General features: G+C 39.0%; 7 protein-coding genes, 3 long non-coding RNA genes and 1 pseudogene across 15 annotated transcripts; 4 read left to right on the forward strand and 7 right to left on the reverse strand.

The window, feature by feature from the left end:
- Positions 1 to 16,988: 16,988 nt before the first annotated feature.
- On the reverse strand, positions 16,989 to 18,770 carry LOC126609390 (peroxidase 29-like). Its single transcript, XM_050277327.1, has 3 exons — positions 18,361 to 18,770; positions 17,668 to 18,028; positions 16,989 to 17,555 (listed from the first exon to the last, which is right to left on the reverse strand). The coding sequence occupies exons 1-3, from the start codon at positions 18,565 to 18,567 to the stop codon at positions 17,149 to 17,151; spliced, it is 975 nt and encodes a 324-aa protein (XP_050133284.1). The 5' UTR covers positions 18,568 to 18,770; the 3' UTR covers positions 16,989 to 17,148.
- Positions 18,771 to 23,696: 4,926 nt separating this feature from the next.
- On the reverse strand, positions 23,697 to 25,129 carry LOC126609391 (uncharacterized). 2 transcript variants are annotated; one of them, XR_007618133.1, is made up of 3 exons: positions 24,816 to 25,105; positions 24,119 to 24,270; positions 23,697 to 23,870 (listed from the first exon to the last, which is right to left on the reverse strand). It is a non-coding gene; the product is annotated as an uncharacterized LOC126609391 (long non-coding RNA). The 2 variants fall into 2 exon arrangements; XR_007618132.1 differs by having other exon boundaries at positions 23,697 to 24,270; positions 24,816 to 25,129.
- An 8,921-nt stretch (positions 25,130 to 34,050) lies between these two features.
- LOC126609392 (uncharacterized) lies at positions 34,051 to 35,853 on the reverse strand. Its single transcript, XR_007618134.1, has 4 exons — positions 35,215 to 35,853; positions 35,034 to 35,131; positions 34,244 to 34,858; positions 34,051 to 34,159 (listed from the first exon to the last, which is right to left on the reverse strand). It is a non-coding gene; the product is annotated as an uncharacterized LOC126609392 (long non-coding RNA).
- Positions 35,854 to 46,682: 10,829 nt separating this feature from the next.
- Positions 46,683 to 47,144, forward strand: LOC126609102 (glycine-rich protein 2-like; annotated as a pseudogene).
- A 5,364-nt stretch (positions 47,145 to 52,508) lies between these two features.
- Positions 52,509 to 54,116, forward strand: LOC126608519 (probable pectinesterase 67). The gene is made up of 5 exons (XM_050276458.1): positions 52,509 to 52,771; positions 52,890 to 53,052; positions 53,281 to 53,487; positions 53,604 to 53,854; positions 53,963 to 54,116. The coding sequence occupies exons 1-5, from the start codon at positions 52,509 to 52,511 to the stop codon at positions 54,114 to 54,116; spliced, it is 1,038 nt and encodes a 345-aa protein (XP_050132415.1).
- Positions 54,117 to 54,662: 546 nt separating this feature from the next.
- LOC126608520 (glycine-rich cell wall structural protein-like) lies at positions 54,663 to 55,788 on the reverse strand. 3 transcript variants are annotated; one of them, XM_050276461.1, is made up of 2 exons: positions 55,070 to 55,788; positions 54,663 to 54,934 (listed from the first exon to the last, which is right to left on the reverse strand). In XM_050276461.1, exons 1-2 carry the CDS (start codon positions 55,692 to 55,694, stop codon positions 54,873 to 54,875), a joined length of 687 nt encoding a protein of 228 aa, XP_050132418.1. In that variant the 5' UTR covers positions 55,695 to 55,788; the 3' UTR covers positions 54,663 to 54,872. The 3 variants fall into 3 exon arrangements, with proteins under 3 accessions (XP_050132418.1, XP_050132416.1, XP_050132417.1); XM_050276459.1 differs by having other exon boundaries at positions 54,663 to 55,012; XM_050276460.1 differs by having other exon boundaries at positions 55,013 to 55,788.
- Positions 55,789 to 56,722: 934 nt separating this feature from the next.
- On the forward strand, positions 56,723 to 58,012 carry LOC126608096 (uncharacterized). The gene is made up of 2 exons (XM_050275866.1): positions 56,723 to 57,077; positions 57,690 to 58,012. The coding sequence occupies exons 1-2, from the start codon at positions 56,890 to 56,892 to the stop codon at positions 57,835 to 57,837; spliced, it is 336 nt and encodes a 111-aa protein (XP_050131823.1). The 5' UTR covers positions 56,723 to 56,889; the 3' UTR covers positions 57,838 to 58,012.
- Positions 58,013 to 59,163: 1,151 nt separating this feature from the next.
- On the reverse strand, positions 59,164 to 64,795 carry LOC126608095 (uncharacterized). 3 transcript variants are annotated; one of them, XM_050275863.1, is made up of 13 exons: positions 63,805 to 64,795; positions 63,043 to 63,457; positions 62,309 to 62,966; positions 61,898 to 61,938; positions 61,329 to 61,397; positions 60,993 to 61,093; positions 60,758 to 60,836; positions 60,580 to 60,678; positions 60,391 to 60,459; positions 60,231 to 60,280; positions 60,031 to 60,112; positions 59,844 to 59,938; positions 59,164 to 59,659 (listed from the first exon to the last, which is right to left on the reverse strand). In XM_050275863.1, the coding sequence occupies exons 1-13, from the start codon at positions 64,254 to 64,256 to the stop codon at positions 59,533 to 59,535; spliced, it is 2,337 nt and encodes a 778-aa protein (XP_050131820.1). In that variant the 5' UTR covers positions 64,257 to 64,795; the 3' UTR covers positions 59,164 to 59,532. The 3 variants fall into 3 exon arrangements, with proteins under 3 accessions (XP_050131820.1, XP_050131821.1, XP_050131822.1); XM_050275864.1 differs by having other exon boundaries at positions 59,572 to 59,737; XM_050275865.1 differs by having other exon boundaries at positions 59,627 to 59,751.
- A 13,980-nt stretch (positions 64,796 to 78,775) lies between these two features.
- On the reverse strand, positions 78,776 to 84,920 carry LOC126607415 (phytochrome B). Its single transcript, XM_050274992.1, has 5 exons — positions 82,481 to 84,920; positions 80,642 to 81,449; positions 80,215 to 80,508; positions 79,365 to 79,584; positions 78,776 to 79,127 (listed from the first exon to the last, which is right to left on the reverse strand). The coding sequence occupies exons 1-4, from the start codon at positions 84,519 to 84,521 to the stop codon at positions 79,365 to 79,367; spliced, it is 3,363 nt and encodes a 1,120-aa protein (XP_050130949.1). The 5' UTR covers positions 84,522 to 84,920; the 3' UTR covers positions 78,776 to 79,127.
- Positions 84,921 to 87,108: 2,188 nt separating this feature from the next.
- LOC126607310 (uncharacterized) lies at positions 87,109 to 88,538 on the forward strand. The gene is made up of 2 exons (XR_007617548.1): positions 87,109 to 88,001; positions 88,322 to 88,538. It is a non-coding gene; the product is annotated as an uncharacterized LOC126607310 (long non-coding RNA).
- Positions 88,539 to 89,032: 494 nt separating this feature from the next.
- Positions 89,033 to 94,156, reverse strand: LOC126607309 (ATP-citrate synthase beta chain protein 2). Its single transcript, XM_050274856.1, has 17 exons — positions 93,975 to 94,156; positions 93,303 to 93,438; positions 93,102 to 93,204; positions 92,809 to 92,874; positions 92,601 to 92,724; positions 92,378 to 92,512; positions 92,077 to 92,137; positions 91,904 to 91,980; positions 91,639 to 91,794; positions 91,415 to 91,543; positions 91,178 to 91,310; positions 90,955 to 91,082; positions 90,715 to 90,820; positions 90,529 to 90,605; positions 90,359 to 90,429; positions 89,956 to 90,240; positions 89,033 to 89,463 (listed from the first exon to the last, which is right to left on the reverse strand). The coding sequence occupies exons 2-17, from the start codon at positions 93,400 to 93,402 to the stop codon at positions 89,388 to 89,390; spliced, it is 1,827 nt and encodes a 608-aa protein (XP_050130813.1). The 5' UTR covers positions 93,403 to 93,438; positions 93,975 to 94,156; the 3' UTR covers positions 89,033 to 89,387.
- Between the last annotated feature and the right edge of the window lie 10,207 nt (positions 94,157 to 104,363).

Here is a 104,363-nt window from a genome sequence, read left to right on the forward strand (position 1 = left end):
GCTCTACATGTTTGTAAAATTTGATAATTTTTGGAGTTAGGTGAATTTTCCAATGAATTGGGGCGGCCGATCACCGCATGTGGCAGCGCATGGCCGTGGACCCACTTGACCCTTCTAGGCTAAATTTGATACCCCAATTCCATATGTAACATCTGATGGATGAAATCCCATCATTCGAACATAGTTTCGTTAAGGTCTGCCTCTTGATCACTATAACCATCGACGATAAACCTTTGGATTGTCACCAAACTTTATTGCGTTATAGCACGTAATATTTGAGGACATTAGAAACTAACGGATCGGGAATCTAACATATGGATCTTGATGAATTGAATTTTTAAGTTTGTAAAACTAATTGTTGATCGCCACCTAATTTTAGCAATTGGCGAAGATTCGACCGTTGGATCGTTCTGAAACTTTAGGATATTGTTCTAAAAGATTAATAAGACTCTTGGGAAATTACAGATCGGAAATCTATCGGTGGATGTTCCAGATCGAATTACGCAGGGTTATGGACCCCACCGTTGACAGAGAGTTGACTTTCAGCACATGTCCCGAATGTTCTTAAATACTAAAATTAGTACTACTAGAGACTAAGTGAAGTCTAGTGGGCCTACATTGGTATGTGAGTGAATATATTTGATATGGTTATTACCCTAATTTCGTATTTAGTATACTTTGTGGATATGACTTGATTTTATAAATGTGCTTCTATTAAAATGTGATTTTTAATAATTAGCCATTAATTTATTATTATGAAATGTGATTTGACTTGTGCATTGGAAATATTTGTGAAATGTGATTTGAAATGCATGTTGAATTGTTTGATGAAATGTGAGGGCTAATAGTGGACCGTTAACCCATTGTCATGGGGTTCGTTGCTTTAAAGCTTGTTTCATATCTCGTTTCATTCTTTCATTTCTCGTTTCGTTGAGCCGTTCTAAATTGAATACTTTGATTCATGTCTTGTTTCTTTGAGTCATTGATATGTATCTTGGACTTCTGCTCAGTTCCGTTGAGTGGTCCGGAACTGGGTTCTGCTGGGATTCCGTTGAGTGGTCCAATTCCCTACTTCGTCTAGATTCTGTTGAGTGGTCTGAAATCCCTTGTGCTTCGCGATTCTGTTGAGTGATCCGAAATCGTATCCTGCCTTGGATTTCGTTGAGTGGTTTGATATCCATTATACTCCACAATTTCGTTATGTGGTTCAAAATCGTATCCAATCAGATTCTGTTGAGAGGTCCGGAATCCCTTCTACTCCGCGATTCCGTTGAGTAGTCGTATCCTAGTTTGGATTCCGTTGAGTGGTCCAAAATCCCGCTTAGTATTTTGGTTCCATTGAGTGGTCTGGAACCCGATGTTGTTGGGTTTCGTTGAATGGTCCAAAATCACATTCTTCATAAATGTAGGCTTCGATGGAACTGTGTCGCTCTAGCCCTGCATTTTGGTGTATTGTATAAGTTATTAATTGACGTGATTGTGGAATGTTGTTCGAAAGCATATGTGTATGCGAATGGCAAGATAACAACTCTTGTTTGGCTTATGGTTGATGTGCAGTGTGGTACTCTATGTTTTCTGCTAGGAAGTGTTTTACGAAAAGTTCAAATTTTAACAAATGGTGAACTACGAATGACTTTGTAATACCCTAGAAAATTTAAAATATATGAAAATGTAGAAAATTTATCGATAAGTGGAAAATGCACCTCGTTGATTAAACATAATTTTAAGACATATATGGATAGAGCTCAATCCTATGACTGCATATATTTTATCGTATTTCTTGACATATATGGATAGAGCTCAATCCTATGAGTGCGTAGGCGAAAACCCTTCATGAAACGGAGTTATAACGAAGAAGTTATTAACGATTGAAGTTGAGGGCAAAAATAATGATTTTTCCATTAAATTGAATGGCTCCAGATTTTCTGGAGAAATGGGAGTGCCACGTGTGTGGTTGTGATGAAGACGGAGGTAGAGAAAAGAGAGAAATGAGGGATCGGATTGCCCAATGAGAAACAGAAGAAATGAGGGGAAATGAGGAAAGAGAGAATGAGAGAACCGGCCAACCCGGTTTCTCCACCCCACTCGGTTCCTTGACCTGGTCCTATCTTCTCCATACGACCTCCGTTCGAGGTGGTTCCGATGTCTATGGAAAGCTCTTGTCGAGCCCAATGTCTCCATGGTGTTAGATTTCTAGATTTCTAGATTTCTAACCCAAATTCCTAAATCGAAGCCACAAAACCCACTGGTGTCCCGGTGGTTTTATCCTTTTTTCTATGAATCCGACAACGATTGCCATCGATCTCTACCATCAAAAGGCTCCCCTTAACCCCAAGGACAAGGTCCAAGCATCGATCTCTTCCGATGGCGGAAATTGTTCTTCTTTTTGTGAACCCCGCGTCAAAGAAATTAGTCCTTCAAGAATTTCATTATAATTCACGGGCATACTTTGATTTGATTGGAATTGTTGTGGGGGATGCTGTGGTGGCTGCATAGGTCTTGAATAGGACTCGTCTTGCTGCCAATATGCACATTGTTGAAATTGTTGAGGTTCATCCCACATATAATCTGAATTACCTTTCCAATCTGAATTGCAAGCGTTGGAAAACATGTTGCCCCTTGATTGGTTATGGCCTTGATATCCCCAAACATCTTCATTTGCAGAAAATTGAAGACTTTGATATCCTTGCCCATAGGGCACATCAAATGTAGAGACACTTTGCATTGTGGTCCTTTCGACATATTGTGACAATTGAGAAGTAAGATTTGCCAATTGAGCATGAATGCTAGCAAAATTCATGTCTTACTTCTCTAGTACCTTTCGAAGTATTTGTTCATGCTCAGGATTGTAGGGAGCTATATCAATGCTCTTGGACCTTCGCGTCTGCATATACTACAAAAAGTACCTGAAATAAACCCAAAACCAAAAACACTAAATAGACAAGAAATAGAAAATAATACAAATAAATAAAAATAAAAATAAAAATAAAATATAAGCAATCAGAAATAACAATCCCCGGCAACGGCGCCAAAAATTTGATAGGAAATTTATAACGCACCACAAAGTAGCACACAATAATCCTATTAATTTTCCTTATTAACACTAAAATTTGTCGATTGTAGCATATGAAAATAAGGGTCTTTCCCGCAGAAGATTGTTTTATCCAAATACTTAAAAATGTCACAAAAACAGGGTGGCTGTCTCCACTGACCAGCCACCGAACAATAATTATTAAACTAACTTACACTTATCCAAATGCAACGAAATTTTATACACATAAACTAGACACACAGTACGACAGTCTCACAAAGTTTTGGGATTTTTGGAGTTGATTTGCTATTTAAATTAAATCGTACAAAAACAGTGCAGAAACAGATTTTAAATAATACCAATAGATTTTAATTCACAAGTTAAGAAAACGAGTTAGGGGACATGCTATCCACCACCAAATAATCATGTAAGTATGTTATGTTTCATTCAAATCCCTTTTATTTCCGGATGAAGATGCTCAAGTTGGCTCACTGTTAGAACACAACCTATTACTCTTTCTTACGTAGTATGTTAAGAGAATGGCGTTTTCAACTTAACTTAGTCTCTAGCATGCAATCTAGAATGGTGTGTTCATAGATTTAACAAGTAGAAATCATTAAGAATAAAAAGAGTTTGAGTCATCACAAGGCATCGTAAGTACTGGCGTTGTCTTACTTATCCGAGAAATCGGTTCACATGTTAACCACAATTAACAAGTGCTACTCTAGAACATATGAAGGTCCTCATTCAACAAGGGCAGGCATACATATATTCATAACATTAAAATCCTAGATATGCTCACTATGTATGCATCCATAGAAACACATAAAGAATTTATCAATGACATAAGTAGTGAAACAATTTTCATCCTTTCATAAAAGTCATTCAAACAAAATATCACAACAAACTTACAATCATATTCGGGGCTTCAAAACAGCCCCTAACTACTAAAAATTAGTTACACATTATTATCAAATTAAACCAAAAATAAAACATAAGTTTGAGAAGATAAAACCAAGAAAAATAGAGAGAATCCTCTTCTCCCGTCAATCCTTGCTCTGTGCTTCTGCTGTGCTTCTGTGCTGCCGTGCCTCTGACCTCACGTCAGTCTCACTCCCGCTGCCTAAGGCAGCTTGCTCCCCCTTCTCCTTATTTTCTGCCTTCGTTTTATCTACTCCCCAAAACTTCTGCTTTCCCTTGTTTATTCTTTTATTATTCTTCTTTTCAGTCCTCCCTCCACTATTTTATTCCCTTATTCTTTTCTTTTGTTCTGGTAATTCAATTACACAGGCACACTCAACGACATGCACTCCTACATGCTCAAGTAGCCTGATCGCAGCACCCAAGGTTCCCCCAGTTGCAATGAGGTCATCTATGATCAAGGCACGTTCACCTGCTTCTACAGCTCCCACGTGCATCTCCATAGTATCTGTTCCATACTCCAAAGAGTACTCTTCAGAAATAACCTTCCCATATTATCTGTAAAGGCACAACATGTAGAATAGCATGTGTTGCAGCATGCAGTCCAGCACGGAAATCAAGGTCTTTCACCTCCACTGCTTCTCTTATCCCATGTGGAACTGGAAACCACAGTGCCTCTCTTTGGTCACTGTCTCCCTTTTTCTCTGCACATTCCCTGCCTCTGCTTCTTATTTTCTGCTTTTTCGCACAGTCTCTCCTCTCTCTCTGCGCCTCACGTTCTTATATTTCTGCTCAGTTCCCGTCAGTCTCTCCACTTCCTACAGCCATTTAAATTCACAATTAGTGCTCCACTTGCTCCATCTTTAATGAAAACAGTGCTAAAACAAAAATAACTGTATATTAACACAAGGTAAGGTAAAATGCCACAATTTTAACACAAAAACATCACAAAGACCTAAGAAATGGATGGTATAAATGCATGAAATATATGAGTTATCAAATTCGAAGCTTGAGTTATACTTTGTCCGTATACATGGGTACTTGGTGAAGTCGCGTGTCGATTGGAATCGGGGCGTGACAGTCTAAGTCCTAGCCACACCATTAGCATTACATTATTAGGCCGAGACTAACTGCTTTCTTTTTGGGTTGTCAACCAACTCAGCCCAAACCCAGGGTTTCAAACTTAACACAAACACTTAAAATAAAATAAAAAGGATATAAAAATGTATCTTTCATAGTAAAACTTCTTCTTTCGAAAGTGGAATTGGTCATTTGACCATTATCTGGAAGGCTCCAAATTTGCCAGAGCAATGATCTAGGGCACCACGTGTATGGCTGTGATAGGAATAAGAGAAGAGAATGAAGGGAAATGAGAGAAAAGGCAGACCAATCAGGAGGTGAAGAAATGAGGGAAATGAGGAAAGAGAGAATGAGGAAACCCATACCCTCCTTTAACCCGCGACTCGACCCGACTACCGACATGCAATCCGACACCTTCTCTAGCCATTTTTTGGTGAATTAAGACTGGGCAACACTTGAGAACCCATAATCGATCTCTTCTCTTCCATTTACACCTAGAAATTAAAGGAATTTGGCCTCGATTTCTTCTAGAACACACTAACGAGCTCCATGGGTGCACAGCGGTGATCCGCTTTTCCTGCATGAATCACCATCAAACACCACCATTAATCAACTCCTCTTGGGCCCATGAACAAACCCCAAACAAGTTTGGAAGCGTGGGAGCACCTAAAAAGACGAATCGAAGTGCACCAATTTCAAGGGTTTATGCTGGATCGACTCGATTTTAGGCATCTTCCCGGACAAATTAGAATTTGGTCCAAGTATGAAAAAATTTTCCCTCATCGAGCTCTACATGTTTGTAAAATTTGGTAATTTTTGGAGTTAGGTGAATTTTCCAGCTAGTCGGGACAGTCGGTCGCCGTATACGGCAACACATGGCCAAGGACCCACTTGACCCTTCTAGGTTTAATTTGATACCCTGATTCCATATGTGATATCCAATAGACGAAATCCCATCGTTTGAGCATAGCTTCGTTAGGGTCCACCTCTTGATCATTACAACCATCGACGATCCGACAGTTGGATCGTCACCAAACTTTAATGCATTATAGCACATAATATTTGAGGAAATTAGAAACTGATGGATCAGGAATTTGACATACGGATCTTGATTAATCGAATTTTTAAGTTTGTAAAACTAATTGTTGACCACCACCTAATTCTAGCAATTAGCGGAGATCCGATCGTTGGATCGTTTCGAAATTTTAGGATATTGTTCTACATGATTAATGAGACTCTTGGAAAATTATGGATCAGAAATCCGTGGGCGGATGTTCCAGTTCGAATTACTCAAGGTTGTGGACCCCACCATTGACAGCGAGTTGACTTTCGGCACATGTCTCGAATCGTTCTTACTAAAATTAGTACTACTAGAGACTAAGTGAAGTCTAGTGGGCCTACATTGGTTCATGAGTGATTTTAATATATGTGATATGGTTTGTTGATGCATAAAATCAGTGAGGACTTTGGTACAACAGAAAGTGTTAAGTTTGTGACCTTCGCTAGATTGCTCCGGTCATTAGTGTAGATAAGTATGTAAATAAATAGAGATAGGGAAGCAAACACAAGATGTACGTGGTTCACCCAAATTGGCTACATCCACAGAGTAGAGGAGTTCTCATTAATTGTGAAGGGTTTACACAAGTACATAGGTTCAAGCTCTCCTTTAGTGAGTACTAGTGAATGATTTAGTACAAATGACATTAGGAAATATTGTGAGAGAATGATCTCTATTTATATAAGAGAGTTTCTAGTTTCATTCTGACATTGACACATGTCGTGTTGTGATTGGCTTCTGATGTTGACACGTGTCGCGCTATGATTGGCTTCTGATGTTGACACGTGTCGTGCTATGATTGGCCCCTTAATTGGAGGGGAACTCTTATGGGTCCTTGGCGGTATAACGTTGACCAGTGCTCAGTAGTTTCGGGATTGGTCAAGTATGGTATAAACAGTGCTCCCCTAAGTTCCCGAGTGAGGAAAGCTCCTCGGTTAGGGACTTGCAAGATGCAGTAATCACGAAACTTCTAAGTACCGAAGTGTGATATCATTTTCATTTACCTTATCTGTCTCATATGTAGATGTGGCATCTTCTCTGGAAGTACTTTTCCTCCATCCAGGGGTGGTATCTTTAACCGATGAAGATGCACAAGGTAATGTATCAATTTCACTTGAAGCTTACTTGTAGTTTTGGGCTTAGTCAAATGTGATACAAACCCTATAGTAGGAGTCCCCAAAGTCACCGAGTTTGGAGATTTACCGAAGAAGGTAACAGACAAAGTAAGCAATCAGACTTCTAAGCACGCAACCTGGATCGGAGGTTCGACTTCAGCTTCCGATTGATTGTTCTCCTTCTCCTTGTGTCGTAAACAGCAACCAGGATAAGGAGAAGCAAATGGAGAGGAGATGTTATGAGATACTTTTACTTTTGAAGAAGTAACTTTCCACAGGCTTATTCTTGAACTGGGCTGGATGGTTTTCTGGTTTCCTCCAGAGTATAAGGCCGACTCAAGAATTTGAGGGTCAAAACAAGTCCATCAAATCTAGAGTATGGGATACTTTTGCTGTTGACAAAGTAGTGGATGTATCAGCACGTGTTTTGTTACGCTTGTCTCCACAAGTTTCCTCGTATCCTTCTCACTTGCCCTATTTGTTCCTCAAGCAGATGTGGTATCTTCTCTGAAAGCATAATATGTTGAAGATGAGTACTCAAGAGCAATGCCAGGTAAGTAATCAAGCAAGGGGTTCCAGGCAGTCAATTCTTGACTGGAAGCTTGATTCCAAGTGCTGACTGATTGCTCTCTTTCTCCTTGTCTTGCAAGTAAGAACAAGGGCAAAGGAAAAGACAGGGAAAAAGCATGATATGAGATAATCTTGCTTTTGATCCTGATGATATGAGATACTCTTGCTCTGGTGTGACTGGTTTGCATTGGTATTATTGGGGGAGGGAAAGCTGAGTATTTCGAGAAGCTTCGTTGGGAGTGCCCTCTCAGATATGAGGAAGGGTTGAGCATTTTTGCAGGTCTACCTGTCCGTGGAGGATGGAGGTCGACATATATAGGAGCCTCCCTAACAACAAGTAGTAGTGCTATTCATTTACCCTTATTGGTCATAGCAATGTAGTAGGAGCTGCAAGCTTCACGTGTTTTAACTTTGTCAGAGCACTTTAAAAAAATGCTCTGTGGTATCTGGAAAGCTGATGTTGCGTGTGAAGATTGCAGACAAGCTTTATCCAAGGAAATCTGGCTCTCGAAGTTCTGAGAGCGGTGCCTCTTTGGTTTTCGAACAAGCAATCATGTCGGGGATCTGGCTCTCGAGATTCGGAGAATGGTGCCTCTTCGATTTTTGAGAAAGCAATCATGTTAGGAGTCTGGCTCTTGAGATTCGGAGAGCGGTGTCTCTTCAATTTTTGAGCAAGTAATCATGTTGGGAGTCTGGCTCTCGAGATTCGTAGGGCGGTGCCTCTTCGATTTTTGAGCAAGTAATCCTGTTGGGAGTCTGGCCCTCGAGAATCGAAGAGCAGTGCCTCTTCGATTTTTGAGCAAGCAATCTTGTTGGGAATGTTTTCTCGAATGTGAGTAAAGGTTGGGCATTTTTGCCAGTCTGCCATGCCACAGAGCACGGAGGTTGACACACATAGGGACTTTCCAGTTATCAAACAGTGGTGATGTTCCTTTACCCTTGTGGGTAATAGTAGGGTAACTGGACCTTCAAAATTTATGTGTCTAACTTTGTCAGAGATCTTTGGCAAAGTTATCTATGGTACTCGAGAAGCTGATATTGCGTGTGGAAAGTGATGCCTCTTTGGAATCCAGAGAGTAATGCATCTTCGTTTTTTGAACCAACGACCATGTTGCCCTTTCTTTTATAAAGGCACCAATTGTGTGCAAGAAGTACATTCAGAGAGTTATTCCTTGTAGGAATTTCCCCTTACTTCAGAGATTTATTGCACATTATTTCTCCTTCATCATTTCTGAAAATGTCTGGCCCATCTGACCGTCGTTTTGACTTGAACTTTGGTGAAGAGGTAGCCATGCCTTCTCAAGACAACATATGGCGCCCATCCTTCTTATCCCCTACTGGTCTTCTTACCGTTGGGGACTCTATGATGAAGAATGATATGACCGATGTGGTGGTGGCCAGGAACCTTCTCACTCCCAAAGATAACAGACTACTTTCCAAACGGTCTGATGAGTTGGCTGTTAAGGATTCTCTGGCTCCCAGTGTTCAGTGTGCAGGTTCTGTGTCTAATATGGCTCAACGCCTATTTGCTCAAACCCGCCACGTTGAATCATTGGCGGCTGAAGTGATAAGTGTCAAACAGGAGATCAGAGGGCTCAAGCATGAGAACAAACAGTTGCACAGGCTCGCACATGACTATGTTACAAACATGAAGAGAAAGCTCGACCAACTGCAAGAATCTGATGGTCAGATTTTACTTGATCATCAGAGGTTTGTGGGTTTGTTCCAAAGGCATTTATTGCCTTCGTCTTCTGGGGCTGTACAGCGTAATGAAGCTCCAAATGATCAACCTTCGGTGCCTCCTCCTTCTGGGGTTCTGCCTAGTACTAAGGATCTGAATAATCACCCTCTGGTGCCTCCTCTTTCTAGGGCTCTGCCAGCTGCTGAAACTTCTCATGAGCAACCTTTGTGAAGGCTCCCTCTTGTTTGTTTATTTTGATTCATGTATATGTACATATTTGTAACTTATCGGAGATATCAATAAACAAACTTTGCTTCATTTCAACGTATTATGTTAAATACATCAAGGTCTTCTTCACTAAGTTTTTTGAATTTTTCCTTTTGTTGAAGCTTGTATGTTGAAGCTTTATGAGTGAAGCATGTAGGTTGAGGTAGTGCTCCCTTAATTTCCCGAGTGAGGAAAACTTCTTGGTTGGAGACTTAAAAAAAATCCAAGTCACTGAGTGGTCGTGAGACTTCCGAGTATCAAGGTGCAGTAGCATATGATAGGAGTCCTCCAAGTCTCCAGTCGAGGGAGTTGACGAATGAGGTGTCTTGCTAGTAGCCAAGTTTCCCAAGTAACAAAACTTCACCATTTTCCTTTCTAAGTGGTAGCCCAAAACTCCTCCTTCATATATATTTGTTATGAAAGTTGTTAGGCCCAAAGAAGAGGAGGCCTAGGCAATTTTTATTTTTTTATTTTTTTTGAATTTTGAATTTTGAATTTTCGAATTTTTTAATTTCTGAAAATATATATATTAAGCTTTATGGGTGAAGCTTTGAGGTTGAAGCTTTGTTGGATACCATGAATTGATTTTGTTTCACACTATCTTGATCAAGATAGTGTGAAGCTTTTGTAGGTGAAGCTTTTGTGGTGGGTGAAGCTTTTGTTGGTGAAGCTTTTATGGGGGAAGCTTTTGTGATGGGGGAAGCTTTTGTGCGTGAAGCTTTTGTGGGTGAAGCTTTTGTGGTGGGCGAAGTTTTTGTGGGTGAAACTTTTGTTGGTGAAGCTTTTATGGGTGAAGCTTTTGTAGGTAAAGCTTTTGTGGTGGGTGAAGCTTTTGTTGGTGAAACTTTTGTTGGTAAAGCTTTTATGGGTGAAGCTTTTGTAGGTGAAGCTTTTGTGGTGGGTGAAGCTTTTGTGGGTGAAGCTTTTATAAATGAAGTTTTTGTAGGTAAAGTTTTTGTGGTGGGTGAAGCTTTTGTTGGTGAAACTTTTGTTGGTAAAGCTTTTATGGGTGAAGTTTTTGTAGGTGAAGCTTTTGTGGGTGAAGCTTGTGTGTTGAAGCTTTTGAGGTGAAGCTTTGGAGTTAAAGCTTTTGTTGGGTACCATGAATTGATTTTGCTTCACACTATCTTGATCAAGATAGTGTGATGCTTTTGAGAATTTGTAGTTGTCCTCTATTGATGAAGCTTTTGTTGGTGAAGCTTTTATGGTGAAGCTTTGTTAGGTACCATGAATTGATTTTGCTTCACACTATCTTGATCAAGATAGTGTGAAGCTTTTGAGAATTTGTAGTTGTCCTCCATTGATGAAGCCTTGTAGAATTTCCCTTTTTTTTTCTTTTTTTGGGAAACTAGAAATTTGAAAATGTGGGAGAGACAACATATACAAATTTTACTTCCACACTGTTGAGCAAGAGATTGTGATGCAAGCCACATCTTGTAGTAGTTGAAGGTTTGGACGAACCATATAAATGGAATTTGCTTCAAACAGTCTTGATCAAGAGTGTGTGAAGCTTTCTACGAGTTGTAGTTGCCCTTCATTGATGAAGCTCTTGTTGGCACCATAAATTGGTTTTGCTTCACACTGTCTTGATCAATAGTGTGTGAAGCTTTTGAGAATTGTGGTTGAATTCCTTTGATGAAGCTCCTGTTGGCACCATAAATTGGTTTTGCTTCACACTGTCTTGATCAAGAGTGTGTGAAGCTTTTGAGAATTGTGGTTGAACTCCTTTGATGAAGCTCTTGTTGGCACCATAACTTGGTTTTGCTTCACACTGTCTTGATCAAGAGTGTGTGAAGCTTTTGATAATTGTGGTTGCCCTCCATTGATAAAGCTTTTGTTGGCACCATAAATTGGTTGCTTCACACTGTCTTAATCAAGAGTGTGTGAAGCTTTTGAGAATTGTGGTTGCCCTCCATTGATGAATCTCTTGTTGTCACCATAAATTGGTTTTGCTTCACACTGTCTTGATCAAGAGTGTGTGAAGCTTTCTACGAGTTGTAGTGTTTGCATTGTTACAAAAGAGAAATGTTTGAAGCAAATGCAAGAGGGCTGAATAACTTGATCTTCGTATGCCATGCACTGAAGTTGTTGTTGGCTTGCAATAAGACTTTGTTGGTGACTATAACCCTTGTTGGGCATAAGTGCCCCCTAGTTGAGTTGTAAAACTTGAGGGCTTTTGATTATTTGTGAATGCTAGGAGTTCACATGTACAAGTTGTACCACTCGTTTTCTAGTTGGTGGAATGAATGGTGAGTTGCTTTCATCTCTTGGTTGGTGGTACAAAAGTGAGTTCCTTCATCACATTTCATCACCTGGTTAGTGGCACGAAGATGAGTTCCTTCTTCACCTGGTTGGTGGCATGAGTGGCAAGTTGCGAAATGATATTAGAGTACGGGTTGTACATTTCATCACCTGGTTGGTGGCACGAAGATGAGTTCCTTCTTCACCTGGTTGGTGGCATGAGTGGCAAGTTGCCAAATGATATTAGAGTACGGGTTGTACATTTTATCACCTGGTTAGTGGCATGAAGGAAAATACGGGTTGTACATTTCATCACCTGGTAGGTGGCATTAAGATGGGTTCCTTCTTCACCTGGTTGATGGCAAGAGTGGCAAGTTGCCAAATAATATTAGAGTACGAGTTGTACATTTCATCACCTGGTTGGTGGCATGAAGATGAGTTCCTTCTTCATATTTCATCACCTGGTTGGTGAGAATAAGGGCAAGGTGTCGAGGCACATTGTAGCAAGTGTCGAAGACACAAAGTATGTTGAACCCTTTCGAAGCACAGTTGGCTTATGTATGGATGTGTTGGAATGTATAATGTTTATGTATTAATGTGTTGGAATGTATGATGTTTATGTATGAATGTGTTGGAATGTGTGATGTTTATGTTGATTGATATGAGTGATGCTTATGAATGTTTTGTTTTGCATGAAGAGATCCATGCTTTTGATATGTGAACCATGTTGGTTGTAACACTTAGTATCACATACTTTGTGTCAAAGTACGCATGTTGAAGCTCTGAGTTGGAGTATAAGGGTAGGTCAGCGTAGACCAAGTGTTCCAGTGCTAGGAATGCAAAAGAGTCAGAAGAAGTTGTCTGAATTCCCTCTTCTTTAAATATTTACCAAATGGCTTGTGTGACAAAAGATCTCAAACGGTTGAGAGTCAAAACATTTGTAATGTGTATGCCTTCTTATAATAGCATTTCCTTCAGTACCTAGTCTTCCACTTTGAAAGAGTGAAGCTTGGCCTCATAGTTATAATAGTCGACGGTACGTTCACCCCTAGTTGTCTTGATACGAACTTTTATCCCTCTTGTTGTAATGGGCTTGTTGAGAGTAAAAATCCTTCCTCTTACCAAGAGACAGATACGTTTGGTGACTTAGCGAGTAGCTAAATGAGGCAGAAGACGATGCAATGGGTGTCTGAATGGCCAATATCTCCTCACTTGGTAGAACTTGACTTCCACTTCCCACTTATTGATTGGGGTTAACCATATGGGGGTTCCCTTGGTATGTCCTTGCTTCGACGGAGGCATAGTTGTAAACATGTGCCATCACCTCAGAGTAAGTCTTCCAAGTGTTGGCATTGATCATGTACTTGAAGAACCAATCACGTAGGCCTGCCGTGAAGGCCTTAAGGGCGGTCTTGTCATCTGCCTCAGCGCAGCGAGAATACTCATGGTTGAATTTACCGACATACTCTCGTAGTGACTCATCCGGCTTCTGGCGAATAGTGTACAAGTCATCTGTAGAATGCAAGTGATCGGTCTAGAATATGTGTTGAGAGACAAACAGTTTCCTCAGTTCCTCAAATGAGTCTACTGTCTCAGGTGGAAGATGGCAATACCAGTTTAGAGCTCCGCTAGAGAGGGCGGAGGGGAAAAGAGGACATCACTCTTCGTTGGTGTGCATCCGATATGCCATGGTGGAATCAAAGAGGTTAAAGTGTTCAATCGGGTCCTCATTTCCAGTATAGAGTTGCAAGCCCAGCTTGTGCTTTGTCTTTGCTTGGAGGGGGGTGTTGAGGATCCTCCTTGTAAGAGGGCCATGCCTAGGTTGGTTCCAATTAGGTATCTCGGCCTGACGTTCGGCCTTCAACTTGTTTACTTCCTCAATGAGCTGTAGGACTAGGGGGTCTTGAGTGGAGTCATGTACCACTAAGATTTTCTTTCGTAAGTCTACATCGCCTCTTGGAAGTAAGAAAGTTTGTGCAAAGGCGTGTGATTTTTCCTTGGACTCGCCATACTGACTTCTAGGGCGAGTCTGTCAGAATACCTCAGAATCCCATATACCTTCATGTTCCTCTGGGACCTGTCGTTCCTTCCCTAGATTGGCAGCTGGGCTGGGTCGTAGGAGGGGACTGAGTCTTTCAGAAACCATTGGGTCATTGATCTTCGAGCATATGTGGAAGGGATTCTCTCGACGTTACTTTAGGAAGTCTTGGCAGTCACAATAAACGGCTTTCGATCCTTCCAACCCTTTTGCAATGAGGTGTCTTCCTTCACTTCTCTTACTTCGAGTCGAAGCAACTGGGTTAAGAAAAGTCTCATGTTGATCAATGTTTTAATGATTAGCTCGCTCTTCATCAGGGATACCCATGTCGAAGGAAGGTGACCCTCCGTGTTGGGGGTCACCCAGATGATGGTTGATGTCTACAGGGGCAACAAGCTCGCGTGTTTGAGTACGCCTAGTTTCGTGGAGCGTCTCAAAGAGCTTCTCATACTGCTCTTGGAGGACCTCATTCTTCATTGATATCTTGTTGTTCTGAGCTTCTAACTCATCGACTTTAACTTGAAAAGCAACCCTCTTTCCTTCCTTCTTTCGTTGCTTCGCACTAGGTGCAATAGGGGTGTCATTCTGTGTGCTGTGGCTTCCTTCACTCCCCATGTTGGAGAGGGATGCTTGGTCAAAAGAGTGTGTACGAATGGTGGAAACCAGCTTGACAAAGTTGAAGAGAGTGGGAATAAGTGTTGTTCCCACAAATGGGGCCAAATGTTGATGCACAAAATCAGTGAGGACTTTGGTACAACAGAAAGTGTTAAGTTTGTGACCTTCGCTAGATTGCTCCGGTCATTAGTGTGGATAAGTATGTAAATGAATAGAGATAGGGAAGCAAACACAAGATGTACATGGTTCACCCAGATTGGCTACGTCCACAGAGTAGAGGAGTTCTCATTAATTGTGAAGGGTTTACACAAGTACATAGGTTCAAGCTCTCCTTTAATGAGTACTAGTGAATGATTTAGTACAAATGACATTAGGAAATATTGTGAGAGAATGATCTCTATTTATAGAAGAGAGTTTTTAGTTTCATTCTGACATTGACACATGTCGTGTTATGATTGGCTTCTGATGTTGACACGTGTCGCGCTATGATTGGCTTTTGATGTCGGCACGTGTCGCGCTGTGATTGGCCTCCTGGTTGGAGGGAAACTTTTCTGGGTCCTTGACGGTATAACGTTGACCGGTGCTCAGTAGTTTCGGGATTGGTCAAGTATGGTACAAACATGGTTATTACCTTGATTTCGTATTTAGTATCCTTTGTGGATATGACTTGGTTTTATAAATGTGTTTTCTATTAAAATGTGATTTTTAATAATTAGCCATCAATCTAATATTATGAAATATGATTTGACTTATGCATTGGAAATATTTGTGAAATGTGATTTGAAATGCATGTTGAATTGTTTGATGAAATGTGAGGGCTAGTAGTGGACCTGTAACCTATTGTCATAGGGTTCGTTGCTTCAAAGCTTGTTTCATACCTCGTTTCATTGAGCTGTTCTAAATTAAGTACTTTGATTCATGTCTTGCTTTTTTGAGTCATTGATATTTTTCTTGGACCTCTACTCGGCTCCGATGAGTGGTTCAGAACTGGGTTCTGTTGGGGTTTCATTGAATAGTCTGGTTCCCTGCTTCGTCAAGATTCCATTGAGTGATCTGAAATCCCTCGTGCTCTGTGATTTCGTTGAGAGGTCCGAATCCCTTCTACTCCGCGATTCCGATGAGTGGTCCGAAATTGTATCCTGGTTTGGATTTCGTTAGGTGGTCCAGAATCCCACTTGGTATTTTGGTTCTGTTGAGTGGTCCGGAACCCGATGTTGTTGGATTTCGTTGAGTGGTCCGAAATCACATTCTTCAGAGATGTAGGCTTTGACCGAACTGTGTCACTCTAGCCCTGCATTTTGGTGTATTGTATGAGTTATTAATTGACGTGATTGTGGAATGGTGTTGGAAAGCATATGTGTGTGTGAATTGCAAGATGACAACTCTTGTTTGGCTTATGGTTGATGTGTAGTGTGGTACTCTATGTTTTCTGCTAGGAAGTGTTTTACGAAAAATTCAGAGTTTAACAAATTGTGAACTACGAATGGCTTGATCTCGTCGGAGGGTACGTAAGCAATCTAACAAAAATCAATACGCAATTCGAAGCTTGAGTTATGCTTTGTCAGTATCCCGAAGGCTGGGTATGTTAGATATACGAGTACTTGGTAACGTCACGTGTCGATCCTGTACGTATGTCGGGATCGGGGCGTGACAGTCTAAGTCCCGGCCACGCTACCAGCATTACATTACTGGGCCGAGACTTACAACCTTCTTTCTGGGTTGTCAACCAACTCGGCCCAAACCCAGGGTTTCAAACTCAACACAAACACTTAAAATAAAATAAAAAGTATATAAAAAAAGGTATCTTTAGTAGTAAAACTTCTTCTATCGAAAATGGAATTGGTCATGAAAGGTATTTTATCACGGTGAAATGTAACATTTTTTGTCTAAGAAATACCCACAAACTACACTTCTTTTTTTTTAACAAACGATAGTATGTAAACTAAGGGGGAGAGGGAGTTGACTAAGTATCACATTGGATTAGTCATAATAATATGATTCAAATTCGCCTTTGGCGATGATCGAACATAAGACCTCTCACTTACAAGTGAAGAGAAATACCACTAGACCGTAATACTAAGTAGCACCCCCAAACTATACTTAAGGCACATAAATTGTCTCGTCAAAAGGCTAAATTTAACCCAAAAAATTTGAATTTGTTATATTATATCTCGTAAATTTGTTATACCACGTAATATTATTCCAGTACCATAATAATTTTCTCCATTTATTGTTACTGCTAGTAGACTTAATGATGGAAACCGTATCTTTGTTGGACCTTTGTTGCTAGTAGGCTTAAATGGATCGTATTTAATCAGAACAGAACAGAAAGTTAGAGACAGAGAAAAAAAAATAGACTATTAGCGAATGTATTGATAAATAAGAAATATATCTTCTTGATCTGAAGTTTGAATAAACACTGAAGATTCGCATTCAACAATCAACATGAATCGATTCATGTAAATAAGTAACAGTAATAAACCGAAATATACGGTAAAAATGGTATGGCAATTTACAAACGCATCTGACTCTTCAGTCTATTGCATTGCAACTCTTTCTAACAACGCCTTGATTCCCAGTTAAAACACCTGAGTTGGAGAGCTTGACAAAGGCAGAAGAAAATGCCTGAAAGAAATCATCCTGATTCGCAGCGAAACGCTCGACAACCATAGCCGTGCGCGGGTCCATTACCATTTCAGCATCAATTCTAAGAACCCCATGGCCTCCAATTACATTATTGTAGTAGTGGTTGTCAAATGTAAGTGTTGTGGGATCATTAAGAACAAAGCTTGTATTTGATGTCAAAGAACCTTGTGGACAGTTGAGCCTTAAGAACGCTTCAAACCCAGGTGTCATGCCTTGTACTTGGCCGCCTTCGTCTGCTTGGTTTAGACGATTTAGGATGTTCAAACAGTGCGTGACTCCTAGCGTGTGCGCACCTGCAGAAACGCAACACTCTGTAGTCATGTAACGAGAGGCAGAAACCTAATTGTAATTAACTAGTCTCTCAAATTTGACATTTCGGTTTCTTGAAAGAAAGAAGGCTAATACCCATGATGGCCACAGATTCTTCAACTGTCATTCCTTTTTTTGCAAATAATTGAAGCATGCCATCAACTCCAATAGTGGGAGAAGGAAGCAAAGAATCTGCAAGCTTGTAGCTTGGAGCAAAAGGGGAATCTCTCCTTCCCAAAGCAACCTTTATTTGTGGCCCTCCTGACACAACCACAGCTTCTCGAGCCGCCAACACAAGAATGTCAGCACAAGATACCTGTTGGGGACATTGTAATTCAACCATTGATTTAAGAATGTTTATCGACTCCCTCTTTCGGATGCCGAAGTTTTTCCCTGCGGCCATCTCTGATGGCACAATGTTCGCATTCGGATCCACAAGAATTGAAGCATCACAGCCCTGCAATTACATTGTCAAGCATTACTTATTGAGCAAATAACTGAACTCAGACATGATAAGCTGAAAAATAAAATATATAATACCAAAGTTACTTTTTTTAAAGCATGCACATCAGCCCCCATTTTTGGAACCAATGTCTCAATTGCCAAAATTGATATATTATATACACATTTTTTAGAAAGGGAATCAAGTAAAATTCTTAAACAGAGACATGGTTGACTGCAATGTAAGGGAGTTCAGAAACGTTAGTAGACGTCTCGAGAAGAGTCATCTTTTTTGTTTAATCGTCTACATATATGTGTGTGTATAAAATAAAATTGGAGGGAGATTACCTGAACTTGGCAATCATGGAACATGAGCCTCAGAAAAGCAGCAGGAGAAGTAGGATCAGTGAGAAAAGTAGGCTGGATGGCAGCTCTAACTATGGCTTCAACTTGTGGGCATGAATTCTCATAGAAATTATAAGAAAGGCCTTGCCCTTCAACCCAAATGCTGAAAACAAACAGAGATATTCCTACAACTATAGCTCTCAGATTCATTGTGATGATTGGCTGCAGTACTATTAAATCACTGCTGCTGTGACCGACCGTTTGAAAACTCAGAACTGTGTCTGTCTGGCACCCCCAGTAGCCAGTAGTTGAACTTAAAGAGAGAGAGAGAGAGAGAGAGAGAGAGAGAGAGAGAGAGAGAGAGAGAGAGAGAGAGAGAGAGAGAGAGATCAAATATTTCTTTATTTTTTTTTCTTTCATATGTTGATGCAATTATGAACTTGTAGGACTTTAAAAATATTACAATAATTCAAGAGAGAGCGAGTTTCCCGAAACGCACGGGTGATAACTTAACATCCTATCTATTAGGATATTGGACCATGTCTAGGAATTTAATAGCTGCTAATTACAAGCAGGTGTGAAAAAAAAAGGTATTATAAGAACAGTGATGAAAATTGGAAACCTTTTAAATTAAAGGGTTTGCAAATTACCAAAACAAGAGGGGGTTTTCAAATATGACAGGGATATCAAATATTTCTGTCAAATGGTTTTTGCCACGCCAAATAATGGCTTTTAATACATTGCATGGCATCGACCGGATGAACAGTTTATCCTTTTCCAGCGTCAGCTCATCTTGTAAAGTAAATGCTAGAAGTCTACTTGTAGTTTGACACTGAATTTTCTTTCTTGATGTAAATTTCATATCATAGATTTTTAGTTTTCATCAGTTCAATTTTTTTTTTAACGAAAGATAGTTGGCTCCTTGGATGTAAAGCGTCATTCCTTCATGTGAACAAATTATGACATGATATGGGTGCAAAAACTTTTCTTGTTGTAATTATGATGAATTACATTAATTGGAATATAAAATGGTGAATTGCTCATCTATCTTTATATGAATTAAAGATAAATGTCTCTTTACATGTAAGAAATGGAACAATATTTTTTTTTACAAAACACTAACCGGTAGTAATCATAACGAAACCAACTACATCCCACCTTTTTACCATATGGCTAGCTAATGATATACTTCCTCGTTCATAGTAATTCGTAGAAAGCTTTATCGTTGATGGTAATTACTAATTAGTAGAAAATTTTACTGAAATAGCACAAGCTAAACATAGGTCAAGGTTCGATCCCTTTCAAAATTCAGGCCTTAGGGTTCGACGTGAGTGCTTGAATAAAAAAGGCGAAGATAAGTTTGGTGGTTGACTAGACCTGAAGATCTTAGCACTAGAGAAGAACAACTTTGAAGAGCACTTGCCCAATTCATCATATGCTTCTCAATACCAGGAAATTAAGTTAGCATGGTTCCCACAAACTTGGATTATTTTGCTTTGTCAAAATCAAACATGTAATGCCCTTGATAATTGATCACAAATTCATATCTAAATCCCCACAATTTTTTGTACATTTATGATCTTGTAAATTTAATTATTGGATTGAGGAATTAATGCTCCCTGCCTCTCGGCATTTCTATATATACATGTTAGATCAAAACTAAAAAATCAAAACCGACACCCAAAAGGTGAAATCAATTGTAGACTCTGTATAGTTTGGTCCCTCTTGGTTTCGAAAACGACTTGCAACTACCACGGTAATGAAACAAGAATCATGAAAACCTATATGTTTTTGTGCAAGTCATGGTCTTAAAATTACTCAACTGCATTCATGAAAGCATTTTTAGTGTACTCGTAACACTATCATGTGGTATTATTATTTCACTCAAATTATGACATGTATATTTGTTTTTTTTAATTTACTTTAAAAGTCGTATATATCAATACCGTCGCTCATCACTATTATATATAACAAGTTACTTGAGTAGAAAGATATACAACGTGATAAGAGTAATCTGAATACATTTACAAACTTCTCTGTATCAAGAATGCAAGGATCAAAATAGTAACGTGTCGAGACGAGAAAATAGATAGTGAATGCGGCTGAGACTGACCCTAGCAGCACCGCTAGCTCTCGGAGTCAGCAAGAATGTCATGAGGCTGAAACTTTTACCGTGTAGATCTTCTTCTTCTTTGATCTACTTTCACCGACTTGGTTTTTGGGTGGTTTTCATAGAAAATGCATGTCAACCGCAACTGATCAGAAGAATAGACCGAGCACTGCAAAATGTGGGGTTTGGACCCAACAGTTGGCTGTGTATCCATTTATGAAGTCTAGCAAGTCATATTCAGGGTGTTTTGAGGAAGGCTTCACTTGTTAACCCTAATTAACTATAAAATCTATCAGAGATATAATTTCTGTGTCCTGGAATGTAATCTCTTACTTACTCCGAATATAAACTTCTGAGTACTAAAATATTATAAGCGATATCTTACTCTAAACTACACTGAAGCGAGAATGAAGGTTTTGAACTCGGGACACAGTAGGTTAAAGAGGAAGATCCTAACCACTAGAGCAATCCACTACTTGTATATAATTAACTTAGCTGCATTTATCATTTTTGAAAGCTAAAAGGTGTTTTTGAATCAATTTTATCGCTAATAATTCCTGAAATTAACCTAACGCATCATTATGGAGCCATGTTAGCTTTTTATCTATTTATGAAGGCTGACAAGTCATATTCAGGCGTTTTGAGCCTTTTTCATCACAGAAGGCTTCACTTGTTCACCAATTATTGTAGCATCTAATTTACTTGAAAATTTCTCCATCTCTCTCACACACACCCATATATATGAGTAGTGCAAAGCAATTGTCTCTCTAACTTGTAAGTAGATATCTAACTTCCTCCAAAAATCTTTATTGTTTTCAGGCAAAATTGTATTAATATGGTTCTTTTAGTTTACTTGAGTTTTCAGTTTCATCTCAATAGTTTTTTTTTTTCCTTGTAGTTTTATTCCGTTGGCAGTAAGTCCAATCTACCAAAGGAGGGCAACAGCTTCCATACTGAAAAACACTTGAATTTTTTATGCCAAACTCATGATGTTCAACCTTAGCTTTTGTGTTGAAACATGTTTCAGCACAAAATGAAAGGGTACAAAACTTGTAACGAAAGGTCTCCAATTATATATTTCATATTTATTTTTTTAGGATTTGATAAAATATAGTTAGAAAATTTGAAGCTCAAAAAGTGACTAATAAAACATAGGAGACACTAAATAGATATAGGGATTTTATTTTTATTTTTATAATCATTGTTTTTTGTTACAAAGCGCTAAAAGACATGCATGGGAGCTCTATTTTTGGATTCTAAATATATATAAAAAAAAAGTTTCTTTAGATATAAGCCCTTGAAACTCCTAATTTTTAAATAAAAACCCACCTAAATTTAAACATTCAAATAAAACCCAAATTTCAAATAGTCTACCATGTAGACAAATATATGACCAACTATTACAATACATTTACAACTTATGCCACAAAATCCTAATTTGGTCAATAAATGTTATTACTCATCCTAATTATGATGAGCAATTAAATCCATATGGATATGTTACCTTTCTTGTATCATAAATATTAGTGACATATATAAATTAATTTACCAAATTAAAAAAGAAAAGACATATCTTGTACGGAAAAAATAATATTGTTTGAATCATGTAATTACCTACATACAAATTAATTTACCTACTTATAAAATATTATACTAATTTACCTGCATTTTGAATCATGTAATTACCTACATACAAAAATTATACTAATTTACCTACATTTAAATTAATTTACCTACTTATAAAATACTATACTAATTTACCTACATTCAAATTAATTTACCTATTCCAAAAAAAAAATTAGTGATATTAGATAATGTTCGAATGTTGTGGGTTTGTGCTGGTACGCAATTAAATAAACTTTTAATCTAATGCACATAAATCAAGTAGGTAAATTAGACCATTTTGGAAGTAAATTAGACCCTTTAAATTTTGGTTTGATGGAATAGGTAAATTAGACTATTTTGTAGGTAAAAATTGCACAGAACATATCGCTTTTGTTTTGTGTATTAGGGATTGGAGTATTAGCCGAAGCTATTTTAGGTTTATTCTTGTGCTGGTTGGTAAATTAACTTATATATTTAATGCACACAATTATGAAATTAGTATTATTATTTTTCAATTGGCACGTTATAACAATTTGAAAGTTAATACATGGAATATACAATGAATGGCATGAATTATTTTGTAAAATATATAAAATTAATTAAATGGATAAAACAAGTAACTGATCCAAAAATTTCATCCAAGTATTAATAGGGTAGTTTAGGCATTCGAAAAATACACAATTTAAAAAGTCAAACTTAATTAAAGAATTTGTTTAGTTGGAGGCTAGTCAATGGACTTTATTCAAAAAAAACAAAAAGAGATAGGTTTTAGTAGAGGAAAATATAGTTTCAAGGGTTAATATCAAATTTTCAGTAAAAAAAAATTACAAAAACTCCAAGCTCATTTTAAGCGAAGAAAAAAAAAATGCAATACTATCAAATTATTGATGTAGATCAGGGGATGATGGAAAAGCAAGTCAAAAGGCATAAATCGGGCCATAAAAGCCGAAGCTGATGTAATATTATAAGCCATTTAATGTGTGGATGGCCAACCCACTACAATGCCACTCATCCTATTCTACAGTCCTCCCACCGCAACTTTGTTTAAAGTTTTGCCTACAAAATTGATGAGGAGGAGAGCAGATAGAGAGAGAGAAACAAAAAGCCATACGGCTGAGAGGGGAAGAAAGAAGAGAGGAATAAGATAAGAGATAATAGAAAGAGTTGTCTTTGTAATCTTATTATTTTAGATTATAAATAAAAGCATCACTGCTGCCCAGATGACGTACTCCAGTCACAATGATTGTAGCGTACCGTTTGGTACGCAGACGGGATTGGACGAGACAAAACAGAGATTCCATGTTATGTTTGGTACGCTCAGGATGGAACGGAACGGTTGTTCGGGATGGAACAGAGGTTTCATGTTATGTTTGGTACACACAAGATGGAACGAGACGGTTGTTCTGTTCTGCGTTTGATACGTACTGGACGGGACGGGACTTTTTTTTTTTTTATGAACTCGTTCATATTTGAACACATACATGCTTATCTATGATATATTTTTTACAATAGCACATGGCTAAAGATATGTTATGCCATGATATATGTTATGTCATTTCTTGACTGAAGACATAGCAGAAGAAGCAAAACGAAAAACAATGGCAGAGAATTTAGAGAGAGAAAGTGAATAATTAAAGATTGTATTCCTTGACCAATGAATGAATTACATAGAGGTGTTTGTTATTTATACAAGTTTCTCCAGAGCTCTTCTCAGAAGACTTCTTCTTGCACAACCACTTGCCCTCCATCTACGGTTTGATTCTCCAACTCCCCAACTAGCACATCACAATGTGTTCATCTACAACCACAATTACAATTTTACAGAGTAATCAAAAACCCACCTCGAATCCTCTTCAAAGTTGCACGAAACAGAAGATGAAAGCCTTAAATAGTTAGCCAACAACGAAATCCTTAGAGACTGTTGCTGCACAACTATAACTCCAACTAATACAGCAAAGCATTTCAACTTCAGGAAGCAAATTCTTTCCACCAAATCTAAAGCATTTAAGCAAAAAAAGAAAGACTTCGCTTATCGCATTCTCTCACCTTTGCTTCAAATCCACTTCAAAAAACATCTAACCCAAAATATTATCACACTATATAAGAATCAAAACAAAATGGATCTGCAAACTCGCTCACTCTGAAGACTCAACGATTTGCAGCTCCAACAGCATCACATCCAACTCAATCAATTGCTTCTGAAATAGTGAAAAAACCATGACAATGTGCAATCACTAAATACCCAATTCTCGAAATCACAAAAGAAGAACAACCCAATTGATAAATTTATGAAATTTTGCAGAATACCCAGTTTCAGAAGCCAAAATTGCATGAATGGAACAGTGCTTGCATCAGAAAATAAAGGGGGAAAAAACCAAAATATCTAACACAAAAGCTCCAATTTAAGAGCAACCCAGAAACTCAAATTCAAAAAATTATCAAAAACTTTGAAGTACTAAAATTCAACTTAGAAAGAATAAAAGGAGGAAGATCCAGATTAAAGAACCAGCTTTTTCCATCATACAAAGCCAAGCTCACAACCGAACCCACTAAATCGCACAGCTCGAAACCAGATCCAATTCTTTACAAACCAGAATCGTAATAAACCTTAAAAATCAAACTTTGTTCATTTTCCCAAGCACAAGTTAAACCAAAGAAACCAAGAAAACTAACTTATTTTCTCATAATCATCCTATTTTCCCAGAAAATTGAAATTTTTCATGGAAAAATCAAGAAAACAAACCTGGAGATGCAGCGGCTACGGGAGAAGATTGAGATCAAACCTGGAGATGCAGCGGCTACGGGAGAAGATCAAGATCGAACCTGGAGATGCAGCTGCTACGGGAAAGGATGAGGAGGAAGGCTACGGGAAAAGGCAGCAGCAGGCAGAGAAGATGGAACGAAGAAGATGGAATTTTAGGGTTTGTTTTTTTGGATGGTGTAAATATTGATAAAGATAAGGGGTGTTTTTGTCTTAAAATGTTATAAATTTGTGTTCCACGGAGGTGAAACGAGTCGTTCCAGGGGGAGTGAGGCGGAACCAAAATTCGGCCAAAACACGTTCCACCAGTTTTTGGCATACTAAACGTGGGACGGAACGCCTCGTCCTATTGCATTCCATCCCGTCCCATACCAAACGCTACCTAGAGGAACCTCGTAAATTTTGTGTATTGTTTCATTCATTCCACTACACATAGCGTTAATTTTACAATACGTTATCAGCAAAAGAAGCTCTCGTGTCAGTGGAAAGCATATTGCCACAAATCATGTACACCTCTATCGGTTGAAATCTCACAGATAAGAAAATCTTTTCATTTCATCTTAAAATCTATGTACTATTAATTTTCTTGAAGTAACTATATATATATATATATATATTGTTGTATGACTATATATCATCTTTTGCAGAAGCAAAAGGGTACAGACTCAAAATTCGTATAGAATCTGACAACCATGTAAATAACCTCGAAACTCTAACTTGCAGACCTTAGATCGAAATACTTTCTTCTTCAAAGTTGTTCGTCCGCCAAGTACTTACAACATATCAAATTTTCAAAAAATGCCAACGGTGCGATCATCGCAGATGCCTGAAATACCAAACCAGTTTCTAATTTCCGCAGAAAATTAGACAGGCACCTTATGAGTACCAAAACTCCATTTTGGTAGCTCAAATTGAAATTGTTTCTTCATAAAAGTTGTTTGGTATCCTCTTATCCATATCATACTAAAATTTGAGGTAAATGTAACAGTTTAATCTTCTCATAAGTTGTAGACACTTTTGACTCCAAAACTTAGGGAAACCGTTTCGACTCTTTCGAAACTCACCGGAGGAGGAACACCAATTGAAACTTATTGTTACTATTATTTTCTGAGTAACCAAAATGACTTCAGAACTGTGAAATAAAAATAAAAAGAATCAAACAAAAGAAGTGGCAGACTAAGAAAAAGAAAAAGCAAAAGATGAGAACTTAATCATTGCATTTTTTGTTTTGGTATATTTATGTGCATGGTGTTGGTTTAAAGCCCTATCACAAGTTCTGTTTATCTACAGTGGGTAGAATTATTACCATTTGCTTTAAAGTTTTGATATTTATGTAAATGGTGCTGAATCAAAGCCCTTGTCACAAGCTTTAGTTACTTAAAAGCAATTTATTTACCATGGATGGAATTACCGCATATAACTTTAATTTATTTATTATACTTCTTTTTGTTACGATTAGTATATACTGGACCCAAAGTTCATTGATCATATTAGAACCTGAAGTTTCTTGATCCTCATCACATAAAATGATTAGACCTGAAGTTCCATGATGCAAAAAGATTAGGAATGAAGTCCCTAGATCCTCAAGATTGGACATGAGGTTCCTTGATGAGTACCTTAAGTTTGAAGAGCCGAAGTGCCACAACTTAATTAAAGGCCATGAGAATCTCAATTCATAGGCTATTAAATAAGGACTAGAAGTTCCTTGATTTATGTAAATGATGATATAATGTGTTTGTACCATACTTGACCAATCCCGAAACTACCGAGCACCGGCCAACGCTATACTGTCAAGGACCCAGAAGAGTTCCCCTCCGACCAGGAGGGCAATCACTACTCGACACGTGTCAAGATTAGAAGCCAATCAGAGCGCAGCACGTGTCAACATCAAGAACCAATCATAACATGACACATGTCAATGTGACAAAGCTACAAGTTTTTCTATAAATAGGGGTCATTCCCCCACAATATTGCCTAATGCCATTTTGTGTTAAATCATTCACAAGAACTCACTAAATTGAGAGCTTGATCCTTTGTACTTGTGTAAGCCCTTCACTACTAATAAGAACTCCTCTACTCCGTGGACGTAGCCAATCTGGGTGAACCACGTACATCCTGTGTTTGCTTCTCTGTCTCTATTCATTTACGTACTTATCCTCACTAGTGACCGAAGTAACCAAGCGAAGGTCATAAAACCTGACACTTTCTGTTGTACCAAAGTCTTCGCTGATTTTGTGCATCAACATTTGGCCAACGCTATACTGTCAAGGACCCAGAAGAGTTCCCCTCCGACCAGGAGGCCAATCACTACTCGACACGTGTCAAGATTAGAAGCCAATCAGAGCGCAGCACGTGTCAACATCAAGAACCAATCATAACATGACACATGTCAATGTGACAAAGCTACAAGTTTTTCTATAAATAGGGGTCATTCCCCCACAATATTGCCTAATGCCATTTTGTGTTAAATCATTCACAAGAACTCACTAAATTGAGAGCTTGATCCTTTGTACTTGTGTAAGCCCTTCACTACTAATAAGAACTCCTCTACTCCGTGGACGTAGCCAATCTGGGTGAACCACGTACATCCTGTGTTTGCTTCTCTGTCTCTATTCATTTACGTACTTATCCTCACTAGTGACCGAAGTAACCAAGCGAAGGTCATAAAACCTGACACTTTCTGTTGTACCAAAGTCTTCGCTGATTTTGTGCATCAACATTTGGCGCCGTCTGTGGGAAACGACACTTATTCCTACTCTCTTCAGCTGTGTCAAGCTGGTTTCTATCATTCGTACACTTTCTTTTGATCAGGCATCCCTCTCCAACTTGGGAAGCGAAGGAAGCCACAGCACACAGAATGACACCCCCCTTGCACATAGTGCGAAACAACGAAAGAAGGAAGGAAAACGAGTTCTTCTTCAAGCTAAAGTCGATGAGTTGGAAGCTCAGAACAACAAGATAGTAATGAGGAATGAGGTCCTCCAGGAGCAATATGAGAAGCTCTTCGAGACACTCCACGAAGCTAGGCAAGCTCAGACACGCGAGCTTGTTGCCCCCGTGGAAGTCAACCATCAACTGGGTGCCCTCCAACATGGAGGGTCACATGCATTCGACATAGATATCCCTGATAGGGAACAGATTACCCCTCGACTTGATAATCAACAGGAGGCTTCTCTTAACCCAGTTGCTTCGACCCGAACCATGAGAAGTGGAGGGAGACACCTCTTTGCTGAAGGGGCAGAAGGATCGAAAGCCGTCTTTCGCGATTGTCGGGATTTCCTGAAGCAACGTCGAGAGAATTCCATCCATATAAGCTCAAAGATCAATGACCCAAGGATTTCTGAGAGACTCGGTCCCCTGCCACGGCCCGAGCCGGCCACCAATTTGGGGAAGGGGCAACAAGTCCTAGAGAGACATGAGGGTACAGGGGACTCAGAGGTGTTCCGACAGACATACCCTGGAAGCCAGTACAGCGAGTCCAGAGAAAAATCACATGCCCTTGATCAAACCTTCCTAATTCCAAGAGGAGATGGAGATTTACGAAAGAAAGCTCCAGTGGCACATAACTCCGCTCAGGACCCCCTTGTCCTACAACTTCTTGAGGAAGTAAACAAGTTGAAGGCTGAACGTCAGGCTGAAATACCTGACTGGAACCAACCCAGGCCTGGCCCTCTTACAAGGAGGATCCTCAACACCCCCCTTCAAGCAAAGACAAAGCAAAAGCTTGGCTTGCAACTTTATACTGGAAAAGAGGACCCGGTTGAGCACCTTAACCTCTTTGAGTCCACCATGGCATACCGGATGCACACCGACGAAGAGCGATGTCTTCTCTTCCCCTCCACCCTCTCTGGCGGAGCTCTAAATTGGTATTGTCGTCTTACACCTGAGACGGTAGACTCATTTGAGGAATTGAGGAAACTATTTGTTTCCCAACACATTTTCCAAACCGATCGCTTGCACTCTGCAGATGACCTGTACACTATCCGCCAGAAGCCAGACGAGTCATTACGTATGTATGCTGGCCGCTTCAGCCATGAATACTCCCGGTGTGCCGAGGCAGACGACAAGACTGCCCTCAAAGCCTTCACGGCAGGCCTACGTGATTGTTTCTTTAAATACATGATCAATGCCAATACTTGGAAGACTTACTCTGAGGTGATGGCGCAGGCTTATAACCATGCCTCCGCCGAGGCAAAGACATATCAGGAGAAACCCCCTACAACCATCCTTTATCAACAAGTGGGAGGTGAAAGCCAAACTCACCTAAATGAGAAGACCTCGACTTTCCAAACAGCAGTGGCACCTCCCCATGCCTTGCATAATGCTTCTCCGAATCAACAGACATATCAATTTCAAGGCAAGAGGAAGGATTTCCATCCTCACCATTCTCATTTCAGTAAAAAGAGTAAGGGACACTATCCCGATAACCAAGGGTATCGCCACAATAACGCTCGCCCCCAGGCAGTCAATGCAGTGGGTCAAACCCGCGTCAAGATACCCCCTACCCCAAGGTATGAGACATACACGCCCTTGAATGCCACATGCGCGGCCATTTACCCCAGCATAGCTCACCTGATACCAAAGCCAAAGCCGAGGCACCCAGATTACACGCCCCCGAATAACGCGGGCATGTTTTGTTGCTACCATGAGCATAACGGCCATGATAGCGAGAAATGTATCATCCTCCGTGATCGTATTGAAGCTTTGGCACGAGAAGGAAAAATTGATCAATTCCTCCTTCACCCTCAAAGGGATAACCGTAACCAACGCCAGGTGAATGTCATATATTCCATAAGCGGCGGCACACCCATATCTGAATCTTCCAATAGGGCCATGAAAAACAGTGAACGAATTCTGAGGCCTGGTCACCAAGTGTTTCACGTGGAAGACATCAGGGGAGGGAAGTATCAAAAGCCTAACTGGGATCCGATATGTTTCTACCCTGAGGAAGAAAGAGGCATCATCTACCCTCATAACGACCCATTGATCGTGGAGGCTCACATAGCCAACTTTGATGTTCGACGAATCCTCGTAGACACAGGGGCTTCGGTCAATATCATGTTTGCCGAAGCTTTCAGGGCACTCAGTGTAGCTGAACACTTGCTCGATCGCTCGATTTCTCCTCTGATAAGCTTCTCCGGTGATATCGTGCAACCCTTAGGGAGCATACATTTACCCTTTACTATTGGTACAGGCCCTTACACGGCTACCATTACCACTAACTTCCTAGTGGTTGACTGCCCAACGGCATACAATGTCATCTTTGGGCGCACAGGCATCAATGATCTCAAGGCTATGGTATCCACGCATATGCTGTTGATGAAATTTCCAACCCCCCATGGCAACGGCTACATCAGAGGAGATCAGCTTAGTGCACGATCATGTTACAACACTTCAGTTAAGCAACAACACTTGCCCGGACCCAAGGAAACCCTGTCTGTACATGACCAAGTCACAAAGACCAGCCTAGATGAAGCGAACTTGGATCTTCCTGATAGCAACAATCAACCCGATGATCCTCGAGATGACTCTTTCACCCAGCAAGCCCAACCTGCTGAAGAGTTGGAGAAGGTACCTATCTCAAGAGATTATCCAGATCGCATGGTGAAGATTGGCACCACATTGTCACCACCCCTTCGGTTAGCATTGATATCTTTTTTGAAAGAGAACACTGAAGTCTTCGCCTGGTCATACGAGGACATGCCAGGCATCTCTCCCGATGTCATCTGTCATCGTTTGAGTATTGACCCCAAGATCAAGCCGGTGAGACAGAAGCGAAGATCTTATGACGCTGAACGATACGAGGCAATGAAAGCAGAAGTTGAAAAACTCAAAGGCATAGGCTTTGTCCGCGAAGTCAATTACCCGACATGGGTAGCAAATGTGGTCCTTGTTAAGAAAAATCCGACCAAAGAAAGTCTTTTGCTTCAAAAGGTCTTGTGGAGAATGTGTGTTGACTACACCGACCTAAACAAAGGGTGTCCGAAAGATAGCTTCCCTCTTCCTCTTATTGACAGACTTATAGACTCTACGGCCGGGTGTGAACTCCTGAGCTTCATGGATGCTTACTCAGGATACAACCAAATCCTCATGAACCCTTCGGATTAAGAACACACAGCCTTCACTACCGACATAGGACTATACTGCTATAAAGTCATGCCTTTCGGCCTAAAGAATGCAGGAGCGACTTATCAGAGACTAGTCAACTCAATGTTCGCCGAGCAGATTGGGAAGAGCTTGGAAGTTTACGTTGATGATATGTTAGTCAAGAGCAAACATGCTGACCAACACATCACCAACCTATCTGAAACTTTCACTATTTTGAAGAGGTATCGAATGAGGTTAAACCCCAACAAATGTGCCTTCGGCGTAGGCTCTGGCAAATTCTTAGGTTTCATGATTAGCCAACGAGGCATTGAAGCTAATCCCGAGAAGATCAAAGCAATCCTCGACATGAAGGAACCGGTAACTTCAAAGGACATCCAGAGCCTTACTGGTAAGGTGGCAGCCTTAACCAGGTTCATTTCTAAGGCCACAGACAAATGTGCTCCCTTTTTTAAAGCACTTAAGGGAAGTAGGAAGTACATTACATGGACTGATGAATGTGCCGAGGCATTCAAAAACCTCAAGGAGTACATGAGTAAAGCCCCTCTACTCTCCAAGCCCGAGGTAGGAGACATTCTCATTATCTACCTATCGGTATCAGCTTCAGCCGTAAGTTCCGTTCTCATTCGAAAGGATGGGAATATTGAGCGACCTGTCTACTACGCTAGCAAAGCCTTACAAGATGCGGAGACACGGTACTCTAACATTGAGAAATTGGCTCTGGCATTGGTCATGTCTGCTCGAAAACTCCGCCCTTACTTCCAAGCGCACTCCATCATCGTGCTTACCAATTATCCTCTTCGACAGATACTCCAAAGTCCTGACACTTCAGGGCGAATGATCAAATGGGCAATAGCGTTGGGTGAGTTTGACATCTCCTACCAACCAAAGCCAGCTGAGAAGGGCCAAGCAGTGGCAGACTTCATTGCCGACTTCACATATCCGGTTGACATTGCTTCTACACCTGAAGCAGTGGCTTCATTACCCCCGGAAGCTCAGAAGATAGAACCAACAACCCCAGCATGGAGTCTGTATGTTGATGGCTCATCCAACCAACAGGGCTGTGGAGCGGGACTAGTCTTGACTACACCCGACAAAGTAGCAATGGAGTATGCTCTTCGTTTCAAATTCAAGGCATCAAATAATGAGGCCGAGTATGAAGCCCTTCTAGCAGGATTACGTTTGGCCAAACACCTCGGGGTTAAACAAATTGATATTTTCAGTGACTCCCAATTGGTGGTCAACCAGGTTACCAACAACTTTGATGCTAAGGACAGCTCCATGGCAGCATATCTTGCGCAAACACAACTTTTGCTCAAGCACTTCCACTACCAGATCACCCAAGTTCCTCGAGCGGCAAACAGTCATGCAGACGCCCTGGCTCACCTCGCCTCGGCTGTGGAAGACAAGATTGGAAGAAAAATTCATGTCGAACTGTTGGCAACACCAAGCACCATGGCCGCAGAAGTATGCAACTTACAACAGGGGGATAGTTGGATCACCCCGATCTATAATTTCCTTGCTCATGGCACCCTCCCAAATGATAAAGTCCAGGCTAAGCAAATTCGATACAAGTCTACCCGCTACCTGATCATCAATGATCAACTCTATAAGCGAGGTTTTAGCCTGCCATACTTAAGGTGTCTTACGCCTGCCGAGGCGGAAATCGTCCTTCGGGAAATACATGAGGGAGTCTGTGGAGATCATGCTGGATCTCGGTCCCTAGCACACAAGACTTTTCGCCAAGGATATTACTGGCCAACACTCCACCAGGATGCCATCAAAGTATCCCGCTCATGTGACAAATGTCAACGATATGCGACTATTCCTCATTCCCCTCCAGAGCCTCTTCCTCCTATGATCAGCCCTTGGCCCTTCGCCCAGTGGGGACTTGATTTGATAGGCCCAATGCCGGCAGGGAAGGGCAAAGTCTGTTACGCAGTCGTTGCAGTGGACTACTTCACAAAGTGGGCCGAAGTAGAACCCTTGGCAACCATTACTGAGGCAAAGATAGAAGACTTCGTGTGGAAGAACATCCTTTGTAGATTCGGCATTCCCAATGCGATAGTCACTGACAATGGGCGACAGTTTGACAACAAGAGGTTCAGGTTGTTCTGCTCTAAGTTCAACATCAACTTATGCTTTGCCTCTCCAGCTCATCCCCAGTCTAATGGACAAGTTGAGGCCATCAACAAAATAATCAAGCGCACTTTGAAAACCAGCTTGGACAAAGCTAAAGGCTGTTGGCCAGAATTTGTACCCCAAGTTCTTTGGTCATATCGCACTTCATATCGGACTTCAACAGGAGAAACTCCATTCTCACTTGCCTTTGGCACAGAGGCGGTTGTCCCTGTTGAGCTCGAGCAAGCAACATTCCGAGTCCAGAACTACATTCAAAGTGAAAATGACAAACAACTCACCCTCAACTTGGATTTAGTCGAGGAACACAGAAACCAAGCTCACTTGAGGAATGTCGCCTACAAGCAGCGCATCTCCAACTATTATGACTCTAGGGTCAAGCCTCGTTTTTTCAAAATAGGAGACTGGGTCTTAAAGAAAAGATTACTCTGCGACAGAGTCCCGAGTGAAGGCACACTTAGTCCAAACTGGGATGGACCGTATGAAGTCATTGGCATCAGTCGCCCTGGCTCTTACACACTTAGAAGCTCCGATGGCAAGACCTTTGGCCATCCATGGAACGCTGATCACTTGAAGTACTACTACAAATAGACTCACGATGTACAAGTGTTGAGCTATAGCCGTTCGGCATCCTATGTAATGAAGGCCATTTGGCAATGAATTCAATAAAGAGGTAATTTAGCCAACTCAGCCCTCACTCTTTTACATTCATAGCAAGCGATGCCGGAACCCTTCTCAATCAGAAAGCAATCCGTCTTCCACAGTCACTACAAAACAAGCAAATGAAGACCGTGTCAAGCGCCAAAAAAAAAAAAAAAAAAAAAAAAAAAAAAAAAAAAAAAACAGCTTCATCCAAAAAGCTTCACCCGAAAAGCTTCACCTCCAAAGCTTCACCCACAAAGCTTCACCTAAAAAGCTTCACCCAAAAAGCTTCACCCGAAAAGCTTCACCTCCAAAGCTTCACCCACAAAGCTTCACCTAAAAAGCTTCACCCACAAAGCTTCACCCAAAAAAAAAACTTCACCCGAAAAGCTTCACTTAAAAAAGCTTCACCTACAAAGCTTCACCTAAAAAAGCTTCACCTAGAAAGCTTCATCTACAAAGCTTCACCATCAAAGCTTCACCTAGAAAGCTTCATCTACAAAGCTTCACCATCAAAGCTTCACCTAGAAAGCTTCATCTACAAAGCTTCATCTACAAAGCTTCACCATCAAAGCTTCACCTACAAAGCTTCAACACCAAAGCTTCACCTACAAAGCTTCAACACAAAACCTTGCTCCAAATAAACAAATTTTGTTCACAAAACCCAAGATGCCCTTGAACTTGTACAAAAACACTTGGGTAAACATAAACATTTTTTGTTTTACACCCACAAGGGCCCAAAATTTTCCTTCTTCTTTATTCACTTATATCTGTTCCCAAACATATTATAATAGATCCAACACCAAGCCAAAGTCCCAAGTTTCATAATGGACAAAGGTACAAGCAATTCATCAATAATGAAGGTGCTACAAAAATTGGAATCTACCCCAAAATAGAAATCCAACCCAAGAGACTTTTTCTCTCTCTCCCTCTTCCGCCTTCTTTCATCTATCAAATTTCTGCAACCTCTGCTCTTCTCCAATGGAGCTGAATTTTAGACACCCTATAGTTCTTGAGCATATGAACAACTTTCAAGAAGGAACCATTTCTGTTTGAGCGACGGAAATTACAGTGTTGAAGCTCCAAACATGATAGTCGGCTTCTTGCAGATTTCGAAGCTGTTGTGATGTTTCGAAGATCTGGAAATATTTAACCGTTAGTTCATCCTGAATTTTTGATATGTTATGAAAGAGTCGATGAGGAACAACTTCAATGCAGAAAGCATACCGATCTGAACAAGAGAAAATGGAGTTTCGAAGCTCACAACAAATCTGACAGGTTGACAGAAAAATAATAACCAGTCATTCATCATACCTGGATTTCTGGAGTTATACTGCTCCGAGGGATCTCAAATTTGGATATGTTGTAGTTCACAAGCTGAGGAACAACTTCAATGAAGAAAGCATGCTGATCTGAGCAAGAGAACATAGAGTTTCAAAGCTCACAACAAATCTGACGGGTTGACAGACAAATGATAAACAGTCACTCATCATACCTGGATTTCTGGAGTTATACTGCTCCGAGGGACCTCAAATTTGGATATGTTGTAGTTCACAAGTTAAGGAACAACTTCGATGAAGAAAGTATGTTGATCTGAACAAGAGAAAATGGAGTTTCGAAGCTCACAACAAGTCTGACGGATTAACAGAACATTGATGAACAGTTACTCATCATACTTGAATTTCTGAAGTTGTACTACTCCGATGGATCTCAAATTTGGATATGTTGTAGTTCACAAGATAAGGAAAAACTTTCATGAAGACGACTTTGCAATCTGAGCTATAGAGAAAGGTGTTATCTTGCATCCACTCAGGCTGATTAGTGGAAACGAAAAGCAATTCCACCAAAGAAAAGATGAAAAAGAGAGAAAAGCTACTAATTGCACTTGATCTTGTCTAGTCAATAGCATGCAGCATCAAACACACAAAAGTTGGAAATATTTTTAGATAAAGCATATACGAATGTGTGACATCGAAACAAGGATTCGTTACTTTGACAAATTAGTAACACGCGAGACACCTCATTCGGCAACTCTCTTCGCCTGAAGACTTGGGGGACTCCCACCATATGCTACTGCACCTTGATACTCGACAGTCTCACAACCACTCAGTGACTTGGATTTTTCAAGTCTCCAACCGAGAAGTTTTCCTCACTCGGGAAATTAAGGGAACACTACCTCAAACTACATGCTTCACTCACAAAGCTTCAACAATACAGGTTTCAACAAAAGCAAAAATTCAAAGAACTTTATGAAGAAGGCTTTGGTGTATTGAACACAATATGTTGAAATGAAGCAAAGCTTATTTATTAATATTTTCGATAAGCCACAAATATGTACATATACATGAGTCAAAATAAACAAACAAAAGGGAGCCTTCACAAAGGTTGCTTAGGGGAAGTCTCAGCAGTCGGTAGAGCCCCAGAAAGAGAAAGCACCGGAGGGTGGTTATCCGGAGCCTCAGTACTTGACAAAACCCCAGAAGGAGGAGGCATTGGAGGTTCATCATTTGAAGCTTCATTACCAGGTACAACCCTAGAGGACGAAGGCAATAAATGCCTTTGGAACAAACCCACAAACCGCTGATGATCAAGTAAAACCTTACCATCAGATTCCTTCATCTGGTCAAGCTTCCTCTTCATGTTTGTAGCATAGTCATGGGCGAGCCGGTGCAACTGCTTATTCTCATGCTTGAGCCCTCTAATCTTCTGTTTGAGACTCATCACTTCAGCAGCCAATGATTCAACTTGGCGGGTTCTAGCAAATAGGCGTTGGGCCATATTAGACACAGAACCTGCACACTGAACACTAAGAGCCAGAGAGTCCTTAACAGCCAACTCATCAGACCGTTTGGAAAGTAGTCTGTTATCTTTGGGAGTGAGAAGGTTCCTGGCCACCACTGCAGCGGTCATATCATTCTTCATCACAAAATCCCCAACGGTAAGAGGACCAGTAGGGGATATGAAGGATGGGCGCCATATGTTGTCTGGAGAAGGCGTGGCTGTCTCTTCTCCAAGGTTCAAGTCAAAACGACGGTCGGAGGGTCCAGACATTTTCAAATGTGTTGAAGAAGGAAGAGGTCAGACAAATCAAGATCTTAGAAGTGCAAGAAATGAGCTTCTACTGGTAGAGATTCAAGTGTGCTGTGGAACTTAATGCCAGCCTCTATAAAAATCTGCACTCGACGGAGCTTCAGAAATCGAAGAGGCGTTTGCTTTCTCAAAAGCTGGGCTGCTCAGAGACCACGAGGGCCGATCTCAGAAATCGAAGAGGCGTTTGCTTTCTCAAAAGCTGGGCTGCTCAGAGACCACGAGGGCCGATCTCAGAAATCGAAGAAGCACCTGCTTTTTCAGCCTCGTCAGCACCTGTCACATGCACACTCAGCTTTGCGGAAATTACGGGCAATCTGTCGAAGATTTCTGGTGAAGTAGAAAGCACGTGAATCTTACTGTTCAATCACCACTCTCCATATGCACCATCAACTCCTCGGGTACCACATATAACTTTGTCAAAGATCTCTGACAAAGTTTAGGCACGAGAATTTCGAAGTTCCAGCTACCCTACTATTACCCATAAGGGTAAAGGAACAGCACCACTGCTTGACAACTGGAAAGTCCCTATGTGTGTCGACCTCCGTGTTTTGCGGCAAGACAGGTTGGCAAGAACGTCCAACCTTTACTCACATTCGAGAAAAGACTCCCAACATAATTACTTTCTCAAAAACCGGAGTAGCACCGCTTTCCGAATCTCGAGAGTCAGATCCTCGACGGGATTGCTTGTTCGAAAACCGAAGAGGCACAACTCTCAGAACTTCGAGAGCCAGATTTCCTTAGATAAAGCTTGTCTGTAATCTTCACACGTAACATCAGCTTTCCAGATACCACATACCACTTTTTCAAAGTGCTCTGACAAAATTAAAACACGTGAAGCTGGCAGCTCCCACTACATTGCTGTGACCAAGAAGGGCAAAGGAATAGCATTACTACTTGTTATTGGGAAATCCCTATATACATTGACCTCCCTCCTCAACGGACAGGCAAACCTGCAAAAATGCTCAACCCTTTCTCGCATTCGAAAAGGCACCCTCAACATAACCTCTCGAAATACTCAGCTTTATTTCCCCCCGATAATACCTCAGCAAATAAGCCACACCAAGAACAAGAGTATCTCATATCATCAGGGTCGAAAGCAAGAGTATCCCATATCATGCTTTCTCCCAATCTTTGTCTTTGTCCTTGTCCACACCTGCAGGACAAGGAGAAAGAGAGCAGTCAGTCGGAACCTGAAATCAAACCTCCAATTTGGAACTGACTGCCTGGAGCCTTTGCCTGGTTGCTTACTTAGCATTGCTCTCGAGTACTCATCCTCAACTGCTGTCAAGGTCACGAATTCCACCGGCAAATACCTCATGACAGTTGATCAGATATTGGCTCTTTACACTGAAGCTGCCAAGCGTGGATGAGTCACTATGAAGGAATGTTCTGAAGGACCATTTAAATGCAAAGGTTGCACACCACTTCTGCCATGCAAAAGATTGAAGCAGAAGGTTCAACGGTGATCTGAAACAGATCACTACAGCACGACACCTTTCCATACCACATTCATTATTCCGTCAACAGCAAAAGTATCCCATATCATCAAGGTCGAACGTACTCTAGATTTGATAGACTTGTTTTGACCCTCAAATTTTTGAGTCGGCCTTATACTCTGAAGGGCACCAGAAAACCCTCCAGTACAGTTCAAGAATAAGCCTGTGGAAAGTTACTTCTTCAAAAGCAAAAGTATCTCATATCATCTCTTATCCATTTGCTTCTCCTTATCCTGGCAGTTGAATGAGAGACAAGGAGAAGGAGAACAATCAACCGAAAGCCGAAGTCAAACCTCTGATCCTGGGTTGCTTACTTGGAAGTTTGACTGCTTACCTTGTCTGTCACCTCTTTCGGCAGATCTCCTAGCTCGGCGACTTGGGGGACTCCTACTATAGGGTTTGTATCACACTTGACTAAGCCCGAAACTACAACTAAGCTTCAAGTGAAATTGATACATTACCTTGTGCGTCAACATCAGCTAAATACACCATTCCCGGATGGAGGAAAGGTACTTCCAGAGAAGGGCAGATGAAGATCAGACCACACTTCGGTACTTAGAAGTTTCGTGATTACTCAAGGGATTGGATCTTGCAAGTCCCCAACCGAGAAGTTTCCCTCACTCGGGAACTTAGGGGAGCACTGTTTGTACCATACTTGACCAATCCCGAAACTACCGAGCACCGGCCAACGCTATACTGTCAAGGACCCAGAAGAGTTCCCCTCCGACCAGGAGGCCAATCACTACTCGACACGTGTCAAGATTAGAAGCCAATCAGAGCGCAGCACGTGTCAACATCAAGAACCAATCATAACATGACACATGTCAATGTGACAAAGCTACAAGTTTTTCTATAAATAGGGGTCATTCCCCCACAATATTGCCTAATGCCATTTTGTGTTAAATCATTCACAAGAACTCACTAAATTGAGAGCTTGATCCTTTGTACTTGTGTAAGCCCTTCACTACTAATAAGAACTCCTCTACTCCGTGGACGTAGCCAATCTGGGTGAACCACGTACATCCTGTGTTTGCTTCTCTGTCTCTATTCATTTACGTACTTATCCTCACTAGTGACCGAAGTAACCAAGCGAAGGTCATAAAACCTGACACTTTCTGTTGTACCAAAGTCTTCGCTGATTTTGTGCATCAACATTTGGCCAACGCTATACTGTCAAGGACCCAGAAGAGTTCCCCTCCGACCAGGAGGCCAATCACTACTCGACACGTGTCAAGATTAGAAGCCAATCAGAGCGCAGCACGTGTCAACATCAAGAACCAATCATAACATGACACATGTCAATGTGACAAAGCTACAAGTTTTTCTATAAATAGGGGTCATTCCCCCACAATATTGCCTAATGCCATTTTGTGTTAAATCATTCACAAGAACTCACTAAATTGAGAGCTTGATCCTTTGTACTTGTGTAAGCCCTTCACTACTAATAAGAACTCCTCTACTCCGTGGACGTAGCCAATCTGGGTGAACCACGTACATCCTGTGTTTGCTTCTCTGTCTCTATTCATTTACGTACTTATCCTCACTAGTGACCGAAGTAACCAAGCGAAGGTCATAAAACCTGACACTTTCTGTTGTACCAAAGTCTTCGCTGATTTTGTGCATCAACATAATGCATATTTGCTGGAGAGTTTACATCTCAAAGTTTTGATGATTATTGCATGTCATTGGGCATTGATGTTGAACGTTATGTTCCTCATGTCCATACCCAAAATGGTTTAGCAAAAAATTTTATTAAGCGGATGAAATTGATTACCCGCGCTCTACTCATGAAAATGAAATTTCAAGTTTTCTACATGTGGACATGTCATTTTACATAATTCACTATTAAGTTTGATTAAGACCAGTTACCAACCATCGATATTCCTCAGTACAACTCGTGTTTAGGCACCAGCCAAACATTACACATTTACGAGTTTTTTGTTATGTTATATATGTGCCTATTGCACTGTCATAATGTACTAAAATAAGGCATTGATACAAACTGGGAATTTATGTTGGATTTGATTCACCATCTATCATTCAGTATTTAGAACCCTTTACTGGGAATATGTTTACCGAATGGTGTGCAGACTGTCATTTTGATAAGACAATTTTCCCGTTGTTAGGGGGAGAAAATAATACCATTCCAGAAGAACGATGAGAAAATACATTCCAGAAGAATGATGAGAAAAGACCGTTCTAGAAGAACGAAGAGAATTTGTCTTATTTTGATTCACGAAACAATCAATGAGAAAAATGAAGTGAGAATAATTGAATGATGCAACGATGTGCAAAGCAAATGCCAAATGCATTTAATGATTCAACGAAAATGATAAAATCATATATACTAGCTGCAAATGTGCCTACAAGAATTGGTGTCCTTGTTAGGACAATGTGGGAGCAAATGATTTATATGTTGCACGCCTGAAGCGTGATAGATCCTTAGATTCTGAAAGTTCAGTCATTCAAAAGAAGAAGAATATGGCACTACTAAACTATTGCATTCTTGAAGCATAACTGTTGCATGCCGGAAGCATGACAGTCGCCGCATGGATACACGTCCCAGAAAGGACAATCCGCGGACATGGGAATGTTGATGTCTTATGCATGAAGCATGATAGACATATAGGTTCCAATGACTCAACTCCCGAAGTAAGGATTAAAATCCAAGCTCTATAACGCTTAAGAGGAGGTTATGTCTGCATTCTCTAAACTATGACTATCCTGGAAGAGATAGTAAATGCCCTTGAAGAGGCAATGGATATCCAAAGAAATGAAAAGCATTTATGCATATGCATGCACATGAGAATAAGGGATCACTGATTGATGATAACCAATGGTAATTTTGGTTTTTATAAGTAGATACTAAATTCATCAAATGAGCTGTGTTGATATTGAGTCCCTTTTTTTTCGTGAAAGGAAAAATTATTGGCCAAAGATGAAGAAAGGCAATTCCATTAAACGTGGAAAAAATAGACCTATATACTTGAATACAATACAAATAGCTAAAAGATGTTAAACCTAGAAGGTTACATATAAGCATTTGTAATACAGTGAAATATACTCACATGATATGATACAAGGTTACTAGTTGAAACCTGAAATTATACTCCTGTAAACGAGTTCATATAAATGGAGAATTATATACAAAAGGTTATGAGTCGCCCACATCTTATCTTCGTAAGTAAATCCTTTAAGTATACATGGGAGCAAATTTCTCTGTATAAATTTCAAAGGAGAATGTGTCATGAAGTGTAGAAAATCCCTGAATGTTTCAAATTGCTTAAAGTAAGCCCCCGAAGGGTAAAGCGTAAATTATGTACTTCATACCAATGGATGGTATAAATTGTCTTAATGAGTACTATCATTATGATATTGTTGCAACATACTAAAATCTCTTGATATTATTAGAACTCCTGAAGAGTCAAGAGAGATTATACATTGTTGAGAGAAATATTGTCTCGAACTGCAGATCAAACAATATGCAAACACGAATCATATCCATGATGTTTATGATATTAAAGAATCATTTGGATTGAAAATCATGAGTTGAACACTCAAGTGGTTATTAATATTTAGACACTAAGAAAAATCATTCATCCTCGTGAGGGAGAAAATGAATTGATATTTGGTCCAGAAGTACCACATCTTAGTGAAGTATATGCTTTATTGTATTTGACACAATACATTGAATGAAATAAAGCTTATCTATTTATATCTTTGAGAAATTACAGACATGTACATACACATAAAAACATAAGAAAGCCTTCACAAAGGTTGCTCATGTGAAACCTTAGTACTCGGAAGTATCCCAGAAAGAGAAAGCACCAAAGGTTGATTATTTAGAGCCTCAGTACTTGGTAAACCTCCAGATGGCGAAGGCAATAGGTGCCTTTGGAATAAAGCATCAAACCTCTGATTGTCACTTTGAGTCCGACTTTCAGATTCCAGCAGTTGGTCAAGCTTTCTTTTCATACTTATTGAGTAATTATTTGTAAGCATGTGTAAGACTCTATTCTCGTGCATGAGCTCTCTGATCGCTTGTTTAAGACTTACCACCTCAGCTATGAATGATTCAACTTGGCGAGTTCGGGCAAGTAGGTGTTGGCCCATATTAGAAACGGAGCCAGCACATTGAACACTGAAAGCCAAGGAGTCTTGAACGGCTGCCTCATCAGACCAGTTTAAAAGGGTTCTGTTATCCTTTGGAGTGAAAAGCTTCCTAGCTACTACTGTAGCGATTATATTATTCTTCATCACAGAGTCTCCAACCGTAAGATGACTATTTGAAGACAAGAATGACGGGCGCTATATATTATCCTGACGCGGCTCATCCGTATCAGTCCTAAGACTTAAATCTAAGCAAATGTTAGATGGGCAAGCCATTTTTAGAAATTGATGAAAGAAAAAGGTTGGATATAGTGAAATCTCATAAATACAACAGTGACAATTCTCACAAGTGGTAAATCTTCAAAGTGTGTAAATTTAAATACAATTAATACCTTTATAAAGAATAAGCAACATGGCCACCTGTTCAAAAATCGAAGAGACATTGCTCTTCGAATTTCAAAAGCCGGGTTTCTCTGCATAAAGTCAATCAACATTTTTCAGACGCAATCTCATTTTTTTGGATATCACGTGCAACTTTGTCAAAAGATCTTTAACAAAGTTGAAAACGCGTGAATTTCACTATTCCAACTACAACACTGTTGCCGATAAGCGTGGATAACAAAGCCAGATCCACACTACCTGCTATTGGGGAAATCCTTATATATGTCGACCTGCATCCTCCATGGCAAGGCACACATCCAAAACTTTTAACTCTCTCTCATTGCCGAAAATGTATCTGCAACCAAACCTCTCAACATACTCAATTTTCTTTCTCTCCAAGAATACCTCTTCAAAACAAGTCACACCTGAGTAAGAGTATCTCATATCATTAGGGTCGAGAGTAAGAGTATCTCATATCATGCAATCTCCATGTCCTTTCCTTCGTACTTGTTCTTACCTGCAAGACAAGGATAAAGAAAGCAATATGTCGGAACCTCCAATCAAAGTTCTAGTAAGGAACCGACTGCCTGGAAACTTTCCTGATTGTTTACCTAGTATTGCTCTCGAGTAACCATCTTCAACTGTTGATGGAGCTGGGTCTCAAGTCATCAACACCGCAGAATAATTGGTCCACTGTTGGCTCTTTACACTAAAGCTGCCAAGCATGATGAATCACTGAGAAACGATGTTTTGAAGGAACATCTAAATGCAAGGTTTGCATTCCACTCATGCATCAGAGGGCAAATATTACAAGAGAAAATGCCAAACCTGCATAGGGAAAAAACTAGGGAAAATACCACTTCTGCAAGGGGCAAGTGAAAATAATACATTGAAGCATGTGGAGACAAGCACAACAAAACACATGCCGATTCATCCTTGACGGAGCCAAAAATCACTTGTCACATGGAGCTGCTCATAGTCTCATTTCATTCAAGAACAAGTCTCAAGGCCTTTAAAGAAATCACAAATCTGATTCAAGATCAAGTGTCCACCACTCTTGAATAAAATTAAGCTCTAGATAAATGAAGTAAATTCAGACCTTTGGAGGAAACCAGAAGACCCCCCAGCCCAGTTCAAGAACGAGCCTGTGGAAAATCAACAACAAATAAAGCAAGTGAAAAAGATACATCATCTTGAGGGAAAACATCAGTCTAAGGAATTTGAAATAAGGGGGAGAAACTCATCAGGGGTAGCACCAAAAAAAAAAAAACACAGATTCAGATTTTAAGGCTTTCCAGAGAAGATGCCACATCTGCCTGGGAAAAACTAGAGAACATACCACTTCTACCTAGGGGACAGATAAGGCAAGTGAAAAATGATTGGATTTATAGCCAGCAGCGGCATCACAACTTATGGCCATCCAATGGGGAGGGGAGTGTTGTAATATTATAAGCCATTCAATATGTGGATGGCCAACCCACTACAATCCCACTCATCCTACTCTACAGTCTTCCCACTACAACTTTGTCTAAAGTTTTGCCTATAAAATTGATGAGGAGGATAGTAGATAGAGATAGAGAAACAAAAAGTCATACGGTTGAGAGAGGAAGAAAGAAGAGAAGAGATAATAGAAAGAATTGTCTTTGTAATCTTATTATTTCAGATTATAAATAAAAACATCATTGCTGTCCCGAAGACGTTCTCCAGTCACACTAACTGTAGAGGAACCTCATAAATTTTGTGTATTGTTTCATTCATTCCACTGCACACATCGTCAATTTTATAACAGAATCTCTATTTAAAGACATTATAAATAGAACTTTTTGGGGGTATTAGGTTTGTTTTCTTAGTAATTATTTAGGTAAATTATATAAAACTATTTCAATTATTGGACTAGTCACACTTTCATATTTCATTTTTTTTTAAATGTCAATGTCATACCTCATCTTACAATTTCATACATTCCGTTAGTTTGTCTGTCAATTCTTCTATTAAACAGTGACATGACTTGAGATGAGGCTCACTTTCAATTCCAACTATATTAAAAAATGGGTAAATATCAGTTTACTACCCTCATGTTTCGTGGTTTTCAACATTTAGTACATCAAGTTTTTTTCGTCTCAGAGTCATACATAAAGTGTAAATTTTGGGATAGTCTCATATATCGGTTAGTCAAACTGTTAAGTCCCCCGTTAACTGATGACGTGGCACCAATGTGAACAATGACTAGGCGCCGCATGCCAATATGGGCCCACTTGATTATTAAAAAAATACAAAAATTTAAAAATACAAAAATACAAAATAAATCGACATCGTCTCCTACCTCCCCCATCCTCATCCCTCTCTTCCTTCCTCTGCAACCTGCACCTCCTTCCCTTCCATCTCTCATCCGCAACCCGCAACATTTTCATCATTCCTCTCCACACCACCACTTCATCCACCATTCCTCTCCTAACCCCTCACCATCTTCTTCATCCTCATTCTCCTGCACCTCAACCCTCGTCGTTGGCGGCCACAGCCGACCCATCCCCAAACCCTACAAGACCAAAATCTCCCCTGACCCTAGAGACAATGCCATTTTCCTTTTTTTTCCAACGATTTTGCAAACCTGAGACCCATAATTTTTCTTCTCTCTCTAAGGCCCTCTGCTCGAACCCTAACCCTCAAATTTCTCGGCAAAACCCTGACTTTTTCAGAGAATCACAAAAGAAATGTAGCACCAGAGGCTGAAGCAGCAGCATCAACAACAAGCTCTGATACAGCATGCTCTTCTCAAGCAGCATTCTCTCTACCACCCTGGCCTCTTAGCTCATCCTTAGGTTCGACCTTTCTTTCTCTGTCTTGCTGCTCCAATTTCCAGTCCTCCGACTTCAATTATCTTTTCGGGTTCGATTTTGGTGTTGGTCTTCCATCTCCGATTGTCTTTGTGTGTGATTGCAGTACGGAAGCTAGGGTTAATTGAGTTCCTCTTCCTTCTCGTGTTTCGGAAGTACCGATTCCGTAAGATGGGATTTTTAGGAAATTTCCTTTTGTGGGAAAGTTTTGAATTTTATTGTTTTGGTTTTTGATTGCTTCTCGGTAATGAAAATGATGAGGGTTGGGGGCGATTTTGGTCTCGCGGGGCTTGGGAAAGGAATGGTGGAGAAGGTGGTGGTGTGGAGATGAATGGTGGAGGTGTTGCAGGTTGCAGAGGGGAGAGGGAAGGGAGGGAAGTGCGGGTTGCAGAGGAAGGAAGGGAGGGGGATGGGGGACGTAGGAGACGGGGGATTTTTTTTTTTAATTTTGTATTTTGTATTTTTAATTTTTTTTAATATTCAAGTGGGCCCCTATTGACACGTAGCGCCCAATCATTGTCCACATGGGTGCCACGTTATCAATTAACGGGAGACTTAACAGTTTGACTAACGGATGCATGAAATTGTCCTAAATTTACACTTTAGGTATGACTCTGGGACGATAAAAACTTGATGTACGAAATATTGAAAACCACGAAACATGAAGGTAGTAAACTGATATTTACCCTTAAAAAATTAACCAAATATAAAAAAATATAAAAAAAAACCCAGATCCCCTTCCTTCCCCCTCACTTCTTTGCAACTTCCGCCATCTCTTCCTCCATCTCCACCTCCACGCTCTTCCCCCTCCCCCTCCTACACACCCATAACCTTCACTGCAACTCTATATAATCACTTCATTTTATATAAATACAAATTAATAAATACTTTTACTATTCATCCTTAGATTTGTCGTTGCCTTCACTGCAACTCTTCTCTTTCTGTCTCTCTCTCTCCCTCTGTCTCTCCTCTATATAATCACAGTCCCTCTCTCTCTGTATATCACTTTCAAACCCTCGAATAAATCCATATTAGAATCTTAACCTTTTACCATGGCGGAGGAGAGATCGACCGGGAAGGTGAGGTGGTTCAACGACATCAAGGGCTACGGTTTCATCACCCCCGACAACGGAGGCGAGGACCTCTTCGTCCACCAGTCCTCGATTAGATCCAACGATTTCCACACCGTCGCGAAGGGCGAGTCCGTCGAGTTCTTTATAGACTTCAGTGATGACAGCAAGACCAAAGCAGTCGATGTGACAGGACCTAACGGCGCGCCATTGGTCGATAACAAAAAGGAGACCTTCGATTGCTCTAGGGGCCGCGGTGGCGGTTCTGGATTTGGAGGTGGATGGAGAGGCGATGATAGGAAGAATGGAGGTGGTGCCGGTGGCGATGGGTGTTAAAGTTGCGGCAAGCCTGGGCACATGGCTAGAGATTGCCTTCAGGGCAGTGGAGGTGGTGATGGAGGAAGAGAGGGCGGGACTCGCAGAGAGGGAGTTGCAGAGAAGTGAGGGGGAATGAAGGGGATCTGGGTGTGGGTTTGGTGTTTTTTTATTTTATTTTTTATTATGGCTTATTATATTAACATCCCACAAATTGTTGAATAAACCTCACATACTTAATACAGCCCACATTTGTTTTTTCACTTAAAAATTATCTTAACACACCCCAAGTACTTTTCCATAATACCCCACACCCCACATTCTCAATATACACCTTATATTTTGTATATACATTCCACATTTTCTATACACCCCACATTTCTCAAATCTTATAACACTCATTTTTAATTTTTACGGACTAAATCTAACCATTTGAACATTTTCCGAAAGATTTCAAATCATCTAAACGTTTAGTTTTCCGAATGATGATTTGCTAGGTAGGGTAACATCAACAATGGCTTCATTGTTAGGTTTAACTTCGTGGTACCCAATTTTTGTTTTGATTTTCACGAACTTCATTTTTGCAGTGTGGAGCACTTGGAAAACATTGGTACCCATTACTTCCAAACACTGAGAAATTGGAGAAAAAATTTCTTGGACGGGCAAAGGTAAGGGGATTTCATGTAAACTCTTATTGTGATCCCTAAAAGATGAATATGAATATAGAAGTTTAAATAATACAGCAAATGCAAGATTAAATAATTATCGATGTCATCGAAATCACTAAAACAATGAAAAATATGAAGTCTTACCTTTTGTGAAGCTTCTGAAACATCGATTTCATGTTTCATTCGTCAAAAACAATTTTTCTCAATCAACATGTTTGTAGTTTCATTGGTTAGGGTTTTATTCAATAATGGAGGGTGTGAGGGTTTTGATAGTTGAGAAGATAAATAATACGCTAAAAGTGATTTGGGGTGTATTTAGAAATTTTTATTTTTTTTTTAAACCTAATAAGGTCAAAATTGTCATTGCATAGTTGACACACCCCGACCTAGAAAGGTCAAAGCATGCTGGCCATCACTGTGAGGTGACGTAACCATAAGGGTAAGTGATGTAAAAAGTGAATAAAATTAAAATAATTAGGACTAAACAGTGAAAGAGTGCGCAATCATGGGATAAACCCACTACAATTATTCAGAGCGTAATAGACAGTGAGACTACAGAAGAATAGTCAAAACAACCAAAGTACACTTATTACATAATAGTGATAAGTCCGTACGTCTAAAACAGAAGGAAATGTCAGAACTGCCGGAATTCCTCGAGTGCCACAAAGAGTACAGCTATCTAGGTCTTGGAGGGGCGAAAAATAAAGTTGAGTGAGTCAACAAAACAATGCTTAAAAGAAAACCTTTAACTTTGAAAATACTAACCCCTCGCCGTAAAATAAGTATAGTTTCCTTAAAACATAGCACTCAAGTATATAAATGATAATTCGATAATATTATAGCAGTAATATAACCATGAATATGCCAAGTAATGATGTATCAAATGCCACGGTAATAATCATGTGATAATCAACTATAACTAAGTGCTCATCCATCTAAGCTAACACACAAGTTCAAACAGATAATTTCTGACACGAACAGGACTGGGTGTAATCAATATGCTCTAGTAGTACGATCACGTGAAGACTGGTGCAGAAGCACATCACATACAAGTCGGATTGCCTAATGCAATCTACCCGACAAGACTGGCACCTAACTTGGATCCAAGGTGAGCGAACGGTGCGAATATGAACATACACGCGAAGGACTGGCCCTGGCCCTGGGGCGAATACTAACACCGAGTGAAGCAAGATGAGCATGTATAAATATGTATGAATGTCATGACAGTAATATCACAACCATATAGCATCATTTATCACAATTCATATCACATTAATGATACTAGGCCATATAGGCGTAAAATGAAATAAATACGCATTTATGGAAACTATAATATGTATAGGTATAAAAACAAATTGCCCACTCACAAGTACGTCACTAGGTAGTAGCCCCTGAGCCTAGCTTGGCCTTGTAAATCCTCGGGATAAGTTTCCCCTATATGTGAAATAACTAAAATAACATTAATTAAAGCACATAACGGAAACCTAAATAAAACCCCCATAGTTTGCTCAAACCTAGGGTTTAAATATATGAAATCGATATACTCGACGACATGAACACACACGTGTTGACCACACGCGGGCCAGAGGCCAGACGCGCCTTCACGCGCCGCCCAAAAGGGCTGCACAGAATGCCCACGCGGGCCCCACGCGCCCGCGAGTACAATGCACTCGCCTTCCTCGCGATTTTCTGCAGTCTTGCAGATTTTTGGGCCAACTTCCAGGGCTCCTAACGAGCTCGATTCTCAACCAAAATCACTTCTACAAAAGCCAAATTAAAGCTAGGAATGTGATGTATCGATCCCATTCACAGAAAGTTCAAATATGGTCCGTGTTGTTCAGAAATTTGGCCTGAAAGTGGCCAAACGACCACGGTTGAAATTTTCCAGAAAACTGAAATTTTCTTCCCAACTTCCAGAGTTGATTTCTAACTCGTTACTTAACCAAACTCAGTGATTCAAAAGCCATTTTGAAGTTAGGAATGTAGAGAACAAGTTTGTACCTAGTAGGAGCCCAGATACGGTCCTTGACTAAAAAACGTGCAGGTTCCTTCTTCTCGAGTTTTCTAGGTAAAACCATATGTTCAAGACACAAACAAGAGATCAATAACAACCCATAGAAGTGAAATGAAGGTTCTAAGAGTTTCTCAAGGCTTACCTAGGCCATGAATGGCCTGAAAATCGATATGTCGAACTCGCCGAGTCGACCTTCCGAGTTGGTGAGTCAAAACTCGTCTACACTAGATTTCAAGGACATGGTTGTGATCGTGGGACTGAGATGATCACAATGGTGTAGTTTGTTTTCCACGTTTGTGAGTTTTGGTGTGTTTTTGTGAAGGTTGCAAAGAGGAAGAAGAAGAAACTCGGAGAAGGAAAGGGAGAAGAGAGAGAGAGAGAGATGGGATGCTTTTCTGATAGGGTGCAGGAATAGATGGGATTGGTTGAGTAAATAATGGAGGGGATGCACAGGTAGGATAAAAAGGGAATCCAAGGGATATGATTTCGGATTTCCTACAGTTAAAGGAAATCGAAATCTATCCGAAGTAGATATTTTTACACTTTAAAATTTACTCCTACTCGTACTAGCGTGTAATATTTAAATGCGACAGCGAGAAATAAAATGAAAGCGATAAGAATACGTCCACGTCACTTGCCAATAAGTGGCATAATCGTCAAATTACATACTCGGGAGAAATTACATATGAAAATTAGGGACAGGTCGTCACAATAGTGGGGTAAATAAGTCATTTAATATTAAATTTTAATGTGGGGTGCATTCAACATTTTGCAGGGTGCTAATATAAAAAACCTTTATTATTATTTTTTTAATATTTAGTTAATTTTTTAATCTGGTTGGAATTGAAAGTGGGTTCCGTCTCAAGCCACGTCATTATTTAACGGAAGCATTGATAGACAAACTGACGGAATATATGAAATTGTAACAAATTATAAGATGAGGTATGACATTGACATTTTTTAAAAATAGGGTATGAAACTATGACTGACCTAATAATTGAGATAGTTTTATGTAATTTACCCTAATTATTCAATCTTTGAGATTTTCTCATACTTCTGGAAGTTGGGATTCCATTATGGAGCTCTGATATCATGAAGAAAATTGGGTTCCACCCTAAAACAAATTTGTAATATGAGGAGTAGTTCAACCTCTTATACGTCCTTGTAAGGTTCTTCTTTCACCAATGTGGGAGCATCTTACCTTCACATTCTCACATATTCCAATATCCTTCTTTAAGATTAACGTTGTCTGATCTTCTCTTTGTCAAAGTGCATCAATGATATTATTCACAAAACGGATGAAAACATCAACTGATTAGTAAACAAATTGAACAAAAAGAAACAAAACAAAACTACTAGGATGAAAATGCAGAAGTAATAAATTAACAAATTAGATGTGGGAAAATCCGGAAAAACTACCAGAACCATTTATGCAAACTGGACTTCTTAGAATGTTGTATGCATGCAGGACCCATCTACACATTTATATATACAGCCACGTATAAGCTTTAAGCTTTTTCCCAATGGTATCTTATTTTATAAACAATCACTATATATATATGGACTGCAGACATATATTGCTCTTAAACTACGATAGCATATATACAAACAAATATTAACATAGGGAGCTCGGACATTTGTTGACGCAGTAAAATCCCACACCTAGCAAAAGTCCACGACCATGCTTTGTCTTTCAAAAAACGATAAGAGATCATCTTTTTATACTATATTTTGTAAACTATATGATGTGTCGGTTATTGATTGGATTTCATTTTTAGTTATTTAAAGAAAAAACATAATCATCAACGGTTACATTATATTGTCTACAAATATGACCTAAAAAGACAATCTGTCGCATCATCCTAATCAAACAAATACAAAAGGGTTTGGTGCAATACAAGTGTAATGTAGCATACTTTCTGTTCACCTGATCATGGTAAACTTGCATTATGAATGCAATATTCAGTTCTCAATGATTTGGACAGATTTAAAGATTTTACGCGAGCCCATTAATCTTCACCCAAATAACGTCGTCACGCTATACTATTCATTTTTTTAACGTGTAACATTAATGGTGTGGACATGCAGTTTTGTGTACGATATGTTCATACGCTAAAACAGAAGAAAAAAATTGTAGTACGATCATACTTAGTCATCATCCTGATATTCCGCTCAAAGAATGACAATATATTAAGAGGTGTGTTATCCACACACCTCATTTTACTTTTCACACACCCCTTGATAATTTATGTCTTTTAATTTTCTTCAATTCATCCGATCTGACGGCCGAAAATTAAAAAGGTGTATGAGAAGTAAAATAGGATGTATGGATATCACACCCCTATATTAAAAGTGACAAATGAAAATATATTTTCCTTATTAAGCTTCAACACGTGTTTTATAATTGCACAACAAAATTTTAACATAAACAATCCGAGTCAGCATCGCAATTCTTCTGAAACACTTATTTTAGAGTTATAACTCATATATAACGGGGGATATTTTTGTTTGTGTTTGTATCTCTTTTCATTTTAGAGTGCACAATAACCGGCTATCTTGGATTGCTCATGAAAAACAAAAATAATTGAAATTAAACCAACGGCCGGCCCTCTAAAATAGTTAGAATCTTGTTAGCCAATTGACTTCCAGCTTCAATTTGTCATGTACACTCAATTTTTCCAAACAACCGCACCCGTAAATGAATAAAAGCCCCCCTTCACTTTGAGAACCTCATTGCCTCACAAAAAGAATCCCCCCTAGGTGAACATTATTAATTCACCCGAACTGCAGATTGTGTTTCTCCCTAGAAACATGGCTTGGTCTTCGTCCACAACATTCATCACCTTTGCAATCATTTTTTTCACCTCAGTAACTCTCACGAATGTTGTTCATGGCTTGACCGCACAAAAGGTAATAGATTCCCCCTTATTGACTCAGAAGATTCACACGAACCGCACCCTTAAGGTTGACATCAACGGCAAGGGAGATTTCACATCTGTTCAAGCAGCCATTGATGCTGTTCCTGAAGGCAATAAGCAATGGATCATCATCCATGTTAGGAAAGGAGTGTACAGGTAACTGAACCATCAATTAATTACTCGGTGAATTGTGAAATTAAAGCAAAACTAGCTATGAATAATTCACAAGTTTAATTATGCATGTTATCTAATGGATATATGTTTTGGCTGGCAGAGAAAAGGTGATCATACCACGTAATAAGCCCTACATATTCATGAGAGGAAATGGGAAGGGCAGGTCCGCCATTGTTTGGTCACAAAGCTCTTCGGACAATGTTGAATCTGCTACTTTCAGTGTCGAAGCTCCCAATTTCATTGCCTTCGGGATCAGCTTCAAGGTTCATCTTCATTTTCTTTTTCTGTATATTTGTATATTTAAAAATTATTGAGCACGGCAATGTTTTCTTGCCGATTTATATTGCCAAACAAATGTTAATATGAATTAACATACCATCAACGGTTTAGATTTGCAATCTAGCAACATAACTTGGCGTGAACATTCCGGATCCCTATATACATAAATGACGTTTATAGGTCTCATATATAAATTATGCAACGTTGTGCAGAATGAGGCCCCGACCGGTGTGGCTTACACCTCGCAGAACCAGTCAGTTGCAGCATTTGTAGCTGCAGACAAAGTTGCATTCTACCATTGTGGATTTTACAGTACCCATAACACCCTCTTCGATTACAAGGGCAGACATTACTATGATAATTGTTACATCCAGGGCTCCATTGACTTCATCTTTGGCCGTGGTAGATCTGTCTTCCACGTAAGTAATACTATACTTCATTACCTTCATAATTAATTTTGAAACTTGTTATTAGCGCTCCAAAAAAGTCATAGATTGGACTAATTAATTAATCATGGATGCATCCATGCATGCAGAGCTGCGAGGTCTTTGTTATCGGAGACAAGAGGGTGTCGATCAAGGGGTCCGTGACAGCTCAAAATAGGGAGACTGAGAAGGAGAACAGTGGATTTGTTTTTAACAAAGGCAAGCTCTATGGTGTTGGTGACAGTGTGTACCTAGGTAGGGCAAAGGGTGCTTTCTCCAGAGTGATTTATGCAAACATGTACCTCTCGAAGACTGTCGTGCCACAAGGATGGACCAACTGGAGCTATTCCGGCGGAACTGAGTAAGAAACATGCACCTAAATAATTGATCAAACACACATGTTTGCATTAAAAAAATATTCCAATTAAATTTATGATTTGATTTGTTGTGAATAAAATGAAATCTGCAGAAACTTATACCATGCCGAGTACAAGTGCAAAGGGCCAGGAGCTGAGGCTACAGGGCGTGCCGAATGGGCGAGACAACTCACCGAAAAAGAAGTTGCACCCTTCTTGTCTATCGACTTCATCAATGGCCAGGAATGGCTGCCAGTTTGGCTGTAAATTCATTTATGTGCCGAGGGGGCCGAGCTTACAGTGATGAGTGCAAGAAGCGATCATATGTTTGATTGATAAGTTTCCTTCCCTACAAAATGTAAACCGCATGTTGTATTAATCAAAATAACATTCAGATATATAATTCTGTCCAAATCCAATCAATGCTACAACCTGATGGACTACTGCATGTCAAGAAAAATAATATTTCTTATGTGTTAACATTCTAGCCTTGTCAATTCAGATTGTCAGCCTTCTGTGCTCAATATATTAGGTTAATTTGGATAGAATTACAAAACTGTTTGACATTATACGATGCCAGTAACTGTTCAAACTTTGTTGTTTAATCATGAGAAATTTGATCTTTCCATGAATTCGTGTTTCTATGAGTACGGATAGTTTAAGGAAATTATGGTATTTGACAATTCGGTTATGCCTAAGTTAGAAAAATTGTGAACAAAGTGTTTGCACAGAATGCTAATGTTGTTGCTTGGGGTCCAGGAGAGGAAAGAAAAGTGTGAAATTGGAAGTGCACATGAGGACCTGACCATATCCTTGTTTAATCTTAATGATGCAGTAGCATTTCATCACATAAATGGGATATTTGCACTCCCCTCTTCAACAAAAGGTAATACCTAGGCACGTTACATGTCTTCATTTATTCTCTAGTAGTAGAAGGTAATACAATTTCCATGCATGGAGTCTTACACGTACGACTTTGCATGATAGCATTAGCTAGGAATAGCCTATAGCTAAATTTGGGAGTTAAACTCCACCACCAATCCCTCCACCAGCACCGCCACCAACTCCTCCTCCAACACCGCCACCTTTGCCACCACCAAAGCCTCCACCAGCACCTCCACCGGCACCACCTCCACCGCCAACTCCTCCTCCAACACCGCCACCTTTGCCACCCCCAAAGCCTCCACCAGCACCTCCACCGCCAACTCCTCCACCGCCACCTTTGCCACCCCCAAAGCCTCCACCAGCACCTCCACCGGCACCACCTCCACCGCCAACTCCTCCTCCAACACCACCACCTGCACCACCCCCAATGCCTCCACCGGCACCACCTCCGCCACCAGCTCCTCCTCCAACACCACCACCTGCACCTCCCCCAGCGCCTCCGCCTACACCAACTCCGCCTCCAACACCACCTCCTCTTCCACCACCAACTCCACCTCCAACACCACCCCCAGATCCACCTCCTACACCGCCGCCTTTGCCACCACCAAATCCCCCACCAGCACCACCTCCACTTCCACCACCAACCCCACCTCCGGCACCACCCCCGAATCCACCTCCTACACCGCCACCTTTGCCACCTCCAAAGCCCCCACCAGCACCACCTCCACTTCCACCGCCAACTCCACCTCCGGCACCAGCCCCAGCACCACCTCCCAAGCCACCACCAGCACCGCCTCCACCTCCTACACCACCACCAAATCCCCCACCAGCACCACCACCTAAACCACCTCCTAGGCCTTCAGAAAATGTTTCTTTCTCAATCTTACGACACTCAGCTATTGCTAGCACCACTACAAACATCACAGCAAACAACCCAACAAACTTAGAAAACTTCCCCATGTTTCCCCCAATAACAAATAAATTAAAGAGAGATCGATATATAGGAAACGGGAATCGTGAATTGTTTGGTTTGATAAACTTGGGTAACGACCATCGAATATTTATAGTGGTGCAAGCAAGCATGGAGTACAGTACTGTAGTTCAGGAAGAAGACTATAACATAAATGCATGCAGTTGGATGCTTAAGTTGTGGACTAATTTCTACGAAACATGATTAATGAAATGGTGCAAAATTCAAACCTCATTCTGACAAATAATCATAATTAGCCGGTGGAACAGAATTTTGTACGTAGTCCCTGCCACTGTCTGTCCCTGTGCTGTCCCACCCGCTCTGTGCTCAACCACTAAGCATGCTACATTATATAAGGCATGACAGTCTATTATAGCCCTAGCACGTTAAGGACATTTAATTAGGCCATACGGAGAGGATTAAAGGTTCAAAAATAAAATAAAAAATAACTTTATTTTTTCAAAAATTTCAACTCCAACTGAAAACTGAGCTATATTTTTACGGAGTCTACCATACTATTATTTGGCCAAATGGCATCAGGCTAGCCAAATATAACCCTTCTTTTAGCCTCTTTTTTGGAGCCCAGCTCCACAGCTACAATAATTAATTCAAATCTAACGATTAGATTTGAAAACATATAAAGATATTTTAGTTAAATTAATTAATAAATTTAAAGTATAAACTTAAAACTAATAAATGATTGAGGGGTTATGTTTAGCCCCTTCGATAACTTAAAAGTAATAAATGATTGAGGGATTATGTTTAGCTCCTTCGATTGGAGATCATATATGAATATAGTCTGACACTGTTCATTTAAAAATAATATTTTGCAAGACTATAATTCTAGACAGAGTTATATTTAACCATTTTGATTGGAGATCATCAAAGAGTCATCTATTAGTAAATATCCAGATGATTTTGCACCTAATACAGGCTTTTGATTACCCAATCTAATTCTTGTTGGGCCATTCCCAAATTCTAGCCCACTATTGACATGGTCCTCCTCAGTCCCCAATTCTCAGCCACCACCATTCGCCACTACTCCAAGTCTTCAATTCTCAAAAGAGAGCAAAAGCTAGGGTTTTTACCAAATTAATTCAGAAAAACAAAAGGGGGTTACAAATTTCAGTTTCTGGACTGCGAGAAGCACACGAAGAAACCGCAATCGAAATCAGAACCACAAAAATGGAGGGAGGTGGAGAAGAAGGAGTCGAGATGGTGGTGGACTCCAAGGACTTGCAGCAGCAGAGCAAAGCCTTCGATAAGCTCACCGACCGCGTGGAGGATCGACAGCTTGATTCCACCCGCGTCCAGGAGGCCATGGCTTCCATCGCGGCCTCCTCCGAAGCCGACTGGAATGCTATGCGATTGAGGTCGGTATATTCCAATTCGCTCTAAGTTTTTTATCAATCAAATTTTTCAATATTGGCTTTAACTTATTTTCTAGTTTGATTCATATGCTATTAAAAGATTGGATTTTTTTTTTTTTTTTGGTTACTGAATAGTAAGGGTTTGAAAGCAATAGTTTATAATATACAAGCGATAATTGGGGGGGGGGAAATTGAACTCGGGACCTCGAGTGGAATGCTCTTAACCAAGTGAGTTACAAGCTCTTTGCGAAAATAATGGTTAGATGCACTTAAAAATCACCAATTTGAAGAGAAAAAAGCTGAACGCTGACTGTTATTGCACCCGACATTAATAGTTACTAGTTGATAGGTGAGGAATTACATTTTATATAGTTCGTTTCTTGAACTGTTTCTCACTAACATTAACGATTGTCGTCGCGGAATTTGTATAAATTTGTTGACTTGATTTGGGGTTTTGGACGAAACTGAAGGTGAGGCAGTAGTAAATTTATATTTTCCGATATTGTGAATTGTAGTAACTTCATCTTATGACGTCCAACGTAAGCATAAGATGGAATGTTATTTGTTGAGACTGTCACGCTCGTATTGTCAAGCTTTTTTCATTACACATTACAGGGAGAAGGAATTGGCTGCAGTGAAGATCAATGCCGGTGACGTTGACATAATTGCAAATGAGCTAGAGCTGGACAAGAAGGTTGCCGAGAGGACCTTGCGGGAGCACAAAGGCGATGCCGTCGCTGCCATTCGACACTTGCTTCGCTAGAAAATGAATCACCCTTGGGAAAATCAATATGATAAGATTTGGGTTTCTTTTCCTTCAAATTTTTCTTCTTCAATGCTTTCGGATATGGAATTTACAATTACATTGTTGTATTGTGAGTTGTTAGGATAAATTGTTGGCATCGGTTGACTTGGATTTATTTCTTTTTTGGATACAAGCGGTATTGGGGGAGGGGAGTCCAACACAAGCCCTCGGTACAATGCAAGGATGGATAACCAACTAAACTACAAGCTCCTTACGACTTGAACTATTTTAGCACTTAATGGAAATTGTTAGGTCACCAAGAGGTAGCCTTTACCTTTAGACCTAGACCTGTAAACGGGTCGGGTTTATTGGGTTTGGGTCGGGTTGAACCCAAAGTGACCCGTTATTTAACGGGTTGTTAACGGGTTCACGTGTTAACGACCCAACCCATTAAGCATCCATCCAAATACAAATATTAACGGGTTGGGTCAGGTCCGGTTAACGGGTTGGGTCCAAAATGCCAGGCCTATTTAGACCTGTGGCAGGAGTGGCTGTCCTATTCCTAATTCCTAAGATTAGATTCCATGACAATTATAAAGTGTTTTCATATTTGTGTGTTGCCATCAAATTATGAAAGGATCTTCAAAGTAGACTTCTTTCTCAAAACACTTTTTCTTCTGCGGTGTTATCAACTTATTGGCACAAATTAGAGGATTCCTCAATTGACCTGCAACATTAATACCAATGTGGATTTGCAACGGTAGTGTGGGCGCCGAAGTGATTGAACCATTTAAACCTTTGAAAAATAGAGAAATTGGATTAAATTCAACAAAGCTCAATTTTTTTGGACCTGGATCAAAGTACCCCTTAACCTTTTAACACTATAAAATGTGTTTTTGGACCAAATTGAACGAAACCGTACTTTGTTGGGCTTAGCCTACATAAAACCGTCACCACAATTTTATTTATTTATATAGATCGTCTAAATCAAGCAAAAAACACGCAAAAATCAAAAGAAAATTGAGTTTAAACTCACACCACCAAACCAACCAAATCAAACGAAATAATCAAAGAGTGCTTTGGTTTGATTTGGCTTTTCAGCTTTAGCTCAAATTGAATTAAATTGCATCACTTAACAATTAGCATGACCGAAGTTTTGTGGTGAAATAGTTTTGTTTACATGCTTGTTTGCAAATCACATCAACAAGGAACCCATTGAATTTCAAATTTTATTCAAAATAATTGCCTACTAGTAGATCAATAATAAACATCCAATAAATTAATGAGATCATCATCTCATCTAAAAATGGTAAAAGCAAAAGTAGAAGTAAAAGAGAAGGTAAATAATGCAAAGAGAGATTGATCACTCTATTTACTCAAATGAATAACTCACTGCCAAGTATTTTTACCCTTTTCTTTTCTTTTTCTCATATTTTGTACAACATTTTTTTATAAATCACAAAAACTGGTGACATATTATCATGTCATCCAATCCAACCGACATGACCCTCCCCGTCGCACAACACCCACCCATCAACCATCCTAATACGCCATGCCGTTTCTGCCAGTGCCAACTGACTTTCCAACTTTGTGGCTCCAATACGACATGCCGTTTGTGGGATGTCCGTAGCTCATTACAAATTCATCCACAATTTGGTAGGAGATATGGAAGTGGTGAGAACACTAATGCACACAGAGCTCACGCGGGAGGGGCTACAATTCTTTCGGGGTGTTATCGCCCGCAGCGGCACGCGCTGCTTGGAACTGAAGAGTGTATTGTCTCTGCAGGTCTCTGAGCTTCTCCAGCAGTTCTTGAAATGTTGGCCTGGAAGCTGCATCACTGGTTTTCATTGAAGAAGTTGGAATATCAGCACATTGGCCGTTTTACCAACATTTGATTCTTAAAAAGTTAAAAGGGCTGTCGTTCAATAACTATTTCGTTTTCAGTTTACAGTTTTCACAAAGAAGGAAACTAAAATAATTCAACTTGGAAATGAACCAAGAAGCATGGAAAGAATTACTACCTCTGCCAGCAGCTCTCAATTAAACAAGTCCATTGCGGGTCCACGTCCTTTGGGATCTCTAACCTTTGGTCCATGAACCCTACAGCTCCAATCACCTACAAGTACCCCAAATAAATTGCTGTTCATATGCGCACGCAACATATTTGAAAAGATACTACCAAGAGTTTTTTCGCAAAGAAAACAATACCTGCATTGAGTTCAGATTATCCCAAGGGATCTTCTCAGTAGCAAGCTCCCACAATATCACCCCATAGCTGTATATATCAGACCTGTGTGCGTCCGAAGTTCCAAACACCACGAAGAGAGACGAGTTTAGTTTAGAGAAGCCGTACAAGGACAAGGACGCTTTTAAGGGTAATATATTCTAGATGAACAATTACAACATACTTCTCGTCTGAGGGTTCATTACGTAGAACTTCCGGTGCCATCCATTGAGGCTACAAATGAGAAAGTTGGCATATTTATGTGAGAACCTCATGTAGTAACATTTAGACTGACTGCTTTACTATAATTCGTAAAGAGGATATAGTGGTGTGAGTTGAAATACCGTGCCCTTCCCAGTCTTGGTTGTGAGAAATGTATCGTGCTTAAGACGTGAAAGACCAAAATCACCAACCTGTTAAGGTAACATCAAACAGTTCATTGTGCTTTAACTTGATCAAACTGCTGTAAAAGCACAAGAAGAAAAAACTCATGGAGAAAGATTTAAGAAATAGAAACGTGACCGATAACAGACCTTAACAGTCCAGTTTTTATCAACAAGGAGATTTGAAGACTTCAGATCTCGATGAATGATAGGTGGGTTGAAATGATGAAGATAATTCATGCCTCGTGCCTGTGAAATGGTTTAGGGTAGTGAGAAAGGGGTTGGGGGCACTACATCTATCATTTTCGTACTATTACTCAATACTCACTATATCTATCGCCATATGAACACGTCGCCTCCAATATAGTTTTGATGTGTTCCCTTGTAGTAAGTGAAACAAACTTCCACTGCATCAAAAAAAAATATTGATACGGAAGGCACAGTCTGCTCAGAAGTACTTTACAAAGAAAATATGCTAAAAACACTTATACATTCGTTGAAATGATAAACCTAAATTTAAATACTGGTAATGATAGATATTTCAAGGGAAGTTCAGAACCAACCGAGGGAGGAACTCTGTTACGATGCAGAGACGCTGAGGTGAAGTCACAGCTCCCATAAAAAGCAGAACATTTGGATGTCGAAGCCTTTTCATGAGAGACACCTTGATAAACAATACCATATTGTGACATCATTATTGCACAAAATGAAAAACAATCGCAAAATTAACCATAAAGGAAAGAAAAAGTAAGAGAAATATTTTAACAGTATTTCAAACATAATCCCACAGGCTTCAAGAGAAATCTCCAAAAGTTTATATTTCAAACATTCCAGTCAAACTCTCATCTACTTCCCAAGTACATAAGCAAGTACAAATCCTTAGCAGCTAGAAAACACACCTCTTGTCTGAAGGAAAATATCACATCTTCTGAATATTCTTGCCAGGAGAATACCTTCACAGCAACATCCTGTAAGAGCAAAGAAACCATTAAACCACACATGAAAAATATACGCTCAAATTACTCCTAATATTCCTCACATTCCATAATCTAAAGGTGATAAACATCCCACATGCATCATCAATATTACACCTAGATCGTGTGGATAAATGAGTCGCTCATTTATTCTGCAAAATTATGGTTTGACCAAGACAACACCCGTATCATGGACTTTGAGTGGTATGTATGGCATTTCATCCAATTTCATGATTTATGCATAACATGTAGGCATGAAAACCCTATGGTTATGAAGACATTTCCGGAGCTCTTTTTTTTTTTTCACTGCTTGCAAATTGAACTGCATTTTGTCTTTCAGTAGGGTAAATGGAATTCTTTTACTATTTTTTTCTTTTTCTTTGAAAATACGAGTAAATGGAAATCATCACTTGACCATATCATTTCAGTTAAATCTGGAACTATTTTGTGGGCATCCATATAGAGTGAAAGTTAACCAGAGTAAAAGAACATACTGATCCATACCACAGACCATGGTATACGGTTCCACATGATCCTGCATAATGGAGGAAAACAGCAAATACATGTCAGGATGAAATTCAACCAATCAAACCATAAAAGCATAAACTCACAAGAGAAAGGAGCATAAGTTCAAGAGAACTTTTGTTTGGTCAAGATGACCAATTCTACCTACTGAAAGAATGGACATTAGATGGATATTTTGGAAATTTCAAAGTCCTTTACCCGTGTCATTAATGATTCAAAGAAAACAGTACATGATTTGGGAAAGATCAAACATATATTGGACGATTCACTTAATCACCTTTGCTCATTTGGGTGATTACAGACATGCTTTCCCGACATCAATTAAACAGTTTCCAGAAATAAAGAAATCAATACTTCAGAAGCATGACAGGTCTGATTACCTTGCCCAACTTGTTCTCCAATTATCAAGTCTTCCCACAAGATTTCGTAGTCCAGACTGTCAGTGTCTACATCCACCTTATTCACAGCACTGCTGCTGGTACTTCCACAGCTGCTGGCACTGCTTGTGCTGTTAACATTAAATGAGGAGGTCCAGGATCCTGAGGCCTCATTATTTGTAGTCCGGTTATTTTCATTCACCTGACTTTCTGGTTTTGAACCAAAATAATTCTTCTGATGAACTGAATCATTCTCATGTTCGTTAGGCAACCAAGGCGAAACAAAACGAGTGCTCTTAGTCTCTGGCTCTTCAGGCTCATTCCCTTTCCATGGCCATGTTATCCCTTTCTTACCCATCCATGCTTCTGCTTTCGAGGATATCATCCTCTGGATCGAAGGTTTTCCTTTACTCTCATCGCCAGAATCTCTGGAGGGTTTTCCTGGAGACTTTTCATCAATATGGGAGAATACTCCGAAAGGAGATGGGGGCAAATCTCCTCTAGGTGTGGTAGCACAACTTGAATTCACATCCTCCCTATGATCAGAGAGAACACAATCTGAACCATGATCAGAACGATGACAATCGCCCTCACCTTCGTGATCTATGTTGTTTTCTCCCACCCGAATTCTTGATTTTACTTTGTTGCTCATTTTGGACGCCTGTTTCAGGACTCTTAACAATCAGGATACACTAGTGAATAATAAATCAAAGAAACATGGAAACTATAAGACTAACCAAATTTGTTATTTTTGATGCAATAGCATTTTGTAGAGGCTGCTGAGGATCAAGGCCAAGTTTAGCTGTAACACAAGCTCTAGACCGGCTGTAGCTTGAATCTGATTCTGGGGGCTTTCCTCCTGACATTGCAATCTTCATTTCTTGAAAAGGCCGGATATCACTTGACATGCAAATAATCCCAATAAAAGTGCCATCATCATCATAGAATGGAGTATTTGTTACAAAGGCCGTAAATCTCTCCCCAGTTTTGGTCTTGACAGGGAACTGCCCGGTCCAGCTCTCCCCCTTGGTGACACGGTTTATTATATTGTTTGCGACACCGTAGTCTTGAGGATCTGATAAGAGCTCAACAGGACTATGTCCAAGGGCCTCAGCCGCAGAATACCCATATAAATTTTCAGCAGTTCTGTTCCTGCAATATTCAATTTTCCCAAATGCACCAAGTTGATACCTTCTAACACTCAAACCATACTTCAAACACGGAATTTTTATACGAAAAAATCAAATGCTGATCAATTTAGGTTCATCAACAGAAATTCAGCATCACAACCCACATATATAGTCAATCTCAATTCAAATAACCTAACGGTTCACGTTTGCAACCACAGTTGAAATTATATAACCACCCAGTAATCCAACAAATATTAAAGAAAATATATCGAGCAATTCATGCTAATGACAGATAAAATTTACCAATACAAAAAACGTGGACAAAAAACATCAAAATCTGAAAAACCAAACTTTGATTGAGCTACTTACCAGTAAATTATAATCCCATTGATATCAAATATATGCACAGATTGCCCAATCGACTGTAGTATGTTCAGATACTGTCTATCAGTAAAGTTCACAGCTGAAGGCCCCGTGCTACTGCTTCCTCCACTGCCGCCACCGCCACTGCCGCCAGTGGGAGGATCATGGCTGTGGCTCTCCCTCTGAAGAGGTGAGGAATGCCGAAACGAAGTAGACCCTCTCTTCCAAGCCGCCGCATCGTGACCTCCACTACCAGCAGCACCGCCCACCCCAGTGACTCTCCTTCTGGGCACGGACGAGAACCTCGAGCGCTGCGGCGAGACCGAGTGGGCCCTCTGGTGCTCTGATTTGACATCTCCAGAGTGCCTGAGCTTGGTGATCTCCTGCTTGAGGTGGGCCTGCCCTGCTTCCAGCTCTTGGATCTTTTTCAGAAGCTCCTCCGGCGGCGGAGTATCCATTGAAGCAGAAACCTCCAAAGCTCCAAGCTTTGCACCAAAACACACCAATCCAGTTGATAATCTTCAATGAAATGAAGAACCCAGTTCCGGAAATGGCAGCAAACCAAGCTCAAACGGAAGAAGATTCATGGGTTCTCTCTGGTTTCTTCTCCTCCAATCAAAAACTTGAAAATAATGGAGACCCAGTTGAGATATAAGCAAGTATGGGGATTGAAATTGATAAGACCGAGTCAGAGGGATTGACTGATGAATCTCTCTCTCTCTTTCTCTCTCTCCAATAACTGCTCTTCTTTTTCCTTTGCTTGTATAATAAGTGCAGTCAATTACTTGCTGATTTGAGAGGTCAAACAGCATATTAACATTCTACTTTTGATCTCTTTCCTCTTCTTCGCCTTCACGGCTTCACCTTCTCCTCTCTCTCTCTCTCCCCTCCTCCTCTTTTAGGTTTAGCTTATTCACTCTCTCTCTCTCTCTCTCTCTCTCGTTATCGGGCGGTTTTCTGTTTCCTCCTCTTCCCTCACTCTTTTTTATCCCATCATCACCTGAATCTTGCTATTTAGACCAGAAGTTAAATTACATGCTTATATTCTGCAAATGATAAACCACGCGCCATGTACGCGATTTGAATTACCAACCAATTATTGTTCCTGTTTTCACCCTTCAGTCCAATTGTCGATAGCCGTCTTTCGCACGCGAGCGGCTGCGTATAGGTTTTAAACCAGGCTTTCCCTTTCCGCTAAAAGGCTGTCTAATTAGACTATTTCCACTCCTCTTTTTATCCTGCCGCCTTCCTTCTACGTTTGTTGGAGTCCATGCAAAATAGTGTAGTGTACGTCATAAATTCCAAGTGGGCAATGTCCATTTTCGTCATTTCATTTCTGGATTCAAATTGGTCCGTCCAAATCTGATTTAAGATCCTCTCCAACCAAAGAGTCCAGAGAACCAAATGGTCAAAAATAATCTGAAAATCATCTCCAACCCAAGGTTAATGGACCACACGAGACAAGGGTTAACCCGCTGGCCATCTTCAACCCGCTGGCTAGCCCACTTTTCTTTTTTTTTTTTGTTATGTTCTATTTGTTCAACCCACTTTTTCTTTTTACTTTTTTTTGCTCTTTTCCATTTGCCTAACCCACTTTAGGGTTTAGAGTTTAGGATTTTTTTTTTGTCCCAGTCCACTTTTTTTTTATACACTATTTCTTATATATTTTTCACAATTTCATATTATCTTATCTCATTTTATTTTAATTCTTCATATTTCATACTATAGCCTTTTGGTTCTCGGTTGGAGATGGTTTTTTGTCACAGGGGTATGTTTGGCCTATAGCCCTTTGGCCCTACGGTTGGAGATGATAAGAAATATGGTCATACACTTTTCATTAAAATATTAATTTCTTGAAGTGTTAGAAGGCTAAAACGAACTATTTGGCCCTTCTTCGGTTGGAGATGGTCTAATATATATTGGGATTGGGCTAACTGCGGCTTAGATGACTTAATATGCAATTTCCACATAATTTATTGGACCGACTTATGGTTCACCTACATTTAAGTTCCCAATTTGCCCCTAGCCGTCTTTTGGTTAAATTGGTTAATATTGGTAATAGAAGTGTGTTTTATTTACGAAAAAAAAAAGGAGACCATATAATAATAAAATGGAGGGATAAGGTTAGGTTTGTGAGCTCGTATGAAGGTATTTGTGTTCATACATATCACCAGAAAAGTGCAATTTTGGGGTCTAAATCTAAAAGTTGTCTAATCGATTGAGTGTTTTTTTGAGATCCAAATCCTCACCTGAGCTTATCTATGCGAATCTAGCGGACCACATAATTGTGACCGTTGATCCAAATTGTGCGGTCATGAATCCAAGTTTCTTTCCCAAATCAAAGTTTTTTGGGTAAATTACATTGTATCCCCTCATATTTGGAGTCTATTATAATCGCATACAACATCTTCAAAATATTTTACCTCAATTACTATTTTATTTCACTATAGTACTTCCGTTACATTTTTCATCTATTGATCCATTAAAAGTTGAAGTGGCTGCCACAGTTGTATCACATGATAAAAAATAATTTTTTATCCATTTAAAATATTATAATAATTTACCCTTAAAAATAATAACCAAATTGAAACCCACCTCCGCGCAACCCCTACCCCTACAAACAAACCCAGAAACCTTCACCCCCCCTCCCGACCCACCTCCTTCTCCTCCCATCACCACCGTAGCCCTTCCCCATCACCATCGCAGCCCCCAGACCACTTCTCCCTCTTCACCTTCCTGACCCACCTTCTCTCTCCTCCACTCTCTTCATCTCCCCTTACTTGGCTGAGACCCACCGTCAAAGACAACGCCGAACCAGAACCCCAATCCTTATGTTTGAACCATTTATAAAGCCCCGCTTCCAACTCCTTCCCTTCCCTTAGCCCTCATCCTCCCGCCGCCACTCAACCCCTCACCTCCCTCTTCTTCGTTATCCCCGACATCTTTCTCTCTCTCGTTATTTTGCATGCGTTGGTGGGTTTGTTTCAGATTTGATGTGAAGGGTTATGTGACAGGGTTTGGGAGTCCCGATTGGGCCCGAACAAGCAGTGAAAAGAGTAGGTATCTGGGGAGAGAGAAGGGAAGGTGGTCAGAGTGGGCCCCGTTGTAGTGAGTAGGTGGAGGAGGAGTGTAAGGTAGAGAGGGTTGGACATGGTGGCGGTGAAGAGCATCGGATGTGGAGGGGTTTGGGCTCTGTGAAGGTGATAAGGGTTGGGAGGGGAGGGAGAAGAAGGGTTTCTGGGTTTGTTTGGTTTTTTTTTTTCAATTTAAATAGTGGAGGAAATAGTGGAAGAGGGAGAAGGTGGGTCGGGAAGGTGAAGAAGGAGGAGTGGTCTAGGGGCTGCGATGGTGATGGGAGGATAGGGAGATGGGTCGGAGGGGGGAAGGTTTCTGGGTTTGTTTGCAGGCATGGGGGATTGCACGAAGGTGAGTTTCAATTTGGGTTTTTTTTAAGGGTAAATTATTATAATATTTTAAATGAATAAAAAAATTTGCCACGTGGCACAATTGTGGCCGTCACATCAGCTCTTAATGAATCAATGGATGAAAAATGTAATAGATGTACTATATTGAAATAAAATAATAGGTTAGGTATGAAAGTGAAATGTTTTGAAGATGTTGTATGTAATTGTAATAGACCCCAAACTTGAAGGAGTACACTATAATTTACCCAAGTTTTTTTCTTAGCTTCTTTCTTCAATTTGTCATTTTCTTCTCTTCACTCTCTCTCTCTCTCTCTCTCTCTCTCTCTCTCTCATGTTCTCCTTCCTTTCCCAGATGGAATGCTTCTCCGTCTTGAACTTGAGCACCGTGTTTTAGTCGCCCAAGTGGTCCATAAGCCCCAAAAACCCCTCAAACTGATGTTGAACAAGACTGCTGCATCGGCTCCGACGACTAGCTGCGCCAAGTCACTGACCCACGCTTTCTAATTCGCCACCATGGTTGAAAAAAAAAAAAAAAAAAAAAAACCTCTATTTCCTCTAACTCGACAGGGGTTTTTAACCAGAAAAGAAGAATCTCTATTAAAACAAAAATTAAATAATTGGGTTGTTGCATTTGGACCAAAATTCAAATTAGGTCATCAATTATTTGTCTTAATTTTGTTTGGAATTCAAATCTTCTATCAAGAGCAATTCGACGCTTCCATGTTAAGAGCATTCTGATACATAGGCATTGTTGTTGTTGAACGCGGACAACCACATCGGAATTGAATTTTTTTGTGAAGAGCAACCTGTCGAGCATTCGTCACTTCCATAGGAAAGAGAAAGAAAGCATGCCACGATTGGCATATAGAGAAGCTTTGGATTCATAACCGCACGATTTAGATCAACGGCCATGATTATGTGTCCACTGGATCCGCATATATAAGCTCAGGAAAGGATATGGATCCCTTTTTATAGGCCTATATGGGAAACTCAATCTACCACCATAAATGGGAGAAATTTTTCTTTGTAACCAGAACACGGGTGGTTCATCAAGTGTTTTTATGCAAGTGGTGGGAAATTGTATTTTATAAGTTGGGTTAATCTCGATTTACTACCCTGAAGTTTCTTGATTTTCAACATTTGATACATGAAGTTTTTTTCTTCCCAGAGTGGTACCTAAAATCATAATTTTGGGACACTTTCATACATCCATTAAGGTTGCTGTTAAATCAACCGTTAACTAGTGATGTGGCTCCCACATGGATAATGATTGGGCGACACGTGTCAATATGGGTCCACATGGCTATTAAGAAAATTCAAAATTGAAAAAAATTGAAAACAAAAAAAAAAGAAAAAAAATTCAAAAAATAAAAAATTTGGCCGTCTGCTCCGACCTCGCATCCCCTTTTTCGACTTCACTCTCTCCGGCAAACCACTCTGAGCTTTCTCCCGAAACCTAATTTTCCCAAGCCTCAATTTTTTCCCCAAATCACCTTCAATTCTATTAAATCCTCCACTTCCCGTTCTAGAAAACCACCACAACCCAACCGAACTGGTTTTTCCTCCCCTTACCTAGGCCTGGCAAACGGGTCGTCTCATGTCACACCCGTTAAGAAAAATATTTTTTTTCTTAAATTTGCACATACCACACATTGCCACATAAATATTACTTCAAAACATTAAACCATGTTTGTCGTTTAAGTACTACATCTACACTTAAAAATAAAAGCCTAATAAAAAATATCCATATGCTATTAATCTATTACAAAATATTAAATGTGCAAGGATATGCGAGAGAGAAGAGAGGGATAGCCTCCAACCTAATGCACAATGGACGGCTGAGATTACATCTCAGCCGATCCAATGGTCACCAATTTTTTAAATTTAATTATTATAGTTTTTAGGGGTATAAAATTGTTAAATTAATGTATATAATTATTAGTATTTTTTTAGGGTTATAAAATTATAAAATTAATATTTTTCTTATCGTGTATCATGTTACCCACGTGTATATTCGAACGAACCCGTTATCTTAACAGGTGCTTATCAGGTTACCCAATAGCGACCCGATTCGTTATCGTATCGATCCAAACACCTGTTAATTTCGTGTCATGTTGTGTCGTGTCGTGTCGAGTTATCGGGTTGTGTCAGGAATTGTCAGGCATGCCTAACATACAACCAAATAGTTGTATACCCCCACCACTTGAAACACAATCCCAAACCTGACCTCCCCTACCACCCTCCATCTCTTCTTCAATCATCTTCTATTCTCCATGGTCCCTCCCTAATCTCAATCCCTAATTCCCTATTTCATATATTTATACATGTGTGTATATATATATATATATATATATATATATATATAGATTGTTGCAATTTTTGAGTTTTTATGATGATTTTGCGATTTGCATGTTGATCTTTGAAAACGATGGTGTCGGATGCAAGCAAGAAAAAGGCGGCAGTGACCAAGAGAGGTGGGAAGACTGCGACGGTTGCGCTCGAGAACGGAGCATATAAGCTGACCAATGGAGTCAAGTCGATGCATATCTCGGATAGAAACTACACCGAGTTGCTCTGCTCGTACCCACTTTCTAGTAAAAAATTAGGGATTGGGAAGATTAAGGTTTGGAAGGTGATTTGTCGAAAAGATGAAGAAGGGTGGATGTGAGGTAGGAGAGGACGGGCAGAGTTTTTAAAATACATGAAAATTCAAAAAAAAAAAAAAACAACAACAACTTTTTTTTACCTACCCGTATCTTACCTCACCCATCGTTCCCTCCCATCTCTCTGTGCAACCCACAAGACCCTACATTTTCACCTCTGTTTGTACCATATTTAGGGCATTCGTATTTAGACCTCGTATAAATACTCGGAGGACTCAAATGTAATTATGTAATAAATGAAGGGACAAATATGTAATAAGTGAGGAGCCCTTATTCTATAAAATGACTCCTCACTCTCCTCATTAGGGGAGGTGAAGGTTTAGGCCATGGGAAGAGAGAAAATAGGCTAGAGAGCACATTGCCTCTAGCCTTCTTGTATATTCACCATTCAGAGTGAAACAATATCAACATCAGTGTGGATGTAGCCCGAACATTGGGGTGAATCACGATACATCTTGTATTCTTTACTTTCTTGCAGATTCATGGTCAGATTTACGTTGTTCAAAGACCCCTCCGGTTTTGTGCATCAATAACCTCTGCAAACCGCACCAGCCTCCATTCTCTCATCTGCAACCCACACCCACCCTTCCTACACACCCAACCTAACAAAATCCCACCCAATTGACCCAAATCCCTAATTTTGATAAATTAGCAATCCCCAACCGATTTTTTAGCACTAATAGCCCTCATCACCACTTCACTGGACTCTAGCACTAGCACATAGTGGCTACCTTGCTTCGGTGCTTCGATTATTCTCTCTCTTCAGGATTTTGTTGGGTTGGGTGTGCAGGAAAGGTAGGTGCAGGTTGCAAAGGAAAGAAGTGAGTAGGGGTGGGCACTTGGAACAGAAAATCGAAACCAAAACACGAATCGAATCGGACCGCACCGAACAGTTTGGTTTTGTAATTTTGAAATGGTTGTGGTTTCAAAACCGGACCACGGCAAAGAAAACGGTTTGGTTTTGGTTTTGGGTTTTCAAAATCACATCGAAACTGAAACCGAAACCGCACCATATATTGAATGTTATGTTTTAATTAGTTCAACTATAAGTCATCCAATTTTGCACCACTATTCAACATCAGTGCCTTGAACTCACTGCATGCATCTGTCTGTCTCTCTCTTTCTTAGAACTCATCTTCATCTCTTCCACAGTCGACATCAGTGCCCTGAACTCACTGCTTGCATTTCTGCGTGCGACCTGGCTGCTTGCATCTCTATGACCTCACTACTTGTATCCCCATATCCCCTTCATTTGTAAGCCCTAAACTCTGCAAATCAAAAGCTCTGCAAAACATACTTGGCAAATCATTCACCTGCTCTTCATTCCAGCTAATATGGTAAGAACTTAGAACTTGTATTAGTTAGTTTAGTTAATCATTTGTAATTAAATTAATTTTACAATTAGGGTTTGTTTGAATCAAAGATTCAAAAGGGGAACTGAGTTAGGGTTTATAATTAATTTTAGGGATAGGGTTTGTGAATCAAAATGTGGACTAGATTAGGAACCACCTAAGTATCAATTTAAGTTCTAAATTATTAATTTCTTTAGGAACCACCCTCCACTGTTTTCTAGTAATTTGCAGCTCATTATATATTGGAACCACCCTCAACTGTTTGAGTGTTTTATGGTAATTTGCAGCTCATTATATACTAAATCCATTGATTCTTTAGTATGGGACGAGATGAAACTATGTTTATTTCTGTTGTGAGCATCGGTCATATTAAAGGGGCTGGAATATCATTAGCACTTTCTTGACTCTTCGAGTGTTTTGCATACCACATTATATAGTGATAGCAAAATCAAGAATTTTCATGAATGTAGTTTTTCTTACTCATAGGACAGTGAAAACTCTGAAGTTAAGCAGCTTATTCCACTCAAGAACTTTTTCCTCTCTTTCTTTCTTGTTTTGCAAATCGTCTATTACTGATACTAGCAAGGAGGTCATAGATATTACTATATCAAAGCAGTTGCTTCTCTTTGGATGTAGAGAAATATGAGTATTTTTAATGGTGCTAGGGGAAGGATTATGAATCATTTGTGGAAGTGGAACACATTTTGTTTGTTAACGTCCTTATTGGCTTCAGTTTTCTCAGAATTTGAGGTTTGGTTCTTTCGTGCTATTGGAGCATTGTTGCGTATGAGTTCTTTTGTTCTGTTCAAATTTAGGACATTACTTTAGTAATTAGTATTAATATTAATCAAAGTTAGGACATTACTTTATTAATTAGTATTAATATTAGGGTACCAAACTGACAAGTTGAAGTTGAACCGAACTGCCCCAACTAGGGTTGAAATAAAATGGCATAATTACATATGGTCAGAGAGGCTTTCTTTAATGCTTGTGTGTTGTAGAGGCTTTCTATCTCTAACTTCCATTGCATATGGTCAGAGAGGCTTAATTTGATTTTTTTGGTCAGAGTCTCATTTTTTTTTAATTTGTTTTCTTCTGCAACATCTGAGCATTTGATTCATTTTAATTGATTTTCATCAGCAACATCTGAGATTCTGTGCGTTCCATTCATTTAAGATAATGAGCATTTTGTATTTTATTTCAGTCAAGATATGAAGAATCCAACAAGCATAGTGGGCTTGGTTACTCTTCTACGGGGGACTCCCCTGAGAAGCCGGAGGACGAGGCAATAGAAATTGACTTAGAAAATGAAATAGACATTGAAGGTGACCCTGAAAATGACAGCGAAGAATCTGAGGGCGAAGATGAAAAAGTAAGCAACTGTGATTCAAGAAAACGTAACTAGGTTTGGGATCATTTTACAACACATTATGTGACGAAAAAACAGTCGAAAATCAATGAAAATGGGAGAAATATTTGGCCAAAGTAAAACTTAGGAGAGCTAAATGTAATTATTGCCCAAAACAGAGCAGTGTGGGCTGAACCAAGAGTTAATGGCACCACAAGCATGAGACACCACATTGAAAGATATTGTAAATTTTACCAAGGGAGTAGAAGTAAAAAGCAAAAAGTTTTGGTTGGGGATAAAAGTAAAGGTAACAATCTGGTTGCCGTTGGATTTTCACAAGAGAGTGTGTTAGAAGCATGTGTCAAGATGGTAGTCATAGATGAGATGCCATTTAGTATTGTTGATAAGATGGGATTTCGGCTTGTTTGTGTTGTTGGTATTCCATTGTTTAAGGTGCCTTCTAGAAGAACTCTTGTTAGAAATGTTCTCAACATGTGTGATGAATCGAAGAACCTTAAGTGCCTATATAATTTGTCTCACTACCGACACTTGGACAAACACACAAAACACCAATTATATGGTTTTTACTGCACATTTTATTGATCATGAATGGAATATGCACAAAAGGATCATAAACTTTTGTGTTATTCCTAACCATTATGGAACTACAATTGCAAAGTTAATTGAAAGTTGCTTGTTAGAATGGGGGATAGACAACGTTATGACAATCATAGTGGACAATGCTTCTGCAAATAAAGTTTCTTTGGATCAACTTATGACGAAAATGAATAGGTGAGAAAATTCACAAGCCATTCTAGGTGACAAGTATTTACATGTGAGATGCATCGCTCACATAACCAACATAATTGTGAGTCATGGGATGAAGATGCTAAATAATGGTCTATTAGCTATAAGAAATTGTATGAGGTTCGTGAGGAGCTCCTCACAAAGATTGGAGCTTTTTAGGTAAGCCGTGAATAGGGTGAAATTGACGAGCAAAGCAACGGCTTGCCTTGATTGACCTACTCAGTGGAATTCTACATTTGTTATGTTGGATGTAGCCTTGAAATTTAAGAAGGCCTTTGCTACAATGGCAAAGGATGAAGCAGGTCCCTTATTGGCTTACTGTAAGGAAGGTGAAGATGAAAAAATGAAGATGGTGTGATTATTGTTTGCCAAACTAAGGGGAGGAAAATGGTTGGACCACCAACGGAAGAAGATTGGTCCAAAGCGGAGGTTTTTGTCAAGTTTTTACAGGTGTTCTATAATGTGACTTTGAGGGTGAGTGCTTGTAACACCCTGCCCCGATTTATTTGCTTTATTTCCCGAAATAAAGCAAATAAATCAGGACGGGGCATTACAATGCTTCTACACATCCCACGGTTCATACCGGCCTCCATGATGTCATAAAAATAGAAACCGCCATCAATAACTTGGAATCCCAAGCTAACATGCAAGTGGGTTTACCGTCGGAGCAATTATTGAAAGCAATGGCATCCGATATGAGATCAAAATATGAAAAATATTTTGACTCATACCATGAATTGAGCCCTCTTATTGTGATTGGACTTGTTTTAGATCCGAGGTTCAAGGCGAGGCATGTCTCACAACTCTTTAGAAAGAAACTTTCCAACATTGAGGCACAATTGAAAACTGAAGAAATAAAAAATATATTGCGTGCCCCTTATGATGAATATGCTTTCAATGTTGAAGGTGGAAAATATATGAATAAATCAAAAAATTTACAAGCACAACATTCTTCTAGCTCATCTAATATGGCTATGACAGAAGATGATCTAATTGATGAATGGATGCATTTTGTTGAAGATGGTGATGAGAAAGTGGTGGGAGATGAGGTGGATTCTTATTTGTTTGATCCCTTGGTGCAAATTACAAAAGATGAGTCTACAAAGTATTTTAGCATTCTCCTATGGTGGAAGGTGAATGGTAACAAGTATCCTATCTTGGCCGCAATTGCAAAATATATTCTTGCAATTCATGTTTCGACCATGGCATCGAAGAGTGCTTTTAGCTCTGGTGGTCGAGTGATTTCGGATTTTAGGAGTTCTTTAACTCCTAAATCGGTGGAGGCCTTGATATGCAAGTAAAATTGGTTTAGGGGCGATAATATTATTACTTGGGAGGATGATGCACCTTCGATTGACCACATTGAGTTCTATGAAAGTATTGAATCGGGTAAGTATATCATTTGAAGTAAAAGAACTTTCTTCATTTTTTTTTTCAACTAAACATCAATTATATTTATGTTTTGTATTGTGTAGAGTTAGCCAAATCGGCTTCAAGCATTGCCTCTCTTACTCTTGATCCACAACCACAACAAGATCCAAAGCAATCTCAAGGTTCGAATTCACAAGAACCTCCCCTTTTGTGTTTACAAGGTGCAAGGTCTTCACAAGCTCAAAGGCCTCCTAAACCTTCAAAGAATAAGTGTCCAACAGGAAAAGGAAAAGGAAAGGCAAATGTTTGAAATTTAAATGATGCAAAGTAAGTTGAAAACCAAGACTTTGTTGAATTCCATGAACCATTTTTTTTTTTTTTTTTTTGTACTAATGCCATAAGGCATTTTGACATTGAACTTTATTTGAAACTTTGAAGTTTGAACTTTAGTTGTATTATGGCAAACTTAACTTTTCAATTGGGTTGTAGTAAAGTATTGTGATTGGTGATGAAGTTGAATTTTAGTAGATGTGATGTGCAAGGATTTAAACCCATTGATGCATTGGATATTTGGATGTTGTCTCAATTTTAGTAGTTGTCATTTGCTGCAGTTTTGGTACAGGTTTGGTACATGTTAGCTGTTTTTTTTGCTGTCATTTTTCTGCTGTTTTTCTGTTGTTTGCTGCGTTTTTTATGCAGGTTTGGTACATGTTATCTCTACTCCTTCCACTAATTACTACTGTTGGAAAATACTTGGCAACTTCCCGTATTGCAACACGCATATGCCGACATATGGAACATAGTCAATATAATTATGGTGGATTGAGTCATATGTAAAAACAGGAATGTTGTTATCAAGAAAATTAAAGACTGACCTCATCAGACATGAAGGCACGATCAGGATCATCAACAATCGGTGAAACTGAAAGGGTCTCATCGTAGTCTAGGAAAACAACCATCCTCTTCCCTTTTGTTGCTTTCATCATCCGATCAAATGAGCCCAATGCAGAATGGTGCTCAACCTAAACATATAACACGCAAAAAAGAATTGTAAAATAAAAACGAATAAGGATATATATGGTAAGAATTGTCATAAGATCACCAACTAAGTCCAAATGGCTAGAACGTACCACCCATGAATTATAAGCTAAATCTGAGGAGAGTGGTCTATTAGGGGTAGAGATGTCATGCAGGTTTGACGGTCTTATGCATAAATAGGTGTATATTTTAAATTGTACATTTTTTTTCTCAAAAACCAAACCAAAACCATTTGAAACTACACCGAACCGAACCGAACGGTTTGGTTTCATTTCAGTTTTGGCTTCAAAATCGCACTGAACCGCACCGCAAAAAGTTTCGCTTTCGATTGCGATTTCACTCGAAATCGCACCGCGCCCACCCCTAGAAGTGAGAGTATGTGTGGGTTGCAGAGGAAAGATGGAAGGGAGGGTGCTGCGAGTTGTAGAGTAGAGATGGGAGGGATGGAGTGGGTTGGGAGGAAGGTAGGAGACGGGTGGGTAAACAAAATGTTTTTTTTTTAATTTTAATTTTTAAATATTTTTTAATTTCCACATGGGCCGATATTGACATGTGGCTCTCAGTCATTGTCCACGTGGGCGCCATGTCATCATTTAACGGAGGTTCTAATAGAAAACTTAACGGATGTATGAAAGTGTCCAAGAATTATGACTTTAGGTACCAGACTAGGATCAAAAAAACTTCATGTACTAAATGTTGAAAACCAAGAAACTTCAGGATAGTAAACTGAGATTAACCCTCATAAGTTATTAATTTTTTAACACACATATCCCATCATTTGTATAGTGACATTATGTACCGCCCTGTATTCCGATCACATTAAAAAATCTCTCCATAAATGGAGAAGAATATATGTTGCTTATTGGTTCTCTTTCTTTTGAGACCTTCATTGCATGTATATGTAAAGGTTGAGGCGGTATGAAGGCACATAAGCACTAATTGGGTTTTGATTAGGTTTTAGGCTCATTTGGAAAGTGTTTTTAAATGATTAAAAGTACTTATAGATAAAAAAAAAAAATAGGAATTGTTATTAGCACTCCTCGTGAGTGTTTTTTTTTTTTTTAATTATAGAAAGCTAAGAGTGCAAAATAAAATTTTTGAAGTGCTAATAACAATTCTAAAAATAAAAAAATTGGGTTAAAAGCACTTGAAGTGCTTTATTAGTGTATCAAGATTAACTTGCATTTTTACTAAACGTTGGTTTCAAAAAAAAAAAATCTTTAAAATCGATTTCATTCATTTAAAAACACTTCCTAAACGAGCTCTTTGAGGTTTATTAATTCGGTTTTTGTTTACTCTTTTTGTAGATATTAAAAATTGGGTGAGGGTGCCTGATAGCGTAATTTGCAAAGTATTTCTCCTTAAAGTATGAGACTCCTTTGTGTTTTGAATTGCAAGAGTATTTCTATATATCCCATTTTGAGCTTGTGTTTATAGTTTCATTTTTTGATATTTGCCTTCATCTTTTGTGTAGACTAATGTGAGTTATCAATCTTCGTGTTGATAATCACAAAAAATTAATGTTAAGTTATTGAAAAACATATAACAAAACGTTAGATGCAGAAACTGTAAATACCATTCATGAGGATTACAACATATCTTTGTAATGTTTACAAATGACAGTTCTAATCGCCCGCATCTAATGTTGTGTAATTCATTCCTTAATAACTTTATCTCAATTTCTTAAAACTTCCAAAATCCTATCGTGTCTTATGTTGTTTAGGCGGCTAACAATTGTCTTTTTATTTTTCTAATAGGACACGATCAACTTTGAAAGCAAGAACCAAGTTGCAATATCTGTCTGTCTCCAAAACAAAAGTTCTAGCACTAGAAAGCACTATGGTGGGAGTGCACGCACGCAATCTCTGGAGTGAAAGAGCAGCAACAAAATCTCCTTAATTATCTTTCCTAATTAGAAATTAGAGGGGATAATATTATCATTAGCAAACAAAACAAGTGACACTTCCATTATTACCATTATTAAGTGCCAAAACTTTACCATAAAACAAAAAGACAACCCCAAATCCCTTTCCCTCTAAAATATCATTATCTTAAAACCAAACCTTGCTCTTATAAGCTCATGGTGACCTATCAAGTTGACTTATTTAGGTATACTAACTACATCCATTTCCATGATAATTTTAAGTAGTGATCTACTTGGACTTCAATACCTACGCTTAGTTTATTAGGTTATAATCTTGAATTTCAAATTTTGTTTCTTCTTTCGACTCACGTTTGGTGTCTGGGAATAGACTGGATCGAATAACCCCGAGTTTTGAAGTTTATCAAGTTAGATGAATTAGATTGATTAAGAATCTGCTCTTCTGCCCCGCAGCAGCGTAGTCTAAGAAGTTGGCTTTGCCAACACAACATTTAGGGTTTGTCCCCTTCATTGTATGCTAAACCCCCCCCCCCCCCCCCCCCCGGCCAGGGGTTGGCTTTTTGGGACTCTGTTTGATCCTGCTATTTGTGGAGACTAGAATAAATAAGTTTCCTCCGTCACTACTAATTCATCTTCTACCTTCTACTTGAACACAACTTCGAAGTTGGCCTCCAGTTTTGCTTCAACATACCTATGGCTATGATCTAGATTTAACACTCTTCCGCACGATCGGCCGACAACTAACATAGCTCCTTCGACAGGAGAAAAACTTACAACAGCTCATATCTCTGACGTCTCTCACATCACCTGACACAGAGAGAGAAAGCATAAAACTGAGATGTGCAATTTTTCTCCTCCAGCACACAGAAATAACAACAAAGGGTACGGGCCATCCTGCATCACCATCTCAAACATCAATCCACTCATCCGATTAAAGCATCAACAATATGGGGCAATTTTGACAGATGAGACGATAAGCAAGTTGTAGAATCCATCCAGCCTGAGAAATGAGGGAAATTGTGGTGCAGAGGTGACCCAAGAATATATTCTCACCAAGAGTCGGGAAAAATACCATTTTTAAATCAAAACGATAGCGAAAAAAATTAGACTAATTAGATAACACGTTGTCAGTAATTCATGTTACATTTACTCCAGCAACTAGAAGAGGACTATCAGCTTTATTACACAATATACATTTAAAGGGAAAAGACCAAAACACTTTCATCGTGCACACTTGAGAACATGTAATGGAAAACGATTTAGTACAAGTAATCAAGTAGAATACAATACCTGCTTGGAAGAAAGATGTGATCCAATCCAAAAAGTACTAGGTGAAAAGCTTTTGATCGTAGAAGCCGCTACAATTATCTCGAATGCACCCTCTCTGTCCTTTTCAACGAATAACACATAGCAGCGCACTAATGCAGTAAAGATTTGGCCCAACTGCATTAGAGAAATCATAAGACTGCGTTTAGGCTAGCTGCTACACCTTGCTCGAGTGTGTTGGTGATCTGAATTGGTGTTGTCAAACACCAATCTTGGGCCGCTCACTAAAGTGGGAAGAAATATGTTCGGTTCCGTTAAGTACAGAAAGAAAGAATCTGGCGGTGCCCGTGCAGATTGTTCTGGGGATAAAGTGGATAGCCTGTTGAAACTATAAAGTCTTGGAAGTCTGATTACCTAGTCAATACTATTTGTAGGTCTCCGAGGCATAGGAAGCTCAAGAGTAATTAAGAAATAACATCTTTCTGACTCTCTGACATATTGGACTTCACCGTTCATGAGCTTTAAAATCTTCGTGCACATGCTCAGTCCAAGACCTTCCTGAGTCATCCATTGACTGCTATGGAACATGTCTTGAACTAATTGAGGAGGGAGACCTTCGCCAGGACATGCCAACCTTCACCAAAAACACGGAATTAGTCGTTTAAATATCACAATGGTAATATTCATGTCATTAAAAATATAAGAAGAAAACAGTCTATTTTAAGCATCGCAATTTGCAAGTAGTGCCCAACAAGACTAGCAATTACTATGAATAAAGCTGGGAAACAGAGAAATCAAAATTGTATAACATGAAGCATATAATCATTCCAGTTAGACTATGCCAAGTAAGAACCGAACTACGAATTACTAACTCCTACTCACGAAACCAAGTCAGTCTGCACAAATCAAGTAACAGCAGGATCAACTGCATTTTATATGTTTCAGATCTATTTACTTGCTTTTGAAGGACGTTTAAAAGTTTATTTTCAAACTGACAGTGGCAAAAAAAGCAGTTCATTCTACTCAATGTCTCTATATGGGGTAAAGATAAATAAGGACCCAAAGTCACTGGTTAAGAGCCCATGATCATGATTTTGCTCTTCAAAGCACATAGCATATGGGTTGAACTGAACATGATCATAATTAGAGCCCACAGGACACCAGGTAAAGTCAAGTTGCAAGGACAAGTAGCGTACATAACTTTATTATGTCGTCTCAATGGACATCCAGTTAATTAAATATTAATAGTGAGAAGGCAAAATACCTGAATTCAGTATGAACCAGAGTGATTCCATCCGGTACTTTCTTCAAGCTTGGAAGAACATGAATCTCCACCCAGCCTTCAGGAGAGGGTGCATAACGTACCATATTCAATAAGAAATCAGCCAAGACCTGTTGAATTCTCACTTGATCACCATAGACGGCCAATGTTTTGATTTCTTCAGGAATATCTCGAATCAATTGTAGATCTCTTTCTCTGAGCAATAACATTACTTGGCTAACAACAGCATTTATAACGCTCCCAAGTAAGAATCCTGTCTTCTCAAGCTCCAGTGATCTAATTCAAAATTTTAAAAAAAAAATTAAAAAAAAAGTAGAAAACTTAATTATGTTTTTCCTAGTTCAATTATGAAAGAACTAAGGTGCCAGTTTTAAGCGTGTAATTGCATAAGTTTATACAAAAAACTTACCCATCGTCAATGCTATCCAGATCAACATCTTTTATAATCTTAAAAATTTGCTTCTCACAAGCAGCACTAGTCTCCAGAAACTGCTTTTGGTCTTCAGTTAAGTCCGTAGCCTCCAAAAGTGAGTTAGTAAAGCGTATACCGCTTAAAGGATTTTTTACTTCCTGGCAAATGTAAGCCAATTCTTTCATCCTAGATAAACATTCATTTTCTTGTTGCCTCTGTACTTTAAGAGTTTGCTGCAGTTCCGGACTAGCAATCTGCAAAAAGCAGAAAGCTCCAATAACCTGACCTTCTGTATCCACCCTCTTATTTGCTGTCAAGAGAGCTTGTACATATTTCCCATTCCGGTCAAAGAACGAAAAGGGGAATTTGTCTGTGTCTAGCCCTCCAATGGCATTGTGCAAGACAATCATGAATTTTGTCATAGCATCTGGACCCTTGATTCGACAGCAACTGCCGAAGACCTCTCCAACCAACATTTTTCCAAGGATTTCTCCCTGGTTCCACCCAGTGAGCTTTTCCATGGCAGTGTTCCATTCCGAGCAACATGTGTTATCATCTGAAGCAAATATGGGAGGGATCAAAGGATTGGGGCTATGAACAATGGCTTTGTAATCACCTTGTATTTTTATGAATTTGTCCATTATTACTTTTTGACCAGTAACGTCCTGACCAACAAAGCAAACTCCAACTATGTTATTAGCGTAATCCTTGCTAGAGCAAGCATTAACCACTATGAAGACAGGCTTGTTATCATGCTCTGGGCCAAATGTCCTCATTTTGATTTCGACATTCTTATCTTCTTCACCTGCATTGATAAAACTATTGTAGTAGAATCCTTCCCAATACCTCCCAAGGAAAATTCCGAATTCAATCTTATACAGAAATAGACTTGCTTTCAAAGTAAATATTAAGCATGTCACTCAAATCATCAATTATTAAACAAAAATAGATTTTAAAAAATAAAAGCTGGTTTGCCCCGTATCTTTCTTTTCTTTTTTGGAAATTCAGATTCATTCAAGGTTACCGAAACTACAACCCAAGAGGAGAAACAATGTACAAACAAAGGCACGAGGCCTAAAACAAAGCAAAACCAAGGAGGCCCGCAGGCCCGAATGACAAAGAATACCAGGGAAACATCAGTTGGTGACAGGGAGTCTCCACACTCTAAAAATATTCAAATTAGAAGGAGAAGGTTTGAGATTTAAGGCCAGCAACCAATAAATAGTCAATTAGGTGTTTAGCCCCATATTTTTCCATAATAAGCCATACTGGCATTAATGGTATGCTCCTTTTGTTGTTTTAAGGTAACATTCCGAAATTCATACCAATATGGTACATCAGCACTCATGTTCTGTCCTTGTTGCATTGCTACTGAGCAATCACCTAATTGGCCAGTTAGAGTTGCAAGGGAGAACAAGTAATGACCTAAGTCTCTCTTGCAGATAGAATTGCATTATTAAGACAACGCAATACAAGTGATAACTACAATACATTGCTAATTTAAGGCTAACATATTTGGATCTTTCCAGTGAAGCTTAATTAATTAGAAGGTATCTAGTCATCACAACAAATCGTCTCAGTGAAGTTCACACGGCACTTGAAGTAAGCCAAAATTACTATGACATTATCATGTGCCATTCAAGGATTTACACAGAATTTCAAAATTTGACATACAATCTTCATGCATCAGTTTTATGTTGACAACAATTGGCAACAAACTTTTTTTTTTTAATTATCACTGATATTGAGAACATACTGGGAAAAAATGTCAATAACACCGCATTAATAGACTCCCAAATTAAAGAGGTATAAAGACATTAGGTACAAAAAGACTACCTTTTAAAGCGCGGGTTAGAAGTTTTTCAACAATTTCTTCAGATTCTTTGTAAATGAGATCGTGAACCAAGGACTTCCCGGTAGCTTCCTCAACTGAGAGACCGGTCAACTCTGCAACCTTTGCATTCCACCCATTTATACAGCCATTAACATCGACAGCAAGTATGGGAGCAGTTGCAGTCTCTATCAACCTAACCATTTCTCTTGCTACGGAGCTGAGCTCATTGATCCCTTGAAACTCCAGATCGCCAAGCTGGGCCCGCATAACAGCATTTGTATTGTTTGTCTCTGTGTTCTTAAATGAGTCACGCAAAATAATCTGCAAAGAGTGTATTGCATCCATTTCTGCATTCTCCCATGGCAAGCTCCGGCTTTTAACCACTTCCAAAAACGCTTTGAATGAAGAGCGTGGATGCATCCTCTGCCCATCATCCTTGTCCTCTGGATGATGCTTTGCTCCACCCCATTTGATCTCTTTCCCAGTGTGGGATCGGAACCAGAACAGAAAATCCTTTTTAGTAATATAAGCAGCCGCCATTCCACAAACTGCATCACCAAGAGAGGCAGCTCCAGGGTACCCGGCATCAGCCAAACTATCTGTACTCAAACCAGTTGAACTTCCATGGAAAGCCAACAACCATTCCACAATGTCCTTTATCTGGGCTTCGGTGGGCGTCACACCAAGAGGGTAGTAGTTCCCTTGGTAGTAGAGTGCAGCCCCATCACATTTCACAAGGTTCATTATACTAGGACTTTGAGTAACAATGCCAGTTGGGGTATCACGCAGAAGCATATCACACAACAGAGTCTGTGTCCTTAAAACATGTTTCTCAGACATTTGTGAAGCCAATTGTAATTCCATATTCAATTGAAGTCCAAAGGCCTGCATTAAAAACTCACAAGCATACCGAAGCGGAAATGGAATGCACCGAGCAGAGGTGTGATGGCAAACAACCAGGCCCCATAATCTCATTGAATTTCTCCCACCAAGAGCTTCCTCGTCGTTTCCATTGATGATTACCGCCAACGCCAATGACGCAATGGATCCCATATTAGCCATGTACTGGGAATGGCAACCATGTGGGGCTCTTAGTGTGGATCCAACCAAGCACAAAGGCTGCATCAGCCCTTCATCCTGAATCACATGAACCGGCTTGGCGTGACAATCTACTATCATTCGAGCCCGGTTCTGCTTGAACAAGAACCTTGACGCCTGTGGTATATCCGTGGCCGGGTAGTGCAGCCCAAGGTAAGGGTCCAAGTCAGGCCTTTTACTCTCAGCCACAACCTCACCATGCTCATCCTCGTGAAACTTATAAACCATAACTCTATCATAGCCAGTAAGCTCCCTCACACTCTCTACCACAGTGTCACACAAAAGCTTAATGTCGCTGCCCGGCAGCGACTGCAGCTGCGAAATCGCCCTCACCGCCAGCTTCTGCGACTGCACCGCGCCGGCAATCGACAGCGCAGGGTCTTCTGTTCTCGCAGGCTCCAAATCAATCACGACCCCAACATCAATCCTATGCAAAATTGCGTAAAAGGGCTTTCCAGAAATCTTAGAGTGGATCCAAATCGGGTTCAAAAGGGTTATCTCCCGAGCCCCAAATGCCTTCTCCAGCAACACCGCGCTCGACGGTGTGAATAGCGTACGGACGTCGGTCCCAATTGTGAGAATCTCCGGCTTTTCAAGGATCGGCACTGACTGCGGCGTTAGGTCGAGCATGTCGCGTGCGTTCTCGCTATACGCAATGACTCCGAAGGTGGCTTCGTCCACGGCCATCATGCACCCGAAAGGTTGGACATGGCCGCCCCTCTGAATCTTCGACAGGTACGCCGTAATCTGCTGCTCCGGGACGGAATCTTTGGTGGTTTTCATGCTCTGCGAGTAGTCGAACGACTTGCCGGACTCCCCGGACTGCTCGAACACGGCGTGCAGCCGAGCATCTACAGTGTACTGAGCAATGGCTTTGCTCACAGACTCCGTGTTGTGGTGAGCCTTGATATTGCTCGTGCCCGACGACTGAGCTCCTGACGCCATTTCCGCTGACTTGGGTCCTCCCCGTTTGACTCAATTCTTACCGGGTTGGTCCTAAATTCGCAAAAAATTATAAAAAAAGTGGTAAATTGAAAAACCCCATGAAAATTCGAAGCCGATCAGAGTGAAAGCTTGTGACTTTTTGCTTAAAAAATAGGAAAGCTTGTGGCTTTCGATGGTGGTCCTTAATTATTTATGTGGTTTAATTCAGAGATGGGAAAAAGCTGGTTTTGGGTTGATATTCTTTTTTGTTTTGTCGGGTTCTTGGTAGAGAGAGAAAGCGAGAGAGAGAACTGGGAAAGGAGAGAAGGGCACTTTCTTTCTTCTTTGTTTTTTACTGAACTGTATTTGTTTCTGGATTTATCTCTACTTTTCTGGATTTTTGGTTTTGCATTATTGGTGGTGAGAGAATAAAACATGGAGGCCATTATTCGATTGGTGGTCTTGTGCGTTTTGGGAGTTTGGCCCGATGACAATAATTTTGATTCTCCTGCCCCTATATTTTTCTATTTCTTATTTACTTTTTTCGTTTTTTATTTTTGTCAATTTAAGTTGGGATTATTTTAATGTTCTTGCACCATCAGATTCAATTCCAGTCAGGTTCCTTCCCCAAGATCTAATAAAGAAAAACTATAATTGGAAGGGAAATCAATTGTCCCTTCTAATTTTAGCAATATATTGACCAATGGTCTTTAAAATAGGAAAGTAATTTTCGACTAATCAGGATCCTCTCCTAAGCAGTTCTCTATGAAAGTACTTTTCGATAAACCAGGATCCTCTCCTGAGCAGTTTCCTAGGAATCCCGCAATCATGTCCATTCATCGTATATCGTGCGGTCAGAAATTACTTAAATTTTAAATTTTAAAATTCAAATATGAATAGTACCTAACGAAACTGACCGCATGATATAAAATAAACGGACAAGATTGCGGGATCCCTAGGATTCCTAGAGAACTACTCAAGAGAGGATCCTGGTTCCTTTTCGACTATGGGAGCAAATTGGCATCCTCGTAACTTTATAGCATGAAGTCCCAAGAACAAGTCTACTTGGGATCCAACTCTTGGCCACATGATGCCCATCGACAAGCACAGAGGTCTATAAAAGGGACATAAAGGTTGTCAGACTAAAACCTTAGGGCTGAGCAAGGCGCTCAGTACATATTAGCTCAAGAATACATGTAATTAGGCATTAACAAATGCTACTCTACTATCACATTTCGATTAAAGAATGGAAGAGTGGCTAGCAAGTCGTGTCTACGTACTTGATTCATTAAATGAAAAGGCGGCGAAGGAATCAAGCCTAGTACTTTTGGGGCTCTCTGGGGCTCTTTGTAACCAATTCTCAACACACACACACACCCTTCAAGGGAAGTGATCGCTTTTTTTTTTCAAAAAAAAAATGAGGATCAGTTGTGGGACTCACTCTACATCGAACTTCAACAGTCCGAACTGTCTATTTTGTAAGTCTCAATTCATATATCATCGTCACAATAGACGTAGCCCAATTTTGAGAAATGAACCACTTAATCGTTGTTGTTACGTTATTACTGTTTTAGTCCCGATCTCACCAAAGACCGACCATACTGATCTTTGTAAACCTCCTAATTTTGAGTGTCAACAAGTGTTACCTTGAGGCTTGAGTGGACAAGTTTATACGAACAACATTTAAATATTTTGTTATAATGCATAATGTTAATTTGGTGAGAGGTATAGGATAGACACATAAAATTACAAAGAGTGTATTGAACAGAAAGCATTATCTCGTTGCAGTCTATAGAATCCGTAAAATTATTATTTGTTCTAATTATGATGAAAAGTTATTAATATTTGAGAAAATATTTATCATATGACACTAAGGTTACATTAAATGAGCTCGAATGTACACGTAAAATAAAAGTCTTGTTCCAACAAAAGCATCCACAGAGGCAGAAAAATTGTTTATTACACTTCCAACTTTTATCGGTTTATAATGCGTCTCAATTACGTCTCAACTAAAGTTATTAAACCTATACGTATGCCACCTCAATTTTTACTTTGGGCACTCAAATTGAAATAATGATAGTGTTTTTTTTATGGTCGATGATAAATAATGTTGGGGAAATTTTTATGTGTTTTTTAAATACTTGTCATGTGGTATACTATTTCACGTATTATAATATAAATGGATAGTGTTTTAATTCCACGAGACAGCATTTCAAATACACCAAAAAGTTTCTCATTATGTTGTGTCACCTTATTATATTTTTATAATAGATATTTGATGTCTGATGAATCAATTACCGAAACATAAATACAAAAAAATATTTTTAACTACTTGAGTTACAAGTTGTACGCGTAAAACTAACCGGAACCTTATGTTAACACATTCATACCATCAATGGATAAAAAAGGCCTTGGTATTTGATTTTCATAAGCTTTTAATAGATTTTAGAAGAAAATAAAATATAGTAGTCATTGAATTTCCAACCCTACAAAATATTATTATACAAAACTAACTTAACTATAGGTCGAATTACAATTTCATACATCATGTTTAAAACATGACAATGTCTTACCTCAACTTATAATTTCGTTGCAATGTCATTCATCTGTTAATTTTTCTGTTAATTTAACGTGGCACAAGCGGGACCCACTATTTTGCTAATTAGAATAAAAAATTAATTGTTATTTATTTAACAATTAATATTCATTATAAACAAATATTTTTTGGGCCCCCTCATCACAATCTCTCTCCGTCAAAATCTCCCTTCTCTCCCAACGCGCCCCAGAAACGGGCACCGGCCAGCCGGAAAAATTTCCGCTCCGTTCACCCTAAAATCTCTACCAAAACACACGAAATTTATCTCAAAACGAAGATCACATATCAAAGAGTAGAAATATAGCCTTTTTACACCAAGTCGTGCCCGGATAATGGCCTGAGAACGGCCTGAGAACGGCCTGAGGTTGTCAGCCCGAAACTGGGCTTTTGGTTTCTCGCGAAATCGAGGCAGATTCAAGTCTCCCATGCTCGAATCTGAACCTCAGGATGAAGGGGAAGTGATCCGTGGTCCAAGTCTTGTCCAATCTGACCAAGAATTGACGGATTTTCATCTGAAAACTACGAGGTGGTTTAGGGTTTAGTTCATCTATCTTGTTGTACAGAGAAGATGAGAGGTTAGAGAAACTGGGGAGTTGAGCGTTGAGGGAGAGAAGAAGAGAGAGTGACACAGTTGTGGTGGTGGTGGTGGTCTGGTGATGACCTTTCTCTGGGGCTCGGCGTCTCTGTAAACACAGAGAAGAAAAGATGGTGAGCGTTGGGAGAGAAGGGAGAGTTTGAGGGAAAAAATGGCCGTTCACTGGGTCAGTCGAAGCAGGCCAGAAAAGATCCGACACCTGTGTTTAAAGAGGAGGATGAAGGGGACGGAGGAGGAAGAAGGCGGCGGAGGAGGACGAAGGGGCGTTGGGGAGAAAGCACGGTTTCTGGGGGAAAAAAGGAAGAAAAAGGTTTGTTTGTTTGTTTTAATTTTTAATTTTTAAATAAATAACAAATAATTTTTTATTAATTAATTAATTTTTTATTCTGATTAGCAAAATAGTGGGTCCCACGTCAGCAGTTAACAGAAAAATTAATAGAAAAGTTAACAGAGGTATGACATTGCAACGAAATCATAAGTTGATGTATGATATTGTCATGTTTTAGACATAAGATATGAGATTGTAATTCGATCCATAGTTGAAGTAGTTTTGTGTAATTTACCTTTTTTTTTTTTTTCTTTTTTTACCTTTTTCCTAATGTCTGCTTTTATCCTGATTTGCTTCATCAGTGAAAATTATACTTCCACTCCCATGCATGCATTCGAGTGAAATGGAATATTACACTATGGCGAAGAATTATCCTTACTGACCGTACCTGATGGAAATGGAACACATATCACATCTGATTTTAGACTGAGATATTTTTCAATGTACAGGAAAATATATAATTTTGTATTTTCAACACTTTTATTATAATATTTAGCGTATCAGACCGTATTCTAGTCACCCTTAAAAATTTCCATTAGATAGTAAAATATGTCCATTTTGGTCCGTACGATATGGCACAATCGTTGTCTGGTGAGCACAAGTTACTCAAGATAATCCCAGTTAATTAGTGCATAAATATCTCCATGATTGTCCGGTAAATGCTCTAAGAAATCAGTCAAAAGATTAGGCTTTGTCCGGTCCAGGAACAACAATGACGATTTAATATTTATATTAAGTTCCGCATTTAGTTATGGCTGACTTATTGTGTGTTTACGACTAGATGCGGTAAACGGATTTAGATTGTCTGGCTTGGCAAGAAATTGAGCTTAAAGCGACATGAGCTTTTGGTTGTGTTTATGTTAAGTTTTTTTTTCTCGTAAAGTTCTTGTTTTTGTTTGTTCGCTATATTTTATGCGTGTTTGATATACTTTTTTCTCTTTCTTGATAGGAGTTTTAATGAAATTTATTTAATAAAAATAAAAATAAAGAAAGAAAAAGGCAATGCATAAATGTATAGGGACAGATTTGTATTTATTCGTTTTTTTCTCGAGAGAACAATTGCGCATATTCATGATACATCCAATTCCCAGCTGCTCTACAATCTACATTCTCTCCTAAAACCAGAAAGTGAATCCAAGAAATTTAAGCGAAAACATAACTTCTGCTTAGTAAAATGATCGAGGGTTCTCCCTTTTTATGAACTTTCGATACAGACTTACCAGCTCCAGCATTACCGAAACAAAACACTATTTTAACAACTGAACAATAATCATCCCCGGCGAAATCATAGACTTGAGAACCTTGCAAACAACAATGCTCGTCCGCAAGCAGGTAGGCCGGGTTTTGCACCTGCTATCCGATATTTTCTCACTTGGTGTATAGAACGTCCTCCCATGGGTGGCGGTATAGGGGCTGCTTCAACCTCTTTTGGTCGAATGTGTGCCTGAGATTTAGATCAGAGAGAGAATCGGTCAGGTAAAAGTATATTCTACAGATATACTAAGGAATGCATCATATACAAAGCAGAAAATGATGTCCTATCTCCCTTGTTTATCTGACCCTCCATCGAATGGAAGTGAACCTCATTGTCATGAAGGACAATCTGTTGTTTTGTGTCTCAATGACAAAGCCAGGTATCTAATCCTATATGCATATGCCAACGAATCGGAAATTGACTACTTGAACTATTGAGTCCTATCTGTATCAGTGACCATATGACCGTAGGACCACCTAATCTGTTTAGAGACAGTAGGAAGTCCAAGTACATTATCTTTGCGTGTAAAGGAGGGAGATATGTGCCTATGTAGAATCAGTGTTCTAATGGTTGATGTGTCGTTATCTAGATTTTGATTGTACCTGAATAGGCAACAACATAAAACTAACCTACAATTATCTGCGGAAAAAAAATATATAGTTAATCCTAGCCAGTACTCACCCAATCAAACCAATAGAACGTGCCAGCACGAAGAGCCCATTCAGATATCCAATCTCAACAATCTCGTCAATCTCTGGCTTGGTGAACATTCCACTGCCAGCAAGAAGATCCAGGAACAAGGTTCCAATTGCACCATCAACGTTGAGGACCAGATTGTTAGCCTTCGAGAGTGTGTAGGTTTCAACTTGTACGGCATATTCCATGTACTTGACAGAAGGGAAATTAGTGCGTGCAAACGCTTGTAGAAGCTCTACTCTCTTATCTCTGTTGTCCCCTCTCTTGATCCTTTTCCACAGCAAAGAAACAAAAACTACCATCAATAAGATTTCTAATGCAGCTACTAAAATGCATATACTGAAACCCCAAGATTATGCTGTTGTATAACTTTGAAAACTCTCAGTACCTGTGCCCAATCCCTGGCACACGAATGCCCTTCTTCTTCATACTTTCGACGAATTCATAAGGTGTAAGGTTCTGATAAAACACAGCAAGGAGACAACTTGTTAGCGTTAAAACATCATTTTAAGGTATAAGTGTTCAATCACTACACATAAAATGCCCAATAAGGCTCACCCTGTCATAGGCATCCTTGAAGTAACGAGCAGCGTCATCAACGGCACCACCAAATCGTGGTCCAATTGTGAGCAAACCTGTTTCAGAAGCTCATCTTGAGTATTCCGCAACCAAACTATCTCTAATCCTTAAACTAGAAAACTTTATAATAACAAAGGATAGAACATTCTGTGGGAATATATCTACCTGCAACAAGGCTGGAAACAAGATCCTTGCCAGCCCTAGCTGTTACTATTGTGTTGTGAGCACCAGAGACGCAAGGACCATGGTCGGCACATAACATGATGCAAATCTGATGTCAATGTCATACTCATTAGCGAATGAGCTAGTATACACAAATTTGCTTAGCTAGACTTTAAATCAACAAAAATTAAACAAAAGGGTAAAAAAGTGCAAATAAGCAGCAGTATAGTAATAAGAACCTACCTCAATAAATTTAGTACAGTAACTGGGAAGGCTGCGCTTGAACCATAAAAGAGAGATAACATCACCCACACCATAACCCTGCTCAACAATGGAAGACATAGGTACACCACCATAGCATGGTTCCTCACCTGCAAAAATGATTAAAATTAGAAGTCAATGAAACTGATGTCCTTTATCAAACACATCAATCATATACAGGAAGATTGTTTAATGTAATGCATACCTCTGTCATCAGAGATCGTGGATATAATATGAGTTGGAGCACGAACTTTTCCGCTCTTAATTGCAGAGTTAAGATCTTCAGGGATTTGTGGAGGCTTGAATTCCTTGACTGGTGCAATCTTCCCTTGCTCAACCTGCACAAATAACCAAAACATGTTAGTCAGCCACAGATCCTCATGGATTTACATAACTCGGTCAAGCAATCTTTGTGCAGTTTATCAAGGCATGCTGTAATTACCAGTTTTTCAAATGTTTCCTTGATAGCAGTTTCCAGAGCTTCATATGAACTGGGAACAACAGCACCAGCATCCCTCAAGGCTTGATTCTTTGCTTGTGCAGATTCCATCTCACCACCACTTTTTGCGCCCTAATTTAGACAATATCAAGGAAGAATTAGAATTTTTAACCCTCTTAACAGTCTTGGGAAGAGATTAGTAAAGGGAAACTGAGATGATAACTTACAGCATGACCAAATTGTACTTCGGATTTGAAAAGCCTTGCACAAGTTCCACTAACCCAAGCAACCACTGGTTTGGTAACTTTTCCCTGTTTCAAAGCTTCAACTAAAGAATACTCGTCTCTCCCACCAAGTTCTCCAAGAACAACAATAAGTTTAACCTGCACAAGATCAGAAAACCATAATGTCAAGTTTCAGAATACTGGCATCCTCATACAACATGCAAATCGTGGACAGTCCCTCAAAAGAAGTAATGAAATCGTAATGTACCTGGGGGATATTGTTAAACCGCAGAACATGGTCAGAAAGAGTAGAACCTGGGAACACATCACCTCCAATAGCAATACCTGAATAGTTTCAAGACATACCAAAATTGTATTAAAACCTTGTTCAAATATTAAGTCAGCTATTAAAGCAAAATTAAATAGATCAAATGTGGATACCTTCATAAAGTCCATCTGTTACACGAGCTACAGTATTGTATAACTCATTAGACATGCCACCCTGCAATACCAAAAAAATTTCTTTTGTAAGAATTCTAGAACACAAACTTTCTTGACACAGCACACCAAATTGGAGTTTGAATAACTATGTGGCAACTCATGGCACATTAAACATAAGGGCATAGAAGAGAAATCAATGCACTCGATTCCAATTTGCTAAACATTTTAAATATAGACATTCTAAAAATCTTATGAATGACCAAATTATCTGAAAGTTTACGATGCTGGAATAGCTACATACAGATTTGGAGACAAAACCAACAGATCCGGGCCTGTATAGCTTGCAGTGAATAATGTTATCAATAGTTCCAGCAGTGTCACCGATCTTAAAAGCTCCAGCTTGAATTCCTCCAACGGTAGCTGGGCCAATGACAACCTACAAAAGATACGATGATTAAAGTTAGTATCGCCAGTTCATTCTCCAAGTCAGTGAAATTAAGATGACTTTGCATCAATTGTCTAACCTTGTTGTTTGCCCGTGCATATGCTATCAACTGCTTAGTGTCCGACTCAGGAACACCTTCAGCAATGATTGCCACAACTCTAATGGTTGGTTGCTTCAGAGCAGCCATGGAAGAAGCGGCAGCACTGCAGATATATCAACATATATTCATCGTTAGGTACAATCATAGAAGTTTCGCACTCCAAGATACTAATAGAACGATCACTGACCTTCTGTATGAAGCAAAGTTAATGAAGACATCGGCAGTAGGATGAGCAGCGCAAGATGCTTCAATGCTGCAACAGTTATCAACATGACGGTCAGATAATCTCGAAACAATAGATAAAGAATGACAATTTGACTAATAACATAATTTGAATATTTGGTTATGAAAAATTAAAATTAACAGAATATTTGGTTATGAAAAATTAAAATTAACCATGCATATATATTATACACAAGGTTGTGGCTTGCAGCCAAAAAAGGTGAAATCTAGGAAGAGGATGAGAGAATAGCGACTTACTTTGAGTGCACTGGTATGGCTATTTCCTCCTGACCGAAAAAGAGCTTCTGAAATCCCTCAGAACCGGGGTTAATGATTCCAGCAACCGAAGGTGTTTCCCTCCCTGTAACAAACCTCAGTTACTACATTTACAACTTTTTCAAAAACTAAAAACTATAACTAAGACCAAGTCCGAAATCAAAATTGGAAATTGATACACACCGCAAAGGAAGTCAAAATCGAGCATGCGCTGGATTGGGAGCTGCTTGTAGTTATAGAACAGCGCCTGAGTGGTGCGCGAAAAAAGTTGTCCGGTGGCCATGGTTTTCGGGTCAAGGCAACCTCCGGCTTCTGATCACTGAATAAGAAACCAAACCATCAAATACTAATTCATTTCATCGCGATCACACATCAATTACACGATCCAAACAAAATTCATAGCTCTTGTTCTGAAAATTACGGTTTAGGATTAGCAGAGCAATTACAGGTAAGCACGTCAAATCAAATGGTGAAGTTAGGTAGATCTGTTGGTCAAGTTTCTGTTAGAAAAAAAGCACACCTAATGCCAAACAGATACGCAGATATGGTTACCAAACAGATCCCTACGCAATGTGCCAACCAAACCGCAACCAAACAAGACCCAACAACCCAATTATCCAAGAAAGGAGAAGCGGAAGCAGATCTTAATCTGTCCGGAACAATCCTAATCACTATATGTACAACAAATCAAGCAAAACAAACAAAAGAATGGATAAAAATCCGGGAAATTTGAAGTCCGGACAGGAAATGGGATCCTGGAAACGGAACAAAACAGCGGACCTCTCCTAATTTAATCCACCGGAAAACCGAAGTAAAATCCAGAGTAAAAAAATAAAGAGAGGAATTGGAGCTTACCTGATTGTGAGAGTGGAATTCGGGATTTGGGGAGAAGTGCAAAATGAAAATGCTGGGATTTAGGAAGGATTGGATGGAGGGAGAAATTATATAGAGAGAGATACAGAGAGAAAGGGGAGAGGGGAGAGAGGGGTTTGGGGGGTCGGAGATGGAGAGGTGGCTACCTTAGAGAGAGAGAGAGAGAGAGAGAGAGAGAGAGAGGAAGGAGGGCGCGATGAGCTGGTCACGTGGCGCGAGGTAGTTAGCTCACTGAGTGCGACTTATTTTTTTGTTATTTTTTTAATTTTTTTTTTAATATTTTGTCGGCGCTGTACAAAGTTTACTAGTTTGATTCATTGATTATATGTGACGGACGAGGTGAGAGAGAGAGTGGTGGGCTGGGGCCTGGGAGGTAGGTAGATTCACACGTGTTTCATTTTTCAAGTAAAAAAATGGTAACCAAGTATTATTTTTTTTAAGAATATTTACGCTATTTCATGAGAAAATGCACATATTTTATTTTCTTAATATCGTAATAGCATATGGGCACACACAAAATATATGTGAAAATTTTTTATTTTTGTTTTTGATATAGAATAAGAGAGGAAGAGGGTGATAGAGAATGTGGGAGTGAGAAGTTTTATTTTTTTATTATTTTATTTTAATTAGAGATATGTTAAGATTACAGGTAGGTGAGGCTTTGAAAAAAAAAAGCAAAATTTGGTTGTGTGAAATTACATTACTGCCCATATTTCTTATTCATGTTCTGTTTTAGTTAGATGGTTAAACTGATAATTTCATAGGGTTTTGGTTGACAATAATTGTTTTATTAATTAGTACTAGTAGAGATATACATTATATAAATTCTATGATAGGAACGTTCAATTTTTTAATCTTTAGTTGAAAATCATTTTTTTTTTAAATTATTTGAATTGAAAATCGTTTAATCATTCAAATGTATCAAATAAAATGAAATGTTAATCATAAATGTGTTAATTGGTACTCACATCGTCAAATATGTTTCATACATTTTAATGGCTAGATGATCTCTAATTCGAATAATTTGTTGGTAAGGAAGATCTTCAAATTAAGATTGAGGAAATGAACAATTTCAATCATGAAATTTAGATAGTGAATACACGTTATTTAAAAGAAATTGAATTATAAGAAAATGCCAGTGTTATCCTTTTTTTTTCCTTTTTCTTTCTACACACTTAACTGTTTTTGTTTAAGTTGTTCGTTTTAATGTGAGAAAACAAGTAAGAATATGCAGAAGAGAAAAATAGCTTATGATTATCATTTTTATTTTATTATTCTAATTTATCACTGACCTCATTATTTTCCTATGTTAATTAGATGCCTTCATTTTCCAAGTTTGTCATACACAAAACATATAAGATCTACCTCCTTTTTCTTTTTCTTTTCTGTAGTTGTTAATAAACACATGAATATGAATAATACCGTTTTTCCCACTCCATTCTTGTAAGTAAACATGCCCTAAAAGTAGAATGATTATAATTCCTAGCTTTTCCTATAATAAACATATAGTGACATTGTTTGTTAGTCTACACATCATTTTCTCCTTAATGAACAAAGTGACCACCACTACTAACTATTATCACCACCATTTTTGTCACCCCAGCCACCACAACAATTTCCACCACCTTACCACCATTTCTACATCTACACCCCAACCAGCACACCCTCAATATACATCAGAACCATATCCCTACCATTGTCATTGCCACAACAATTGTCACCACCACCGTCATCATTGCCCCTACACCATTCCTACCTTTACCAGTAGCACCACCACAATACCTCTACCAATGTCGATGCCATCACCATTGCAACCACTCCTACCATAAATGTCTATTTTTGTAATTATACAAATTGTGACAACCCGTCCCGAATTTATATTTATCTTATCCCTGATAGCGTGGAAATGTCAATTTTACCCCTTGAGTGGTGGGATTGTGAATGTATAATTGGGTTAAGAAAAATCGGACCAATTATGTTATGTCCTAATTCTTTGGACCCAATAGGAATTAGGGTTGTTGTAGATGATTTTTGGCCTTTAGTGGTAGCCCAATTAGAGTTTAAGGATTGTATATGTGTATATCCAATCCGGATCAGGGCACGTACATACTCACACACGTACAACCTTCATCTGTCACTCTTTTTCTCGAACCTTCTTTCCGTCCGTACGCTCACGCACACAACTAGCTTCATCTTGCATAGATCGAGATAGTGGAGACCATTTCTAAGTTCCTTGCAAGCTTAGGAGCAGAACTATACCCTTAGTTGGGAGGATGGACCTTGGGAACTCGAGAACTAGGGAGCTCCGACGAAGTGTCTTGTTACTTTATCGTGATCGCAAGTGTTTTGTGGAGTTTTAAAGTTCTAGGAGGTCTTAAATCTACTTCACGAAGCTTATAGGGGAATTTTGGAAGGTTTTGGATGTCGGGACACTCGAGTTCATCGAATTGTAGGTGTGGCCGAATTATCGACATTTTTCCGGCTAGTTTTCGTTAGTTTTGAGGACATAAAAGTGGTAAGAATGTGTTCTCTTAGTTGAGAGCTTCATTTTGGTACAAATTTTGGTTAAGAAATGGATGAGATATTGAAGTTCTAAGTTTTTCCAGAAGCCGGCGATATCAGCAGTGGCCGGCGCCGGACTCCGGCGAACCAAGGAAGGAGAAGGAGTATATTCCGTCAATTTTAATGGAATATTCCCTAACGCCGTTAGGGAATTCGTCAGTGTGCTAGACACGTGCCTACGTGTGTGGCCATGCCTTGGCCGGCGCGTGGGAACTTAGAATTTTTTTCTAAAAATATGGGAATGTTCGTGGTGTCGAGTAGGCCATGATGATATATTCAAATACCCCAATTGAGCAACGTATGAGAAGTTATTACCTAGTTTTGATTATGTGCTTAAAATAACGTTATAATAGTTGTTTCACATATGGGTGAGACGTTTCCAGAGGACGAGAGCAATCAAGCGAGACTCGAGGGTTACGACATTGCAACATACTAGTGAGTGGGCTTTTGGTTTTCAGTATAAATATATATATATATATATATATATATATATATATATATATATATGCTTGGTATTTTTTCCATAAAACTTCTTTAAATGGTTTATGTTTTGAATGCCATGCCAAATGTTTTATATTTAGAATATGCATTTAGTAACACTCAGGTAAGTTCTAGGTAAGTTTATAGATGGTGGATGTGAGTTGCTTGGTTACGATTATATTTTATGTATTTAGAGCTCATAAACTTGCATCCCAGTGTTAGTGCTCCCGTCCGTGGTTAGGGTACAGTCCTTCACGTGATGTTCACCTCCCGCACCGTATGCTTACCTTAGATCCAAGTTAGGTGCACAGTCATGTCGTACATACCACTATAAGTGATTCTGACTCGTAGGTGACCCGCGATTATTCGCACAGTCTTCACGTGATTGTAGCACTTGAGCGTATTTATTTACACCCAGTTATGTCGTACAGACCACTTTGGGTGGTTCTAACTCATGTGCAGGTATATTTGAGGAGCTAAAGTTTAGCCGTACAGGCCACACTAGGTGGATCCGGCTGATATGTTACTTTTCATTGATTTACTTCATATGGTGAACTTATTTCATTATACTAAGATATTTGGCATGGTATACATGTGGATTTGCTATCCCGAGCATGGTTTTGATATAGATATGTATTCTATTTTTTGGGAATTATACAGGTTTTCCAGCGAGGGGTTATTACTTTTGATAATTGAAATGGTTTTGAAAAGTTTTGTTTTTGCCCACTCACACTTTCTATTTTGCGCCCCTCCAGGTTCTAGGTAGGTGGCTTAAGAGGAATTAACGGCGGTTCTGACAGACTATCTCTAATGTAGAACCATATCTGGTATTGTATAATTAGTATTTGTCCTGCTGGACTGCACTTAGGTTACCTATGCTCTGATTATGTGTAGTCACTCTTAAACCTCGTCACTTGCACCTATATGCTTCTCTAGTGTAAATTAGTTAGCTTGGTTTTTATTTACTCGCATTTTTTTTATATAATTATCACTTCTGCACTGCGCACATGGTTACGCCACCCTCACGTGATGGCTAGCATGCCTTGATTCTAGATTGGGGTGTGTCACAAATTATATCACTATTACATTAAAATTGGGAAGTGTTATTGGCACTCCAAAAATCTCATTCTACACTCCTCACAAGTGTATTTTTCTTTCCAAATATAGAAAGTTTGGAGTGTAGAATGAGATTTTTGGAGTGCCAATAACAATTCCTTTAAAATTTACTAAACTCTTTTACATTGTTTTTCATACTCAAGTCACTTTTAAAAATACAATTTATCAAATGCTCAACTATTTTATTTTACAGTTGATTATTCTTAAAGTACAACATAAACAATTTTTAAAAAGCATATCAATCCCAAATTGACCCCTAATGCATAATTCTATGGTGTAGTTATAAAACTAATAAATCATTGTCATATGAATTGATGTCAAAATTAATTCTACAGTCTAATGATATTCCTCTTCACTTGTAAGTGAGAGGTCTTATGTTCGATTCTCGCCAGAATGTGAATTTGAACTACATTATTGCTAGGTCATTGCGAGGCTAAGTTCACCCCACTCCTTCTTAGTATAAATAATATCATTTGTTCAAAAATATAAATATAAAAAAAATTCCTTTGTTATAAAAAAAAAAAATTAGTGTGATAAATTGGTGTCTTTGACACAACATGTAGAATGCTCAAAAAAAAAAAAAAAAACAACATGTGGAATACATTTTTATTTTTAATAAAATAAAAAAGGTCAGTGCAATTTGACTTAGGCAAATTAATCAACCTTTTTCTTTCATATAATTACTAACTAGATAGTTATTTTTAATACAACGATATATTTAAATTAAGGGGTGAAAAATAAATTGCATTAAACTCGTTGCTAAAGAGATTTGAACTTAAGACCTCTTACTTATTAAATATCATTAAATTATAATACTAGATGACTAATTAGATAATGTAATTAGTTTTATAATCATATTTTTTTGTTTAGGGTCAAAAGTGCATCCTTTTCACCTAAATTATATATCTTCACCGTGACACTTAATATAATTCTAAATACTTTTAATCATATGAGTTAAAATTCACATATTGTTAAGAACACTTTGAAAATAAGGATAACACTCAAGTAATTTCATTTTTAATTGTTAGCTTCAAATTCAAGTGAAGTAAGCATTGTGTCATGTTTGCAAATGGTCATCTATCACAATGGTGGAGAAGAGTGTTGCCTTTGTACCATGACGTGGGTTCGAACTCCGTCAGCTTTCTAATATAACTTCTAAACTAACAAATCTATCATCTAATAGAAAGAAAGAAAAAAGCATTGTGTCATGTTTGAACAAATCTTTGTCTTGCAATATTTAGATACTCAAAAAGTCTACCCCTTGAAGGGTTTATGAACTTCTTTTGGTAGGTTTGCTCATGTTGAAAGAACGTGGCCAGTTCCAGTTGGTTGAAATATACTGTAACTTCAAACTTTAGTGCCAAAAGTGAGAGATTTTTCAGTGTGACTGATACATAGGATGATACACTATGTGTCACTATACAAATAATGAGATATGTGTGCTAAAAAGTTAATAACTTAAAAAAAATAAAATTTCCCACCACTCCTATTAAAATACGTGGTGTACCACTTGTCTTCCCGTCACAACTAAAAATTTCCCGCCAAAACTGGTCAACTGCCGTTTTTAACCCTCTTCTTCTGTTTTTTTATTGTTTAACGAGTAATAAATATTACATCATACTAATTTAATTGACGAAAAAAAAAAGAAAACTTAATCAAAGAGGATGTAACACGTTGCTCTAGTCAAAAGCCAAACTTATATATGTATTTTTTTGGTTGGTGCTGCCATGGTTTTACCTGAACGTGAACTTTCATATCATGTTTTCTTTTATATGAGGTAAGTCCTCACTAATGATTTCTTCATTTTCAATTTTATATATTATATGAATTCGCAACTTTGAAGAACACAGGCCTTTGCGGACAAACTTGGTTGTCTGACCTTCTGAAATTATCTACGGTTGTACGTAAGAATTGGATAAATTGAAAAACCTTTTTGACCATTATGTTTATGATCAAGATTTATTTTAGTTACCGTAATCAAATTGGCTAAATTAAAAATACAGTGATCAAAACAAATTTAGATCATAAATACAGTGACAAAAAAAGTTTTTAACCCTTAGTGGACGCTTGACTACGTCCATGTCCATTCATTTGACTTTTAAGCATCTGATATTTTGATTAGATTATACTCTACCAACTTTTAACACTCAAGATTTTTAGTTTTCGCAAACTTTATAACACTCAATTATAAAGTCGACAAGAAAACAACCAACATGGTTGATTAATTTTCTTTAAAATGAACCTACAGAATCTGTACCAACGTTCAGAGAAGCATTCCACCCGACTCTCTATCACTCTATATGTCTAATGAACAAAACATTGTTTATCCTAATTATTCTTAATTTTTATTTACAAGTCACGTTTTGTTGTTTTATAATTCTAAATCTTCATGAGACAAATAACTGAAATTTGTGAGCATGCACTACGATGGTAATTGGTAATTGTCGTAGCTCTTTTATCATATGAATTGGTATACCTTCGTAGCATGAAAGTTTTAAAAGCAAACTAATGAAAATAGCTTGAAAACTTTGAGTTTTAACAATAAAATAAATAGTACCGAAAACTTTTTGTTAAAATTCTCGGAATTTTAATCCTATAAAATGGCCATGAGGAAAAGGATGTGACATTGTCTATACCTTTTACACTACTTGCCTTAGAAATTGACGTCACTACCAATCTCCTTAAACCATGCCTTACTACGTGTCCCAATGATAGTTTTGTTGAGCCACACAAATATGAAACACAAATTTGAGTTTTGACTCGACCCAACCCAATTTTGCGGTTGATATATACGTACTTGTTCTTCTACTCATGAGTTGAATTCCCAATTGGCGTTCCCTTAGTTGTCAAGTCAAATGATCATTATATACATTCCTCTACGCTAAGCATGAATTTATAAATCAAATAATTCACACCCACTACTATTTGCTAGAATAATTTACACTGAACAAATTTATCGTCACGTGATGTTACGATTCAATAATGTAACAACATGTGTTAAAAAATTTACGCATGCTATTGTTTTATTAAAACAAAAAGTTAAGCGGTGAAACTGTTCCACGTAAATCTTTTTTTCACTATTCCCCTAGTTTTTATACACGAAGCAGAGTACATGATATTGCAGCCCCTCATCGTTGACCAGTGCATTTCTGTAAAGTTTTGGACTGATGCTACCTATCGTGCAAGGCATTTCAATAATAGATCAGTGGAGAAAAAAATACACTTTTAAAATCCATACAAGGTACGATCTACAAAATTGACAACCATGGCGTGCTATTTATTTAATTTCCGAATATTGCACTATTAAGCCAAGCCAAGCCAATCAATGATATAAGTTGCTTGTTTCAGCATATAGTTGGGTTCGACGTTTTTTTTCTTTCTCAAAAACATAGTTCGTAATCTGCATCCGTGAAGCCTTGGGATGCCAATGCATGGAACAAAAATTAAGTCATGTGTAGTATTTGTAGAAAGGAATATCGTTTTCTCTTTTTTTTTTTAAAAATCAGTTGGTGACTTCATCACGGCAGTCTTTTTTTTTTGAGGTCTGGAAAGACTAACATATGCATTTTAGCATCCCCTGTCCACCTCGTGTAATTCACCAGCGTCAAGAATTAAATTCAGAACGTGATGTGTGGAATACGAATTTGGAATTCGTTTCCAACCCCTTAGCTTTCCCGTGTAGAAAGAAATATCGTCAAGTGGTATAATTATATTATGTGTTATAAATTAGTCAGTCCAACTATACTCTAACTTGTGATTGTGTGGCATATGATATAATTGTACAATACAATAGTTTTTGACATTATATATTGTATTGCTTTTTGCCACCGTTCTAATAGAAACATGGTCCACCATAGGCTCAGATTCATAAAATTAAGGGATTTTACCGTATCCAACCACTTATAACATGACATTTGATGTATCGAGCTGTGTTTCCGACACATTAAAATTTTTGTTCCATAACATGACAAGGCATGGTGGCTTGGGGGCTACCTATTGCAATAGCTGCTGCACGAGCGCGATGAATAAAAAAAGAGTGTTCTGTTTTTTACCTAAAACCATCATCCAGTTTTTGGCATTTCCTCTCCAGTTCACCTAAATTCATCCAGTCTGACAAAAAAAAAAAGCAAACAAAAATATCACCTACTTCCCACAAATTTCTTCATCCCAACTTCCTACCTAATCATGTACATGAAAAAAATAACTTAAATTTTTTTCATTGTTTGCACAGCCAAAGCAAAATTTATGAATCCGTCATTGGTCTTTCGAACCCCATTTATTCGAGAAGTGTAACACAATAATTATAATTTTTCACAAAAGAAATTGGTTGAGCACAACAACCCAAAGTACTAAACTTTGGAGCATAATAGGTGACTAGAAATTGATCCAGTCCAAAATCTGCTCGGTCATGCAAATTTTAGTCCAAGACAAACCTCATAAGTCAAGTTTTGAAGTCTGATTAACCAATTCTTAATATCCTAAACAACATGGTCGTTTTTGGCGTGTGAAATAAGCGTAATCCATTTGACCATACCAAGGAAGGCATGTGAATACTTTATATCGATCCTCAAAGTCAGCAAAAGAACAAGTAGGCTATTTTTAGTGGTTGATCACTATTTTTTGTTTGTTTTTGCTATTTTTATTTTAACTTCATGTGTTTGCTAAGAAACATGTTTATGACATTCCTCTTCTTGCTGTGTCCGCTCCCCTCGGTCTTGTAGATTTTCTCCTTTGTTTGCTCATAACGGTAAAAAGCGATTCCAACATCGTTATTGATTATATTATAGGAAAACTAACGAAAAGTTCAAAAAAAAATTATTTTTAATGAAAAGTCTTTTTTAAAGGTATAGTGAATAGTGACAGTTAAAGGTAAAAATGTAGTTTTTCGTTAAAAGTGAATAGTACAGGGAGTGTTTTGTTAAAACTCTCTTCTATTTATGATATGCTTTATTTTCTGGCCTATTTACATAGTTATTCGAGATATTTAAAAATTGTGCCATCGGTTCTTAGAGGCTTTTCTAAAAACGAGAATTTTGTTACCGACGCTGTTACAAACTTATGTCAATGGCCGTAGTTCTCCCCATGTGTGGATTCACACTATCACTCCCTTTGCTTTCCCTGCTTTGGGTTTTTGACCAACTTGGACAAGGTTGGATTAGAGGCTTTTATATTTGACACTAGTAGAAATCTTGGCATCCCACAATGTTTCGATGTGTGCCCATTTCCACTTAGACACCTTTTTAAAGGTTTCAAATGCTCATCGGACCAATCATAGAGGATGATAAGTATTTGTCGCACTCGATTGTTGAAGCTACTACGTCTGACATCCGCCGCGCCACATCCGTAGCCCATAGACTTTGATTATGGGCTACGAAAATGATTGAAAAGCAGAAAATTCATAATCGTTAGAAATACTTGAAGTAATAATCTATAAACTTTAGCTCAATTGAAACTTTGGTCCCTCAAATTAAAAATTCATGAACATTAGTCCCGAACTTGTTATAATGTTGAGCAACGCTCCTTTTGACTAATTCCGTTAAAATCCCAATCCATTTTTGGCCCATTTAAACTCTTTATTTTTTGGTGGAGTTTCTAACGATGTTACTCATAAGGTCATTGCTCCACATTGTGACATGTTAGTAAACAAGACTCATGAATTTTTAGTTAAGGTACCAAAGGTCCAATGTGTCACTAATAAAAAATAAATATGTTAATCAACACTTAATAATAATTCAACTGGTAGATGAAAAGGGAAACCCATAGACAAAAGTGAACCAAGGATTTCAATTGATTTGAAATTAGATCTAAACTTTGTATTGCGCGTGAGAAGAAAAAAAATACAAGTTGTGGGTTTGTACATCAGAGAGATTTTTCAATGTGCTTAGAACAAATAACAGTACGTCAAATGTTATTAACTTATTATACAAGTATAGGGAAGTTTTTTATTTTTTATTTTTTTCAAGTTTCACTCCATTTGTATATTAACATATGACGTAAGTGCTCATATTCCGAGCACACCAAAAAACATCTCCGTATTGAGAAAGGAACAAATAAAAACGAAAAAATCCTTCACATTTAGAGTCGTAAGTCAATATACCAGCACTTGAGGCAAAGATTAGCGAATCCACCAAATCACAAAGCCCAACTTGTGTTGTGCCTTTGGCATTTTCTAGCAAGAGCAAAACATCAATTTTCTGAAAGATATCAAACTAG

Source organism: Malus sylvestris, chromosome 16 (assembly GCF_916048215.2).
Source record: "Malus sylvestris chromosome 16, drMalSylv7.2, whole genome shotgun sequence".
In the NCBI taxonomy this organism is placed as follows: Eukaryota; Viridiplantae; Streptophyta; class Magnoliopsida; order Rosales; family Rosaceae; genus Malus; species Malus sylvestris.

What these genes read in the sequence shown, in the direction of transcription:
- LOC126608520 (XM_050276459.1), bottom strand. Translation starts at nt 55,694, where the DNA reads ATGGGGAAGTTTTCTAAGTTTGTTGGGTTGTTTGCTGTGATGTTTGTA. An exon ending in AGGCTTTGGGGGTGGCAAAG is followed by an intron (nt 55,013 to 55,069) that starts GTGGCGGTGGAG and finishes GGGGTGGCAAAG; the next exon opens with GTGGCGGTGTTGGAGGAGGA.
- LOC126607415 (XM_050274992.1), bottom strand. Translation starts at nt 84,521, where the DNA reads ATGGCGTCAGGAGCTCAGTCGTCGGGCACGAGCAATATCAAGGCTCAC. An exon ending in TCTAACCCGCGCTTTAAAAG is followed by an intron (nt 81,450 to 82,480) that starts GTAGTCTTTTTG and finishes TTATCAATGCAG; the next exon opens with GTGAAGAAGATAAGAATGTC. An exon ending in CTGGATAGCATTGACGATGG is followed by an intron (nt 80,509 to 80,641) that starts GTAAGTTTTTTG and finishes ATTTTGAATTAG; the next exon opens with ATCACTGGAGCTTGAGAAGA.
- LOC126608095 (XM_050275863.1), bottom strand. Translation starts at nt 64,256, where the DNA reads ATGGATACTCCGCCGCCGGAGGAGCTTCTGAAAAAGATCCAAGAGCTG. An exon ending in GTAACAGAGTTCCTCCCTCG is followed by an intron (nt 60,837 to 60,992) that starts GTTGGTTCTGAA and finishes TTTTTGATGCAG; the next exon opens with TGGAAGTTTGTTTCACTTAC. An exon ending in CCAAGACTGGGAAGGGCACG is followed by an intron (nt 60,281 to 60,390) that starts GTATTTCAACTC and finishes TCTCATTTGTAG; the next exon opens with CCTCAATGGATGGCACCGGA.
- LOC126608096 (XM_050275866.1), top strand. Translation starts at nt 56,890, where the DNA reads ATGGAGGGAGGTGGAGAAGAAGGAGTCGAGATGGTGGTGGACTCCAAG. An exon ending in TGGAATGCTATGCGATTGAG is followed by an intron (nt 57,078 to 57,689) that starts GTCGGTATATTC and finishes TACACATTACAG; the next exon opens with GGAGAAGGAATTGGCTGCAG.
- LOC126609390 (XM_050277327.1), bottom strand. Translation starts at nt 18,567, where the DNA reads ATGAATCTGAGAGCTATAGTTGTAGGAATATCTCTGTTTGTTTTCAGC. An exon ending in TCCATGATTGCCAAGTTCAG is followed by an intron (nt 18,029 to 18,360) that starts GTAATCTCCCTC and finishes ATGTAATTGCAG; the next exon opens with GGCTGTGATGCTTCAATTCT. An exon ending in AGAATCTGTGGCCATCATGG is followed by an intron (nt 17,556 to 17,667) that starts GTATTAGCCTTC and finishes GCGTTTCTGCAG; the next exon opens with GTGCGCACACGCTAGGAGTC.
- LOC126608519 (XM_050276458.1), top strand. Translation starts at nt 52,509, where the DNA reads ATGGCTTGGTCTTCGTCCACAACATTCATCACCTTTGCAATCATTTTT. An exon ending in CCTTCGGGATCAGCTTCAAG is followed by an intron (nt 53,053 to 53,280) that starts GTTCATCTTCAT and finishes AACGTTGTGCAG; the next exon opens with AATGAGGCCCCGACCGGTGT. An exon ending in GTGGTAGATCTGTCTTCCAC is followed by an intron (nt 53,488 to 53,603) that starts GTAAGTAATACT and finishes CCATGCATGCAG; the next exon opens with AGCTGCGAGGTCTTTGTTAT.
- LOC126607309 (XM_050274856.1), bottom strand. Translation starts at nt 93,402, where the DNA reads ATGGCCACCGGACAACTTTTTTCGCGCACCACTCAGGCGCTGTTCTAT. An exon ending in TTGGTTTTGTCTCCAAATCT is followed by an intron (nt 92,138 to 92,377) that starts GTATGTAGCTAT and finishes TTGGTATTGCAG; the next exon opens with GGTGGCATGTCTAATGAGTT. An exon ending in GTGCCAGGGATTGGGCACAG is followed by an intron (nt 90,241 to 90,358) that starts GTACTGAGAGTT and finishes GCTGTGGAAAAG; the next exon opens with GATCAAGAGAGGGGACAACA.